The 144,179-nt window shown below is 40.3% G+C and overlaps 6 protein-coding genes and 1 long non-coding RNA gene across 9 annotated transcripts in view; 6 read left to right on the top strand and 1 right to left on the bottom strand.

The window, feature by feature from the left end:
* lbh (LBH regulator of WNT signaling pathway) overlaps positions 1–14,882 on the top strand; it is a 17,697-nt gene extending 2,815 nt beyond the window's left edge. Inside the window, exons 2-3 of the mRNA XM_058090336.1 lie at positions 6,591–6,693; positions 13,651–14,882. Coding sequence (XP_057946319.1) covers positions 6,616–6,693; positions 13,651–13,863 — 291 coding nt within the window. The 5' untranslated portion in view covers positions 6,591–6,615 and the 3' untranslated portion in view covers positions 13,864–14,882. The remainder of the gene's footprint in view (positions 1–6,590; positions 6,694–13,650) is intronic.
* A 15,596-nt stretch (positions 14,883–30,478) lies between these two features.
* lclat1 (lysocardiolipin acyltransferase 1) lies at positions 30,479–52,914 on the top strand. Of its 2 annotated transcripts, XM_058090335.1 has the most exons (7): positions 30,479–30,821; positions 40,435–40,506; positions 41,583–41,750; positions 43,600–43,798; positions 44,800–44,946; positions 46,990–47,106; positions 50,639–52,914. In XM_058090335.1, the coding sequence occupies exons 3-7, from the start codon at positions 41,583–41,585 to the stop codon at positions 51,166–51,168; spliced, it is 1,161 nt and encodes a 386-aa protein (XP_057946318.1). In that variant the 5' UTR covers positions 30,479–30,821; positions 40,435–40,506; the 3' UTR covers positions 51,169–52,914. The 2 variants fall into 2 exon arrangements, with proteins under 2 accessions (XP_057946318.1, XP_057946316.1); XM_058090333.1 differs by lacking the exon at positions 40,435–40,506.
* Positions 52,915–56,608: 3,694 nt separating this feature from the next.
* On the top strand, positions 56,609–62,687 carry LOC131140732 (uncharacterized). Its single transcript, XR_009132452.1, has 3 exons — positions 56,609–58,399; positions 58,877–59,004; positions 59,435–62,687. It is a non-coding gene; the product is annotated as an uncharacterized LOC131140732 (long non-coding RNA).
* A 3,815-nt stretch (positions 62,688–66,502) lies between these two features.
* LOC131140482 (protein yippee-like 5) lies at positions 66,503–71,884 on the bottom strand. The gene is made up of 3 exons (XM_058090956.1): positions 71,703–71,884; positions 71,286–71,431; positions 66,503–69,059 (listed from the first exon to the last, which is right to left on the bottom strand). Exons 2-3 carry the CDS (start codon positions 71,424–71,426, stop codon positions 68,835–68,837), a joined length of 366 nt encoding a protein of 121 aa, XP_057946939.1. The 5' UTR covers positions 71,427–71,431; positions 71,703–71,884; the 3' UTR covers positions 66,503–68,834.
* Positions 71,885–76,403: 4,519 nt separating this feature from the next.
* Positions 76,404–109,508, top strand: plb1 (phospholipase B1). Its single transcript, XM_058091341.1, has 40 exons — positions 76,404–76,857; positions 76,945–76,979; positions 78,132–78,195; positions 78,269–78,317; positions 78,436–78,501; positions 78,589–78,654; positions 80,560–80,615; positions 80,698–80,764; positions 80,833–80,928; positions 81,000–81,053; positions 83,686–83,733; positions 83,816–83,899; positions 84,967–85,027; positions 85,091–85,149; positions 85,246–85,319; positions 85,391–85,434; positions 87,604–87,712; positions 90,007–90,058; positions 90,826–90,906; positions 90,991–91,056; positions 91,129–91,229; positions 91,312–91,393; positions 92,665–92,769; positions 92,845–92,940; positions 93,007–93,078; positions 93,161–93,238; positions 93,339–93,399; positions 95,650–95,708; positions 95,779–95,846; positions 97,577–97,620; positions 97,704–97,803; positions 97,874–97,925; positions 98,128–98,208; positions 104,179–104,244; positions 105,031–105,125; positions 105,221–105,302; positions 106,565–106,669; positions 106,752–106,847; positions 108,517–108,591; positions 108,668–109,508. The coding sequence occupies exons 1-40, from the start codon at positions 76,634–76,636 to the stop codon at positions 109,001–109,003; spliced, it is 3,309 nt and encodes a 1,102-aa protein (XP_057947324.1). The 5' UTR covers positions 76,404–76,633; the 3' UTR covers positions 109,004–109,508.
* A 4,706-nt stretch (positions 109,509–114,214) lies between these two features.
* On the top strand, positions 114,215–130,079 carry LOC131140497 (serine/threonine-protein phosphatase PP1-beta catalytic subunit-like). Its single transcript, XM_058090973.1, has 8 exons — positions 114,215–114,369; positions 123,290–123,421; positions 126,352–126,582; positions 126,645–126,749; positions 126,829–126,900; positions 127,213–127,364; positions 127,524–127,658; positions 128,991–130,079. The coding sequence occupies exons 1-8, from the start codon at positions 114,270–114,272 to the stop codon at positions 129,093–129,095; spliced, it is 1,032 nt and encodes a 343-aa protein (XP_057946956.1). The 5' UTR covers positions 114,215–114,269; the 3' UTR covers positions 129,096–130,079.
* Positions 130,080–130,371: 292 nt separating this feature from the next.
* manea (mannosidase, endo-alpha) lies at positions 130,372–136,826 on the top strand. Of its 2 annotated transcripts, none has more exons than XM_058090077.1 (5): positions 130,372–130,546; positions 131,256–131,785; positions 131,865–131,974; positions 135,065–135,111; positions 135,203–136,826. In XM_058090077.1, the coding sequence occupies exons 2-5, from the start codon at positions 131,314–131,316 to the stop codon at positions 135,834–135,836; spliced, it is 1,263 nt and encodes a 420-aa protein (XP_057946060.1). In that variant the 5' UTR covers positions 130,372–130,546; positions 131,256–131,313; the 3' UTR covers positions 135,837–136,826. The 2 variants fall into 2 exon arrangements, with proteins under 2 accessions (XP_057946060.1, XP_057946059.1); XM_058090076.1 differs by having other exon boundaries at positions 130,374–130,546; positions 135,065–135,141; positions 135,203–136,820.
* The last annotated feature ends 7,353 nt before the right edge of the window (positions 136,827–144,179 follow it).

Below are 144,179 nucleotides of genomic sequence, written 5' to 3'. Positions count from 1 at the left end.
TTTTATATGCCAAAGAAGACTGTACATCCACACATGTATCATTATCACAGAGGCTGCAGTATGCATACGTAGTTGCAAGTAGTATTGCAATATGAATTTTAGGTCATAACCCCCATCCCTACTTGGACGTTACAATTCCAGGCATAAACAAAACTGCACAGCATAACTTTACAGTCCAACGCATGGCCAGGTTTGTCCCCCTACATTGCACCTGATCGGTGGACAGATAGAGCTTGGGTAAAATGGGACAAGTATATCCCTTGGTCCTTGACATGTTACTTGACCTCGTTTCCTGTTTGCGTGCCAGCTGGCCTATAGCGGATGTATTTAATCTTAACTGGGTTAAGAGGTAAATTATTTTACCAACGTGATTGTGTGTGAGTAGTTAACTGCCGTATGTGATGCCTTTAGACGAGCTTTGCTGCTGTTCTATATGATACATGTAATACATTTTACAGCTTGGTTACTTATAGGACTGTACATGACAATTGGCGCAATAATAGATGGGACTTTTTTTTGAAGGTTTCCTACTGTTTCAATTTATTTTGTGAGCTTCCTCCTCATTGTGCACCCCCCCCCATGTTTTATTAGGCAAATGTTCTGTTATTCTTAGCCAAGCAGGATGTTTATATGATCCCTGAGTAGAAATATGACTGGCAAGGCACCAGTGTTTATCTTTCTTCCCTTTCCTCAGGTCCTCACTGTCACACTTCCCTGAGCATCCCTCAGTCTCCTCTTTCCCCTCCTCTGCTGCTTTTTCTGTGCCTGCCTCACCGCCCTCTGCATCCCGCTCAAGGATGAAATGACATTTTACACGATAAACATCACACATCTCTCAAGCATACATTAGCCTCATGATAATGATCACTATCATAAAACCTTGATTTAACTAAACAAGCAATGTCGGTAACATTTGAGTCATGCAAGTGTAAAAGCAAGTTGTCCGCTTCGTTATTACAAATTACACTAGAAAGAGAAAAAGTATTACAGAAGTCATGAAAGTGTGGAAATAAGTTATTTTGTTTTTTTGCTTGTGATTGTCACCTGTTGCGTTTCTGTACACCAAGGATTGAGGGCTGCTGATATATTTTGCCATCTTTTGCGTGTAGTATCAGAACCACAAGGATGCAGGCTGGGCATGCAGCATGGACCAGAGGCTCTCTTCTCCTGCCTTGTGTTGAAAGCGGGTACGGGCCAGTATGATACCATTGGGCAAGAATATCACGGTTTGATGGTATAATTACGGCTCTAAAATGGGTTATTTAAAATTTATTTTATGAAAACGGAAAAAAAAACATCAAGTGAAGTCATTTTTAAACCACAAACACAAGTGGAACATAAGTATTTAATATAACAAATAACTGAATTATTTCTAAATATTCTTTTATTTAAAAAAAAAAAGTCAAAACTCAATCAAATGGCTCAATTGGTTGTTGCTTGTCATTGGGTGGAGAGTAAATGGTTCATACCACTTATTTTCTATTTCTGTCTCGTTCTGAATTGCATCCCCACATTTGGTGACCCTCAACCTGAGTAAAATGTCGCCATACCAGCGGCACTCAATGCGAGCAAGGAAGCCTGCGGTTTCAACATGTCGAAGCCCAGTTTCGACTGCAAGTAATGACACACGACGTGACAATGTAGTGGCCACGCCGGACCTCCACTTTCCCTAATATCATAAGAATGCTAGAAAGAAGCATAATTGTAGTGGTTTTGAAACAATTTTTTTTTCCCCATACAGCAGAGGTAGGGAACCTATGGCTCGGGAGCCAGGTAGGGCTCTTTTGATGACTGTATCTGGCTCTCAAGCATTTACCACAATAAAAATATGCTAACATTTGCTAACATTTTAAAGTAAACATCACAGAAATCACTGTTAAAAATAATATTAAAAATCAACAACTTTCTTATGCATTTTAATCCGTCCACATATCTATCTTTCCTGATGATATTTTCCAGGTCAAACACCAAAACTCGATTATTACTGGGTAATGCGGTAGTGTACCTCGGTCATTAAGATGTAAATGTAAACTTTCCTCCTGTAGTCAAATAGTCACCTAGCTAAAGCTGCAGAACCAAGCCTTCTGGCAAAGATGGCCAAAAGAATGAAATATACTGAGTACGGTGCAAAACCATGCAGCAGCAAAAGTTGCATTAATGGCAGCAAGTATTTGATTTATTATTGGACACTGCGCTGCTCACAAAAGTATGCTGGCCACACCCCCTTGGCGTGGGGTAGTGTGCCTGGTCAACGTAATTAGAGCCCGTTATATCTAAAACTGTTGGTCTTACATAAAAATGCACACATTTTATTGCATTCAATGTTTAAAAAAATGTATATGGCTCTCACAGATACACATTTTAAAATATCTGGTCTTCATGGCTCTCGTAGCCAAAAAGGTTCCCGACCCCTGCCATACAGTGTTATACCTTGAAACCCATAACCAGCACATGTCTAGTTGAAAGCAATTATCCAACCAAATATTGTCGACTGGCTGGTCACATTTCTGGTGCTATGGTTGTTTCCCGTGTGGAATGAAACCCTAATACAGTAGATGTTCACTGACCCAAGGCCTCGGGATATGTGAAGTTTTTGCGGCCGTTTCCTGTCTGAATTTTGGCCTGTTTTGACCTGCTGTGCCACTAACATGAATTGTCAGTGCTTGAACTAGATGATTCTCTTTTTCACTGCCACCCTGCTCTTGATGTCACTTTTTCCATAAGCAAGCACAAATCTGTGTGCCTGCATGTGTGTAATCATGGTTGGAAAAAGTGATGAAAAACCAGTTGCCTTTGCTTTAGGGGTTAATCAGCTGCCACTTACTGGCGTGACTCATGTCATGTGATTTCACCCCTTCCCCCCCACACCAACCAAAAAAAAAATCATTTGCTCTCGTGACTGCGATGAGACGACACTTTTGTAGTTCAACCATACCATGCCACAGATATGTCAGTCATTGGAGCGGCAGTGGAATGTTTTTTGGGTTTTTTTTTTTCTTTTTTGGGGGGGGGAAAGTGGAATTGTGAAATTCTTTGTCACTGTACTGTCCATTTTTGATGAATCATGTTTCTTGTCCAACAATGTGTGACTTCAGTGCACAGTTCTTGACATTTAGTGCTTGTTTGCCATTGGCTAAAGGTCCACTATTTTTTTTCCAAAACTGCCTTTCATCCTAATGGTACTAGAACTGCTTAATGCCTGTCAATAACGCCAGAACCTGTTTTGAGAAGAGGCACTCAAATGGTCTCTTTTTTTCATTCTGGGAATTCTTGACATTATGAAGTAACATGGGCCTTTCCTGATGTACAGGATACTGACTGATCTGCCCCAACAAGATGAACATGATAGACCGTGGTCCGTAATCCACAATCCTCGTTTTACCCACACCGTTCTTGTTCGCGATCAACCAATCAGCGATCGTTTTACTAGGAAAACATCCATCATGGCGTCGCTGCCAACATCGTCTAATTCTTCAACAACTTGTGAAGGAAAACAGCAAAAAGTGATGAACCAGTGCCTCCTAAACAAGTATTTTATTAGCGGCAGCAAATCAAATGATGACACAGGTGAGTGAATCACATTGCTGTGACAATTTGAAGTGGTCACAATGAAACACCACCCATTAGATCCAATACCAAGTGCTGATTTTGTACAAGCTGCAAAATCTATCGGTTCAATTTCTCTGTGGATTTTTCTCACCTTTGCTTCACAAATTATTGTTTGACCATTGAACATTTTTTTCTGGATTAAAAACACTTTACTAGTACACAAATGTGTCTATTCAATAATGTTTCATTGTGGTGCACAACTTATAAATATCACTGCTTACTACGACTACGATGTGTAAGGTAGTATGTCTGAAAATTTGTGGAGATGTATTTAACATACATCTCCACAAATTTTCAGACATTCCTCCAAATACAATGCATCAGTACTATTATCTGATGAATTATCAGCATATATTGATATATGATATCATTATGGCACTTTTCATTTTACATGGGGCAAGTTCGGGCAAGTAGTTCTCACCTTAAGGATTCCCTATGGGCAAGTCATTTTTGTTTTTAACGTAGAGCCCTGGACCTGTGCTACGCTATGATGTAATCGATGTGTGGTGTATTGTTAGATTTAATTAAATCACCCTCATGTTCGAGAAGCTGGAGACGAATTAAATAGAAGACTGTGGTGAACTGACTGAGCGGAACACAAGGTTTACATAATTGTACTCCATTCAAAGGCATGTTAATCACTACCTCGACGTATTCTAAAATAAACATGTTTGAGATTTAATGTAGGTTGAGCAAATCCCCATACTGAATCGTTTGAATGTCTTGTTGCATACTATTCTTGTCCTATAGTGCTAGCAAGCATATAAAAGTCAAAGCTTGTGGCCATCGAGCACATGCTTTAAATAGACGGCGTGAGAAGGCCGGGGGAGCATGACGTCTCAAGATGTAGCAGTACATTGGGATGTACAATGTCAGCAGTCTTTTTTTGGGTTTTTTAAATTTTGTTTTAGGGCTTTACAATTCCAACAAACCCAACACACAAACATCTTCGTGCCACTCTAAAATGGAAAGTTTTGATTGAAACAAGAGACGGAACGAGTGCACCGAGTTCCTTCCCCAGTCAAATACCACAGCGCACCCCCCAAACCATCTCCCCACCCAGCACGCTCTCCCAATGACCGAGGCAGTGCAACAATGTGCAGCTCTGCAGTGTGCAATGAGAACAAAGCTTGGGCTGGCTGTGTTGTGGTTTCATCTAAACATAACTTCATATTGTTCAGCCTTTGCTCTTGTGCCTTGTCTGTGTTTTTGGCTTTTAAGTCCTTAGAAATGTGGCAGTAGAATGCATTAGAAGTCAGTCATTCAGTGGGGATGGGTATAATCATCGATTAGTCATAGGGACCTTTGTGGCATCTGAGGCAAAATAGAGAGCACTACTTGGTTACAAACAGCGGAGGCACTGTTGAGCCTCACTGGTTTGTGAGCCAGACTACAAAAACAAGGTTCACTATTAGGGATCGTGTCACGGTCCGGCTTGTGAGTTGTAAAGTTCGACCCCAGGATGCAGAGATTAGGACCCAAATGCAGGTAAAAATATATTTTATTATTGCTATGCAGCCGTATGGCGCAGTAGCAAGGCAAACTCAAACACAAGACAATGAACCGACAACGAAGGGCGCATGCACCTGAACTAAACAGCAATCACCGATTGAAAACAGGTGCGGGAGAAAATGGAAAGAAACGGAAAACAGGACAGAGCAACAGAGGAAGTGAATACAAAATAAGGGCACGAACGAGGAACAGAGGTGAAGCCCGATCGTGACAGATCGACCGATATGGGTTTTTTCCATCCGATACAGATTTTTTTCCATCACCCTTAGCCGATGGCCAATTTTGCTTGGGCCGATATTTGTGGCCTATACTGCTTTTGCTTCCTCAATTTATATGAAAAAAATGACAATGATAACAAATATTACAGGTCTCAAGTTTAAACAAATTAAATTGAAATGTAAACGCTGAACACAGTAGGATTCAGCTTTCTTAAACACACATTTAAACAGTATTATCAACTTTAAAAAGAATAAATATTCAACCATGTGCAAAACTTTTCTGTCGTAGTTTAAGTTTTATCTGGCATTGATGTGATGACTGTGATGCCTGTCTGTAAATCATGCGGCGGAAAAATATATCGGCGAACCCTCGCGCATATCGGCCAATACCGATTCAACTAAAGAACGCAAACATCGGCCCGATATATCGGCCGATCCTTATTCACTATGGTATGTTGAGCTTACATCCATACCATTATTGCGTTCCATATGACACTGGCATCAATGTAGGCTTCTGAAAGTTCAGACACTGACTCTCGCATTCTCCCAATCAACAAAATTTAGCTAAATGTCAATTTGTCACCCGCCTGGTCTAGCCAGCCCCATATTCCGCCTGGGGCTTGAACCACAGCCGCAGAATAAGGGTCTAGCCCAAGAGCAATCGAGCCAAAATCCAGAGCTGTCAACGCTATGTACAGTGTGATTCTTTGGGATCAGGGAGTGAGGTTTACCAATGTACTCTCACCCAGCCGCACTGGCGCACACATGTACAGCCCAAAGTTAGAAATGTACTTGTACTCCTGAACCACAAACAAAACGGCGACAGTCAAAACATGCACCTCTATCTTGTTGTCTGTTATTTTTCTGACAAAGACGGCACAAACCCCTTTGTTTGTCCTCCTAAATGTGGGACTGACTTGAAATTTCATAGTTCTGTGCACTGTACCATACGCCCACTGTCACTTTAGGGTGTTTAGCCAAATCACCGCATGCTTTGGTGTGTTGCTTTTTTTGGAGGACTAACAAATGTGTGTAAAATTTGGGCAGAATTGGTTGGGGTGGAGAAGGTAAACCATCTTTGCAGGAGCACCTAGAGGACTTGGAAACGAATAGTCCAAACCATTTTAACCACAACTTAAAGGAGAAAATCACTTAAATTCTAAATGAAAATTGGGACTTCCTTAATACAAATGTCTGCAGTTTAACACTTGTCACAATCAAATTCCTCTTCTACCCTCACCCCCATCGCAGATCAGTGTTTGTGCCCCGCCAAGATATGACTGAGGTGATGATCAACAGCACTCCCATGGACGACATGAGGCTCAGTCCCACCAAGGACAGGCTCTCCTTCCAGGTAGGTTTCATACACAAATGCATACACAGCCGAACCTGTTTCAACCTTGGACTGGCTGTCCCGCGTCGACAAATTCCAAATTAAGCATTGATCGTTGCTCGCACACTTACGTACATGATTCTTGACAGACATGAATAGTGGCCGATAATGAAAGGATTTTGTCTTTGTGCATGTTCTTACAGTTGTCCTTTTTCAGACCCAATCATGATGAATGAATTTCTGTTATATAGGATTTAATGTTAATACATACATTTTTTTTCATAGTTTGAGCATGGAAAACCTGTTTGACTTTTTAAATGTTTAACATTGGAGCCCTATAGACATGAAATAACACCCATGTAGTCACCTTTCCACTTCTATTCTTCTAGTGAGCCTTCTGAAGTAATACATTCAAGGCTAAAGTTAAAGGAAAACTGCACTTTTGGGGGAAATTTGCCCATCATCCAGGACCCTCATGTGAAGCATGAACACATTTCTTTCCCTTTTCGGTGCATTCCAATAAAATGAGTGGATATGAGCTAGCTAACGCCGCACATTATTGGAACCTGCCTTTCAACTACGAACACCGTTTGATGTACATGCCATGCTCATGCCATAAGTATATTACTAATACGCTAAGTATGACCTATCTTGCCGCGTTTTGATCATTTCAAACATTACCATTACCAAGCCTGCATATCACTTGTATTTCAATACATTTTGACTAGTAGTCTAACTAATAGACCATAGTCTACCACTGAACAGGAAGTCGGTGTGTGCATGTTTTAATGCTAGGTCACTACACTTGGACAATTTTGTTTTTCTTTGAAGTGACCGCTTTGGTTCTCAAATTTCAACAAGTGATTGACAGTATATGCAGATGTGTGCTTAAGCAGGCACTTTTAGTAATAAGAACACAGACAGGGAATTGATGGTTATCGAGTTAAATTGTATAAAAATACGAATGTAACTAGGCTAGCCACAAGTAGAGGTAATGGGAAATGAAAGCTTTCCATACACAGAGAGCTGTTTGTGAAATAGGTCAATAAATCTGGCCAATTGGGAGATGTGAGCGCAGCCATCAGGTGGCCTTGACAAGCACCTTCCAGAAGCTTTGTTACAACTGTCAGCTCAACAAGGTCATCTGAGAAACTCGCCCAAAACACACAGCTGCTTCTCTGTCCCTGTATTACATTATGGAGCCGAATAGGAGCGCTGAGATTGCTCCAGTGGTTGGTAAGGATGTATCTGTTGGACATCGACCCATATGGGTTTTTGGTGGGTAGACAAATGATTTTTTTCAGATTAAAATGAACAAAGCATTATTAGAGCCCTGTAGACATGACAAAACACGACTATAGTCACATTTATACTCTTTTTATTTACAACATATTGCGCAACTGCGGGGTCTTGAGACACATGCTAACTCGCAAACTAGAGAGCTAGCGACCTAAACGGTAGCCTTCAAGTGATTTCCTTAACTTAAATAGCCAAAAACTTACCACTTCCACACGGATAGGGAGGATAACTATTAACAGTTATTTAACCTTTAACATGAATCAAACGTAATAATTTTTTCTGGGTAGATGATACCATACAGCATCCATATCAAACTTGCGCGGGCCGCACTAACATTAAACTTTCATATCAAGGCGGGGGGCCTCAAACTAGTGTCCTGCGGGCCGCATTTGGCCCTCGGGCCGCGTGTTTGAGACCCCTAGAGCATGTTTATTTAATCAAACCAATATAAAAAAAGCATAGACTAAGAAATATCTAGTAACATTTATATATAACACATTTGTTTTAAGTTCAAACACAACAAAAAGTACAGGGAGTTAACAAGCTGAGCAGCAACTTTTTTTTTTAAGTTAAACAAAAACAAATAGTTTTCTTTTTTTTTTCCTCCAGCCTTCATCTTTGTGTACTTCCCTGCAACAAAACAAGACTGAATTGAATTTCTTACACTCACTCTCGCACACAATCACACACAGGCTTCTACAATCACGGGCTGTTTTCACATTATTACCAACAGCATTTTTCAAGTCACTCAGACATATCGGGAGGAACTGTGCAAGCAGAGCTGGTGCTAATGTTTACGCCACTCTTGCCCTATTCTGCTGCTCACTGTAATGTTGGAGGTAGTTGTGAGATTTTTATTGTAATTTCCAGTTTTCTGCGTTAGTGTGTTTGATCTTGGACGGCGCAGAAGCTGCTCTAAGGATGTTCCCCACTCTCCAAAACATTCCTCTTTGCTGTGCCACTAAGGTGTGCTCTGGCTTCCTTAAAGTAATCCAGTTTTAAAGTAATTTCTTCATTTCGCTCGTCGGATTTAAATGAAGACCAATACCGATATACATGTATGTCAAAATTCCAAATATCGTTGGGGCTGATAATCTGTCAACCACGAGTATCTGTAAAACCTGGCACCATGGATGTTTATAGCTGTTTTGAGGATGTGGCTTGACCCCAAGGAAGATGGCTGCCTTCCTCTCCCTGCTTCATACACCAGCTGCCGGAGCGGATAAGAGGGTACGCATCCCTCGTGTTGCATTTTCTCACCTTGGCCTTTTTGTCTCAAGGTCTCAGCCACTATTGACATTTAAATCAGAAATCATGATGACATTCAGACACCCCCCCCCCCCCCCCCCCCCCGCCACAAACAGAAGTTTTGTGTGAAATTAATTGATTTTTAGTTTTAGTGGGAGAGTGAATCTGGGCAGGAAATACTCTTGAACATCATGTTTTTTTTGGCGATTGAAGGGGAGGAGCCAGCTTGTCTGTATTATGGTCTGCGATGCCATTGTTTGAGAACCCTGGTTCTGAACAATACAATTTGAACTGGAAATTGATAGCGTTTGTCTATGCCATGATGACAGGTACGCATCCCTCGTGTTGCATTTTCTCACCTTGGCCTTTTTGTCTCAAGGTCTCAGGCACTCCTGACATTTGAATCAGAAATCATGATGAAATTCTCACTTTTTTTCCCCCCAAGCGCCACAAACAGAAGTTTTGTGTGAAATCAATTGATTTTTAGTTTTAGTGGGACAGTGAGTCTGGGCAGGAAATATTCTTTAACATCATGTTTTATCTGGGCGATGAAGGGGAGGAGCCAGCTTGTCTGTATTATGGTCTGCGATGCCATTGTTTGAGAACCCCTGGTTCTGAACAATACAATTTGAACTGGAAATGGATAGCGTTTGTCCATGCCATGATGACAGGCCTGCATGGTACAGATTTTTATTTTTTCATTGGGTCGTTCAAATGTGAGCCAAGTTAAACTTTTAAAACAAAAATTGGTCAACTGGAAAACATAATTCCCCACAAGTGACTCGTGGCTATTGCAACATCATTGCTTTGTGTGTATGATTTTAGATCATTTTAAAAATTAACATAATATAATCACCAATGGAAAGAGTAAATGTTTTTTCTTCTGGTTTATCAAATCAACACAGCAAAGCTTTGGTCCTTGAACACAACAATCCTAATCCCCCAAAATAGCATCTGATGCAGCATCACTGCTTCCTGCCGCTGTAAGTGAAACGAGTTGTGACGCGTGTCCATGTCCTCAGCGTCCAAAGGCAAAGTCATCCGCTGCCTAACTCCCCCCATTGGTGCTTACGCACATCCAGCATTGGCAACGCATCTCTTTACTCCGCCCCGGCGAGTCCAAACTCCCCATGATGGACGCACCATGTTTTCCTAACCTGATAAATTCTCACAGTCGGAAGACATATTTGTCCCCCTCCTGTTCTCATGTGTTTGCTGGAATTCCTGGAGGCTTGGACACAGCTGCATCCCCTCTTTTCTCCCTTGTTTCTGCTTCTCCTGCCTCATCTAATGCTTACTTTCCACTCGGCACTTTGCCCAGACGCTAACCCCCCCACTCTCCTCAAGCACCCACCACCCTCGACCGTCTTAGAGTGAAATATGCATGTCTAAAAATAATCAGCCACTTTTATCCAAACAACCATGAAAAAAAATGCTGTTCTTGGACCAGGAGTGGAAGGCCCTTTTGGGTCACTTCTCCGGTTCCTGAGAACGCACAAAGGTTGAAGGTTGATGTAAAATCTCAGCGAGGACAACCAGTGCGTCAATTGCTGCTGTCAGTCTTCATCCCAGTAGACTTTTTTTTGGGGGGGGGGGGGGGGGGGTTTTTGTACCTTTCCAAGTCAGGCAGCTTACTATTGATTCGCTGTGATTATGCCCTTGTATAATCTTCCAAGTAGCGTGTGTGCGTGGGGCCATGCTGTACTGACTGGATGAGTTCATAACGAGCTATGAGCCGCTTGGCATGTTGCCCCGTGCCCAAAAGCACTTAGATTAAACACGATGCAGTGTTTAGTTCAGTCTCATTGGACATGTTTAATTTGCCCGCGTACAGCCACTGATGTAACTCATCCATGTGCTGTTTTGGCCAGGCTAGCTATCTTTTGACGTTGAAGTTTAGGATGGTTGTAGCAGCCGTATAAGTTCAATTACCACTCTTGAAAGGATCAATAGAAAAGATCAAAGAAAAGTGTCGTTTGCGGTGATCGTTTACATTAACAGCTTTTGCTTTGACTTGTCTGCAGAGCTGTCAATGAAATCGTACCACGACTGTGATTGGGCAATGTCATTTTTGGTTTTCACTGTTCTGAATGTGTGCGTTTAAAAACGCCAGCAGGGCTCTACATTAAAAACAAAAATGACTTGCCCATGGGGAATCCTTAAGGTGAGAACTACTTGCCCCATGTAAAATGAAAAGACTGCCATAATGATATCTAATTTTTGTGGCATCACATGAGATTCTCAAAGATGAAATGATTATCATTTCTTGTGGTTGTTTTCCTACATAGATCATGACGTTGCATGGAAATCTGGATTGTCATGAGACTTCTAGGCACTTTGCCGTTTATAAGTTGTGCACCACAATGAAACATTATTGAATAGACGCATTTGTGTACTAGTAAAGTGTTTTTAATCCAGAAAAAAATGCTCAATGGTCAAACAATAATTTGTGAAGCAAAGGTGAGAAAAATCCACAGAGAAACGGAAGCGCTAGATTTTGTAGCTTGTGCAAAATCAGCACTTGGTATTGGATCTAATGGGTGGTGTTTCATTGTGACCACTTCAAATTGTCACAGCAATGTGATTCACTCACCTGTGTCATCATTTGATTTGCTGCCGCTAATAAAATACTTGTTTAGGAGGCACTGGTTCATCACTTTTTGCTGTTTTCCTTCACAAGTTGTTGAAGAATTAGACCATGTTGGCAGGGACGCCATGACGGATGTTTTCCTAGTCAAACCATCGCTGATTGGTTGATCGCCAACAAGAACGGGTGTGGGTAAAACGCGGATTGTGGACTACGGACTGCCGTCTAAATAAACGATTCTGATTGGTCCATTTCAAGATTTGCAAGGATTGGTTTGCAAATTACCACCGGAATTACGCAGTCCGTGTTTTACCAACACCCAACAAGAACCGCTTTTAAAAAAAACTCTTGGCAGTATGGCATGCCAAAGTGCACTTGCCCAACCGGAATATCACTGATTGGATTTACTTGCCCCAATTTTGTTTTAACTTGCCCCGGGCCATCGGTACATCGTTATTGTCGAGCCCTGACCAGATTTTCACCTGCAATGCAACAGCTGAGCAGAATTTTATCAACTCCGAAAATTGTGTGTATTATCAAAGGTTGTTGGCATAACCATCGGTTCTTCTTTTGAGTCTAAAAGGGACACTAAATGGGCAGAAAAACGCATTTGTTCACTTCGGGCCATCAGTGGAGGTGCTTGATATAGTAAAAATAGTCATTGGTCAGTTTTAGGTTTTAAGCAGACAGTGACCGTTTGCTGTTTTTGACCATAGATTGTAAAGGCTGGTAAAAAGAAAATGTTCTTGTAGCCCTTTTGTCTTTTGACATGAACAGCACAACACACCGCACAATCAACCGTGCCCTGACTTGGTACCTGGACTGATCTGTGAGAGGCTGCAGAGCCTCGAAGGCCAGCAAAATAAATAGCAAGACTAGCTAAGCGGGGCTAGCTTATCTGGTAACTAGTTGTAATTTCTTGGCAACACTATTGTGCTAAGGTATTTCCGAGGTCTTGTCTACCAGTTGCTACCATTTTGTTTTTGATTTTGTCTTCTTGTGACAATTGTCGGAGCCGTGGGCGTCCTTGGTATTGACCTTGCAAAACAAGATTTTTTATTTAATAACTTACAATTTTCACAGGATGATCTTGATCAGACCTTTGCTAACTTTGATTCGATATCTGGTTTCACTTGTTGGCATGTACTCAAACACATGGATCTAGTACCGGGGTCACATGAACGGCAGATAACTGTTAAAGTTCTTGGTGTGAGCGACATACAATCCATCTACAGTAAACCTCGGATATATCGGATTCAATTGTTCCCACTGGTTTTGTCCGATATAAGCGAAATCCGTTATATGCGTATACCGGAAAATGTCCGTTTTACGCATATATCGGATTTATATCCGGTATATGCGTAAATCGGATTTTATCCGTTCTAAAAAGGCACTTCCTTGACGATGTTTCCAATGTACCTGGACTGGGCAATGAAAAGAGACGTAAGGTAATGAGAATGTAACTTTATCGGACTATGAGCATAACATGCTCAGAGTGCGGCCATCCGATATATGCGAGGGAAATGTAATGGAAATGCATTGGAACGGGACTGGAGATTTTGTCCGAAATAGGCAAAATCCGTTATATGCAATGAATTTTTATTGGAACTGCATTACAGAAAAATCGGTTCTTTTTTATATGTCCGTTGTGAGCGAATTTCCGATATATCCGAATCAGATATATCCGAGGTTTACTGTATTTAGAAAACCGTGTATCTGTTCAGTCATGGCAAGAGCTTATCCCAGCAGATTACTGTATACTCTGGACTTGGTCAACTGTCAGTCACGGGACAATTGGTTTTAAGTTTGAGGCTCAAGAATAACCTTTTGCGTCTCATCTGCAGATATTCCCCGACCCATCCGACTTTGAGCGCTGCTGCAAGCTCAAAGACCGCCTGCCGTCTATCGTGGTGGAGCCCACTGAGGGCGAGGTCGAGAGCGGGGAGCTCCGCTGGCCTCCGGAGGAGTTTCTGGTTAGCGTGGAAGATGACGATGACGAAGAAGAACAAAACGGCATCATCCAAAACGGACAAGCTACCCCGACATCCCAGCGCTAGGTCTCTCGGATGAATATCTCCCTTTTTCACGCACTGGTCACGCCGCACCTTTTTTAAACCTCCAGCAGACGTAACATGGCGGCCATCTTGCCACCCTGCAAAAGAGAAGCAATACACACTTTCACATGAAGAGACTGCCACCCTTTTTTCACCCACACTTGCATCGCCTCAAGACCGGGTGTCGCTCTATGGACAGCTCTTACACTGGTTGGGGGAGAGGAGAGAGGGGGGGTTCTTTAGTCAAAGATGGCCCCTGAAAACCGAACTTGCCTACAATACCCGTGTTCACTCTCCTGGATTGGTGTCGTGTTTGTGATTGTTGCCACTGTCCATAGAGTTGTCTCTTTGCAAATGTTTTGTGATGTGGGTGTAAAATGTTCGGAGGATTTTTTTTTTTTTTTTTTTTTTTTAATGGTCCTGCATTTGGAAATTCAAAAGTGTTTAGGGAAGTGAGCAAGAGCGAAAGAAATGGGGTCTACATGTAGACAAGGTTTTGCCATTTGCCCAGATTATGGGGGAATTTACTTTTTTTTTTTCTAAGTAAATTCTTGGGCATCGAGCAATGTAAGAAATTAGAACGTGTAAATAATTCGGTCCCTGTAAGCCAGAAGTTGTCATTGTTGATTCTAATTGGTTGAATTGGATTGGTCCATTTGGTCTTCCTGTTTTTCAAATGCAGCCATACTTTTTCACAATGTACTATAGGTGTTAAAAAAAAAAAACAGTTCATTGACTCTACTTTATGGCGTCGTCTTTCATCCAATCTCCATGTCCGACAATTTTCCTTTCACTTTGTGTCCACAAGCATGACTATTAGTTATATTAAGGGGTGGGTTCCTTTTACATTTGTGTGGCATTAGGGCTGTGTACAGGACTTTTTTTTTTTTTTCCCCCTCATGTCCCATGTTTTTGTAAAGCTCAGGGAGATTAGCTGCCATCTTTCTTTTTTTGTATTTAGACCACTTTTTTCTCTGACCGTAACAGAGGCTGTAAATAAACTTGGAATTTGCTAAACTGTGTGATTATGTGGATTTCCTGCTCTTCTACACGCAGTCGCACTGTTAACGTTAGCTTGTTAACGAGACCGAGAATGCTGTTGGCATGTCACAAATTATCACACACCTTACATTTGAGGCAGTGAGATTATGGATTCTCAAGAGAAAAAAAATAGAAATGTATATACTTTTTTTTTTTTTTACATCTTGGAATATTCATTCATTTTCTACCGCTTTTTCCTCACGAGGGTCGCGGGGGTGCTGGAGCCTATCCCAGCTGTCTTGGGGCGAGAGGCGGGGTACACCCTGGACTGGTGGCCAGCCAATCACAGGGCACATATAGACAAACAACCATTCACACTCACATTCATACCTATGGACAATTTGGAGTCGCCAATTAACCTAGCATGTTTTTGGAATGTGGGCGGAAACCGGAATATAATTTCATTTAAATTGTTCCTGAAATATTAACATTTCCCACCTTTAGAAATATTTAACTTTGCAAGTAACGTTTACTAATACTAATTACTTGCAAGTATGATCTGCATGAGCCAAAGCAAATATTTTGGAGGCGATAATAGGTGTAAAACGATAACTAGCTTGTGTATCAATGAATAAATGCTGGTTATTTCTGCATCAAACTTGGACTATTATTACGATTATTCTAATGCAATGACCAAATTCCTTCAGCGTGTAACTGGGGATGGCCTTGAAATCTTTCAGGCTTTAGAGGTCAACGTTCAGTTAAATTGCTGCCTGCAGTCCAAAATCTGTTTTAATTGCAAAGTGACACCTGAAAATAGAAGTCAAGGCTCACTGAAGGCTTTTCTTCCCCTCTCATACTTCCTGTTTGCCTCTGAGCCATGCGAGACCTTTTTTTTTATGATTAAAAGTGAAGAATATTGCTCTTTCTGCCGCCCTCTAAAGTCATAAAGTTGACGCCTGCTGTAAAGTTTCCAGCGTCTCGTGACATTTTCCGCCGACAATGCTGCGGCTTCCCTTCATCAGCTGGAGGGTATTAATATATATTTTTTCCAGGAAAAAGGAAGCAGAATAGAATGTCAGTTGATTGTTTCTCTACCAGGAAGTGACGATACCTCGTGGTGGTCACCCCACAGTCACATGATCACCTGAGAAGTTTCCAGTGATCAGAAAGTGTTGTTTATTCCTGTAAACCTCCAGTTTCCCCCCATTAGTGCTTTTCCGTGCAACCGCGTTTTTATTAGCCTTGTATCATTGTGGTCGCTGTTTATGGGAAGAGCGTGAGGAGCTGCTTCCACAGGCATTTATGTCCCCTTTAAAGATATATCGGTGCGCTGTGCTCCATATGGCGGCATAGTTAGCATGACACGCTAAGCATGCTCCGAGCACTCAGTCTCGTCGCTCCAGACTAATGCTAACTGAACGACACTGAGTTTATTACGACATGTCTGTACTCGGACAAATCAGACAAACCGATTATGCAAATCTGTTGTGACATGCTAACAGTGCTCTCCGAACAGCGCACTCTAGCTAAGTGAACGAGGCAACCAAATATTCATTCATTCATTCATTTTCTACCGCTTTTCCTCACGAGGGTCGCGGGGGTGGGCGAGAGGCGGGGTACACCCTGGACTGGTGGCCAGCCAATCACAGGGCACATATAGACAAACAACCATTCACACTCACATTCATACCTATGGACAATTTGGAGTGGCCAATTAACCTAGCATGTTTTTGGAATGTGGGAGGAACAACCGGAGTACCCGGAGAAAACCCACGCATGCACGGGGAGAACATGCAAACTCCACACAGAGATGACCGAATGTGGAATTGAACCCTAGGTCTTCTAGCTGTGAGGTCTGCGCGCTAACCACTCGACCGCCGTGCCGTCCTAGGGCCATTTAGATTTGGATTTTTTTTCATTCATTCATTCATTTTCTACCGCTTTTCCTCACGAGGGTTGCAGGGGTGCTGGAGCCTATCCCAGCTGTCTTCGGGCGAGAGAGGCGGGGTACACCCTGGACTGGTGGCCAGCCAATCACAGGGCACATATAGACAAACAACCATTCACACTCACATTCATACCTATGGACAATTTGGAGTCGCTAATTAACCTAGCATGTTTTTGGAATCTGGGAGGAAACCGGAGTACCCGGAGAAAACCCACGCATGCACGGGGAGAACATGCAAACTCCACACAGAGATGGCCGAATGTGGAATTGAACCCTGGTCTCCTAGCTGTGAGGTAACCACTCGACCACCGTGCCGCCCCTGGATTTTTTTTGTTTTTTTTTTCTCCCTTAATAATAAAAAGTTTCATTTAAAAACTGCATTTTGTGTTCAACTGTGTTGTCATGAACTAATGTTTACATTTATTTAATGATCCAAAAAAAGGGGGCAAACACTTCACATGACCGTATATTGTTAGCAAGTATCTAGCTGAGCCAGCAAGTACAGCAAGCTAATAATACGACTTAGCACTTAATGGCTACTGTGTGGGGTGTTAATGTCATGTCCCAGCACTTCTTGTGGATAGAGGTAATGCTCTGATGAGTAAATGTGGTACAAAGTGTACACAAAGACAGTCAGCGTGTATTTTTAAAAAGTGTGTGTGTGTGTGTGTGTGTGTGTGTGTGTGTGTGTGTGTGTGTGTGTGTGTGTGTGTGTGTGCGTGTGTGTGCGCGAGCGTGTCCATTAACAGTGTTGTCAGAGTGAAGTCACTGATAGATCTTCTCGCTCATTCTCTGCATTCTTTCCGATGGAAACAATCTTAACGCTGATCCCGGAGTGTCAGCCGAGTCTGACCTGCCAACCCCTGAAGTCTGAAACGCTGACTCCCAGCCGGTTTGTAGTCCTTCCTCCTGCATGTAAACACACAGCTGTTCCATGTAGGATGGAACATAGGGGAGGAAGAACACTTAATCCGAATGGACGGCTTTGACTTGTTTTTACTCTTCTGTCTACTGTTGTTGGTATGGCCACTATCAAAGGCCAGTAATTGTTGAGTAATTATCGCTTGTTACGAGGTGTGTGAACAATAAACCCACGCAACTGGATATCCGGTTTGACGAGAGAGAGATGCGGCTGCATCGGTAGCAACTTCCTGGATCGATAAGAATCAGCTATAAATCCTGAGATGAATCCATTGTGGAGACATGAATCAGGTTAGACTAACAACTGGACAACATCTAAGCATAAATTAAATTAAATTAAATTAAATTAAATTAAATTAAATTAAATTAAATTAAATTAAATTGAATTGAATTGAATTGAATTGAATTGAATTGAATTGAATTGAATTGAATTGAATTGAATTGAATTGAATTGAAATGAATTGAATTGAATTGAATTGAATTGAATTGAATTGAATTGAAATTAAATTAAATTAAATTAAATTAAATTAAATTAAATTAAATTAAATTTTTAATTTAATTTTAATTTAATTTAATTTAATTGGAATTAAATTACATTTTTAATTTAATTTAATTGGAATTAAATTAAAATTTTAATTAAATTAAATTTTCAATTTAATTTAATTTAATTTAATTTAATTTAATACATTTTATTTGTATAGCGCTTTTCAAAATACTCAGACACTTTACAGAAGAATGGAGTTGAATAAAAGCAAGTAAACAGAGTAAGACATACATTAAAATCCAACATTGATTGGTTAATACACAGTTAAAACATGAGTGAAAGCGGGCGGGGCACAGCAGTCAGGTATAAAAAGTTAGACATTAAAAACAGATTTAAAGAGGTGGGTTTTTGGTTGTTTTTTGAAGGTGGGAAGGTCAGGGCAAGCACGGAGTGAATGGGGCAAAGAGTTCCAGAGGGTGGGGGCAGCGATGGAGAAGGCTCTGTCTCCCCAGGTTCCAAGCTTGGCCTTACAGGGGAGTGCCAGGAGGTTGGAGTCTGAGGAGTGGATGGTGGTGTGGATGGAGGAGGGCTGTGAGATATGGGGGGGTCAGATCGTGGAGGGCTTTGTAGGTTCATTCATTTTCTACTGCTTTTTCCTCACAAGGGTCGCGGGGGGTGCTGAAGCCTATCCCAGCTGTTTTTGGGCGAGAGGCGGTGTACACCCTGGACTGGTGGCCAGCCAATCACAGGGCACATATAGACAAACAACCATTCACACTCACATTCATACCTATGGACAATTTGGAGTGGCCAATTAACCTAGCATGTTTTTGGAATGTGGGAGGAAACCGGAGTACCCGGAGAAAACCCACGCATGCACAGGGAGAACATGCAAACTGAGATGGTCGAGGGTGGGATTGAACCCTGGTCTCCTAGCTGTGAGGTCTGCGTGCTAACCACTAGACCACCATGCAACCATGCAGCCCGGCTTTGTAGGTTATGAGAAGAATTTTGAAGTGAATGCGTTGGGGAACGGGAAGCCAGTGGAGATTTTGGAGGACAGGGGTAATGTTTTGACGGGAGCGGGTGGAGGTGGAGGTGAGGAGGCGGCAGCGGAGTTCTGAATATATTGTTAAACTTTGTTGAGGGTTTTGGAAGGTGAAGCCCGCTAGCTAGTTACTGGCAAAACATCAAATGAAAAGCATGAATACACACCCGCAATGTACCGAGGTACGAGGCCGGAGTTTGTACACCGAACAAATATGCACATCATCAAATCTTATCTTTATGCATTCTTACATAGTATCAGTGTTTGGAACCAAATATGACTCTATCTGTGCAGTGTGAGTGTGTTCAAGGGCCGTCAAACAAAGTGGGACAACATGCAAAAGCATTGGGATTATATACAGTGAAGAAAATAAGTATTTGAACACCTGTGTATCATCTAGAATTCTGACCCTGAAAGACCTGTTAGTCTGCCCATTAGAAGTCCACCTGCACTCCATGTATCATCCTGAATCAGATGCACCTGTTTGAGGTCGTTAGCTGCATAAAGACACCTGTCCACCCCATACAATCAGTAAGACTTTAACTTGTAACATGGCGAAGACCAAAGAGCTGTCCAAAGACACCAGAGACAAAATTGTACACCTCCACAAGGCTGGAAAGGGCTACGGAGCAATTACCAAGCAGCTTGGTGAAAAAAGGTCCACTGTTGGAGCTATCATTAGAAAATGGAAGAAGCTAAACATGACGGTCAATCTCAATCGGAGTGGAGCCCCATGCAAGATATCACCTCGTGGGGTCTCAATGATTCTAAGAAAGGTGAGGAATCAGCCCAGAACTACACGACAGGACTTGGTCAATGACCTGAAAAGAGCTGGGACCACCGTTTCCAAGGTTACTGTAGGTAATACACTAAGACGTCATGATGTGAAATCATGCATGGCACGAAAGGTTCCCCTGCTTAAACCAGCACATGTCAAGGCCCGTCTTAAGTTTGCATATGACCATTTGGATGATACAGAGGAGTCATGGGAGAAAGTTTTATGGTCAGATGAGACCAAAATAGAACTTTTTGGTCATAATTCCAATAAGCGTGTTTGGAGGAAGAAGAATGAAGAGTACAATCCGAAGAACACCATCCCTACTGTGAAGCATGGGGGTGGTAGCATCATGCTTTGGGGGTGTTTTTCTGCACATGGGACAGGACGAGTGCACTGCATTAAAGAGAGGATGACTGGGGCCGTGTATTGTGAGATTTTGGGGAACAACCTCCTTCCCTCTGTCAGAGCATTGAAGATGGGTCGTGGCTGGGTCTTCCAACACGACAACGACCCGAAGCACACAGCCAGGAAAACCAAGGAGTGGCTCCGTAAGAAGCATATCAAGGTTCTAGCATGGCCCAGCCAGTCTCCAGACCTGAACCCAATCGAAAATCTTTGGAGGGAGCTCAAACTCCGTGTTTCTCAGCGACAGCCCAGAAACCTGACTGATCTAGAGAAGATCTGTGTGGAGGAGTGGGCCAAGATCCCTCCTGCAGTGTGTGCAAACCTGGTGAAAAACTACAGGAAACGTTTGACCTCTGTAATAGCAAACAAAGGCTACTGTACCAAATATTAACATTCATTTTCTCAGGTGTTCAAATACTTATTAGCAGCTGTATCACACAAATAAATTGTTAAAAAATCATGCATTGTGATTTCTGGATTTTTCTTTTTAGTTTATCTCTCTCACAGTGGACATGCACCTACGATGAAAATTTCAGACCCCTCCATGATTTCTAAGTGGGAGAAATAGCAAAATAGCAGGGTGTTCAAATACTTATTTTCTTCACTGTATACTGAGCCATATTTCCAAAACTGATATCCATTCCATTATCTTCCTCTTATCAGAAACAGTGTGGACTGGGCATTGAGGCATCCGACTGTTTGCCAGAACCTCTCTGAGGCCGACCCAAAGTCGTGCTCCACTCCTCCCACACCCAAGTCTTTGCCTTGACCACCGCTGAAGCCACGTGTTGATGAAATTGTTTCCTCCATGCTGGATTCCAAAATGGTACCTGTTATTTGATGTCAGCCCCAGACCAGGAAGTCGCTTGCTAAGAATGGACAAATAAACAAAGATGACTCTGGCGTTGTGCAATTTTTTTGTCACTTTCAGAGAAAATATGTTCTCCAAAAATCCAAAATGGCACAGTCACGTTGTCTTATGTCGCCCTCCATGAACCGGGAAGTAGTCTGCTTGCTAAGCGGAATTTATGTTGTCCTTTTTTTGCCCTTTTGAATCACAAGAGGCGGCACGGCGGTCTCGTGGTTAGCGCGCAGACCTCACAGCTAGGAGACCAGGGTTCAATCCCCACCCTCGGCCATCTCTGTGTGGAGTTTGCATGTTCTCCCCGTGCATGCGTGGGTTTTCTCCGGGTACTCCGGTTTCCTCCCACATTCCAAAAACATGCTAGGTTAATTGGCCACTCCAAATTGTCCATAGGTATGAATGTGAGTGTGAATGGTTGTTTGTCTATATGTGCCCTGTGATTGGCTGGCCACCAGTCCAGGGTGTACCCCGCCTTACGCCCAAAGACAGCTGGGATAGGCTCCAGCACCCCCCGCGACCCTCGTGAGGAAAAGCGGTAGAAAATGAATGAATGAATGAAAAAAAATCCAAATCTAAATGGCCCTAGGACGGCACGGCGGTCGAGTGGTTAGCGCGAGAGAGAGAACTACTTCCCTTGTCTTAGAATCAAAAACGGTACAGTCCCTTCGCCTGACATACAAACCGATACTATATATTTTTTTACTTTTACCAACAATTTTCCCTCTCCTGAGTGCCATTGTAGTTACAGAAGTTTTCCATAGGTACACGGCTGTAAAAACGTAAGCAGGCACCACCACACTAGACAACACACCAGGTTATGTCATCTACCTCCTTAACATTTCATTGTAAACAATCTTAAAAAGCCTAAACCACAAAGTGTTCCTGTGTCCGTGCGGCGCAACGTCTTTTTTTCCCGCCATGATGATTCAGTGTTCATGTGCGTAAGAGAAAGATTCTTTTCCCATGGTTTTTCCTCAAGTGTGAGAAGAAAGTAGAGCTGTCAGGACATGAAACTAAAGAAGAAAAAAAAAAGTCAAAAAAAGAAAGACTGCGGTGGTTATTTATAACCTGTCTGGAGACGGGCCCAGTTCGTGTGGATATCTGGCACTGTCAACAACGGCGAGACGGGGGAGATAGACATGGAACAAGGAGGTGAAAAAGTCATGGAATGCAATTCCACCTGATATGTAACACAGTATCTTTGTGGGATTTTTGTCCGCACCTATATCTTATCGAGTCATCCCAAAGGTGTCTGATGGAGGTTGAGGTTTGGGTTCCCACATTCTTCCACACTTGACTCACCGATACCAGTATGGAACTTGGGGTCATCCTAAAACACGTCCCGAATATAATTGGGGAATGACGCTTCAAGCTTCAATGCCCCTTTTTAACCACATGGTGCCTACTGGACAATAACACATTACCCTTTATACTAACTCCTTATTTCTAAAATCACAAATACTTCAACTTGCTGATATAGTTAATCTTCAAACAGCGAAAATAATGCATAAGGCTAAAAACAACCAATTAGCTAAAAATGTCATCCAATACTCTACAAGAGAGGAGAAATATGATCTCAGGGAAGAAGTACATTTGAAACACTTCTATGCTAGGACTACGTTATGCTAGCCATAGCATTTCAGTATGTGGAATCAAACTATGGAATGGATTGAGTAAGGACCTCAAACAATGCACAACGATGAGCCAATTCAAGAAACAATACAAGCAGTTGATGTTTGCTAAATACAAGGATGAAGAGTCTTGAACCAGTCATGATGTGCTATATATATCACTATATTGACACGCACTATGGTACCCATTATGGCATTGGATGCTCATATCACCTTGTACTTTGGTACGAGGTACATTATTAAAAAAATAAAATCAGAATCAGAATCAGAATCAGAATCAGAAAAGGTTTATTGCCATGTATGATCAAACACATACTAGGAATTTGTTTTGGTGTAGTAGGTGCATACACATCTATTAAAAAAGAATGAGAATACAAAATATGAAATACAAAATATGAAAATACAAAATATACAGAATAACAGTATAAATATATGTACACAGTCTGTTTTTGTTTGTTATTCCGGAAGTGCAGTCTGATTGTTTTTCCTAAGAGTCCAAACTGAGCGTTAATGTAACGTATACAATGAAAGTGTCAAAGTGTCAAAGTGGCAGGATGAGGCAGAGGTGGGGTGTGAAGAGTGTCATGTGGGGTTCCGTGCCTTGTTGATGAGGCTGACAGCAGACGGGAAGAAACTGTTCTTGTGGCGTGAGGTTTTGGTCCTGATGGACCGCAGCCTCCTGCCAGAGGGGAGCGTCTCGAAGAGAAATAAACCTTAAACTGTATTATGGAAAGCAGGAAGTGAACAAATGTAACAGTTACTGATTGTAAAAGTACCAGATGGAAGTGTAGGATTTAAAAAGCTTTGCTTCTTCCTACTCCTTTTGGACATGTGGAACTGTGAACTGATGATGGGATGCATTCAATTGTAATCTGATGCATGTTCAAATGAAATAAAACCATTACCATTACCATTACCCTCTTGCTGTGCCATAGTTTGAGACGCCTAAATGTTCCACTTTGCTGCAGATGCCCTCAGTCTCCTCTCGGATAAAACTTAGTTGGGGTTCCAGCCCTGCCGAGTTGATACCATATGGGTGAGGACCAATAAACAGCTGAAAATGACAAAAATCAACAACATCAGTTAACATTGCTCTTCGTCTCCTTTTCGGATAAAAGTTGGGGTTCCAAGCATGCAGAGTTGCTACCATATGGGTGATGTCCAACAAACAGCTAAAAATGACAAAAATCAACAATAACATCAGTTAACTTTGCCCTTTGTCTCCTCTCGGATAAAACTTAGTTGGGGTTCCAAGCATGCCGAGTTTCCACCATATGGGTGACGTGCAATAAACAGCAAAAAATGACAAAAATCAACACTAACATAATCTAACGTTGCCCTTCGTGTCCTCTCGGATAAAACTTAGCATACTGAGCAAAACCAAGCATTCTGTCAATACTATATGGGTGACGTGTAACAAACAGTTAAAAATGACAAAAAGACAACACTACCTTTATCTTATCTTGTTACAGTGCCTTCATGATAAGGCTGTATAGTCTCCATTTTGCTGCAGATGCCCACAGTCTCCTCTCAGAAATAAATTACTGTAACTGGGGTTCCAATCATGCCAATACGATACCATATGGGTGACGTCTAATAAACAGCTAAAAATGACAAAAATCAATAATAACATCAGTTAGCTTTGCCCTTAGTCTCCTCTCGGATAAAACTTTGTTCGGGTTACAAGCATGTCAAGTGGACATTGACAATGTGACAGTGACAATGTGACCCTGTTGTTGCTGTGCCATAGTTCAAGACGCTTATTGTTCCACTTTGCTGCAGATGCCCTCAGTCTCCTCTCGGATAAAACTTAGCTGGGGTTCCACCCATGCCGAGTTGATACCATATGGGTGAGGTCCAACAAACAGCTAAAAATGACAAAAATCAACAATAACATCAGTTAGCTTTGCCCTTAGTCTCCTCTCGGATAAAACTTTGTTCGGGTTACAAGCATGTCAAGTGGACATTGACAATGTGACAGTGACAATGTGACCCTGTTGTTGCTGTGCCATAGCTCAAGACGCTTATTGTTCCACTTTGCTGCAGATGCCCTCAGTCTCCTCTCGGATAAAACTTAGCTGGGGTTCCACCCATGCCGAGTTGATACCATATGGGTGAGGTCCAACAAACAGCTAAAAATGACAAAAATCAACAATAACATCAGTTAACTTTGCCCTACGTCTCCGCTCGGATAAAACTTAGTTGGGGTTCCAAGCATGCCGAGTTGCGACCATATGGGTGACGTACAATAACCGGAGCTAACACTAAAGTTAGCTTAAACATGGCTTAAATGTCCCTACACTATTGTACTCAACAGTCTGCGCTTTGCTGCAGATGCCCTGAGTCGCTTCTTGGGTAAATGTTAGTATATTTTGGTCGGACGGATGCGTTCAGTGTGGTATGTTTATTTCAGTACTATTTGAAATGAAAAAATTCACACACTTCAAAAGACGAGTTAGTTCAACCAGCTTTACCATCAGTCTACATGTTGCGCCCCCAAGGCGAAGTATTTAAGTCGGTATTTGAGGTATTTAAGTATTTAAGATTTAAGTAGGCAGCTTATAGACTGTCCACTGTAATCCTTACCTTTAGCATTGAATGGAGATGTATGAGAATAAAAAATACACTAAATACAGATTACAAAACCAGAGAGACATTTAAAGGATGATGGGTATTACAGGTGTGGAGCTTTAAACTGAAGCTTCAAGAGGTTGTTAAAGGCAAGAATGTTGACTTTTCCCCCCCAATAACAAGTGCTATCAATAGACTCCAAAGAGAGAGAGAGAGTCCATTGCCCAAAAAAGTCACTGCATCTTTCCCTGTATCAATACTGTACTTGTTTTGAGTCATACTCGTCCCACAACCAGAAATGGTACAGTTTGGTTGTCTTTCATCATTATCCATGAATGAGGAAGTAGATTGGTAGATACTACAAACGGATGCAAACAGTCACCCCTCCATGAACAAGGAAGTAGCCTAGTTCATTGTAAAAAAATGTATTGTTTGTTTATAGTAAAATTATTAAACAAACAGTACAAGAAATACTGATATATGATTTTTTCAGTCTTGCCAGTTTTGCTGAATGGTACAGTCCAGTTGTTGCATGTCATTCTTCATGAACCAGGAAGTAGCCTGCTATCTAAAATAAATGCAGGATAAACAAAGAATACAACAAATACTACTATAAAATACTACCTCTACTTTTGCGATTTCAGTCACAATAGGACCATTTTCCCCACCCCAGAATTTAAAATGTTGCAGTCCAGTATCTTATCATAAATAAACAAGGAAGTAGCCTGCTAGCTAAAAATGATGAACAAACATAACAACAAATTTTAATGATTTTTTAATGATTTTTTCCACTTTTGCTACTTTTGCCATTTCCGTCACATTTCCGTTCCCTACCCCAGAATGAAAAATGAATGAAAAAAGTCCAGTTGTACATCATCCTTCATGAACCAGGAAGTAGCCTGCTAGCTAAAAAAAAAATAATGGACAGGCAAACAATACAACAAATACTGTACTAAGTGATTTGTCTTTGCTCTATCTAGAACAGGGGTCTCAAACACAATGTGGCCCGCAGGACACTAGTTTAAGGCCCCCGCCTTGATATGAAAGTTTAATGTTAGTGCGGCCCGCGCAAGTTTGATATGGATGCTGTATGGTATCATGTACCCAGAAAAAATTATTACGTTTGATTAATGTTCATGTTAAAGGTTAAATAACTGTTAATAGTTATCCTCCCTATCCGTGTGGAAGTGGTAAGTTTTTGGCTATTTAAGTTTAAAGGAAATAACTTGAAGGCTACCGTTTAGGTCGCTAGCTCTCTAGTTTGCGAGTTAGCATGTGTCTCAAGACCCTGCAGTTGCGCAATATGTTGTAAATAAAAAGAGTATAAATGTGACTATAGTCGTGTTTTGTCATGTCTACAGGGCTCTAATAATGCTTTGTTCATTTTAATCTGAAAAAAATCATTTGTCTACCCACCAACTATATGTATTTTCTTAAGTTTCTATTATTTGCCGTTTTATTATTATTATTACATTTATTTATTTATTACTGATTGATTTTCTTTATTCTTGATTTGTTTATTTATTTTTCATCTTATTTTGTGTAGAAAAAAAAAGTAAGATATTTGAGAACAGTGGAATGTTTTATCAGAGCTTTTATTGTAGAAAATCGAAACCAAAGCAAAGTTTATTAATTTTTCTGTTTTTAATAAATGCGTTTTTTTTTTGGGGGGGGGGGGGGGGGGGGACCTGATGCGGCCCAGTCTCGCCCAGACCCTAGCTCCAGTGGCCCCCAAGTAAATTGAGTTTGAGACCCCTGATCTAGAAGCAGGAAGCAGCCTGCTAGTTAACAAAGTGAAAAGGATACTACAACTTTTTTTTTTTTTTACTTTTAATACCAATTTGCGCAAGTTCCATTCTAGTTACAGCACCGTTTTCCATATGTAATCACGCCCGATCCCAGCGATCAAACATGTTTGGCTAAATGATGTCAGACAGCCGTCATTAATCACGTTAGTTAGTTCCCTTTTGAAGGTGAGCTGGCAAGGAGATGCAAAATTTTCCGTTCAGCGTTCTCCTCTGAAGTGATGCGTTGACCTCAGAGAGGTTTATCCTGATAAAGCGTGGATGGTTCACTCCAGTCTATTAGATAGAGTGCATGCCACAGGGAGCGGGTCATGGAAAAGTCTTGAGTTTAAGTGCACTCGCTCTCTCACTCTTTTTTTTTTTTTTTTTTTTTACCCTGTCTGTCAGTCTGTCTTTGACACACTCACAACACACACACACACACACACACACACACACACACACACATCACTAAATACTGATGTCATGTGAAACAGTAGAGCGGAGTAAGCGTGGGTAAAAGAAACAAATGACACACGCTCTACTTTAAAAGGCTATGCCGGTTCCATTGCTGGAGATTAGAATCAGTTTAGACATGTAATTAACCTGAGGATGAGGAAGGAACAAAAAAAATCCCACACACATGAGTAATGGAATTTTAATACAGTGGGTGTAAGTTGCTTTAAAAAAGACTCAGTCGTCACCTAATGAAGTAAACACAATAACAATAATAATAATGCTGTGTTTTGACTGACACAAAAATATCAATAACAATTTTTAAGAAAAAATTATTACGAGCTGAAGAAGAAGTGGGCGGCATGGCGGTCGAGACCTCACAGCTACTAGGAGACCAGGGTTCAATTCCACCCTCGGCCATCTCTGTGTGGAGTTTGCATGCGTGGGTTTTCTCCGGGTACTCCGGTTTCCTCCCACATTCCAAAAACATGCTAGGTTAATTGGCGACTCCAAATTGTCCATAGTTATGAATGTGAGTGTGAATGGTTGTTTGTCTATATGTGCCCTGTGATTGGCTGGTGACCAGTCCAGGGTGTACCCCGCCTCTCGCCCGAAGACAGCTGGGATAGGCTCCAGCACCCCCGCGACCCTCGTGACGAGAAAGCGGTAGAAAATGAATGAATGAGTATGGAACCAAAACAAGTCCAGTTTAGCATCACTGGCCACAACATTAGGTATGCCTGATCTGAAAACTTTGGCTAATTTAGACTAAATAAGCGAAAAAAGGGACTGCACGGTGCACAGGCCACACAGCTAGAAGACCTGAGTTCGATTCCACCCTCGGCCATCTCTGTGTGGAGTTTGCATGTTCTCCCCATGCATGCGTGGGTTTTCTCCGGGTACTCCGGTTTCCTCCCACATTCCAAAAACATGCTAGGTTAATTGGCCACTCCAAATTGTCCATAGGCATGAATGTGAGTGTGAATGGTTGTTTGTCTATATGTGCCCTGTGATTGGCTGGCCACCAGTCGGAAGACAGCTGGGATAGGCTCCAGCACCCCCGCGACCCTCGTGAGGAAAATGCGGTAGAAAATGAATGAATGAATGAAGAAGTCCTATCAGGTCTTTTTGGCCAATAGGACTCTGGAAACAGCGGGCAGGTACTGGCAAGCCAGGCGGTCTGCGGCTCTGGCGATTGTTGAGGAACTACCTCATGGTCATGGGAGGAGTTCAGGGAAGCTATGGAGAACGACTTCTGGGCGGCATCGAAAAGATTCAACACTGTGTATGGTTGGGATGGTGTGCTGTTGACCTTGACTCAAGATGTTGGACAGGTGGAAGGAATACTTTGAAACGTAATACTTTGGAACTGTGGACCAACTCTACTTTCTTGGCAGGGTCCTTGAGTGTGCATGGGAGTTTTCCCAACCAGTCTCCATGTGTTTTGTGGACTTGGGGAAGGCATTAGACATTTGACCGGCCCCCTGAACAATACGTTTCCAGAGATACGCATATCCCCCCACCGCCACTCCTTTAAGCTGTTTTGCCGTGGTACAACCGGTATTATGACGAAAACTGACCCTGGCCCCCCAAGTTATGTGGCCCTCATTGGAAAAGGTTTAGGGACCCCTGCATTAGACCATGTTCCTCAATGAATTCTGGGTACCAGGACCGTAGGGTACCAGAGCACCTAATTCAGGCTGTTCATCCCCTGTATGACCGGTGTCAAGAGTTCTGTTCATGACTTTTATGGGCCGGATTACTAGGTGCAGCCAGACATTGAGGGTCCCAGTTTGGTGGCTTCAGGATTGGGTCTCTGCTTTTTGCAAATGATGTGGTCTTGCTGGTTTCATTGAGCCGTGACCTTCAACTCTCACTGGATCAGTTCGCAGCCGAGTATGAAGGAGTTCATGGTTCTTTCCCAGGAAAGGGTGGATTGTCATCTTCGGATTGGGCAAGAGATCCTGCCCCAAGTGGAGGAGTTTCAGTACCTTTGGGTTTTGTTCACGATTCAGGTAAGATGAATCGTGAGATTAGTCCGTTGTGGTTAAATAAGGAGCTGAGCCAAAAGGCAAAGCTCTCTATTTACCGGTCAATCAACCTTCCTACCATGAGCTTTGGGTAGGGAACTAAAGGACAAGATCATGGGCCCAAGATGAGTTTTCTTTGTAGGTTGGCTGGGCTGCCACTTAGAGATAAGGTGAGAAGCACCGTTATCCAGCAGAAACTCGTAATAGAACCGCTGCGGCTCTCGCAACCTACTCCCAGATGCCACCCTGAGAGGTGTTCCGGTCATGTCCGACCAGTAGGAGGCCTTGAGGAAGAGCCATGACATGTTTGAGAGATGCCGCCGAAGAAGAATGCCTCCGGATCTGTCAGGAGAAGGTGGACAAAGGAGGCAGGAAGAGGGAAGTCTTGGTTTAGTCTCCTACCCCCACACGACCCGACACCGATCACATGGCATAACTGTACATTTTTCAGTCTATTTATGATGAGTATTGATCAGGGGCACTGTTAGACACTTCCCAAATGACTAAATAAGCCCCTGGTTTTATATCATGTTGTATACATGTTTACAACATTGTGTCAATGTTGTATTTGGGGTGCATTTTGATTTAGATTAATTGTTAAACTTTGATTGCAACGCAATGGATTAATTTGAGCATAAATGCCAGTGAAGTTTCCATTAACTACAGTACATACTGGACATGAGTCTCTATTCAGAAAAGAAACAGCACCGCCTGTCGACAGCCGGCTACAATGACAGCTTAAATGTAGCAAGTTGGGCGGTCGTGCTAGCAACGGGTTAACGTCATTACACGTTTAGCTACCGCCAAAACAAGCTCGACGTGATCCATGTAGAAGGTGGACAAGTTTTCCTTTTATCAATAGACCGTTTCCTCCGACTTTAATCAACACCCGAGGACCAGGAAGCAGTTGTTAGCCGTTAGCCAGCCTGGCTGAGTTGAGCTAGCGAGCTTCCGTTCGCAAACTGCTATGTAGCAGTCAAGTAGCTGGACCTGTTTGAGCTAGCTAGTTAGCTCGCACACTGTGACAAACTTTAAGGCAAGAGGACCCCACGCAAGGTGTGTATGGTATTACGTGACAGTTGTTGACCAGTCATTGTACCTGCTGAACACGGAGTGTGACGTCCTCTTGAACGACAAACTGTGTATTTGTGTGTTCACTCCACCTAGCTTGGGTAGCATTTAGGTCATCTTCAACACACGTAACCTATTTCTTTTCTAACGACATATGTTGACAATGCTATTTACCTCAAAATATACAATGTAGCTTTGTTAACAGCTGAATTGTGTGAACGCAGTGAGTCATATTCGTTAAAAAAAAACAAAAACAAATTGACAGCCCAATAAAATGCAACCAGGCAAGCTTGTTGTAGACAAAAACAAAGTCCACCCTGCAAAGGTTTTGCATTTTGTGATCCCTTCCATGTACTGTACAGTTCAGCTGTTTGACACAGCACCACTTTTGTTGCCTAGCAACATTGACAGCTGTTGTTGACACCCTGAACACAGCCAGGATGAGTCACAAAACTTAATGTTTTTCACCCGTGTTGCATGTTATCAGAAAGTTACGGACTGTTATTGGTTGTTATGGATATGGATGTGTCTATTAATGAGGCAGACTTTGATGCTTGAGAATAATTTGAATCGATATTTCTTATGAGTCGGGTTCGAGTGAGCATGGAGTTTATTATGCAGGGTTGTCCAAAAAAGGCCACATAGGGCTTCAATATTTTTGTAAAGCAGTGTTAAAAATGTTTTTTCATAACTTTACTATCTTTACTTTTTTTTATATCTTTACTTTAAATTTACTAAATATTTTTCATGAATATTCTTGGCACAATTTTAAAACTGTATTTGCATAATATTTTGACGTTATAGCCATGATATTATTAACATTTCTATCATCCTAATTTTATGAACCTAATAAAACATTTTTAAAAAGTTTTTTTTCTCATAATAGTGTGACTTTTGTAAAAAAAAAAAATCTTGACTTTATTCTCATAATACTACAACTTTTTCTCCAACCTAATTTTCCCCGAATTTCCAACATGAGTCCAATATTTCAACTTTTTAAATAATCTTCATAATTTTTCTTCTTAGCATTTAGTCTAAATATTTTGACTTTATTGCCATTATATCATACATCCTCTATCCAAACTGTCGTTGGCTAGTTTTTAGTTTTTTTTCTGAATATTTTGAACTGTGCAGCAACGATGCCATTATTTTTCCTCATAATACTATGAGTTTATTCTCTTACAAATGTGACTTGTTTTGTTAGGATGTAACTTTTTTTCCTCATAATATGTTGACTATAGTCTCATAAAAAACATTTTCCCACTTTTTTTGCTCTGATTTCAACCTTTTTCTTATGATTTTATTCTCATAATATTAGAACTTTTACCCCCAAATTTTTCTAGTTTTGTTTGTTACTCATAATATTACAACTTTAAAAACAACATTTTTCTTTAAATAATTCAGCTTTATGGAAATGAAATTGTTATTTTTTTACCTCATAATATAATAGCTGCACTTTTTGACAACACTATACTGTTTTGTTTTGTTTCTGGTAATAATACGACTTTAAACAAATAACATTTTAATATTTCAACTTTATGCTATCATATGACAAATTGTGGCGTTTTTCCTCATAATGGCTTTATTTTTAAAAAATTACAGCTGTTTTATTTTTCCACTTTTCTGCTTTATTTAATTTTCCAACACTTTAAACTTTCTTCTTCTTGCAGTATTATGACTTTATTATCATAATTTTAATATTTCCAACCCAATTTTCCAAAAATGAATTCATTTTCTTTTGTATTTTTAATAATGCTACTTAAAAAGAAAAACTTTTATATTTCAACTCTATGCTATGACATTATTTCTTTTGCTCTGTTTTTATTAAATTTTCAAACTATATAAACTTTCCTTTTGTAATTTTTTGTAATCTCAAGTATTGACTTGATCCCCATAAAAGTTTAAGTTTATTATATTATAACGTTTTCCCCAGCCTGATTTTCCTAACAATAATAGTATTCCTACTGTTGCTATGGTGTTAAAGTCAGCATAGTGTTAAATATTTGAAAACTATCCATCTGGAAATACAGCAGTGAATCTGTGATGTGACTTCATCCATGTTGTGACTGTTCGTTGTACTTTAATGAACTGTGTGTACCGTAATGTGGTGTGAGCTACACAACAAGGCGCACGGCTAACTCTTTGCACATAGCTTTACATGAAAGCTTTTGCCAACCTTATTTGAATCCAAAATTTGTAATATTGGATTGGAATATGTAAAATATTAAATACATGCTCACTCAAAATGAAAATGTATGCTTTTGCCAAGTTCCACACATGCTGATGACATTCACTACTTTTACATGCAGTCAATAGTCCAGTTTCTGAAACAGTCAGAATAACCTAATTTAAATGCTTGCGTAAACAGGGTTATTCCTGTATACATGGTAATTGTAAACAATAGTGATATCCCAATCAAAACAGCGATGCACGGACAATGTATTGGCGCACAGAGAACGCCATGAATATATTCTTCCGATATATACATAAAGAAAAACAACACCAGCAAGGCATATAAATAAACAACTCAGGACATTTCACCAATTTTTGTCCATATGCACATTTTGGGTTTGGAAAATTAGTCAGAATTCCACGCACACTTTTGTTGATCCCTGATCAGGCGGTTTGGCCTTGGCTGATGTGCGTGACATGCCAAAAACATTCCTTATAATTTTGCCAAATTTCCAAACGATTAACTTGTTAGGAAAGGAATATGTTCTCACATGTGATGGATCGGGATATAGTACTTGCACTTGTTTATAATGGAGTGGAAAATATTCCATTCCTAACAATCTCATTTTGCTTTTTATTTGGCTTTTTACAAATTGCAATGCCACCACAGAAAGTTACCAGTGAGTAGAAATATAACGACCATCATAGAAGCGCAATTACTACTGGCCGACCAGCAAAAGTGTAACATCCTGGCTACTCAGGTAGTACAATATGGCTAGCAATCATGATCATATTTTATTGCTTTCAGGTGTTAAAAATGTAACACCTATTTCTATTTCTATTACCATAGCAATATAGTACAAGTCTGGAGGTTTGGACATGCTTTCCCATGCTATTGAATATGAACGTGTCTGCCAGTAATTGACTGGAACTGTGTGACCTTTGAGGGTCCACTGGCATCATTATTTTGCCTTGGCAGAGATCTACGCTCTACTATGTGTTATTATGTCTTAAAATTAGTGTCAATTGTGCTGTTATTTTTAAGTTGAAAAAAAGATCCAGGCTCAATTTCTCTAGTACGCGCTGAAGGGCATCAGGCCGAACACGTCAACGATGACACTCTCGCCTTGAGGTGCAAACCTTCAGAAAAATGCACCTCTGATTGGAGCCGCACCAGTTGTTATTTAGCCTGATTGCACCTTGTTAGGATGCCGGCTCGGCTTCACCAGTAGCTCGGGCTGTAATTGATGCCTTCAGACTGATTGAGTGCTTGTTAAAACCCACATTAGATGTTGACCTTCATCTTTCTCTACCTTCAGATCTCCATGCATCTGATGAAATTCCCCCCACCCCACCCCGTCTATTTTAATTTTCCAAAAGGATACTCCGCATTTATCTACAGACCACGGAAACAAACGTGTAATTACAGAGAGACTCCACGACCTTGTACGCTTGTCTTTGCAAAGTTGAGGTTGAAACTTTAGTTTTGTAGTACTGCACAAACTTAAAGGGAGGCTGTTTCTACCTCTGATGAACAACTCTCCCTTAGAAGATAATGGAAATGGAAATAGTCACTTCTAGGGTCAAACTGATACAGTGGAGCCTCAGTTAGGGTCCGCCCTGGTTAGCCTGTTTTTCAGTTAACGGCGAAAAGCTACAACGTAATATTGCTTCGGTTAGCGTGCAATATGCTGCGCGTCTCGTGGGGTTATTAAAACATATAATATATAATATTATGTGTTCCTTGTTGGCGTGCTATTAGCTAGCTGAACAAACTAGCAACCACAACCGGACGTTACGTCACCCGTCTATGATGTCTCTGTTACAGTTACAGTTTTACATGCATGAAACAATTCCTAATGCATGTAAACAACAAGGCGGTCGAGTGGTTAGCGCGCAGACCTCACAGCTAGGAGAACAGGGTTCAATTCCACCCTCGGCCATCTCTATGTGGAGTTTGCATGTTCTCCCCGTGCATGCGTGGGTTTTCTCCGGGTATTCCGGTTTCCTCCCACATTCCAAAAACATGCTAGGTTAATTGGCGACTCCAAATTGTCCATAGGTATGAATGTGAGTGTGAATGGTTGTTTGTCTATATGTGCCCTGTGATTGGCTGGCGACCAGTCCAGGGTGTACCCCGCCTCTCGCCCGAAGACAGCTGGGATAGGCTCCAGCACCCCCCGCGACCCTCGTGAGGAAAAAGCGGTAGAAAATGAATGAATGTAAACAACAAATGAAAGGATAAATAAATAAATAAGCATTTAAGGTTACTTTTACCTTCAATGAAGACACGACTGTTCCCAAAGACACAACGTGGCCGCAAGATCAACTACCACCACCTTCCTGTTTTCAGTCACGTCAAGAATCACATCTTCAATGAAGTGTACAGACGAGCGGAATACTTTTCATTTCAGTACAATACACAGGCGCTGTCCCGCTTCTTTTATGGCCCATCTGTGACATCACAAAACTCTAGTTCTACAACACACTCCGAAACCGAGAGTTTTGAACCATCCCAAACTCACTTGCAAATGCGCAAACCTCATTATATGAAACTTTGACATCGTTTAACACGAGAATACAACCTTCTAACTGCATTTAAAGGTCAGAAAAGTAGAAAAACATAATGAGTCTCCTTTAAAAGTATCATGCTGAAAAAAAAATCATACTGGTAACACTACATATAGCTTCTAAGGCGTCGCCTTGTCAGCAGCTGACTCCAGTGCAGTTTGTGGCTAAACTACTGGTAATCATTTAAGCGTATTCTACTTTGGAGATTTTGTTGTTGTTCAGTGCTGCAGGCCTTCCCCTCTCTCAAGCTGCTTACCAGAACTTAAAATAAGACGAGCATATGTAATTTACATGACAGCCCTGTCTATTTATTTCATTCCTTCCCTCTTTGTTTGTGTCATAAAGCTGCAGACAACACTTATTGTTGAGCGTGCATCTGTCGGGATGTCTGGAGTCGGGCCTTCAGTGAAAGAATGCACAATGGCTGCCAGAGAATTCTGACTTGGGCCGCTCTCGCCACTTACTGCGGGGAAATGCTGCGCATTGCATGCTGCCTTGTGTTTCTAAGGGGGGGGGGGGGTGCTTTGCAGGATTATTATTACTGTAAATGGAATCCCAATGGATTGGACTAAATCAAACTAATAACTGGTTCTAGTATGCAGAGTCTGGAAACAAAAGGGTTTCCGTGGATGCTTTGGGGAAAACAGTTTCCCCAGCGTCCCGACAAGTCTCTTGTGGTTACAATTAAAAGAAGAACGCGTATAAGTGTAATCAATGCTTTTTACGCTACATACGTTTTATCCTATCCAATTGCCGCCCTGGGTGTGTTCCGACATAAAGCTAATTTTAATACCCTTGCCTCACATTTTCCATCATTAATATCAATAACCTTTACTGCCTGCACAATTATTTTTCTTCTTATTAATAAACCTTCAGCTCCTTCCGTTGCCATATATTGAGTCTTGCTGCGTCATGCTGCTGTTCCCAGTCGAAAGCCCGTCTGAGCCTAGCGTTTGTGTGTGTGTGTGTGTGTGTGTGTGTGCGTGTGTGTGTATACGCACATGGTGATAATTGAGGTGGAAAGGTGTGAGCTGCATTGCGCACCTGCTGGATGAAATAATTCCCTGTAGCATCTGCTGTACACTCACTGCGTCAGCAAGGCCTTATCAATTCAAGACTCTGCAGGCCCCCTTTAACCTACGTGGTGGAAAACTTGGCAATAATTGACTGGCCCCCGGTGCTCAGTGTAAGGCTGTTTGAAACATTTAGTATACAGTAGTGTATGTATGTATTATTCATTCACAGTATATGGTAGGGCTTGGTGACCCCTTACTTTGTCTTTAGATGGGGTTTACGCTACACTACAAATAAATGTGCCCAAAATAAATCATACACACGTGGTCTGATACAATTCCTTTCCAGGTACTGGTTTGGATTTTAAAATGGTTCATCAACTTGGTGTCGTCATATGAGGAGGGGGGCCGTTCAAGCTTCATATAATAATAATAATAATAATAATAATAATAATAATAATAATAATAATTGTATTCGTTCCCAATCAATAAAACTGTCAATGAGCACGGTATAGGCTCAACAGGTTGGTTACTAATGTCCATATCTGCATTTTATCAACTATAGTTCCTCTAAAATGCCACTAGCGTAGCAATTGAAATGCCCTCCTCATACAAATACAACGTTCAAGAAGGATTAACATTTTTATTTTAAAAAATAATACTTGATATGTGAGTTACTTTCTTAAGGGACTATTTGGTGAAAAAACAGTAACAGATTACACAACTGCAAGTTACAACAACAACATTTTACAATTCAAAACACAAAATTACACTGCTTTTCTTACTCCAGATCTGTTTTGCTTTTCAACAGCACCTCGACTTGGTTCAGAATCCGAATTTTCCCCAAATTCTTTTTTCTGTTTTAATTTTGTAGAATTTAGAACTGTACCTTTATACGTGTTTTACTAGAGTGTTTGCCCTTTGGGTCAGTGAATAAAATGAAATAGAAAAAATACATTAAAAATATAAATGCAAAACTCTATCTAATAAATCTATAAATCTACTAATACTAAGGATTTTTTTTTCCAATTGTGGCAAAGAGTGCTGTTATTTTGAAGTGTGTTCAAGTGAAGTGTGTCGGAACTTGCAGAATGTCAGCGGGGATAGCAAAACGCTCCTTGGCATCAACAAGTGCTGTAAACAGTGTAAACACACACAGCCGCACCAGCATGCTTTGCTAAACTAAGCTAACCCAGCTAGCTTCATGCTCCTTAAAAGGGGAGTTTCAAGGTTTTTTCAGCAACTTTCCCCCAGTGTTTTAGCCCACACTTTCGAACTGATTAGTTTGGGACGGGGCGGGTTAGTGTTTGTGAGAAGATTCTGCCACGATTGAGTGGTCTGCTGGGGAAATATGAACATTCTGCTCTCAATGACAGCGTTTCATTCACATTATGTCAAATACCACGAGATTTTGCGTTGAACAGTAAATTTATTTCTTATTGGCCAGTTCTACGATTCTGCTAACCCGAACACCTAGGGCACTATACAAGTCACAGAGGGATTTTTTATTCTAGGCACAGCTGAAGGCTTCAGGCTAGCACAACAACGCTTCGATGGCCTTTTTGTCTTTGGCCCAATTACAAAGATGCACAGCATGGGCCGTGCCATTACTGTACTCTCCCAAAAACTTCCAAAAATATGCTTAAAAGTCTTGTGATGTTTTACTAGGATAACGTCACAGCTCAAAAGGCTGCCGTTTATTATCTTGAAAATTAATTGACTTGTATCTATGAAATGTATATGTATTTTATGTAAAAATGTGTGCTCACTTGATTCATGTTTAAGAATTTGGGATGACCGTTAAAAACACTGCGTGCATTTTGAACTGCACTTTGAATGTCTGACAGACCACCCACTAACATTTTTGTCCAGTCTGGTCTTGTCTATGGAAACCCGCACATGCCTCGTCATGGTTTAGTCATTAAAGATCAATGTGTTTAGCTTGTCACGTCACGCTATTGACACTGACTTTAGGAGACTCAGCAGTTAAATGAATAGAGGCATTCATGATACGTGGCACTGCTCGCCGTTGATTTTGGATTGGCTAATTGGACATTCATCTGGTATTGTTAGCAACCATGTGGCGATAACTGTTTTTTGTTAGGTATAGCACATTTGGTGAGAGTGGTGGGGAACATGTTTCACAAGTGTCATATTACCTCGGGCAATGCCAAGGGCTTGTCCGTCATTGACATGTACAGATGAGTCCCCCTCTTAGCTGTTACGTAACGGACAATTGCCGGTCCTGTTTCTGGGTTTTGAATTTCAGAAGGATCACAGGCTCGGCTCACTTCCCTCAGGGATCTAATGGCCAGTTTGCTATGTCTGCTATGTGGCAGCTCCTGTGAAGCAACTGTCAGCCGGTAGGTCGTGAGTTCACAAAGAGCAACAGTTCTGTTTGATAATTAGATTGATGGTCCGAATACCAATACTCAAACAGTATGACCCAGGTAGGGATTTTTACGTGTTGTTGAATAGCAAATAAAAGCTCCCTTTCCGGAACAATTTGATAAAGCGATCATTGTATTGTGGCTCAGACATGTGTGATTTATCTCTTCACCTTCTTCATATCCTCTTCCTTCCTTCAAGGTCATAAAACCTGTCAGCTACGACTCACTTAACAAATAGCACAACATCCATTCTTAGTTCCATTCTAGCCTGGGACCTCATTAAAGGCCCTCTCATACTTGAACTCCTCAAAGAGATTGCCCCCGAAGAGCTCTATGTGAGAACGCATATCTGGATCGCATAACTCAACTTTAAGCCGTCCATCGGCAGTGGTACAGTGCTTACAGCGTGGCGCTAGCCCACTACAGTCTTTTCATTGGGAGACAGATCATAAATGTGCCTCTTTTTTTTTTACTAACCGGCAAAACTATATATACCTATATCCATTGCAATGTTAACATTTATTTTTCCACTAGTGAGTAAATACAGGGAAATTAATCAACGTGTATGAAATGGAATGTACTAGTAATTGCATAATGTAATAATATAGCTGGGTTAAACAAATCCAATATACTAGACAGAATAACAGAAAATAAGCCATTCAAGACATGAATAAAACTCCTGTTGCTGTCAGTGTGCTCCGGTGATAGGGAGACTGTGTGAGGGGGCGAACAGGAAGTGATGGGGTTCAGAGTTGAGTTTTATGATCACTGTGCCCGTTATGAGATCATTCAAACCTGCCATAAAAGCCTGTTGTTCCGGCGATCACGTCTAGTGCCTCACCGAACATAACAAGAACATTACTGACACCTAGTGACCAGTGTAGAGTACTACATTACATTACAACGTATTTGAATGCTTTGTATTTGTCTTTTAGTTCATGTAGCCATTTTTTTTGGGCTGGAAAATACTTTATTTTGGCTAAGAAATATGCTTAAATCCTTGCTTATACATGCATATGTTCTAATAATATCAGTATTCAATCATGAAAAGTTATTCATATATTTTTGAAAAACTGTGATAGAATGAAGCTACAATTCAAAGCGTGAAGTAGTGAGAGATTACCGCAGGGGTGTCCAAACTTTTTCCACCAAAGGCCGCATGCAGAAAAATGAAACGTTGTTTTTAATTCAAATGCCGAGGTGCTTTTTTGAGGGATGCTCCAATCGATCGGCCACCGATCAACATCGGCCTTTCAACATCGATCAATCACCTCTGGCTTGTACTATTGCAGCAAGCACCTGTTATGGCATTGTTTTATCTCTCAATGAATATTGTTCACAATATTATTATTATCAAAGCTTTGAGTCACTCTCCAAAAGCTCCATCTGTCCGGAACAAAGATCGGTGTGGGAAGTTACAGGAGTGAGGAACTTTTTTTTTCTTCTTTTAAGGAGTGGACACTCCCGCTGTTCAAAAGAAGCCAGCTGTGCGATAGCGTGGACAGGACGACCTGAACACATCTAGTGAGTTCAAAGAAGCAGTGAGATCATTGTATCAAAACGGAGCAAAAGTTCATACAGGAGAAATATTGATTTTTACCAAGACCCAGCCTGTAGCAATCATTCCCCGCCCACTTCTTTCCTTCACACTGCGCAGGCGTGCCAAACCCAAAATAAACATGTCTGCTGTGTGGAACTTTGATTTGGGAGAATGATATCAATTTTGCACCTTGCAAAACATTATCTCTCGCCGGGGTAGCAAGTTAAAAATCTTTTAATATGGCATTTGAAGAACAAAGTTGACAGAGTATGGTGAGTCTTTGAAGTTGACGATGTTATTATCAGTCACACAGTAGCTAAGGTTTCCAACGCTGGACAGCAATCTCCTGAATCTAAAGCAAATAAACTGAAAATGTATTTACTTCATTGGACCAGCTCACCAGCCGACTGCTCTCTCAAATATGTTTTTGTCTGAAGGTGATTGTGTGGTTCAATCAAGGGTGCAACCAGGAATTCTGAACCTTCTGGGGGGGGGGGGGGGGGGGGGGGGGGGGGGGGGGGGGGGGGCTCCTTTGTATTTTTTTAATCATTACCTATTTTTTTGGGTCTCCTCCACGACTGATTCAGTGTGAGCCCAAGGTAATGCGGCTCTAGCAGTGCCAATGTTTTTCTACAGATGGCAAACTAGCTGAGACCGTCCATATAGAGTGGTCCGTGTTGAAGAAACGGGGCAACACGTGATTAATCAACAATCAGTTCCACACAGCAATTGTTGAATTTGCCCACCCTGAATTCAGAGAGAAGCTACGGTAATGCTCCAACACATTCCGGGAATTTGAAGCCACTCTTGATTGAGTGACCATGTAGACAAAATTACTTACCCACAGTCAGAACAGTTTGTCTATTTACATTCCACTCCAGGAATGTTCGCAATGGATTTTCCACTGTTTGTGGGAAAATACAGTACATCGGAAGAGCAGGCTTCGCATCCGTAATCCATCATGTGTTTGCTGAAGCATGAGAAAGAAGTACTTTATTTTGTACAGCTTTGACTTTTTCCTCAAGCTAATTCGATCCCGTTGCCCTCTCTGTCCTCACAGATGGCTGTGTCAGTGCGGGGTCTCTACTTTATACTGACCCTGTTTTTGGCCAGTTTCTTCGGAAGCATCTTCATGCTGGGTCCGGTCTTGCCCCTCATGCTGCTGTCCCCCACCTGGTACCGCTGGATCACTGACCGCATCGTCGCTACCTGGCTCACCCTGCCAGTGGTGGGTATCTGCTCGGTCTACTTATGTGTGTTTCTCAACTTGTTTGGTTATTAAGTAAAAAAAAAAAAAACTTGCACTCGCGAGCTGCACCGTGATGTATTGTGTGTATGTAATTGTGGCTCAGACAATCACTTCCGCTCCAGGGCGGATCTCAATTAATAGAATCATGATTGATTTGGACACAGATTGTGGTGAAATCTACAGACAATGCTAATTGAATTGTGGAATGTGAAGATGAAAGACGAGCTGTAATCAGATCACATGCTCGACCTGTGGATAGTCCTCCTTGATGACGGCGCATGATGTGCTGCTTGCTGCTATTCCTCACTGAACTCAGGAAAGATTGTAATTATTGTGTTGCGTATCTTAGTAAGAAATGGTGGGCAAACTGCAGCCAGATGCAATCTATAGCCTGTAGCCAAAAAAGTGATCCAAACAACACAGACATCAACACATAAGGAGGTGTTACACATGCTCTTGACATGCAATGTTTTATTGTTCATATGTTTGTTGCTAGCCAACATGCCCTATGGGCATTTGGAAATAAGTTTTAAGTTACATGTCATGTGTAAGTTGTTGTTTATCACCGACTTGCATAGAAAATGGATGGATGGATAGTTGTGAACGCACCACAATGTGAACACGACGCAACCTATGCCTGGACAATGCAGGCGATGTGTATCCATGCATGTCTCGGCGTGTCTCTTTGCATAACATGAATAGGTCTAATCCAGGGGTCTCAAACACGCGGGTTGGCCCGCAGGACACTAGTTTGAGGCCCCCGCCTTGATATGAAAGTTTAAAGTTAGTGCGGCCCGCGCAAGTTTGATATGGATGCTGTATGGTATCATGTACCCAGAAAAAATTATTACGTTTGATTAATGTTCATGTTAAAGGTTAAATAACTGAATAGTTATCCTCCCTATCCGTGTGGAAGTGGTAAGTTTTTGGCTATTTAAGTTTAAAGGAAATAACTTGAAGACTACTATTTAGGTCGCTAGCTCTCTAGTTTGCGAGTTAGCATGTGTCTCCAGACCCTGCAGTTGCGCAATATGTTGTAAATAAAGTATAAATGTGACTATAGTCGTGTTTTGTCATGTCTACAGGGCTCTAATAATGCTTTGTTCATTTTAATCTGAAAAAAATCATTTGTCTACCCACCAACTATATGTGGTTTCTTAAGTTTTTATTATTTGCCGTTTTATTATTATTATTATTATATTTATTTATTTATTACTGATTGATTGATTTTCTTTATTCTTGATTTGTTTATTTATTTTTCATCTTATTTTATGATATTTTAAGATATTTGAGAACAGTGGAATGTTTTATCAGAGCTTTTCTTGTAGAAAATCGAAACCAAAGCAAAGTTTATTAATTTTTCTGTTTGTTTGTTTTTTTTTTTTTTGAAAAACCTGATGCAGCCCAGTCTCGCCCAGACCCTAGCTCCAGTGGCCCCCAAGTAAATTGAGTTTGAGACCCCTGGTCTAATCTTTGCCATGACTGCTTCACGGATGTCGTAAAATGGACGTAAACAGTACTTGACAACGTGTAAATAAGTGTTGAGGGTGCACAGTCATTCTGTTCCAATGCGGACCACTGTAAATAGAACGCAAACAGTGTGCAAAGTACTCTTCACGTTTTTCAGGCCTATAAATAAATGACACTCATTGCCATGGCAAATTACAGGACAATGCGGAGGCAAAATGCATGCAAGTGTAAACGCTGCTTAACATTTTGCAGTGACCACTGCATATTCCACTGTAACTGGTTATTTGCTAGTAAGAGTTGTAAAGGATATAGTACATACTCGTACAGATCATCTCATCGATCCTCCTTCCCTCTGCAGTCCTTGTTGGAACTGGTCTTCGGGGTGAAAGTAGTGATCACCGGCGACGCCTTCGTCCCTGGGGAGCGTAGTGTCATCATCATGAACCACCGCACGCGCCTGGACTGGATGTTCCTCTGGTGCTGTCTGCTGAGGTACAGCTACCTCCGCTTGGAGAAGATCTGCCTCAAGGCTGCGCTGAAGGCCGTGCCGGGCTTCGGTAGGTGGATTTTGATTTTTACCAAAGGGGCGTTGTCTTTAATCTCAACATGGCCATAAGAACCAGGGCTCGACAATAACGATGTACCGATGGCCCGGGGCAAGTTAAAACAAAATTGGGGCAAGTAAATCCAATCAGTGATATTCCCGTCGGGCAAGTGCACTTTGGCATGCCGTACTGCCAAGAGTTTTTTTAAAAGCGGTTCTTGTTGGGTGTTGGTAAAACACGGACTGCGTAATTCCGGTGGTAATTTGCAAAGCAATCCTTGCAAATCTTGAAATGGACCAATCAGAATCGTTTATTTAGACCGCGGTTCGCAGTCCACAGTCTGCGTTTTACCCACACCCGTTCTTGTTCGCGATCAACCCATCAGCGATACTTTGACTGGCGTCCCTGCCAACATGGTCTAATTCTTCAACAACTTGTGAAGGAAAACAGCAAAAAGTGATGAACCAGTGCCCCCTAAACAAGTATTTTATTAGCGGCAGCAAATCAAATGATGGCACAGGTGAGTGAATCACATTGCTGTGACAATTTGAAGTGGTCACAATGAAACACCACCCATTAGATCCAATACCAAGTGCTGATTTTGCACAAGCTACAAAATCTAGCGCTTCCATTTCTCTGTGGATTTTTCCCAAATTATTGTTTGACCATTGAGCATTTTTTTCTGGATTAAAAACACTTTACTAGTACACAAATGTGTCTATTCAATAATGTTTCATTGTGGTGCACAACTTATAAATATCACTGCTTACGACGACTACGATGTGTAAGGTAGTATGGCATGCCATGTTAGCATACGTTTCAGACATTCCTCCAAATACAATGCATCAGTACTATTATCTGATGAATTATCAGCATATTCAGGCAAGTTCGGGCAAGTAGTTCTCACCTTAAGGATTCCCCATGGGCAAGTCATTTTTGTTTTTAATGTAGAGCCCTGAGAACCTTGTTATTGTAACCTGAATTCAGATAAAACTGACGCCTTAACATTGCAGGCTGGGCAATGCAGGTGGCCTGCTTTATCTTCATCCATCGCCATTGGGAGAAGGACAAGGAACACTTGGAGAACATGCTAGACTACTTCTGTGACATCAGAGAGCCCCTGCAGCTGCTTCTGTTCCCTGAGGGCACCGACCTCACCGGTGAGAAGCAAAAAAATGTAGCCGTTGACGTTTTTTGTGATAAATTGCCCGGATTTCACATTAGCCACTCTTCCCGGCATGGTCTGTCCCCGCATTGGCCTTTGGCGCTAATACCGCTTTACAGACACAATTTGAAAGTGATAATACATAACCAAATGCTTGGACTCGACGCTGTCATCTCGCCCACCATGGTCTTGATGTGACAAGTGACACCAGCACATAAATCCTTTTTCTTAAGCCAAGCAAAATCCCATTTTTTATTTTTTTATTTTTTTCGAGGGAAAGCTAAATGTCTATGCATACATCAGGATGCCATCAAGGGTGGAGTAAAGTTGACGTCATAATTGAGCAGTAGCTTTAGGGTCTTTTCATGTTGGATGACATGAGTATGCGCACTACAGTATGTAAGCCTCTTAAAGCTCCAGGCTTATTTGGGAGCAAGACATGGGGGACTTGCGGGGGGACGTATGAAGCCATCTATAACAAGACCTCACAATACATTTATTACCATATTTCATTGGCTGTTGGTTGTTTATTTACTAAACTGCAGAGAGTACCAGGTATTTGTTGCTGGGTTTCAACCATGTGACATACAGGCAGTTCCGGTGAACGGATGGGGGGATAAGCTACAGCCACGGTTTGTTTGTGCAATATTTTGGAGATGAAAGTGTATAACGGTGCATGCTCCAGTTGTGAGTGTACATGGTGTGCTGCATGTAAAAGTTGAAAATAGGACAGCCAAAGCATCCATCCATCCTTTTTCTGTGCTGCTAGTCCTCACGAGGGTGGCGGGGGGTATGCTGGAGCCTATCCCAGCTGACTTTGGGTGACAGGCAGGTTAAACCCTGCACAGGTCGCAAACCAAAAGCAGTGACAGATTATCTCGGCGTCAGACATAATGACAATAATGCTTGTAACATGTCAATTTGCATTCTTACACCCAGTCAGTGTGCATGAATACATTCTTGGATATGTCCCTTTTAATTTTGCTGCACTGCTTCAGCTCCATAGACAATTTTCAGGCAGATTTTGCGCATTACACCCGGGTTGCTGGAAGCTAGCTAGCTAACTAGCTAGCCTCGCTTCCAATTCTTCTGTTGGCATTCTTCCAGATGGCTGCATTTCACATTTTTGTGCTCCAACTGTGTTTTAACCTTGATTTTGGTATAAAGGTATCTGTCCAAATAATTGTATTAATTAATTAATTTATTAATTTTATTAATTAATTAATTAATCTATTTTTTCCCCTCGCCTTGCAGCAGAATGTGCTCTTCTGTCAGTGAAGATCTTGTTTTTTCAAACCCTTATTCTTTTTGGTGAAATATGTGGCTCTGTCATGTCACAAGGTGCAGAACTTTCTCTTCAAACAACACCTTAAAGTGTGCAGCTTTACAGATGCCGTGTTATTTTTTTTTCGGAGGAAATATGATAGGAGTTACAAAAAGGGCTACGTGTGCGCCAGATACTGTGTATGTTCATTATGTTCATGCAGTTTTAATGGAGTTTTTTTCCCTAACACGGAAACGTACCACCCTTTACTAAACAGGTGATGAAGGCGCACTTAAGCTTGACTTAAATCTTCTACAAATGACACATAAGCTTGTATAAGAATCACAAGCCGGGGTCCGCGTCCAGATTAACTGCCTCTCTGTCGTCCCTTTTGTCCTCCATGCCTGCCTGAAGGAGCTTCTTGTGTTACATAATATGACTAATGAGTCACCATATAGTTTACATGTTCCAGGGAAATGTTTGGTTAATAAACACTCATCTTTTCTATGTTTATATCCTCCCACTTTCTGCTGCTTAAGTGTATCTGCTGGAATGTAGTCACTCACCCTGTAACCAACACCACTATTATTATTATTATTGTTACGACTTGTTTAATCTAAATACAATAGTACTATTTTATTACAGTAGTTGTCCTCTATTGTTTACAATATCGTAAGTGTCCCTTCATTGTCACCCCCATTACAAATACACCTGCATTTCTGCCGTACAGTTGTTGTGACGGTAACTGTCAACTTTATCCTGTGTCTCTTGCAGAAAACACGAGAGCCAGGAGCGACAAGTTCGCCACCCAGAGCAACCTCCCGAAATTCGAACATGTACTGCATCCACGCACCACCGGGTTCACTTTCATTGTGGACCGGTTACGAAAAGGTCAGAAGTTTAATCTGTCAAACAGAATTAGATATGGGATATCAAATGGGATTCCTTCACTCATTTGTCACAAATGACTTACTTTTTTTGCACCTGAGGCACAAAGAGGTGAGGATGCAACTCTACAGTAGAAGAGAGCACGTTCGGTGCTGTTTTAGGCCGAAGAAAACGGCTACAAGGTGGCAGAAGTGCATTTGATAAGAGCTCAGCCTGCATCTTGTCCATTGAATACAGTACATGCTCCATAGCAACCAGGAAGTGAAAAGGCATCTCGCCGTCTTCATTCATTTTCTACCGCTTTTTCCTCACGAGGGTCGCGGGGGTGCTGGAGCCTATCCCAGCTGTCTTCGGGCGAGAGGTGGGGTACACCCTGGTCGCCAGCCAATCACAGGGCACATATAGACAAACAACCATTCACACTCACATTCATACCGATGGACAATTTGGAGTCACCAATTAACCTAGCATGTTTTTGGAATGTGGGAGGAAACCGGAGTACCCGGAGAAAACCCACGCATGCACGGGGAGAACATGCAAACTCCACACAGAGATGGCCGAGGGTGGAATTGAACCCTGGTCTCCTAGCTGTGAGGTCTGCGCGCTAACCACACGACCGCCGTGCCGCCCCATCTCGCCGTCTTGTGCAATTAAATTAGCATTTGCGACATGCAGATTTTTGACCAAATAACATATTTTTTATTTGTGGGAAAACACGCAAATCTGTGTTTATTTCCATAATTAGGCCGTCCGTTGGTAGCAAACCCAGCTGGAGTTGCACAGAAAAGTAATCAGAGGCAAACCTCAACGTGCTTGTGGAGGTGTTCTTCTATGTGCAGTTAAACAGCTTGGCATTTACTCTCTTACTCACACATCGCAAATCAGGCTCCTCATTTTCAAGTCCTTACAAGTCCTAAGCACTGTTTAGTGTCTCCCAAATAGACAATGTAATAATCTATTAAATTAGACAAATACAATGAATGCATCCAGTCCAGGGTGTAACCCGCCTCTCGCCCAAAGACAGCTGGGATAGGCTCCAGCATACCTGCAAATTTTTTAAGCAAAACAAGACCAGTGTGACAGGACTTAGTCATAGAAAAAAGTGCTAACATAGCATTCAGGATTTATGTAATCCACACACTGATTGGACATTAATCGGGGCATCAGTGAGGCAGATTCAAAGGGAAACCATGTTATGACATCATCACAATCACATGAGTTAAATCATTTGAAAGGGGACACATTTTACTAAACACACTCACTGAAAATGTCGAGTATTTTTGAAGTCATCAGACTAAAGCCAGAGTCAAGTGCCAAGTCATTGATGTCAAAGTCGAGTTGCAAGTCTTTGACGATATTGCAAAGTCCAAAGTCATCAAACTTGTGACTCGAGTCTGTCTTAAGTCCAAGTAGAAGGACTCGAGGTCTGCACATCTACTATGCAGGCATCAAAATAGACACACACTTATTTCCACTCCTCCCTCGCTCTATCATGGTTTGAACATCGCTCCCTCATTCTATTGCATTTTTTCAAAAATTAGTTCATCAATTATCCTTGTTTTGTGGTTGACTATGGCCTATTATTAGTCAAAAGATGTATACTTAAGATTTTCTTTGGCCAAATTAAGCAAATATAGTTTAAATGGGACCTTTTATGCTCATTTTCAGTCCTTTTGTACTGAGTTGTGGACTCCTTTAGAGCAGCAACGCACAGAATGCTTTCTAGATCTTCCAGATTATGCACCTTTTTCAGCACTGTCAGCTTACAGTTACAGACAGTTTACTCCACACCTGTCCCTCCTCTAGGTACGCCCACTTCTATGAGATTGGTTACACTCCCAAGCATTCCCAAAGACTTCCGGATACGTAGTAGGTCCGCATTTACTGTGTGCAGGCAATATGCAGCCCATAAAAGGAAGTCTGGATCTGGATAGAACTCTGTGTTTAGCCATCCCAAACTTCTTTCAGGGCTCACTTCCAAATGCACCTCTTTATCTGAAACTTTGGCATTGTTTAACACAAAAATACAACATTCTAACCACATTTATAGGTCGGAAAAGTGGAAAAGGCATAATAGGTCCTAGCTGTCACTTCCACATGTCTGGAAGACATTTATTGAAACACACACAAGCACAAGTCTGATTTTTGTCTTAAATGGCTTATTTTCTCTGATTACATCTACTATATTGGGTAATATGAGTGTAGGGTTTTTGATTTAATGTCTAACTCTAATAATGGTAGAAATGTACAAAGTCTCTCCGGTTTCCTCCCACATTCCAAAAACATGCTAGGTTAATTGGCGACTCCAAATTGTCCATAGGTATGAATGTGAGTGTGAATGGTTGTTTGTCTATATGTGCCCTGTGATTGGCTGGCCACCAGTCCAGGGTGTACCCCGCCTCTCGCCCGAAGACAGCTGGCATAGGCTCCAGCACCCCCGTGACCCTCGTGAGGAAAAAGCAGTAGAAAATGAATGAATGAATGAATGAATATTGAATCCCACTTGTTCAATTCCACCCTCGGCCATCTCTGTGTGGAGTTTGCATGTTCTCCCCGTGCATGCGTGGCTTTTCTCCGGGTACTCCGGTTTCCTCCCACATTCCAAAAACATGCTAGGTTAATTGGCGACTCCAAATTGTCCATAGGTATGAATGTGAGTGTGAATGGTTGTTTGTCTATATGTGCCCTGTGATTGGCTGGCGACCAGTCCAGGGTGTACCCTGCCTCTCGCCCGAAGACAGCTGGGATAGGCTCCAGCACCCCCCGCGACCCTTGTGAGGAAAAAGCGGAAGAAAATGAATGAATGAATGAATGAATGAATGAATGAATGAATGAATGAATGAATGAATCCCACTTCGCAGACATTCACTTATCGCGGTCGGGTCTGGACCCACATAACCGCGATAAACAAGGGATTATTGTACATGTATACTCGTTGCGTGCTAGGAGGCCCACACGCAAACTTCCCCAACAGGAAGTTAACCTGCATGCCTTGTGGGTGACAAACAATGAACAACTCGAAGAAGCCAGTTGACTGACTGCCCATGATCAGTTTCATAAGCAAGCTTACACTTAACATACTAAGTCCTGGTCCACCAGGACGTCAAGTTCCCATTGTTTTTATGCATCTCAAGTAAAACGTTTCGGTGCTTTTGCTACTTTGCTGCCTTGCTACTCCCAGTGCCCAGTTCATCCAGTACAGCATACCTGCGTATTTTTCCAATTCCCAGACAGCCAACTGCTGCCTCTAATGTTTCCCCATGAGCGAATCACTCTGGCAGCCGCCCAATGTTCTTAAATACTAATTCTGACCCCACTGCCCCCACCTCGCTTTATATTGGACACTAACTCTCCAAGCAGGTGTTATGAAAGTGTGATATCATTGCACTGTTTAATTCTGTACCCTCTGTGTCCCTGATGGGCATGGTGGTGGTGGTTTGACAGTCTGCCTCAGTTTTATTCGTATAATTCTACGTTCCAGTGGGACAGGCAAAGATGTTTATTTAAACACTTAAAATGTTGCTTCTGTCCTCAGGAGACAACCTGGACGCCGTCCACGACATCACCGTGGCTTACCCCAAGAACATCCCTCAGACGGAACGCCACCTCATGCTAGGCCAGTTCCCCCGCGAGATCCACTTCCACGTGCAGCGTTATACTGTGGCGTCGCTGCCCACCTCCACCGCCGACCTTGAGTCCTGGTGTCGGGAGCGCTGGGCCGAGAAGGAGGTCCGCCTGCGGGACTTTTACTCGGGCCAGCCACGGGGATTTGAGCGGGATGGCGTTACTCGTGTGCCGCCGTGCAAGTCGGAGCTGCGCGTGTCTCTGATCAAAGCCGCCTCCTTGATCTACTGGAGCGCTTTTATCGTACTGTGCTTCGCCGGTCTGTGGCTCTGGGCCCCCTTCAGGCTGTACTTGGTGGTCATGGTGGGGGTGTTCGTTGCTCAACAGAAGCTGGCCGGTGGGATGGAGCTGCTGGAGATGGCCTGCCATCGCTATTGGACGACCGTCTGGACCGCCACTGCAAATGAGAAGGAGAAGATGCTGGATGGGAAGACCAAGTGAGGACACTTCAGGGTCCACTCAAGCATTTAGAAAGGGAAGACCTCCTGACCTCAGCCAAGGCAGCTTACAAGGATGTGGTGACTTCATCCCTCGGCACCCACTTTGTGTATCCTTTTATTAGCTCTGCCAAGCATCGAATCGCGTAAGACGCAAGGTTTACTTATGATAGATGTTTTTTTTGTTTTTTTTTTTAGTTAGCTCTATTACTAGGGGTGTCCCGATTTTCACTTCCGATCCAATATTGATGATCAAACAGAGGGTGATAATGGGCAATAGTAGGTATGAGGAAAAACTGACCCATAAACTTCTTTAAACATGTGGAATCAAGTTTCATCCCCATTGTAGCGGAAGGGAGGCAAAATATAGCAAGGTTCGAGGTGCTCGAACCTTTCAACCCAAATTTACTCAACATCGACCGGGGCTGGTCATCTTTTCTGTTATAGCTAGTGATAATCTTGAGCTAGCGGTGAGTTTTGCTCGTATTAAACTTCCCCGGTTCTGTGCCACCACCAGACACTTATCACTGCTTTTGTGATAACGTGGGCTGTATCCGGCTGACCTGATGGGGTGGATTGTGGCATACATTTTAGATGTAGGCAGATGTAACTTTTTGCTGATATTGTCCCGATATCTGATCTGAATACTGGATTGGAATACTCTTAAGTATTACAAAAAACCACAACCTAATTTCCACCTGGTACATGAGCCAAGGAGGTACCCATTTAATTTTAGTGCTGGAATTTATTTACCCCTTCCTTTGATTGAGTCACTGTAGCTGCTACTCGGCTCACTTTTTCAAAATAGTACTGCGGGAAACTGCAGAATCCACCAAACAGCCGTCGGAATGAGATTCGCTAACAAGCAACAACGACAACCTGTGTTTACTTTTTAAGAAATGTTATCCAAGAGGAGACTGAGGGCTGCAGCAAAGTGGAGACTATGGAGTATAACTCCAGACGTTGGTTGGTTGGTTGGTTGGGCTTTAGAATGACAATGAGCATTTGGTACCCCAGCTACTGTGGAAAAAAGGCGACTATGGTCCATCCTAGATTAAGATTAAAAATGTATAATCCGTTTATATGATCCTCCATGAACCATAGTACAGCACTCTCTGTTCTCAGTCTCCTCGTTAGGTCTTATTTTTTAAATCGGTTACAATTACAGCATTGTCTCTGTTTTTAGGATATATTTTGTGTGTTTTTCCTGTCTTGTTTTTGTCCCGTGCGTCCCTCCGTTGGAGTAAAAGCCATACTAGTACAGAGAACCTTACACATGCAAGGACTCATTCGTACCATTCAGTCAGTCATGGCAACAAATGAGAGAACTGTGGAACGGACATTTTAGAATTCCTGAAGAATTAAGTAAACGGCTACTCGTATTATATTATAACATACCTAAAGTGGGTATAATTACGTTACTTGTATATTTGGGAAGGACGTTTTCCCGGGGGGGAAAAAAACATTTTGTTTTTGTTTTTTTTGCACAAAAACAAGCCAAAGTTGAGCCTACCCTGGATGTTAAAAAAAAAAAAATTAAGAGAATGTACGCACTGACGATGGTTCCCATAGCAACACTTTTTTTGTTTGTTTTGTAACTACAGGTTTAGCATTTAAAGCAGTGGTTCTCAACTAGCTTGGAATTTCAACTACTGAAATTTCTCAAATATATTCTATTCAATAAAACAATAAGACAGTGCCATTTGAATTTGAGGGGACTGCACAAGTTTAATAAACATTTCAGGAATAACATGTTTTTATCCCAAAACTCCCAAATTGTCAAGGTTGAAAACTAAACATGCAGAAATAAAGCATGTGAATTTCTCTGACTTTCAACATAAACAGAATGCACATAAACAGAATGCACTTAAACAAATGCATTAGCGCGACGCTAATCGATATTGAAAATCCCATAAGCCCCCGAGCGTTTAGCATTAGCAATTTTACAGGACCATTCCAATCACCTCCAAATGAAATAGACAACTAATATGTACGTTCCAAATATTAGTTCATTCATTCATTCATTTTCTACCGCTTTTCCTCACGAGGGTGCTGGAACCTATCCCTAACCTATGTCTTCGGGCGAGAGGCGGGGTACACCCTGGACTGGTGGCCAGCCAATCACAGGGCACATATAGACAAACAACCATTCACACTCACATTCATACCTATGGACAATTTGGAGTCACCAATTAACCTAGCTTTTTTTTGGAATGTGGGAGGAAACCGGAGTACCCGGAGAGAACCCACACATGCAAACTCCACACAGAGGGTGGAATTGAACCCTGGTCTCCTAGCTGTGAGGTCTGCGCGCTAACCACTCGACCGCCGTGCCGCCCCCAAATATTAGTTGTCTAATATAAACATTTTATAGGGCTCAACAAGCAACAGGACAGACTCATTCAATGTCTTAATGCCAGTAGAACATGAACAACCATCATTGGTTTTAAGATTAAGACTCGTGACCTGATGAAAACCACTTTTGGTTCACGACCCACCAGTTGAGAATCACTGGTTTAAAGCAATGTCCTTACTGGGAGTGTGTGTGTGTGTGTGTTGGGGAAGGTGTGGCCCGTCGCCGGCCTTGGAATGAAAGCCCTGTTGGGACAACGTGGCACGGCACCGGAGAGGACCACACTTGGAGTGGAAAACTGTCCCCTGAAGTCAATGTAATCCAAAAAAGCCCTTTAATGCTCACTTCTCTTGTGCGTCTCTGTGGAGAGACATTGATGCGCCTGCTAAACTCAATTAGCAAATGACAGCTGACGGGATTGTGCCAAACAAGGGCAGGCCACACTTTGATATTTCACAGCGCATTGTTGACTGTGATGACTCGACGGAGGGGCTACGATGTGGAACATTTGGATTGGTGGAACGGCGTCTTCTTGTAGCAAAAAGTGCCACCGAGGCTTGAGTCCTTTTAGCACGATGAAGCAAGACTATTTGTCTGTGGTGATGACCAATTTGTAGCTGTTCCGTGCTTTCTCCATTCACTGTGATTTACCAAACATGCAAGCTTGAATCTGTGTCATTTTTGCTGTTGTTATTATTGGTGGTTATCACTACAGTAATAGCTGATGCTGGACCTGTTAACACGAGAACGCTCAGGTAAACAGAGTGAGGTGCAAGTTAAGTTTACAAAAACAAGAAAAATACAGATGATTAAATGAACTATGACTCCGTACATGATTCTTTTGTGGGGGGTTTTGGTCCACTTAATTATACTTGTAATTATACTTCGAAATGCTGCGATGATTAGTTTTCTTCATGTTTGGGTTGGCGTCAAGGTTGCACAAAAGGGTGGGTAAGAAACTAGAGGACCTGGAAAATGTGTTTTCTTCACGTTTCAGATAAAAAACAAAAAGAACAATGTTTTGAGATTTAAAAAAAGTCCAATTCCATCAAGGCTGTAGAATGATGCGGCCAACAAAATTGAATACACCTCTAAAATTGCAGAAAACTGCAGTTTTTGAAAACAAATTAATTACCACAAAATCGTTTTTTTTTTAACGGTAAAAAATCGGAACGCATGCCTCTGAAATCGCACAAAAATGACACAGGAAATGGCAGTTTTGCTCGCACTGAAGGGCAAACGTGGGGACATTTTATTTGAATTGTTTTTTTCATGATTTACTTTAAAAAATATTTGGGTTGGCGTCAAGGTTGCACAAAAGCGTGGGTAAGAAACTAGAGGACCTTAAAAAAAATCACATGCAGTTTTGTAGTTGTCATGGGGAATGTCAGTTTTGTTAGTACTGAAAGTCAACTGTGGGCACGTTTTTTTTCTGGAAAATGTGTTTTCTTCACGTTTCAGATAAAAAAACAAAAAGAACAACAATGTTGTGAGATTTAAAAAAGTCTATTACCATCAAGGTTGTAGAATGTTGCGGCCAACAAAATTGAATACACGTCTAAAATTGCAGAAAACTGCAGTTTTTGAAAACAAAATTAATTGCCACGAAATCTTTTTTTAAAAAATGGTAAAAAATCGGAACGCATGCCTCTGAAATCGCACAAAAATGACACAGGAAATGGCAGTTTTGCTCGCACTGAAGGGCAAACGTGAGGACATTTTGTTTGAATTGTTTTTTCATGATTTTTGAAAAATATTTAAAATAAATACTATCAAGGTTGTACAAAATTGAAGGTGGTGAGGGTTAAAATGCGTGACAAAAAAATTGTAACCAAGTCTGTAGCTTGAAACATTGTTACACGGATTGTCAGATTTTATAGCATAGAGGGTCAACTGTGGCCACGTTTTATATGAAATATTTCATTTTTCGGATGAAAAGAAAAACAATATTTTCAGATAAAGAAAATCAAAGCCGGTCAAGGTTGCACAATTTTTTTTTAAAACATCTCTAAAATTGCACTTAACTTTTTAGGTTTTAAAAATGATATTTTTAAAGAAAAACTAAATGCCATAAACACTTGGAAAATTTAAAAGCTTGCCTCGAAAGTCATACATAACTTGGCTGTTTAATTTGGTCGTCATGGGGAATGTTATTTTTGCTAACACTGAAGGAGTTTTTTATGTTTATATATATATATATATATCAAAATTAAATACCAACAAGGTTGTACAAAATCAGAAAAATAAATTGAAAAGCTTCTAAAATTGCATGCCGCTTTCTTCATGTTTTGTATAAGAAACAAAAATAAAAACAATATTTTCAGACATCAAAATTCAGTGTCGCCAAGGTTGTATAAAGTTGTGGGGGGAAAAAAATCAAACGCCACTCTAAAATTTAACAAAATACAAATACAGTAAAGTCTCGTTATATCGATATTGTCGGGAGTCTGAAAAAATATCGATATAACCGGACTGTCGATATCCGATCCTGCGCCGAACTGCATTAAAAGTGGGCAATAATGCACTCGACATTGTTCTATACTATAGAACAATGTCTATACTATAGAACAATGTCGAGCAGCTTAAATCAATCTTTGCTTAAGGATTTCAATACCATAAAAGAACACGGCGAACGGCTGCTTCCAGTCAACTTTATTTTTCACACTTCCACCACCAGAGCACAGCACACACACCGATTCCCGCACTTCCTGGTTCACAGGTCATGCTCAACCCGCCCCACATAGCTGGCCAAACACATGCCTGCAACAGTTTCTCTCGTGTGTATAGAATCTATACACACGAGAGAAACCACGAACGCCAGCATGTACATATGAAAAACAGTGGTTATTGCAAGTGATAAAAAGATATCTGAATACAACACAATTAAATACATGTATTTGTACGCTTGTGTCTTCGTTGGAATAGGTGTGTATGCTATGTCAGTTGGTTCTTCTGTTGCAGGCATGTGTTTGGCCAGCTATGTGGGGCGGGTTGAGCATGACCTGTGAACCAGGAAGTGCGGGAATCAGTGTGAGTGCTGCGCTCTGGTGGTGGAAGTGTGAAAAATAAAGTTGACTGGAAGCAGCCGTTCGCCGTGTTCTTTTTTGGTATTGAAATCCTTAAGCAAAGATTGATTTAAGCTGCTTTTGTATCGATATAAGCAGACCAAATTGGCTGGCGGGAGATGAAAAGGGCATCGTAGTAACCGGATGATCATAATAACCGGGTATCGTACTAACGGAAGACTAGAAATTTGCCGGGAAATGAAAATAGTATCGTAATAAGCAGTACTTCGATATAACGAGACTTTACTGTAACAAAAGTTTTAATAAAAATTAAAGACCATAAATTGACACCTGCTAGCAAGCCAAGCTAACCAGCAAACTGAGAAATAAAGAGAAATCATACCAGCCCTGGAAATCCGGGTCCAAAATCCAAAACAGGACCAGTCAGTCTGTTGGATGACGAGGGTGGTGCCTTCGATGTAAAACCAGTTACAGAATTATATAAACTTTGTGAGAATAGAAACCTGATTTTATTTCAAGCGGAATATGACAGAGCTACTGGAGGAAACTAGCACAAATAAGGAAAGCTTGAAGAGACCTGCGAACACAGACTGGAATTGTACAATTTTCGAACATCAGCCTCAAAAAGATCCATGAGGAAGTCATAAACCTTAAGGAGGAAAATAGAGCACTGCGCCATTATATTAAGGTTCTACAGGATGATGTCAAGGTACTACTGGATGATACCGCTGCTTTACCACCACTCTTTAAAGACGAGAAAGCAAATGAAAAATACAATTGATGAGATGATCAGAATACATAAGCGAACAATGCAATGCTCACGGAGGACGAAGCAGATGAAATAGATGTTGCTGCAACAAATGTCCAATTTCCTACAATGAAAGGAGGAGGATGTTGATACTTACATCCCATTGTATGGCAGTGCACTCTTAAAAATGCTGGGTTATTTTTTTGACCCAATCGCTGGGTTGAGCCTGTTGGGTCATTTAATTGGGTTATTTTTATTGAGTTGGGTATTCTGAGAACCCAATTCGCTGGGTTATCTCTGTTGGGTGCTGAGTTATTTGCTGCTGGGTTGTGATTTCCATTATATTGTGCTGGGTTATTTTGGACAACCCAAAGCGTTGGGTAGAATTTTGAACACGAGCAACAAAGCCCCGCCCACAAACTGACTTCGTTCGGACCCCACATTTCATCTGAGGAGACCAATTTCAGCACGGAGCAAGGTTTGTTACATGCCCACTATTGTTTTACCGTAGAATTGACTTTATATTATTATATAAAGCTTCATAAACTTGTTAAAATGTAAGTTCGTGAAGCACTGTTGAGTACTAGCTTCAGGAATGGATCGGTAACCTTAGCAAACTTCCATTCCCTCCAAAAGTGGCAAGCGAACACATTCGCTGGCGAGCTATGTAGGAACCAAACTATGTTGTTGAAGTTACAAGAGACATGCACTATGTGTGATAGTTATGAGGACAACGTCAGTTATCTCGTTAATTTGCAATTTTATGTGATATCAAGTTAAAGAATCTCGTGAATTAATACGAGCGTGCTGATGAACCGGTGTTTTTTTTTCACGCTAGACTGCTGCATGCTAGCGGGCTTCCGTTAGCCACGGATAGTCCACTGTATACTTAGCAGTTTCAACTAGTTTGGGCGCGAATTCGACGACAGTTTTGTAAGTCGCATATAAATGTGGAGAATACGTTTGGACTACTGAATCTTATTTCATTTCATGGTATGTTTGTTCTTATGGACCCTCTTTGTGATGTTTCAGTTCGCTGAAAAGCATCTATGGATGAGTTTGTCAGTTCCAACTTGACTGAGTGGCAGCTATCGGGGCTGATTGAAAGGTAAGTCATCTTCATGCCTTCATTTTATGGGTATTGTTTTACAGTAGCTACTGTGCCTACTATATGTTCTATACATAAGAAATGGCGGTGGGTCAGTCACTGTAGCTTGTACCAATACCCAAATTTTGATTTGATTTTGATCCATCTTGTGATTCCAATATATATTGCTGTTATAGTCAAAAAGTTTGCTCACCACTGCTCTAGACAATGATGACAAACCCTCTATGGTACACATTATGATCCCAATTGGTAAAAAAATGTTTGGGGTGTGTTTTTGTGTTTTAAAATAGACCAAGTAAACATAATCGAGACATTTTCTTAATATTATGTTAGGGTTGATTGCAATACGACAACACTGCACAGTAGTGGGACATATTGAAAACAAGACAGTTTTATCTAAAATTGTCATATTATATTATATTATTTAAAACTCATGTTCTCAACAATCTGGTAATGACACCCATAATTGTCCTACAGATGCCAGGGGAGAAGTCGCCCTGACGCTTCTGCCCATCCTGCTCCCTCCGCCTGTGTTTAAAAAGGGCAGGAAATTGGTCCGGGCGAGTATTCAGGAGGTGAAGAGAGCCTTCCTCGATGTTAAGCCCGTAAGTAATTTACCTTTCAATAGAAATTAAAATGTAAATGAATTGTGAAATGACTCCAGTTGTTCTTTTACACAGTTTTAAAGAAGGACTCTTTTTATGAGGAGCTACTTGAAAAGATTGTATTTCGTGGAATGTGTGACAACGTAACATTTGGCTGTGTTTCTCATTTCATGAAGCACTATTCTTACAAGTTGTAACTTGGTGTAAGTTGTTACTCCATAGTGATGTGTGACATATAAACCACAGACCAAACATAAGACTGGCCAAACCCCCTGAATAAATTGTTGAACACTCCATTGAATTTACAGGTGTCATACTTCTCCCTGTAGAATATATATTGAAATAGCTTCAGTAGAGAGCTGATGACAATTGCTCTGCACTGCTAGAAATACTTACAAAATACTTACCTTTTTTTCTTTTCTCATCATAGGTCGGAGCTAACATGGTGGAATACTTGCAGCAGGCAGAATCGCCTCCCCATTTGTGCTGCTGCTCACAGAGCCTCTTGTTCTATGTATATATCACTCTCTCATAGCTGTCCCCCTCACTTGCTCTTAAAATGTTATTTTTTTTGTACATAATTTGTTCATATGTGAAGGAAATGTTGTGAGTTGTTATATTTGTATGTTCTGGAATTTTGAATTTTAATAAATATTTTATTGTTACATTGGTGTCATTATCATTGTAATATATTATTAATAGTATTAGCATACAATAAAAATAAATAAATAATAATTTAAAAAAAATATATATATATACATATATAGAAATATATATGGTATATTGGCAACCCAACTTGCTGGGTTGAAATAACCCAGCCGTGTAGTAAATATGAACCCAGCGTTGGGTCATTTGAACAACCCAATGTACAACCCAATTGTTGGGTTAAGAGAACCAACCCAACTTGTTGGGTTAAAATAACCCAACGCGAGGTTGGTCCTATATTTAACCAGCGTTGGGTTGGGAAACAACCCATATTGGGTTGTTTTTAACCCAGCATTTTTAAGAGTGTGGGACGCACCAACGGGGAATTCAAAACTGCACTACTGAAACATGTAAAGACGCTCAAAGTTCCAAACTTATTTTTACACTTGGATGACAATTTAAAATGTTACGTAAAAAAGTCAACCTGTATGGTTAAAAATGTTTTTTTATGCGGGACAGTGAGTAAGACTTGCTCATTTTAGTGAATGGTGTCATCATGCCTAAAAAAAAAAAATAAATAATCAAGTGACACCCATTCTAAAAAGCCTCCGCTGCCAGTGGGATGATTTCACAGATGCGTTAACGCTCTCCTTCCATTGCGGCGGCTCTCCGACTTGGTGGTGGGGGGGCGGGCGTAGTCGTCGGGTGCGTCCTGTGTGCTCGCTTCCCATTCAAATTAGGAAAGACGCCGGCAGGCTGCATCGAGTCAGGCCTGAAGTGCTGGTGTTACACAACAGCAGAGGAGGGAACCGTCGTTAACGGCGCTACCTCCCTCCTCGTCGGGGGGGGGCCGCCGCGCTCCCGACCGCAGGCGAGCAAAAAAAGGTCAGGAGCTTTTGAAGGTGAAGTGCAGTCGCCATAGTAACAAATGTTGTCTCCCCTGTCTCCTAGCAACGGGATGTGGAGTGATGTCAATGGAAAGCATGTTATTTTCTCCCGCTGACAGAATGTCACTGCTTCGTGTGTGTGTGTGAGCATCTCTGCCCTGCTAAGGGAATGGAAAGGGGGGGTGTGATGTTGTGACATCCCTGGGAGTCAATGATAAACTAAAATATCCACAGGGAGGGGGATGATTCATGTGCCAATTAGGGATCCAATTGTTGCTACTGGCTCTTTTTTTGGCATCATCCTCCGCATTCAGGAATAACCTCAAATTTTACTCATGCATCATGTGTGATCACAAGTCTTCTGCTATTAAACGTAGGATGGATGATAGCAATGGGAATAATTGGGAATAATTCACCGTGTCGAACTGATTGGGAAACTGGGCCACTGGAGCTAGGGTCTGGGCGAGGCTGGGCCGCATCAGGTTTTCAAAAAAAAAAAAAAAAAAAAACGCATTTATTAAAAACAGAAAAATGAATAAACTTTGCTTTGGTTCCGATTTTCTACAATAAAAGCTCTGATAAAACATTCCACTGTTCTCAAATATCTTAATTTTTATTTTTCTACACAAAAGATGAAAAATAAATAAATCAAGAATAAAGAAAATCAATCAGTAATAAATAAATATAATAATAATAATAAAACGGCAAATAATAAAAACTTAAGAAACCACATATAGTTGGTGGGTAGACAAATGATTTTTTTCAGATTAAAATGAACAAAGCATTATTAGAGCCCTGTAGACATGACAAAACACGACTATAGTCACATTTATACTCCTTTTATTTACAACATATTGCAAACTAGATAGCTAGCGACCTAAACAGTAGCCTCCAAGTTATTTTCTTTAAACTTAAAAAGCCAAAAACTTACCACTTCCACACGGATAGGGAGGATAACTATTAACAGTTATTTAACCTTTAACATGAACATTAATCAAACGTAGTAATTTTTTCTGGGTACATGATACCATACAGCATCCATATCAAACTTGCGCCGGCCGCACTAACATTGAACTTTCATATCAAGGCGGGGGCCTCAAACTAGTGTCCTGCGGGCCACATTTGGCGTGTTTGAGACCCCTGCTCTAAAGTCAAACAAAATCTAAAGCAGGAGTCACCAACCGGTCGATCATGAGAATATTAGAAAAAAATGTAGTATATCAGTGCCCTCCCGTCCCAGAGAGTGACAGACACACATTTTGACAACTGAACACACCCTCCAGACACCCAACCAGCAAGATCCAGCCAGGAGCCCGGTCTCTAAAACCCATCCAGAGGTACCATGTACACTGGTACCATGTACACTGGCTCTCCAACAAGCAATAACAAGCGCTCAGCTGACATTGGAACACATTGACCAGCCTCTCTCTCCTCAACCACCATCGCTTGCCCACGATACTGAGCCAACAAGCTTGAGTTGTACTTTGCTCAATAGAGCCCACGCCGCAAGCCCCGACCCCAACGAAGATCCACAAAAGTAGGGGTGGCCTAAGAGCAAAAGGCATAATGACAAATGGCTGACATGTTGATGCCAACAAGCAATAATAACACAAAGCTTTGTATTTCAAGACAAAGCTTTAAATATGTGGTCGTTGTGTTTTTAGTATTGAACTTAAAAACGGTGACTCCAGTTCTTGTAAAAGCATGGTGGTACTAACCTGGCTTCCAACACAGCAAATCAATAATGTATCGATACGAGCCATTATGAGTACAAATAATATGTGTACTTAAGCTAATTGTACTTTTTTCATGAAATGAAGCGTTGTCAAGCATAAAAACGGCTAAATATCTAGTATTCTACACTATAGTCACTAAGTATCAGTAATGGTACTGTAATGTTCGGGGAGACAGTCAAGCACCAGACTTGATCACAGGAATGGCATCATCTCACAACAAGCACAGGCTACTCTCAACCCCCGACTCAGACCCCCCCTGGCACCGGAACACATTTGCTTACTTATTTATCTTTCTTATTGTCTGTTACTATATCTACTATGTTAGGGAATGGGAGTGCAAAGATGACTATAGGGGAGTTATTTCATGTCTCTAATAATATTAAAAACAGTATTTAGAAGCCACCCTCGGGCATCTCTGTGTGGAGTTTGCATGTTCTCCCCGTGCATGCGTGGGTTTTCTCCGGGTACTCCGGTTTCCTCCCACATTCCAAAAACATGCTAGGTTAATTGGCGACTCCAAATTGTCCATAGGTATGAATGTGAGTGTGAATGGTTGTTTGTCTATATGTGCCCTGTGATTGGCTGGCCACCAGTCCAGGGTGTACCCCGCCTTACACCCGAAGACAGCTGGGATAGGCTCCAGCACCCCCCCGCGACCCTCGTGAGGAAAAAGCGGTAGAAAATGAATGAATGAATGAGTATTTAGAAGCTCTAGCTAAGAACTGGAGGTAGCAGAGATGAGAATGCTGAGGTTCTCATTGGGAGTGACCAGGATGGATAGGATCAGGAAGGAATACATCAGAGAGACGTCAGAGATGTCAGACTGAGATGGTTGGGACATGTCCAGAGGAGAGATAGTGAATATATTGGTAGAAGGATGCTGCGTTTAGAGCTGCCAGGTAGGAGGTTGTAAGATTTTAAGTTGAAAAAAATGTCCTCTTCCTAGCCCGGGATAGCCATAGCATCTGAAATGCACACCAGACCATGGGTTTGAGAGCTCTTGGAGTTTATTTTGCCAAACAGTCCAATAGCACCCCCCGCACACACAACAGGCCTCCTCACCAACAATTCACCCAGTCCCTTTTACCCGTGAAGGGCCAACCATAATTCCCCAATTTATCTAAAAGATACCATATTTATAATTTCACCACTTTTCTTTTATTTTACAAAAGCCTTTCAATAGTACCACACTGAGGTTTCACTTTCTATATACATTTCTACAAACACTAGATTACATTTAACAACTTAGATTACCCAACAACTACTCAGTTAACCCCCCCTCCTCCGGGTGACACTTGGGAGAGTCCAATCAAGGTGATCAGCCTCTGGCCTGCACTCACATGGGCGCGCCTCCATGCTTGTGCCCCGACCAATCACCTCAAAGAAAGGAGAAAATGATGAGAAATTAGGAACAAAACCAATGACTTCTATGTGAAAAAATAACAAAAGTGGTATTTAAACAACTTAAATAGCAAACAAATATAAGTACTAACCAGAATATATGTGTAAATAACAAAAGCCAACTATATACACAAATAGAAACATGACAGTGTGTAGGTGGGGCATACACCTGATCAGTGAGGGAGGATTGGCAGCTCCCTCACAGAGGTGTAGATGAAGACCAAAGAGGAGGTTCGTGAATGTACTGAAGGAGGACATGAAGGTAGTTGGTGTGAGAGAGACAGATTCAGAAGACAGGGTTTGGATGGAGGAGATTGACTTGTTGTGGCGACCCCTGAAGGGAAAAGCCCAAGGAGAAAGAAGATGTTCTCGAAAATATTGAATGTATCCTACTTCACGGAATTCACTTATCATGGTCAGAAGCAATTAACCGCTTCATTGATTTGGACAGTCGCTTATGTCGTCCACTTAAGCGAGTTCCAGCAACCAGCATCTTAGAACAGATTATGTGTGACCTTGAAGGGTCCACTGATTTGATAGTCATCATGATGGTCCACCACTTTGTCTCCATTGCAACCAGTCAGTCATTCATTCATTCATTTTCTACCGCTTTTCCTCATGAGGGTCGCGGGGGGTGCTGGAGCCTATCCCAGCTGTCTTCGGGCGTAAGGCGGGGTACACCCTGGACTGGTCGCCAGCCAATCACAGGGCACATGTAGACAAACAACCATTCACACTCACATTCATACCTATGGACAATTTGGAGTGGCCAATTAACCTAGCATGTTTTTGGAATGTGGGAGGAAACCGGAGTACCCGGAGAAAACCCACGCATGCACGGGGAGAACATGCAAACTCCACACAGAGATGCCCGAGGGTGGGATTGAACCCTGGTCTCCTAGCTGTGAGGTCTGCGCGCTAACCCCTAGACCACCGTGCCGCCCACCAGTCAGTCAATTCCTCCCAATCAATCCTGATGCCCAAGCCCTAAAAGAGGTCCAGATTAGTGTGCCATGTCAGCGCGGTTAACGTGATTAAGCAAGCCGGTGTACTCGTGCTTATCAGGGACAGATGGCTTTCTCTTTTAGAGACGTAGCAGACGATCATGAGGTTGCACTGGGACAAAGTCAAAAGACGAGTATGAATTATAAAGCAGGAGGAGCTCTCTTGGAAGATGGAGCCTCCAGTCATGTCCAGCATTTAAAGATTTAAAGAGCCCCCCCCCCCTCTTTTTTTTTTGTATCTTAAGCCACTCATGCTGCTGCATCTAGTGCATGTGTGCATGATTTGTAATCAATGGCCGCTCCTGTTGTTGATTCCCCCGATGGCCAGACCCAACAATGAGGCTATGAATAACTCTACCGCAGCATATAAGTGGGTGGATTTAGTGAGTGAATCATCGCGGCCTATTTATAAACCCAATCAGACCTCCTCTGGACTGACAGGGAACAGTGATTCAAAACGGAAAATGACTGTGCTCACCCTTCTGCAACGTAGGAGGCCGCAAATAATTCAGTCATTCATTTTTCTCTCGCTCCGGGGAGCAACATCACTGACATGCATTTTGCAGTGACACACTACACACACTGTGTGCAAGGCGCTGACGTCAGAAGCAGACTGACTGGAACATCAGGCCTCGCTGGATCACATCTTCAGACAGACTTAGTGCCTTAGTGCAATACCGCCACCTACAGGCTACACCTACAAGAAGCAGCATTATGTGCCATCTAGAACAGGGGTCGGGAACCTTTTTGGCTAAGAGAGCCATGAAGGCCAGATATTTTAAAATGTGTATCTGTGAGAGCCATATACATTTTTTTAAACATTGAATACAATAAAATGTGTGCATTTGTATGTAAGACCAACAGTTTTAGATATAATGGGCTCTAATTACGTAGACCAGGCACACTACCCCACGCCAATGGGGTGTGGCCAGCACACTTTCGTGAGCAGCGCAGTGTCCAATAATAAATCAAATACTTGCTGCCATTAATACAACTTCTGCTGCTGCATAGTTTTGAACCGTATTCAGTACACGTATTTCATTCTTTTGGCCATCTTCGTCAAAAGGCTTGGTTCTGCAGCTTTAGCTAGGTGACTATTTGACTAAAGGAGGAAAGTTTATATTTACATGTTTTTTTGACATCTCAATGACCGAGGTAGACTACCGCATTACCCAGTAATAATCAAGTTTTGGTGTTTGACCTGGAAAATATCATCAGGAAAGATGGATATGGTCGGCCGTATTGCAGTAGAAAATAGATGGACGGATTAAAATGCATAAGAAAGTTGTTGATTTTTAATATTATTTTTAACAGTCATTTCTGTGATGTTTACTTTAAAATGTTAGCAAACATACATTTTTATTGTGGTAAGAAATGCTCGAGAGCCAGATACAGTCATCAAAAGAGCCCTACCTGGCTCCCGAGCCATAGGTTCCCTACCTCTGATCTAGAAGCTAACCTGCTTGGATGCAACTGTTACCCCTTTCAACGCCAGCATCTGGCGTGATGTAGCAAATACTTGTCACACAGGACTTTTCGACAGACCAGGGCAAGTGAAATGAGTTTTGGGTGTACCCTGACACACAGACTGCATCCCTTTCACACTTCCTGTTAAAAGCCGCCAATTCGTGCAACTATTCTGTAGGAATGACACCTATACATAATCAGGAGTAATGAAGTCGACCAGGCATTTTCCCACCTTACCTGTACATAAGGCACAGGCCAATCAAATGTTTTTGCAGGTTCTTTGTGCAAAAAAGGCTAGCGATAAGTAGAAAATTAAAAACTGGATGTCTTTCAGTGCACAAACACAAAAATCAACAAATCACAGCAAAATTGTCTTTATTTTGAAATTGCATCTCTTTTTAGGCCACACAAGTCAACACGTTTTTTTCCTCCTGTCAAATAAATGCACTACATGTCAATAAAATAATTCAAATTAACACACAAGTAACACACAAAAAAGTTACGATTTTGTATAAAATGATACAGTAAACCTCGGATATATCGGATTCAATTGTTCCCACTGGTTTTGTCCGATATAAGCGAAATCCGTTATATGCGTGTACCGGAAAATGTCCGTTTTACGCATATATCGGATTTATATCCGGTATATGCGTAAATCGGATTTTATCCGTTATAAAAAGGCACTTCCTTGACTATGTTTCCAATGTACCTGGACTGGGCAATGAAAAGAGACGTAAGGTCATGAGAATGTAACTTTATTGGACTCTGAGCATAACAAATAGTTAATTAAGCTAGGCCCTGTTACGCCCGTCAGGCCTACGTTATTTCCAATAGTGAGGTTAAGATCTCATTCACTGCTGTGCTAGTATTATTGACGTCACTCACTTTTATATTTGTCCTAAATCTGGAGCCAGGAGAAAGACAATAGCCAGTGACATCAACAAGATTAGCATAACGATGCGGCCATCCGATATTCATTCATTCATTCATTCATTTTCTACCGCTTTTCCTCACGAGGGTCGCGGGGGGTGCTGGAGCCTATCCCAGCTGTCTTCGGGCGTAAGGCGGGGTACACCCTAGACTGGTGGCCAGCCAATCACAGGGCACATATAGACAAACAACCATTCACACTCACATTCATTCATTCATACCTATGGACAATTTGGAGTCGCCAATTAACCTAGCATGTTTTTGGAATGTGGGAGGAAACCGGAGTACCCGGAGAAAACCCACGCATGCACGGGGAGAACATGCAAACTCCACACAGAGATGCCCGAGGGTGGGCCATCCGATATATGCGAGGGAAATTTAATGGAAATGCATTGGAACGGGACTGGAGATTTTGTCCGAAATAGGCGAAATCCGTTATAAAAAATCCGATATATGCAATGAATTTTTATTGGAAATGCATTACAGAAAAATCGGTTCTTTTTTATCTGTCCGTTGTGAGCGAATTTCCGATATATCCGAGTCCGATATATCCGAGGTTTACTGTACCATCAAAGGCAGACCGCACAAAATAGACCCATTTCTCATAAACATGTACGGTCCCCCCCCCCCTCAAAAAAATGTATACAACTTTTCAGAAGAGTCACAAAAAGGGGCTAAGTAAATACACATGGAGTGACCAAGTGTGCGCTTTGTCATGTAAAAAGCAGTTAAGCCATCTTTATTAAAAAATGTTTGCTTATAAGTCACAGCAAAAAAGTAAATGAGCATTCCTTCCTCTCTGCTCTTAAAACCAAGAGTCGGGCTAAGAATGTGCTCCATTATAGCCTGACTCACGTCGGCCTCGGGCTCCTTAAATAACAGGTCACGTGTATGCACGCACTCCATGGTGACCAACAGAGAGAAGAATGGCGTGTAACTGCGCCGCACTGGCAGTCATGCTTACTTTTGTCCTACGCTGCTATCGCTCCTCGAAGGTGACGTCAAAGCGCCTTCCTTCTGTGTTTGCATTGTTTGGATGACAATGTCGATGTTTATTATACTAATGCTAATGACGTTGGTGCTGAAGTTGTTAGCCAACGGCAGAAATCTAGGCAGCTGTGGGAATACCTGTTGATTAGCTGGAGCAAAAGGAGGCAATGTTTTGAGTGCAGTACTTCATTATAATCAGCAGAGGCGCTGTTGCCTCACTTTGAACTCATTTACTTCACCACGTCAGCTATGGAACGCTGAGATAAATCCATGAACTGGAAATGTTTATATTTTGCGATGCTGGTGCGGAAACAGGAGTTCAGAACATTCAGCGAGAGATTAAAAATAATACCAAGGAAGCGCCTCAAATATCTCTCAAAACTCAAGTTGTGCGTCTTGTGTGTAATTGAGCTATATCCGTGATTTGGAGACGCCTCATGCATGCAAACAGGAGTTCAGAACATTTAGTGAGAGCTTAAACTTGTAAAATTTAGTGGGGTGTGGGGCTCAAAAGTCAAGTTACTTTTTCTTTGGCTTTTTTTGTGATGCCCCAACACAAGGATACCAATGATGGCTAAGGTCAATAAAATATAACTTAAACCAATTTAGTAATTGTCCTCTATAGTGCTCCATGACAATTTAGGACATTCCACCCGTTTTGTGTCTCAGGTGAAGGAGGTTCTGCTTACCGGGATTTAGGAAGCAAAACGTCACTGAGCGCTAAGTCTGCTGATGGTGCAGAATGCTTAGAAGTGGTCGTGGGGGAAAGCTCAGGAGTTGTCGGAGGGAACGTGTTCCTCGAAGCCTTCGCTCTCGCGGACCAGCGCCCTCTCCAGGATGACGCGCCCCTCCTTGTAGCGCTGGCTGTCCTCGGTGGCGAACTCATAGATCCAGCCCAACTTGCTGTTGCAGTTCTTGCAGCTGACGTCCCTCACCATGTGTCTGCCCGTCAGCATCACGCGGTCCTGGACCTCGCTGTACTGCAGGTTGACCACCTGGATGCAGATTTAAGGTACCCATGTATACACATTGTACTTCAATAGGTACCTGTGTAAAACATCCAGTCCTGTAGAAAAATGCCAGTGATGCCAAAGAGGAAAAATGTGACGATAATCATAGAATCTTGCAAAAAAGTGGCCTCTGACCCGGCTTTTCAGTACAATATACCCGCAGTCAACGTCAGTATACAATAAAGAGTGACTCACCTCTCGTGCACTGACACACATCATCTGAGCTACTGCTGAGTAGTCAATTTGCTGATACTTTACTTATTGTTACACTTAAAAATGTCAAGTACAGTTTGCACACATATGTTCATTCATTCATTTTCTACCGCCTTTTCCTCACAAGGGTCGCGGGGGTGCTGGAGCCTATCCCAGCTGTCTTCGGACGAGAGGCGGGGTACACCCTGGACTGGTAGTCAAACAACCATTCACATTCACATTCATACCTATGGACAATTTGGAGTGGCCAATTAACCTAGCGGGAGGAAACCGGAGTACCCGGAGAAAACCCACGCATGCAAACTCCACACAGAGATGGCCGAGGGTGGAATCGAACCCTGGTCCTCCTAGCTGTGAGGTCTGCACGCTAACCACTCGTCCACCGTGCCGCCTGTACGGCAGTTATTCATTCATTCATTCATTCACTTCCGCTTTTTCCTCACGAGGGTCGCGGGGGTGCTGGAGCCTATCCCAGCTGTCTTTGGGCAAGAGGCGGGGTACACCCTGGACTGGTGGCCAGCCAATCACAAGGCACATATAGACATAATATATAAATAATTAAATTTACCATGCGTACCATGTTTTGGGGTGCAACGTCATTAGGTCACGTGACGGTGTCTCGCCAAGTCACGTGACTGCGCGCCACCAATCAGTGACGTATATATAGTCCGGAAGGGACTACACACCGGTAGCGGTGAGGGACGCATGGAATCGCTGCAGGTATTTAAAAGGTTTCGTTGTTTAAGTTTACAAATGGAAAATGTCTAACCATTTTACATACGTGGTCGGGATATAGGGGCCGTCCACCGACGCAACGCTGAACTTAAAAAGAGCAGTGTTCGATCACACCTATGGAATTGGTGAGTGTTGACATTTCATTACTAAACGGCATTAGCACCGTTTACTAGCACCCTTTGTCTGTCACTGTTCTCCCGATTGATTCGATTATAAGATTAATACTAGTTTGATTATAATGAATAATACCATAAGTGCAATTATTTATTATAAATTATAATATATTGTACAATTGAAGTTATGATACGACTTGTATTATATATGTAATTTGAATGGTTGTGTGCACATAATTGATGTCTGCTGGTCCTATTTTATATAGGCCAGGTTTTGATGGCAAGCTAGGAACCCTGCATTGAGGCAACACGCCTGGAAGTTGGAAGCCCAGATAACTGATGAGCTGTTACCCACCTGCTCTGCTCTGACCGGGCTTGGTAGGAGGCTTTGCAGCCGTCCTTTTACTTTTTGTCTCTTTGGCCTTCATAAAAATCTTCACTCCTTTCCTCCACTCCTGAACCTCTGGACACTCTATTACTGGGCCATTGGACTGTTGTATGTTTTTGGGACTCTCGATATATGAGATGAATGTGTTTTGTAAATTGAGCTCATTGAAATGTAAATTTGTAAATTAGTGTTGTGAATTGTATTGTTTTGGTTTTTCACTTTGTAATATATGGTACCGCCACTGCTGCAAATTGTGTGCTCGCCTCTTTTCCATCTCACTCCCAGAGCCGAAATCTGGATTTTTCCGAGTCTAGCCTAGAAATAACAATTACAATTAAAGTGTCTAAAGCTAATATTAAATGTACTAGCGCATTGTACACGCTACACAAACAACCATTCACACTCACATTCATACCTATGGACAATTTGGAGTTGCCAATTAACCTAGCATGTTTGCACGGGGAGAACATGCAAAAACTGAACCCTGGTCTCCTAGCTGTGAGGTCTGCACGCTAACCACTCGACCACTGTGCCGCCTTTTACAGCAGTTAATAATAAAAAATACTACTTTGAAAATTTGCCTGAAGAGTTCATATTCTATTTTTAATTGTGAGACAAAGTCATTGTGTGCACCTGACCTAAAGTGGGTATATCTTTAATTTAGGATGTGTAGTGAAGCCTGATTTTATTTTATTTTTAATCGATTTCTTCGGTCTGTGTAGCGGTAGGCATATACCCAGATGAGTCCTGAGAGTGCAGTACCTTGTTGAAGAGGAAAGCTCTCCCCGTTGCTCCTGTGAATCGCGTAGAAATGAGCTCGGAGCGATTAGTCAGAATGGTGTCACAGTTGGCACAGGAGAACAGACGCCTTCCGCCGATGTGGTCCAAGAAGATACGCCCCATTTTGACTGCACAAACCCAGAGGACGCGTCACATTAACATCACATATCACAGACATTTTTGGTATATTTTATGTGATTTACTAATTGACTCTATTTCTTTAAAGTTCTGGGGAGCGTTCCCCACAAAACGACACCTTACATCACAACAACAACTCAGCATTAAACGGTTCAAAATGTCATCAAAGACTGAAGAAGCTAATACCACATTAGCCGCTAAGCTAACAGCGAAAATAAGCAGGACAACAACACAAAGGTGGTAAAAAAAGATTTAAATTACTTTTCTTCGCCTCGTCGACTTCTCGCAACCTTTGCCGGGGTGGTGTAAAGAGCCGACAGTCCACCGAGCAGCGATGTCAGGGATTATTTAGGTTGTTGTTTATAGACAGGACATCTTGTTGTAAGCCCGATAGGTTTTGTTGTTGCCGTTCAGCTGTTCCTGTCTGACGATCACGTGACCAAACGTCCACATCCGTTGATGACGTCACACGCCGACGCTAACGCTAGCTGTGCTATGCTCAGGAGCCTCTTGAGGGCAGCATTGAGTAAGAATAAATGTTCCAATTGAAGGCCTTTCACATTTTAAAAACGAAATAATGTAAAACTCTAACTTTAAAAGTCTCAACTATTCAGACAAACACAACTATGTGTGATATTAATAGGTTTATAAAGTTTAAAGTTTATAATGAAGAATTACAAGAAAGACTGTCGATTCCTGCTCTAAAAATCACCATTTGTTATCAGGCATCTATACGGACACCTGCTTATCTTTAAGGGTTGCTTATTTCATTCATGTATTTGTTTTGGGTTTTTTGCTGTATTTTATTGCATATATTTCTACTATATTATCTTACTTATTATGACATTTAGGTATTACATAAAGATGGCTATTTAAAGAGGACTATATTGTTAAATTATTCTAGTAATTTATCAGTATAAAATAATATTATAAGTATAATAATGGTGAAATTTCTGTCATTAAATAAAACTGTACCTGTTATTTTAATTATTGTTTTAATATTGTGTTATTATTGTTGCCGTGGACTCCTGAATCTGTATCTGCATCTTTCACACAACTCAGCTGTTTCTAATATTTAGTCTCTTTGACATAAAATAAGAACACCAACATATTAGAAACCTACAGTATTGTCAGTTTACCGGCATTTTTATGGCCCACATCAAAATCTTACATATTTTTGCCGTTGATGGTAGTCTGATTACAACCTCATCAAGATTAACTGTCTTCTTCTCATGATTCCAAGGGTCAGGTTATCAGCTCAGGCAATCTTAAGAACAAGCTCATAAAACATATCTCATTGTCATTATCATCATCATCATCTCCAAAAAAAAAAAAAAACTTGACTGAACTGCCACGTTTGACTAAATTGCTGATTGTTAATTACGCAATGTGGCGAAGTGTGGGGAAGACTCGGAAGTTGCAATAAAGCACAAGTTAAAGAGCAACTTAGTCACACATTCTATTTTGATGCATTTAAGCATGCTAAAACCAGTAAAAAAAAAAACATAGAAATTAGGGTTTCATGCAAGTTCAATCAGTGCATTTCCACCCAAATGACTTTTATTAGTAGTCTGCAATGTCACTGTATTGCTCTCCGGAACAATCTCTTGGTTACTATCACTGTGTCCACAAATGATTACATTGTAGGACACTCTCACGTAAAAACAACTGTGAAATCTTTATTTAGCCCTTGTGCTGTATCTTGCCTCATTGTTATGTGTCATATCTTGTATGTACTGTACGTATTTTCACACAGTATACAGTATCAAATGGTAGCAAAACGACTCTTGGCATGTTCGCATTTTATTCATTCTCTATTCAAATAGTATGTGACTACAGGGCATATGTCCCCCAGTTGCTATTATGCTGTCGCGTAGCATACTAAATGTTAGCATTTTTATTTATTTCTTTTTTATAGATTACTACAGGGCTTGATGTAAAATGATTGTTGTGCTATGATCACTCTTTAACCCCCAGTTCCGATCGTGGCAAATATGGGCATGCCAATTGTTAGCATATTAGCATTTCATGCATTTTACTTTGATAGAAAATCTGACTACAGGTCATGGTGTAAAGTCTGACTTAGCATTATTTAACCCCCAGTTGCTATCATGCTGTAGCATAGCATACTAATTGTTAGCAAGTTAGCATTTAATCCATCTAGTTTGACATAATATCTGATTACACGGCATGATGTAAAGTCCTCAAATGTCTGATTTGACATTATTTAACCCCCAGTTGCTATCATGCTGTAGCATAGCATACTAATTGTTAGCAAGTTAGCATTTAATCCATCTAGTTTGACATAATATCTGATTACACGGCATGATGTAAAGTCCTCAAATGTCTGATTTAACATTATTTAACCCCCAGTTGCTATCATGCTGTAGCGTAGCATACTCACCTTTAGCATTTAATTCGTTTACTTTTGAAATAGACTACTACAGGGCATGTTGTAAAACAGGGCTACCTAAGTACACTTTCACCCCCATTTGCTATCATGGTGTAGGTTAGCATGCTAATTGCTAGCAAGTTGGCATTTAATCCATCTACTTTGACATAATATCTGATTACACGGCATGATGTAAAGTCCTCAAATGTCTGATTTGACATTATTTAACCCCCAGTTGCTATCATGCTGTAGCATAGCATACTAATTGTTAGCAAGTTAGCATTTAATCCATCTAGTTTGACATAATATCTGATTACACGGCATGATGTAAAGTCCTCAAATGTCTGATTTAACATTATTTAACCCCCAGTTGCTATCATGCTGTAGCGTAGCATACTCACCTTTAGCATTTAATTCGTTTACTTTTGAAATAGACTACTACAGGGCATGTTGTAAAACAGGGCTACCTAAGTACACTTTCGCCCCCATTTGCCATCATGGTGTAGGTTAGCATGCTAATTGCTAGCAAGTTGGCATTTAATCCATCTAGTTTGACATAATATCTGATTACACGGCATCATGTAAAGTCCTCAAATGTCTGATTTGACATTATTTAACCCCCAGTTGCTATCATGCTGTAGCGTAGCATATTAACCTTTAGCATTTAATTCGTTTACTTTTGAAATAGACTACTACAGGGCATGTTGTAAAACAGGGCTACCTAAGTACACTTTCACCCCCATTTGCTATCATGGTGTAGGTTAGCATGCTAATTGCTAGCAAGTTTCTATTTTGACATAATATCTGATTACGGGGCATAATTTAAGTCCTGAAATGTCTGATTTCACATTATTTAACTCCCATTTGCTATCATGCTGTACGATTGGACCAATCTCCAACAACAAAACCCATGTGCTAGCATACTTATGGTTAGCATGTTAGCATGTTATCCATTCTGTATTGAAATGGTATCTGACTACTACAAGATGTATGACTCTTATACTGTAGATTTGCCTAAGGCAGTCCTGGACCCCTCAGTTTCTATCATGCAGTGGGTTAGCATGTCAATTGTTAGCATGCTAGCTTTCAATCCATTCTTTACAAAAATCCTTACAAATTCATTAACACTTAATTTTAAAATAATATAATAATAATAATAATAATATAATATCTGACTGCAAGGTGTGATATACAGTATATTCCTTGTGAGACTACTTTAGCACTTAGCACAACTATTAGCATCTTAGCATTCCACAATGTTGCATTGGGATTTGGCTGCTACGCCTAATTTTAAAATAGTTTTAGACACCTTAATGGCACTTTTTGAACTGGATGTGTTTAGATTGTGTGCAGATAGTGTAGAAGCCAACAACCATCCACACTGTCGTCAATTATATCACTTTCAAAGTCATAAATGTGACTTGACACAACCACGACCCTCCATAAAATGTCACTTTGCAAGATAGCCGGTCGTTCTTACGTGTGATGCAAATGCAAACAGACAGAAGAGCTTGTTGATCGTGTTACTTCTTCCTCTCTACAAGTCGGCCCCACACCTTTGAAAAGTGTGGGCTGGGCTCGTGTAGACGAGGGTTGAGATATCCACGCAGACAGACAAACAGCCTCATTTCCTCCGAAAGTGATCATGTCTCCCATCTTGACTGGATCTATTCTCCTGATTGTGGCGGTTCTCATGGGGGGTGGTGTTGTGCTCTCAGGTAAGCATCAGAGCTTCATCAGTTTGTGCTCAAAGACCAGGTAGGACAGCATTGTTTTTTTTCCGGGTAAAGCAGGGGTCTCAAACACGGCAAAACAAATGTGGCCCGCAGGACACTAGTTTGAGGCCCCCGCCTTGATATGAAAGTTTAATGTTAGTGCGGCCCGCGCAAGTTTGATATGGATGCTGTATGGTATCATGTACCCAGAAAAAATTATTACGTTTGATTCATGTTCATGTTAAAGGTTAAATAACTGTTAATAGTTATCCTCCCTATCCGTGTGGAAGTGGTAAGTTTTTGGCTATTTAAGTTGAAAGGAAATAACTTGGAGGCTATCGTTTAGGTCGCTAGCTCTCTAGTTTGCGAGTTAGCATGTGTCTCAAGACCCTGCAGTTGCGCAATATGTTGTAAATAAAAAGAGTATAAATGTGACTATAGTCGTGTTTTGTCATGTCTACAGGGCTCTAATAATGCTTTGTTCATTTTAATAAGAAAAAAATAATTTGTCTACCCACCAACTATATGTGGTTTCTTAAGTTTTTATTATTTGTTTTATTATTGTTTTATTATTATTGTTATATTTATTTATTAATGATTGATTGATTTTCTTTATTCTTGATTTGTTTATTTATTTTTAATCTTATTTTGTGAAGAAAAATAAAAAGTAAGATATTTGAGAACAGTGGAATGTTTTATCAGAGCTTTTCTTGTAGAAAATTGGAACCAAAATGAAGTTTAATTTTTTTTTTTTTTTTTTTAAATGCATTTTTTTGTTTTTTTTTTGGAAAACCTGATGCGGCCCAGTCTCACCCAGACCCTAGCTCCAGTGGCCCCCAAGTAAATTGAGTTTGAGACCCCTGGGGTAAAAGATAAATACTTTCAAAGGGCAAACCCTCAGACTTGAGCTGTCCTTCCTAGTCAGACTCAAGCTGTCCTACCTAGTGTTTTCTTTTTAAAATATAAATTGTCTAACATTTTTTCCCATTATAGACACTGTCAGCAGTGACATTGAAAACAATGAGCAGGTACTGTAAATGCCATTTATGATGTCATGTCATGTATATGTATTTCATGTGTAGAATATGTTACAGATAGAAAGCTACATGCCATTTCTCTGCTCACCACCATCACTTTCTCCACTCTCTACAATATCCTCCTCAGGTAGACAACTGGTACTGCATATAATATCCATCACAGTACATAATCCAATTTTACATGTCTTTTATTTTCCTCCTGTGTTAGTTCACACTGTGCGTCCTGCTGATATCTCAGTGTTGTATTCCCTGAGCACGTCGCTGTCTGACAGGTACACAAACGGTACACGGATACAGAATACTACTTGTATGTCTACTTGTATGCCTCACAAACAGCTTCGTGTATCTATTACCTACAGGAATGTAACAGCCAGGCTAGTCAGTCAAGTGGCAGGTAAGGGAAAAACTATAAAGTAGGTTGGAAAGTTGAAAAAAACTAAAATTGTTTAAATCAAATTATAATTGTTATTAATACATTTTTATAATTTGATGTGTAATTAAAATTATAATTATTAAATTATTAATTAGGATGCAGGTCGAGTGGTTAGCGCGCAGACCTCACAGCTATGTGTCCTGTGATTGGCTGGCCACCAGTCCAGGGTGTACCCCGCCTCTCACCCATTGGGAGAGAGGCTCCAGCACCCCCCGCGACCCTCGTGAGGATAAGCGGTAGAAAATGAATGAATGAATGAATAATATTTAATATATATTAATTATATAAAATTAATTTCTAATAATGGCGGTACGGTGGTCTAGGGGTTAGCGCACAGACCTCACAGCTAGGAGACCCGGGTTCAATCCCACCCTCGGCCATCTCTGTGTGGAGTTTGCATGTTCTCCCCGTGGGTTTTCTCCGGGTACTCCGGTTTCCTCCCACATTCCAAAAACATGCTAGGTTAATTGGCCACTCCAAATTGTCCATAGGTATGAATGTGAGTGTGAATGGTTGTTTGTCTATATGTGCCCTGTGATTGGCTGGCGACCAGTCCAGGGTGTACCCCACCTTACGCCCGAAGACAGCTCGACCCCCGCGACCCTCGTGAGGAAAAGCGGTAGAAAATGAATGAACGAATGAATAATTTCTAATAATATAATTGGTGATTTTGTTTTTAATGTAAACAATTCAAATGTATACCTGCATATGGGTAAATTACATGCTGTTTTTTTTAAGAAATGCAATGTGTTACTTTTGTAATTAATCTGGATCTGTAATTAATTTTGTTAATTTGACCCAACATGTATAGAGTCAATAACTAATACATGTATTTGAAAAAAAAAAACAATTGCAATTATTTTGACCCAGCATTTGTAGAATATTATACAACCAACTGACGCTGGGCTGGTGCTATATTAACCCTTTGGATGGGTTCAAGTTTGGTTATTAACCCATCCTTTTTTAGTGTCTGTCAATAATGCAAATTGGTATCTTTGTTTCCATTCATTCTGCCAGTGCATATGATCCACAAAAAGCTCACTAAAATAATTCTTATTTGTTGTATTATCAAGTGTCCCGATGTTTTCTTGTTATTTGACTTACCATGTACAGAGTTGCTGTCAATTTTTAACCCTGAAGTGATGACTGGGAATGGGGAAGCATCACCGCAACCCAGGTACACACACACACACACACACACACACACACACACACACCATGACATCACGACTGGAGTGAATGTGTTGCAGGAGTTTACTGCAGGAAGTGGAGGAGCTGTCTTTTTCTCTGTCACATCAGGTATGCATACATCATACATAGACCCTTGCATATTGTTATCCATACTTTCCATATACATACTTTGAATATTATTTTACTTTAAGATGGATGCTTAATAATGCTTATTTGTGTTTTGCAGACGTCTGACTGGAAGTTCGTGCTGCTGTTTGTCTCCACAGATCACCTGTGTGCATGCTCACCACACGTACGATGCTTTTGCTCGCTCCTCAGCTGCGATAAAATGTTCAAATATAATAAAAGTTGAATCAGCGTCATTTATGTTGTGCTGCAGGTTGATGCTGAGGTCGGCTCTGTTGCACAGGAAGTAGACGAGGCTCTGCGGATATTACAAGAACGGGTATTGGTCCTTTTTGTTCAGTTTTATATCAGTAGCATCGCTTGAAATAATAATGCTCCAACATAATTTGGGAGGTATTAGTTATGTTTATTTTTATGGCTATGGTTTGCAGCGAGTGTATCAAATTAGGGTTGCTAAAATATGAGGAACAGCTCTCAGTATGATGCAGTGTTGTACACCACTGCAAAGTACAGCTATAATAATGAATACATTGTTTTTTATGCATTTGTATACGTATATTTGTGGTGTACTTTTCTTTCTCTTTGGGCTTTTCCCTTCAGGGGTCGCCACAGTAAATCAATCTCCTCCATTTAAACCTGTCTTCTGCATCTGCCTCTGATACACTACCCTCATGTCCTCCTTCACGAATTCCATAAACCTCCTCTTTGGTCTTCCTCTACGCCTCCTACCTGGCAGCATCCTTCTGCCAATATATTCACTATCTCTCCTCTGGACATGTCCCAACCAAGGCCTCTAACATGTAATGTCCCTCTGATGTACTCCTTCTTGATCCTATCCATCCTGGTCACTCCCAATGAGAACGTCAGCATTCTCATGGTAATGGGAATGATAATGGTTTCATTTCATTTTCATTTGAACGTGCATCAGGTTACAATCGAGTGCATCATTCAGACCAAACCACACCCGATCTCACCACAGTTTTGTAATCCTTATCCTAATAAAAATATAACTGACTTTGTCACACACGAAAAAAAAAATCACTGAAAACATAAAATAATATTTACACAGTATTATAGATGACAAGAAAATTAATTCAAATACATTTTAGATGAAAAACAAATTAAGTTAAATGCATAGGCCTCTATGTATGTCACGCCCTGTGTGGGTTCCCTCGTGACAGTTTGTTTGGTTTCCGTTCTGGACTCTTATTTTGTATTGGACTTCCTGTTTTTGCCCTGTCTTCCTTCGTTGTCCCAATCCACACCTGTCCCTAATTTGTGTCTATTTAGTTCAGGTGTGTGCGTCTCCCTGTGTGGGATTATTGTTGTTTGTCCGTCAGCTACCTGAGTTGCTTTTTCAATTCAATTCAATTCAATTTTCAATTGCTGCAATTATTGCATGCAATAAACATAATTTACCTGCTATTGGTCCTGCTCTCTGCATCCTGGGGTCGAACATTAAAGCAATGAAGCCGAACCGTGACACTCTATTGCAGGGGTGGGCAAACTACGGCCCGGGGGCCACATCCGGCCCGCCAAGTGTTTGAATACGGCCCGCGCAATCTTTCAAAGGTATTTAATTTAAACTCAACATACATACTATTATGATTATTATATTTATTATATTAATGCTAATTATTATATGAATTATATATAATAATATTGTTATATTTGCATATTTTACATATATAATAATTATTATAATTATTATTATAATATATAATATATATACTTATTATTATTTTAATTTTATTTTAATTATTATAATATTTATTATTTTTAAAATATTTAAATATAAATATAAAATAATAAATAATAATAGCAAATTGCATGACAATTTTACAGATACAATAATACCAGGTGGACTGTTACGTGTAAAATATATAGTCTGCCCCCCCGGAAATTTTGTTATATCAATGCGGCCCGCGAGTCAAAAAGTTTGCCCACCCCTGCTCTATTGAGTAACTGCTTTACACATCTAGACCTACATTGGGATGGTTTTGAATCAAATCAACTTTATTTGTAGAGCACTTTTCCTGCAAAGACATGCAACACAAAGCGCTTTACAGAATTAAAAACAATTACCACAATTAAAAGGAAAAGTGTTTTATGAACAGATATTTGATAAATACATTTTCTGTATACATATATGCAGCCCTTGATGTCAAATATTTGGACACCCCTGTTATGATATGATTTGTTTTTATTTCCTGTATTGTGACAGTTGCATCGTGCATTAGTCCATGTTGTGGTGTGGAGTTCAAATCAACACAAGGACAAGTGAGTGCTTTGCTCTGAAAAACACAATAAAATTAAACTGATATGCACAATCAAGACTGTACTGTATTTTTTGCCTTCATAGCACGTGCATAGCCGCTAATCACCCAAATGCTCGACTGTGTGAAGCCACTCTTGTGCAAAGAATGCAGGTAAAGAACATTTCCTTGTTGCGTTATTTGGATTTTTCTAGTTTTTCACCAACGGGTCTTCTTGTCAGGATTCCTTGCATGGTGTGTTGGCACATTCCAAGTGGCACCGAATGAACTTTACTGCTCTGCTGCAGCCGCTACCACTTATCCTGGAGGACACCTCAGTGAGTACATAATGGTGTGAGTCTAAAATACGACATAAGGACCACTGAGGTTCTTATTTGTTTCTATTTAGGATGACACCTTGTCTGACGTAAGCAAACTGGCTGTGCGGCTGTGGGAAAGCATGGTAAGCAACAGTGTGTTGAGAGTGGGCTATAATTATAGTACATAACTACTATAACTACTATATACAGTACTATACAGTGGTGTGTGCCCCCTTCCTGATTTATTTTTTGTGTATGTTTTCACACGTAAATGTTTCAGGTCATCAAACCCATTTAAAAGTTAGTCAATGACAACACAACTGAACAAAATGCATTTTTTTAAGTCATTCATTCATTCATTTTCTACCACTTATCCTCACGAGGGTCGCGGGGGTGCTGGAGCCTATCCCAGCTGTCTTTAAGCGAGAGGCGGGGTACACCCTGGACTGGTGGCCAGCCAATCACAGGGCACATATAGACAAACAACCATTCACACTCACATTCATACCTATGGACAATTTGGAGTGGCCAATTAACCTAGCATGTTTTTGGAATGTGGGAGGAAACCGGAGTACCCGGAGAAAACCCACGCATGCACGGGGAGAACATGCAAACTCCACACAGAGATGGCCGAGGGTGGAATTGAACCCATTGTTTTTTAATCAAAATTTTTATTGTTAAAAGACAAAAAAATCCAAACCTAATGTGTGAAACCTCATTAAAACATAACTGAGATTGAGCTATTATCTACAAACGGCAAAAACATGGCACAGTGGTGAACCTTCCCAGGAGTGGCCGCCCAACCAAAATGACCCCAAGAGTGCAGACAAGACTCATCCAAGAGGTCACAAAAGACCCCATGACAACATCCAAAGAACTGCATCCTCACTTGCCTCAGTTAAGGTCAGTGTTCATGACTCCACCATAAGAAAGACACTGACCAAAATTGACCTGCAAGGGAGAGTTCCAAGACCAAAACCGCTGCTGAACAAAGGAACATGAAGGTTGAAGACCTTTGGGGAAATACTCTGTGGTCTGATTAGACCTTTTTATAAGGTGTGTGTCCCATTACATATTGTGTAAAAGTAACAGAAAATATCAACAGTAAAATATGGTGGTGGTAGTGTGATGGTCGGGGGCTGTTTTTCTGCTTCACAACCATGGAAGACTTGCTGTGATAAATGGAACCATGAATTCTGCTGTCTACCAAAAAATCCTGAAGGAGAATGTCCGGCCATCTGTTGGTGACCTCAAGCTGAAACCATCTTGGGTTCTGCAGCAGGACAATGATCCAAAACACACCAGCATGTCTGCCGCTCAACGGCTGAAGAAAGCCTGACCTGGATACTATTCAGACTAAGAGACTCATTGCAAGCTATTGCAAACACTTGATTGCAGTTGTTGCTGCTAAGGGTGGCCCAACCAGTTATTAGCTTTAGGGGGAAATCACTTTTTCACACAGGGCCATGTAGATTTGGACTTTTTTTTCTTCTTTAATAATAAAAGAAAAAATCATTTAAAAAGTGAGGGCTGCACGGCAGTCGAGTGGTTAGCGCGCAGAGACCAGAAGACCAGGGTTCAATTCCACCCTCGGCCATCTCTGTGCGGAGTCTGAATGTTCTCCAGGTACAGCGGTTTCCTCCCACATTCCAAAAACATGCTAGGTTAATTGGTGACTCCAAATTGTCCATAGGTATGAATGTGAGTGTGAATGGTTGTTTGACTATATGTGCCCTGTGATTGGCTGGCGACCAGTCCAGAGTGTACCCTGCCTCTCGCCCGAAAACAGCTGGGATAGGCTCCAGCACCCCCGCGACCCTCGTGAGGAAAAAGCGGTAGAAAATGAATGAATTAATTTAAAAAAGTGCATTTTGTCTTCAGTTCTAATATTTAAATTTGTTGGATGAGTTGAAACTTAAGTGTAATAAACATAATAAACATAAAAATAATAAATATATATTTATTCATACAGTATGTAAAAAAAAGACTTCAAGGACGATGTAGACACTTCTAAAATGGTAACCGCTGATCCTCTAGTATTTCTTTCATTTCTTGTATTATATGTATCATCATTTTTCAGATATTTATGATAAATGCAATAATGTTTTGATAATATTCAAATAGTCTGTCTTTAAAATATTTTATTTTTATTAGAAATGCAATAATTTCTAATGCATAATTTTTCCATGAATACGTTATATTTAAAATTATTATTTTAATTAATTTATTAGAAGAAACCACAAAAAATGTTCCTTTTTATTTTCATGTTATTCTGAAATTATATTTATTCATTCATTCATTTTCTATTTTATGAATATTCAAATGAAATTATTTTATGACATTTAATTCTAACTGAAGGGAGAGGACGATGATATTTGCGGCCTAAAATAATGCACATACACAAATGAAAAATAATAAATATATATTTATTCATACAGTATGTAAAAAAAAAGACTTCAAGGACGATGTAGACACTTCTAAAATGGTAACCGCTGATCCTCTAGTATTTCTAAGTGTAATAAACATGCAAATCACACCATTGTTGTTTCTACAAAGTATATATGGAACTTATTTTGTTCTGTCACTTATTTTGTTCTGTCATTTTGAGCTCAAAGCAAAAGTAAAACAAGGTAACAATGAAACTTTATTGCTCTTTAAGGTAGATTAGATTTTTTTAAAAATCAAGACAATTTAAAGATGAACAGGATGATGGCCGCATTCTGACTTTGACCATTTTTGCTCTTTGAAATGGTGTAATCACTGGCCCGTCTCCAGCTTCAGCCATCATCCAGTCCAGCAGGGGTCAGCACTTGTCCAACACAGGTTAGTATCGCCTATACCCAAACTGCTATGAGCGTTGAATGATATGACGTGTCAGGTGACTGTCCTTGCTCCGTGATCCCAGGAACGACCTTACCTGAGGACGCAGGTCAATTCACCCCACAACACACAGGAAGTGAATAACAGGGCTGCTTTGCAAACAGACCAGGTGATTAGTCAGTTTAAATGAGTTATTAGGTATTAAGAAAGTGTTACAAATTTAAAAGGTGTGTATTGAGACTGTTATTTTACAGTTTTGTGTTTTTTATATTCATGTTATCATATGTATTTATGTGTTGTTTTTGTGTATTTCACTCTTGTATTTATATTGTATTGTTATTTATTATCATTGTTAAAATATTATATTTACTTTTGTATTCCTTTATTTAGGTTTTCTATGTATTTCCCTGTCTTATTTCTATGGTATTCTTATGTATTATCATGATAACTTATTATAATGCATTCTTTACATTTGTATATACAATAATGTTTTATTATATTTTATTATATTTTATTATATATTATATTTAATTCATAATAATTATTTTTCAATGTATTTCCCTGTCGTATTCATATTGTATTGCTATTTATTATAGTTATTAAAACTGAATATTTATTTTAGTATTTAGCATTTTCATTTTTATTATGTTTTTGATTTATATTGTATTTTTATGCATTATAATTAGGAACATACTATAATAATATTTATTTTAGATTAGGTTATTCAATATTTTTATTATAAAATGTTATTATGAAATATTTTTACTCTAGCAATACATACCATTTTTTATGTATTTGTTTAATATTTGTATGTATTTATGTTGTATTATGTATTATAATTATTTAATGATTATTTAATGCTGATAATAATAATCATCATCATCACAATGGTAAGAAATGATGATTAATTAAACATATTAAATGTTTTAAGGTATAAATATTGTAATAATATACATAATATAAATATAATGTAATATAAATACAACAGTATAACAGTATAAATAATGTAAAAAAAAGTATGTATTAAGCATTATCAATAACAAAAATGACAAAATATATAATATCTAATCGACAGGAGAGCCACCACTAATTTTGGACCACATGGGTAAAAAAATCCCATCCTCTTACGTTTTAATTTTTTACCAATTTTGTCCAAACTTTCCCTCCAATACGTCGCCCCTCGTGTTGTATGTGTAACTCATGTATACTTCACGTGTAAATATGAGTGTTCTTTAGGTCATGGGAACTGAGATACCCTGCACAGACCGCCATCCATCTCCATCAGCACCAAACTCAGGTACTCAAAAATCCCAACACGATGACCCGATCCAACTTTTACACCAGCGACTCTGGTGTGCAGTTCATGAGCTCAGACCCGCAGATGTCAAGGTGGTGGCGGCAGTGGGCGACTCTCTAACGGTCAGTGTCTGCGACTCAACGCTCTCATCGACACATCAGCAAACATCTGGCTGATTCTTTCCCTCCTGTATTGGATGTTGTGTTTTCTCTCCATAGGCAGGCAACGGCGTGGGTGCAAAGTCGGACAACCTGCTGCTGGTGATCAATGAGTACAGAGGACTGTCATGGAGGTGACATGAGTGTATTTTCACAATTGTGTTGCATATTTTTCTCATGTGGGCCTTTATGTGTTTATTTTCAGCATAGGCGGTGATGAAAACATCACCACGGTCACCACTCTTCCAAGTACGTATTATACAAACACATTATATAAACACAACAAAACAATGATACAATATATAGCATCCATTTTTATTATTGCTATTAATATAATCAAATATTTTATTGTAATATTTCTTTCATTTTTTGTATTATATGTTTCATAATTTTTCAGATATTTATGATACGTACAATATTTTTTTGATAATATTCAAATAAAAGTTGGAAATATTTATTAAAAATATTAAAAATATTTTGTTTTTATTAGAAATGCAATAATTTCTAATGCATAATTTTTCCATGAATACGTTATATTTAAATTAATTTATTAGAAGAAACCACAAAAATTGTTCCTTTTTATTTTCATGTTATTATGAAATTATATTTATTCATTCATTCATTTTCTATTTTATGAATATTAAAATGAAATTATTTTATGACTAATTCTAACTGAAGGGAGAGGATGATGATATTGTGGCCTAAAATAATGGACAAACACAAATGAAAAATAATAAATATATATTTATTCATACAGTATGTAAAAAAAGACTTCAAGGACGATGTAGACACTTCTAAAATGGTAACCGCTGATCTTCCAGTATTTCTTTCATTTTTTGTATTATATGTATCATAATCTTTCAGATATTTATGATAAATACAATAATGTTTTGATAATATTGAAATAGTCTGTCTTTCATTCATTCATTCATTTTCTACCGCTTTTCCTCACGAGGGTCGCAGGGGTGCTGGAGCCTATCCCAGCTGTCTTCGGGCGTAAGGCGGGGTACACCCTGGACTGGTGGCCAGCCAATCACAGGGCACATATAGACAAACAACCATTCACACTCACATTCATACCTATGGACAATTTGGAGTGGCCAATTAACCTAGCATGTTTTTGGAATGTGGGAGGAAACCGGAGTACCCGGAGAAAACCCACGCATGCACGGGGAGTAGTCTGTCTTTAAAATATTTTATTTTTTATTAGAAATGCAATAATTTCTAATGAATAATTTTGTCCATGAATATGTTATATTTAAAATTATTATTTTTAATTAATTTATTAGAAGAAACCACAAAAAATGTTCCTTTTTATTTTCATGTTATTATGAAATTATATTTATTCATTCATTCATTTTCTATTTTATAAATATTAAAATGAAATGATTTTATGACATTCAATTCTAACTGAAGGGAGAGGACGATGATATTTGCGGCCTAAAATAATGGACATACACAAATGAAAAATAATAAATATATATTTATTCATACAGTATGTAAAAAAAAAGACTTCAAGGACGATGTAGACACTTCTAAAATGGTAACCGCTGATCCTCTAGTATTTCTTTCATTTTTTGTATTATATGTATCATAATTTTCATATATTTATGATAAATACAAAAAAATGATAATATTCAAATAGTCTATCTTTAAAATATTTTATTTTTTATTAGAAATGCAATAATTTCTAATGCATAATTTGTCCATTAATATGTTCTATTTAAAATTATTATTTTAATTAATTTATTGGAAGAAACCACAAAAAATGTTCCTTTTTATTTTTATGTTATTATGAAATTATATTTATTCATTCATTCATTTTCTATTTTATAAATATTAAAATTAAATTATTTTATGACATTTAATTCTAACTGAAGGGAGAGGACGATGATATTTGCGGCCTAAAATAATGGACATACACAAATAAAAAATAATAAATATATATTTATTCATACAGTATGTAAAAAAAAGACTTCAAGGACGATGTAGACACTTCTAAAATGGTAACCGCTGATCCTCCCGAGGGTCGCGGGCGAGAGGCGGGGTACACCCTGGACTGGTGGCCAGCCAATCTCAGGGCACATATAGACAAACAACCATTCACACTCACATTCATACCTATGGACAATTTGGAGTTGCCAATTAACCTAGCATGTTTTTGGAATGTGGGAGGAAACCGGAGTACCCGGAGAAAACCCACGCATGCACGGGGAGAACATGCAAACTCCACACAGAGATGTCCGAAAGGGGATTCGAACCCACGTTTCATAGCTGTGTAGCCTGCGCTCTAACCACTCGGACATGCACACAATCCAACATGTCCAAAAAGGACCACATCTCAGCAATTACTACTATGTATACTGTATATATACTGTATACTGATGATACTCCAAATTGTCGAATGTGCGCGTGCAGACATCCTGAGGGAGTTCAACCCTTCTCTGACGGGCTTCTCACAGGGAATCGGCAAAGCCGACTCTCCGGACTCCTTCCTGAACCAGGCAGTAGCCGGAGCCAAGAGTGGGTCAGTCATCCTCACTTCCTACTTCCAACTTTGTTGTACTCTCGTTACGAATGAATGCAGCCTTTGTGGGCCTTACTGAACATATCCTATTTTTTGGACTGATTTTTGACTCTGAGCTAAACTTTATTCCACATATCAAAAATATAACAAAAATAGGTTTTTATCACGTTAAGAACATAGCCAGAGTCCGCCTGTTTCTCTCTCAGGCCAGTACGGAGGTGCTAATGCATGTATTTATTTCCTGTCGCTTAGATTACTGTAATGCCCTGCTCTATGGTCTTCCCTAAAAGAGTATTTTATATCTCCAATTATCACAGAATTCAGCCGCACGCGTGCTGACGAGGACCAGAGGGCGGGAGCACATTACGCCGGTTTTAAAGTCGCTACATTGGCTCCCCCGTCCGCTTCAGGATGGATTTTAAGATTCTCTTACTGGTTTTTAAATGTCTTAACGGCCTTAATGGCACCTTCTTATTTATCTGATCTGCTTTTACCATATCAACCCCCCCGACCCTGCGGTACTCCGGCACTGGCCTTTTAACAATACCAAAACCCAGAACTAAAGGCAGCATTTAGCCACTATGGCCCCCACCTGTGGAACAGCCTGCCGGAGAGCCTCAGGACTGCGGAGACTGTTGATATTTTTTTTTAAAAGATTAAAGACACGCCTTTTTAATCAGGCTTTTAACTCATATTTTTAAACTTTTCTTAGGTTTTTATCTTTTTAGTCCTATTTTATGCTCTTAGTCTTTAGCTTTTAACTCCAGTATTTCCTCAAGAGGGGTCCTCTAAACCAGTGATTTTCAACCACTGTGCCGCGGCACACTAGTGTGCCTTGAGAAATCGTCAGGTGTGCCGTGAGGAATTATCCAATGTCACTTTTTATAATTAACATTCATTAATCATCATTTGCAAATATTATGTCAATATCCACATATACGTGGACCCAAATATTCCTTTCCCCAATCCGGTGAGGGATTGAGGTATCTTGTAGCCACTCAAACGGAAAGTTGTCAGGGTGCGTTTTTCTTCTTCTGTTGTTTATTGGCGGTTGGCAAGCAGCTTTCGTGTGCATTCGCGCCATCTGTGAAACAGAATCTAAACCAGGGGTCTCAAACTAAATTTACCTGGGGGCCACTGGAGCTAGGGTCTGGGCCAGGCTGGGCCGCATCAGGTTTTCCAAAAAAAAAAAAAAAACGCATTTATTATTCCACTCTTCTCACATATCTTAATTTTTATTTTTCTACACAAAATAAGATGAAAAATAAATAATCAAATCAAGAATAAAGAAAATCAATCAATCATTAATAAATAAATAAAATAATAATAATAATAAAACGGCAGATAATAAAAACTTAAGAAACCACATATAGTTGGTGGGTAGACAAATTATTTTTTTCAGATTAAAATGAACAAAGCATTATTAGAGCCCTGTAGACATGACAAAACACGACTATAGTCACATTTATACTCTTTTTATTTACAACATATTGCGCAACTGCAGGGTCTTGAGACACATGCTAACTCGCAAACTATGTAGAGAGCTAGCGACCTAAACGGTAGCCTTCAAGTTATTTCCTTTCAACTTAAATAGCCAAAAACTTACCACTTCCACACGGATAGGGAGGATAACTATTAACAGTTATTTAACCTTTAACATGAACATTAATCAAACGTAATAATGTTTTCTGGGTACATGATACCATACAGCATCCATATCAAACTTGCGCGGGCCGCACTAACATTAAACTTTCATATCAAGGCGGGGGCCTAAACTAGCGTCCTACGGGCCACATTTGGCCCGCGAGCCGCGTGTTTGAGACCCCTGTCCTATAGACTTAGTGATGTTTTCCAATGTAAAAAAAAACGTGCCGTGGCTCAAAAAAGGTTGAACAACACTACTCTACACTGTCGGGTCTGCTGAGGGGGTGCCATCCTTGGGTCCCCTCGACCCGGCCGGCTGGGGGTTCCTCCCTTTGATGTGGGGGTCCGCCCGTCTGTTGGAGTCGGGGGGACCCGGGTGCTGGCCCCCCGATGGCACGGCCTGCGGCTCCTCCCAGTGTGGACGTGCCATGTCTCCCTACTGTGTGTGATTGTGTGGGTGTGGGTGTGGGTGTGTTTCTTTGTAATTGTTTTTCTTTTTAATTGTGGTAATTGTTTTTAATTCTGTAAAGCACTTTGTGTTGCATGTCTTTGCAGGAAAAGTGCTCTACAAATAAAGTTGATTTGATTTGATTATTTAAATGTTGCTTCCATTTAAAACAGAGTCTTTTCTGTTTTCTGTTTTTTTACAGTGACGTGGTGCAACAAGTGCGCACCCTAGTGGCTAAAATGAAAAACGACACGGTAATATAAAGAAGTCCACTAAAGCAGGGGTCGGCAACCTTTACTACCAAAAGAGCCATTTTACCCCCATGCTCACTAAAGGAAAATAGACTGGAGCCGCAAAAAACATAATTTAAAAACAATTCGAAAGTTTGAATCTTTCTTAATTTTTTAATAGCAAATTTTTAATACTTATACAAATTTTCAATACTTATTTAATAATAAGTTTTAATAGCAGAATACAACAAATTGTTGTTTCTCGCCACATGCGAAGCATAAATGTAAGCCAGAGAAGCAGAGAAGAGAAAGGCATCTGTCCGGGCAGAATTTAAAACTCCAAAAAAAAGCTCATCCAATTTCTAGACAGAATTCTCTCTATATATATATATTTATTTATTGATATATTTATATGTATATAATTGTATTTATTCTTCACATTATTATTTATTATTTATTATTATACGGGAGCCAGGCAACGACATTTCGTTGGCAATTTCACTGCTGTGTTATTGTATAACACAGCAGTATATAAAGTGTATAAAGTCTATCTAAAAGTCTATCTAAAAAAAAAAAAATCAGCCAGGATTCATTCAGGGTCTCACAGAAAGTCAGATTAAAAAAAAAAACTAATTACAAAGATGCGTATTTTCGGGTGTTAAAAAAAAAGGGAGCCACAACAACAAGGCCGAAGAGCCACATATGGCTCTGGAGCCGTGAGTTGCTGACCCCTGCACTAAAGTAATGATGCTGGTGATAACAATAACAACTTATAGTCATGTTGATTGCAGAGAATTGATTTCCACAAGGACTGGAAAGTGATCACCATGTTTATTGGTGGCAATGACATATGTGACTTCTGCACAGACAGCGTGAGCATTTATTATTTTTTTTGCAATTAAAACACAGCTTTGGTCTGAATGTGGACTCTTAACACATGTTTTATTTCCCCTCAGGTGTTCTTCTCACCCAGGAATGTGGCCGGCCGTATCCGTCAAGCTCTGGATATGCTCCACCATGAAGTATGATTGCCCTTCACATGCACAAAAACCTGTGATCTTTACGTTTACGAGCTCTGTTTCCCGTCCGTGAAGGTGCCACGTGCGTTGGTCAACCTGGTAGAGCTGTTGAACATTATACCGCTGCGTGATCTGCATAAAGATAACACACTGGGCTGCCCCACCTGGTTTGTCAGGTCTGCAATGATTGCCGTCATCCGAGTTAAACATCGTTTTGTCGCTGTAATTAACGTCATGTTTCATGTTTTTATGTTGCAGAATAGTTTGCCCCTGCGTACTGAAGCCAAGAGATGGCTCAGCTGAACTACGGAAGGTCAACGAATACAGTAGAGCTTATCAGGTACATACTGTAAATACTTGGACAGTGATGCCTCGGTTAACCTCATTAATCCATTCCAGAAGGCCCAACTCAAACCAAAACGGACTCTAACCAAAGCAAATTTTCCCATAGAAAATAATACTGAAAACGCAAGAAAAACAATTAGTAATTTTACAAGCAAAAACGCTTACGAAAATAACGTAGTAAATTTACAAGACTAAGCATGTTTTTTCTTCTTCCTGAGGAAGTATTATGAGGAAGTATTAAGGCCACGTTGAAAACAAAAATATTCAAAGATTTTGAGAATAAAGTTGTAAATTTCCGAGAAAAACAATTATTTTACGAGAAAAAAGCTTACGAAACTTGGACAGTGATGCCTTGGTTAACCTCATTAATCCATTCCAGAAGGCCCAACTCAAACCAAAACGGACTCTAACCAAAGCAAATTTTCCCATGGAAAATAATACTGAAAACGCAAGAAAAACAATAAGTAATTTTACAAGCAAAAACGCTTATGAAAATAAAGTAGTAAATTTACAAGACTAAGCATGTTTTTTCTTCTTCCTGAGGAAGTATTATGAGGAAGTATTAAGGCCACATTGAAAACAAAAATATTCAAAGATTTTGAGAATAAAGTTGTAAATTTTCGAGAAAAACAATTATTTTATGAGAAAAAAGCTTACGAAACGTGGACAGTGATGCCTTGGTTAACCTCATTAATCCATGCCAGAAGGCCCAACTCAAACCAAAACAGACTCTAACCAAAGCAAATTTTCCCATGGAAAATAATACTGAAAACACATTTTATTCATAATAATTATAGCTTTAGGGCTGCACGGCGGTCGAGTGGTTAGCACGCAGACTTCACAGCTAGGAGACCAGGGTTCAATTCCATCTTCGGCCATCTCTGTGTGGAGTTTGCATGTTCTCCCCGTGCATGCGTGGGTTTTCTCCGGGTACTCCGGTTTCCTCCCACATTCCAAAAACATGCTAGGTTAATTGGCCACTCCAAATTGTCCATAGGTATGAATGTGAGTGTGAATGGTTGTTTGTCTATATGTGCCCTGTGATTGGCTGGCGACCAGTCCAGGGTGTACCCCGCCTCTCGACCGAAGACAGCTGGGATAGGCTCCAGCACCCCCGCGACCCTCGTGAGGATAAGCTGGTCGAAAATGAATGAATTATAGATTTACATGCTGAAAATAACGGAACAGTGAAACATTTTATGAACTTATTTCGAGATCATATGAGAATCACTATGAACCCTTTGACTGCTTTTGTTTTTTTCCCAGCATGCAATGCGAGAACTGGTCGACTCGGGCCGTTATGACACACACGACAACTTCACCGTAGTACTGCAGCCTTTCTTCAGAGAGGTTTTCCTTCCTACTTTGGAAGTAAGAGAAGACACACTTCCTAATGTCCTTTCCCACGCTCATGCACTTCCTTCCTTCCTTGTTGGTTCTTTGAAGGACGGAAGGCCGGATCGCTCCTACTTTACACCCGACTGTTTTCACTTGAGCCAGAGAGCTCACACTCTAATGGCTAGAGCGCTGTGGAATAACATGGTAGGGAATTTGGCTTGTATGGTTTCATGTTTCCTAATACATCACTCATCTTTTATGATGTTGTAGTTGGAGCCAGTGGGAAACAAGACCTTCACTCAAGACTTCATGGCTGGGTTTGATTTAAAGTGTCCCTCTCAGGTGGAATGTTTGTTGGCCAAATTGACTAAATACGCAGATGTACCAATGTTTTTGTCTCAATGCCATTTTCTGTCTTCATTAGGCTGTTCCGTTCTTTAGAACGGCGGCCAACAGCAACTACACCTTTCCGGGACCTCCGCCGACTCCTCCTCCAGTGACGGTAGGTTGTCTCGATGTCGTATTTATGATTCATTTCATCTTTGTTTGAATTATTTTTTAACATGAATTAACATTAATGATGTTATTTTGTGGTTTTCCAGAACTGGGGCAGCGACTTCTCCTGTCTTAACACGCACCCATCAGACTCTGTGCCCGCTTCAGGTAAAACTAAGACAATCTGACGTATCAGAGCCGTTACTACAATATCCAGCCCGTGTCTTTTTATACAGAACTCAGCAAAGCCAGATATTGTCACGTGTGGCGCGACAACCTGCAATCGGATCATTAGACGATCGCGATGATGTCAGCGCCATTTTGTGTTGCTTTATATAAAACCATCACATTGGAAAAAAAGTCTTTTTCAGAGTGTGAAAGGGGCTTTTGATGTGACTTACAAAGGTGGAAAATTGGCAGGTCAACTTCATACCTCCATTCCATGTAGATGCATAGCCTTGACTTGGGGGAAAAAGTCTGGAAAAAAAGCAGCAATTACAGGGGAAATGTAAACATTCATTCATTCATTCATTTTCTACCGCTTTTTCCTCATGAGGGTCACAGGGGTGCTGGAGCCTATCCCAGCTGTCTTGGGGTGAGAGGCGGGGTTACACCCTGGATTGGTGGCCAGCCAATCACAGGGCACATATAGACAAACAACCATTCACACTCACATTCATACCTATGGACAATTTGGAGTGGCCAATTAACCTAGCATGTTTTTGGAATGTGGGAGGAAACCGGAGTACCCGGAGAAAACCCATGCATGCACGGGGAGAAAAAGTAAAGTAAAGTAAAGTAAAGTAAAGTAAAGTAAAGTAAAGTAAAGTAAAGTAAAGTAAAGTAAAGTAAAGTAAAGTAAAGTAAAGTAAAGTAAAGTAAAGTAGAGTAGAGTAGAGTAGAGTAGAGTAGAGTAGAGTAGAGTAGAGTAGAGTAGAGTAGAGTAGAGTAGAGTAGAGTAGAGTAGAGTAAAGTAAAGTAAAGTAAAGTAAAGTAAAAAGAAAAACAATTAGTAATTTTACAAGCAAAAACGCTTACGAAAATAACGTAGTAAATTTACAAGACTAAGCATGTTTTTTCATCTTCCTGAGGAAGTATTACGAGGAAGTATTAAGGCCACACTGAAAATAAAAATATTCGGAGATTTCAAGAATAAAGTTGTCCATTTATGAGAATAAAGTTGTACTTTTACGAGAAAAACAAGTCATAGTTTTATAAGAAAAAAAAGATTATGAGAATAAGGTTGTAAATTTACAAGAATAAGCATTTTTTTTTCTTCTTCCTGAGGAAGTATTATGAGAAAGCATTAAGGCCACATTGAAAACAAAAATATTCAGAGATTTTGAGAATAAAGTTGTAAATTTCCCAGAAAAACAATTATTTTATGAGAAAAAAGCTTACGAAAAGAATGTAGTAACTTTATGAGAATAAATCTTTTTTCTTCGTCCTGAGGAAGTATTATGAGGAAGTGCCATTTTGAAAAATATGCTGAGATTTCGAGAATAGAGCTGTAAATTTATGAGAATAAACTTGTATATTTACGAGAGAAACAAGTTGTAATTTTACAAGCAAAAACGCTTACGAAAATAACGTAGTAAATTTACAAGACTAAGCATGTTTTTTCGTCTTCCTGAGGAAGTATTATGAAGAAGTATCAAGGCCACACTGAAAATAAAAATATTCGGAGAATTTCGAGAATAAAGTTGTCCATTTATGAGAATAAAGTTGTACTTTTACGAGAAAAACAAGTCGTATTTTATAAGAAAAAAAAAGCTTACATGAATGAGGTCATAAATTTACAAGAATAATTTTTTTTTCTTCTTCCTGAGGAAGTATTATGAGGAAGCATGAAGGCCACATTGAAAACAAAAATATTCAGAGATTTTGAGAATAAAGTTGTAACTCTTAGAGAAAAACAATTATTTTATGAGGAAAAAAGCTTCCGAAAAATAACGTAGTAACTTTATGAGAATAAATCTTTTTTCTTCTTCCTGATGAAGTATTATGAGGAAGTGCCATAATGAAAAAAATATGCTGAGATTTCGAGAATAGAGCTGTAAATTTATGAAAATAAGCTATAAACTAAATTTACGAGAAAAACAAGTTGTAATTTTATGAGAAAAACAAGTCTAATTTTTTCTTCCCGAGGAAGTATTACAAAGAAGGGCCATATTGAAAAAAAAATATTGTGAGATTTCAAGAATAAAGTTGTAAATTTATGAGAATAAACTTGTACATTTGCGAAAAATACAGTTGTAATTTTACGAGAGAAAAAAACAAGAGGGTAAAATGTTTTTCAGACAGTGTGAAGGTGTTTCTGCTACTACCTCTAAAGGTGGACCATATCTGGGTCAATACCTGTACTTACTGTTCCAGAAGAATGACATGGAAAAATGAATGACTGGCATCTCGTGTTAGCTCACAGGGTACGACCAGCAGACATCAAGGTGGTTGCCGCTTTGGGCGACTCGGTCACAGTAAGTTTGCATGAAAACAAACAACATTTTGTGTAAGATGAAAACTAAAAAAATGTTTTTTGTGTGTTAGACTGGTTTTGGTGCTAAGGCAAAGAATCTTCTCCAGCTAAGAACCGAGTACAGAGGAGTATCATGGAGGTAAGCTATGACAATCGATTGCTTTTTCAAGAATAAAGTTTAAAGTAACTTTATAAGAACTAAGTGATATGTGTAATACTGTGACTTTAATCTCATAAATTTACAATTTTATTCTCATAATATTATGACTTTTTTTCTTGGAAATATACTTTCTTTCTCTGAAATGTGTGAATATATTCTTGTAAATTTTTTCCTCATAATTTTATGATTTTTTTGTGGATTTATGACATTTTTTCTTGTCAATTTATGACTTTATTCTCGTAATATTGCGATTTTTTACTCAGAAATTTAACTTTTTTCTCAAAGATTTCATCACTATTCTTCTGAATTTTGATTTTTTTTTCTCACAATTTTATGAATTTTTGTGGATTAATGACTGTTTTCTTGTACACATACGACTTTATTCTCTTAATATTATGACTTTTTCTGAGAGACTTACATCTATTTTTCTCAGAAATTAATGACTTTATTCTTGTAAATTTCGATTTTTTCTGAATTTTGATTTTTTTTCTCACAATTTTATGATTTTTTTCCTTGTGGATTAATGACTGTTTTCTTGTAAATATACGACTTTATTCTCTTAATATTATGACTTTTTCTGAGAAATTTACCATTTTTTTCTCAGAAATTAATGACTTTATTCTTGTAAATTTATTGTGACTTTAATCTCATAAATTTACAATTTTATTCTCATAATATTATGATGTTTTTTCTTGGAAATATACTTTCTTTCTCTGAAATGTGTGAATATATTCTTGTAAATTCTTTCCTCATAATTTTATGATTTTTTGTGGATTTATGACATTTTTTCTTGTCAATTTATGACTTTATTCTCGTAATATTGCGATTTTTTTCTCAGAAATTTAACTTTTTTCTCAAACATTTCATCACTCTATTCTTCTGAATTTTGATTTTTTTTTCTCACAATTTTATGAATTTTTGTGGATTAATGACTGTTTTCTTGTACATATACGACTTTATTCTCTTAATATTATGACTTTTTCTGAGAGACTTACATTTATTTTTCTCAGAAATTAATGACTTTATTCTTGTAAATTTTGATTTTTTCTGAATTTTGATTTTCTTTCTCACAATTTTATGATTTTTTTCCTTGTGGATTAATGACTGTTTTCTTGTAAATATACGACTTTATTCTCTTAATATAATGACTTTTTCTGAGAAATTTACCATTTTTTTCTCAGAAATTAATGACTTTATTCTTGTAAATTTTGATTTTTTTCTGAATTTTGATTCTTTTTTCTCACAATTTTATGAATTTTTCCTTGTGGATTAATGACTGTTTTCTTGTAAATATACGACTTTATTCTCTTAATATTATGACTTTTTCTGAGAAATTTACAATTTTTTTCTCAGAAATTAATGACTTTATTCTTGTAAATTTCGATTTTTTTTTCTGTATTTTGATTTTTTTATCTCACAATTTTATGTATTTTTCCTTGTGGATTAATGACTGTTTTCTTGTAAATATACGACTTCATTCTCTTAATATTATGACTTTTTCTGAGAAATTTACAATTTTTTTCTCAAAAATGAATGACTTTATTCTTGTAAATTTCGATTTTTTTCTCATAATTTTACTTTTTCTCATGGATTTATGACCTTTTTTCTCTTAAATTTACGACTCTATGTTCGAAATCAAAGTCAAAATTCAATATGGCTCCAATACTAATACTAATAGTAATAGTCGTAACTGCGTGTTTGTTTCACAGCATCGGAGGAGATAAAACCCTCGACACTGTCACCACCTTAGCCAGTAAGCATGTAATACACATTGGTCCCACTAGAGGGCAGAATTGACTGTTAAAATAAAATCCAAAAACATGCTTGCTATTCCAGACATTCTCAGGAAGTTTAATCCAAACCTTAAAGGAGCGTCAAAGGGTCAAGGAAAAAGGAGGAGAGGCTTCAACATGTCCGAGGGAGGAGCCAAAGCCTCGTGAGTTTTATGTAACAGTTCAGCGTTACCTAGTTATAATAATATATAAAAAATAATGTGTTTAATGCAGGGGAATCCCAGAGCAAGTCAGGCGGCTGATTGACAAAATGAAAAACGACACTGTGAGTTTCGGATGTGGCATCAAAAATTCACATTTTCTAAGGTTTTTATTACCTTTAGGTAGGTAGGTGTAAGCTACAAAAATATCAATGAATTTCAATGAATATGTCGTGACTCACTAATGTGTAAGTGATGCTTTATAGCATATTACACCTCCATGATGCTCTCATTGACTTGTTTATTTTACCTTGGCAATGCAAACAGACTGTGGATTTTGAGAAGGACTGGAAGCTGGTGACCCTCTTCATTGGAGGCAATGACCTGTGTCAGTACTGCAACGACCGGGTGAGTTGGAGTTGTTCGTCAAAGTGCACGTCGGCTCCTTTCACAAAGCCCGTGAGAAACGGCAAGATTCAGGATTCAGGCTGCTGACGTGGTGTGCTGTCACACAGAAACATATAAAGTCCTTTTCAGCACAACGGGGGGGCGAGTTTGGGGTGTCATACGTCAAACGCCTGTCTTCACATTGCAGAATGTCCTGACATACAGGAGCCGTCCCTCCTCTGTTTAGGCTCTGATACTAGCTCATGTCATGTCGATACGCTGTATCAGGGGTGTCCCAAGTGGGGCCTGTTACTGTTCATTCATTGGCCGGCTGCGCATTTTTTAACAAGAAAACCGACGGCAGAATTTAACGAAAATAACACAATATTATGAGGAAGATCATGAATGTCATTTGGTAGCATAACGTTCAAATATTAAAGAAAAAATACATTATTTTTGTAATATCATGAGAAACAAACAAAACAACAAATAAAGTTGGAATTTGGGGAAGTCAAAATATTATATGATTTATTCATTTATTTCTTATTAATTATTAATAATATTATATTTACAAGAAGAAAATTTACAACCTAAAAGTTGGAACAGTTGGAATTTTCTTTAACAAAGTCAAAATATTAAGACACAAAGATCACAAGAAATTAGAAAAACGTCAGAATTTGACAGGAACAAACTTGAAATATTATGAGAAAAAATAATAATAGAATAAATATAATAATATAATAAAAATATTTAGAAAGTGATCATATTAATATTAAATATAGTTTAGGAAAAGTTAATAATAAAGTGTGAATAAAGTCAAAATATTATGGGAATGAATTAATAATACTACAAGGAGAAAATTTACAAAGATTATGTAATAGTTGCAATATTTGGAAAATGTGGAAAAAAAACAGCAAAAATTAATAATTTTACGAGATGAAGACAAAATTTTGAGTGAAAGTGGTATTCAAACAAGGTGGAAAAAAACACAAATTACAAGAATAAAATTGAAATATAATTGAGGAGAAATAATGTCAACAACAAAATTTTTTTGTAATTTTTGGAAAATTAGGTTGAGGAAAAATTTATAATTTTATGTCAATAAAGTGAAATATTATTGGAATAAAGTCATATTTTGTGAAAAAAAATATAAAAAATTATGTAAGAATAAAGTTGAAATATTATGGGAATTAATTAATAATATTACAAGGGAACACTACAAAGATTATCTAAAAGTTGTGAACAAAATGTGAACAAAAAACAGCAAAAATGAAATAAAAAAAACTGCTGTATTTTACGAGGATAGAGACAAATTTTTGAGCGAAAGTGGTGAAAGTTTAAACAAGGAAAAAAAAACAAATTACAAGAATGAAAATATTATGTGAATAAAGTCATCATATTTTGAGAAAAAAATTACAAAAATTATGTAAGAATAAAGTTTAAATATTATGGGAATTAATTAATAATATTACAAGAAGAACACTTACAAAGGTTATCTAAAAGTTGCAATATTTGGAAAATGTGGACAAAAAACAGCAAAAATGAAATTAAAAAACAGCTGTATTTTACGAGGATAAAGACAAAATTTTGAGCGAAAGTGGTGAAAGTTTGAACAAATTACAAGAATGAAATTGACATATAATTGAGGAGAAATAATGTCAACAACAAAATAAATTTTGTAATTTTTGGAAAATTAGGTTGAGGAAAAATGTAACATTTTACATCATTAAAGTGAAAATTTTATTGGAATAAAGTCATCATATTTTGAGAAAAAAAATTACAAAAATTATGTAAGAATAAAGTTGAAATATTATGGGAATTAATTAATAATATTACAAGAAGAACACTTACAAAGATTATCTAAAAGTTGCAATATTTGGAAAATGTGGACAAAAAAACAGCAAAAATGAAATTAAAAAACAGCTGTATTTTACGAGGATAAAGACAAAATTTTGAGCGAAAGTGGTGAAAGTTTGAACAAATTACAAGAATGAAATTGACATATAATTGAGGAGAAATAATGTCAACAACAAAATAAATTTTGTAATTTTTGGAAAATTAGGTTGAGGAAAAATGTAACATTTTACATCATTAAAGTGAAAATTTTATTGGAATAAAGTCATCATATTTTGAGAAAAAAAATACAAAAATTATGTAAGAATAAAGTTGAAATATTATGGGAATTAATTAATAATATTACAAGAAGAACACTTATAAAGATTATCTAAAAGTTGCAATATTTGGAAAATGTGGACAAAAAAACAGCAAAAATGAAATTAAAAAAACAGCTGTATTTTACGAGGATAAAGACAAAATTTTGAGCGAAAGTGGTGAAAGTTTGAACAAATTACAAGAATGAAATTGACATATAATTGAGGAGAAATAATGTCAACAACAAAATAAATTTTGTAATTTTTGGAAAATTAGGTTGAGGAAAAATGTAACATTTTACATCATTAAAGTGAAAATTTTATTGGAATAAAGTCATCATATTTCGAGAAAAAATGTACAAAAATTATGTAAGAATAAAGTTGAAATACTAGTTGAAAGTCAACCAAAAAATACTATACTATTATTCATAATTTCATTTTATTAGTCATACTATTAATCTATAGTTCACCTATAATCACAAAGCTGAGATGCATTTATTCTTGAAAGATACTGTATGTAATGTCTTAGCATATTCCAAAATATCAAAGTGGCCCTTACAGTGCATCCTTTCATTTTTCATGATGTGCCATTTTTCATTCCCTTGCTGGAAAATATTTGGGACACCCCTGCTCAGCTGCTGTTTTTTTTTCCGGGTCAGTGTCCTAATAAAAAGCCTATGAAAGTGCAAACAAGTGCAACAAACACCTGCTTCCGTTGTGTTCTGTGTAAAAGACCAAAGGTGGAAATATGCCTGGTCTCGTTGTCGTGTAAAGGCCTTCTCTTCAAGAGTGGCCCAATGATATCAGTCTCCAAATAGGGCAAAGCAGCCTGAGGGAAGAATGGAGCTTTATGAAGCTTTGTGTCAAATGTTTTTATTGTGTCACTGTGGGACGTGAGCAGACACGGCGTCCTTTGAATGGACGCATTCTGTTCTGTTCTGCTCCTCCTCCATTTTTTCATCCCTCCTTCTCCTCTCATTTCTCTTGCACAGCGATAGACCTTGTTTGTTGCGTAAACAACACGCACTTACTCTTACACGCTTCGCTTATTGCGTGTATTAAACTTTTTGTGATAATCGTGTGGAAGATTTTCATCTCATTTTATTAATGAGTGAACGCTGGGGGGATGTAGTTGACAGGATTTAGCAGCCTTTTTTTTCTTCTTCCGTATAATTGGAACTGATGTGGAAATGGGGGTCCATCCTCAGGGCTTCACATCTTCACTCTCATTTTCACTGTATGACTGATAAACACTCTAATGTCTTCTCTATCCACCCTGTCTCCGTCCCTGGCTTCTGGAAGGCCTCGTTGGTGCCAGTATGGTAATGGTAATGGTAATGGTAATGGTAATGGTAATGGTTTTATTTCATTTGAACATGCATCAGATTACAATTGAGTGCATCCCATAATCAGTTCACAGTTCCACATGTCCAAAAGGAGTAGGAAGAAGCAAAGCTTATTAAATCCTACCCCTCCATCTGGTACTTTTACAATCACTAACTGTTACATTTGTTCACTTCCTGCTTTCCATAATACAGTTTTTTTTTTCATATTTCTCCTCTCTTGTAGAGAAGTATTGGATGACATTTTTAGGTAATTGGTTATTTTTATTGGTTATATTGGTATTTTTATTTTATTTATATTTTATTTATTTTTATTTTATTTTATTTTATTGGTTATATGTGTTCACTTCCTGCTTTCCATAATACAGTTTAAGGTTGTTTTTTTTGTTTTTGTTTTTTTTTAATAATGCACCTCGTACCAAAGTAGGAGGTGATATGAGCATCCAATGCCATAATGGGTACCATAGTGCGTGTCAATATAGTGATATATATAGCACATCATGACTGGTTCAAGACTCTTCATCCTTGTATTTAGCAAACATCAACTGCTTGTATTGTTTCTTGAATTGGCTCATCGTTGTGCATTGTTTGAGGTCCTTACTCAATCCATTCCATAGTTTGATTCCACATACTGAAATGCTATGGCTAGCATAACGTAGTCCTAGAATAGAAGTGTTTCAAATGTACTTCTTCCCTGAGATCATATTTCTCCTCTCTTGTAGAGAAGTATTGGATGACATTTTTAGCTAATTGGTTATTTTTAGCCTTATGCATTATTTTAGCTGTTTGAAGATGAACTCTATCAGCAAGTTGAAGTATTTGTGATTTTAGAAATAAGGAGTTAGTATGTTCTCTGTAGGCGGCATTATGAATTATCCTTACTGACCTTTTTTGCAGTACATTTAGCGAGTGAAGATTGCTTTTATAGTTATTACCCCATATTTCCACACAATAAGTGTATTTATAGTGCCTCCTTTGATGTTTTAGGATTCGGGTCGGAAACTGGACTTAAGTGTGAAGTTAACTTAAGTGTTTAAGTTTGTCAGCAAAAAAAAAAAGAAAGAAATCTGAAAATAATAATTATAATGATAAATTGCCAACTTCTGGACAAATAAATAAGGGACACCTTGTTGACACCTAATACGTAATTGTGTGAAACAAATGTACTATTGATGCTAGCTAGCTGGAGCCAGGCAAAATGTGTAAACAAAGATGCTAGAATAGTCAAACTTTGCATGGATAGGCTTACATAGACTGCGACAAGCTGTCGTCAATTGACTACACTTTTCACACACTACCCTTCATTCTCATGGTACTTTTCTCATCCCGCACTTTCATCTGGCCGTACATGTGCGAGTAGATCAAAAATTCACTCCCAATGCGGCCAGAGATCCTGTAAAACTGCAGATGATCTGGCTTTTATCCACCTTTGCCTTTTGCAGAAAGCCCAAAGAAGTTGGATACTATTGCAACTGTGTGCGACTCTTGTGCATCCGACACTACCTCATTGTCCGGTCAATGTTGGGGGCAGTCGGACTTGAAAGAAAAGTACAATTACTCCAAATATTTTTGTATAAATCCATGAGAAAAAACAAGTAAATTTATGAGAAAAAAAATCGAAATTTACAAGAATAAAGTCATTAATTTCTGAGAAAAATTTTTTTAATTTCTCAGAAAAAGTCATAATATTAAGAGAATAAAGTCATATATTTACAAGAAAACGGTCATTAATCTACAAGGAAAAATTCATAAAATTGTGAGAAAAAAAATCCAAATTCAGAAAAAAATCGACATTTACAAGAATAAAGTCATTAATTTCTGAGAAAAAAAATGTAAATTTCTCAGAAAAAGTCATAATATTAAGAGAATAAAGTTGTATATTTACAAGAAAACAGTCATTAATCCACAAGGAAAAATTCATGAAATAGTGAGAAAAAAAAATTCAGAAGAATAGAGTGATAAAATTTTTGAGAAAAAAATTGTCAATTTCTAAGAAAAAAAATTGCAATATTACGAGAATAAATTCATGAATTGACAAGAAAAATGTCATAAATCCACAAAAAAAATCATAAAATTATGAGGAAAAAATGGAAATTTACAAGAATAAATTCAAGGGCAGCACGGCGGTCAAGTGGTTAGCGCGCAGACCTCACAGCTAGGAGATCAGGGTTCAATTCCACCCTCGGCCATCTCTGTGTGGAATTTGCATGTTCAGGTTTTTTCCGGGTACTCCGGTTTCCTCCCACATTCCAAAAACATGCTAGGTTAATTGGCCACTCCAAATTGTCCATAGGTATGAATGTGAGTGTGAATGGTTGTTTGTCTATATGTGCCCTGTGATTGGCTGGCCACCAGTCCAGGGTGTACCCCGCCTCTCGCCCAAAGACAGCTGGGATAGGCTCCAGCACCCCCCTTGTGAGGAAAAGCGATAGAAAATGAATGAATGAATTTTTGTATTTTTGAATATTTGTATGTGTTTTTGTGTCTCCCAACTAAAGGCCTCCTTGTCGCCTCAGAACTTCAGCCACCATATGATGACAAGTTTGGATATGCTCTACAAAGAGGTGAGCTCATGCCGTCTTTGCCCGGGAAGTTCATGTTTGTGATGGGAAGCTCAACTCCTTTAACTGACTCCTGTTTTGAGTGAGTCACTCACTGAAGTGAATCAGGTACTCCATTCACTCAAAAATTGAATCTTCATCAAGTACCCACGAGTTAGTCAAAGTGGACAATTGGTCACGTACCTATGACTCGAGTTAGAGAAGCGCTTGTCTCTGTCAGGTATCTATAAGTCAGTGAAACTTGTGTTTCCACGTAGTACCAGTGACTCAGTTGACACTCGAGTCTTGGCAAGTACCCGTGAGTCAGCAAACATCAACCCTTTGTCTATTACTTGTGACTCAGTGAAACTCCAGTCTTCATCGAGCACCTGTGAATCTGTAACGCTCAAGTCTTTGTCGATTGCATGTGAGTCAGTGAAACTTGAGTCTTCGTGGAGTACCTACGACTCAATAAAACTCGAGTCTTTGTGCAGTAACCGTGAGGTACCCAACACAAGTCTTCGTGGAGTAACAGTGACTCTGTGAGTCTGTTAAGCTTGAGTCTTTGTCTAGTACTAATGAGTCAGTAAAACTTGAGTCTTTGTCAGGTACCGATGCGTCAGTGAAACGCATCGGTACCCATGGCTCATGAGTCAGTGAAACTCGAATCGTTGTCGGGTACCTGTGATGCAGCTTGTGTAAAAGTAGGAAGTAAGTGCATGAGTTAAGCGAGTAACCAGCAGTTTTGAACGACTCGTTCATGACACGCACATCTTTAGTACATTGTTGCAACGCATACATACTTTGTAGGTTCCCAGGACCATCGTGAACATTCTGGAGATCCTGCAGATTGAAGGCCTGCGTAGGATCAAGAGGGATAGCCTCGGGTGCAACGTGTTACAACCGTACGTTCATCCTTTATTGTTCTATCCGGTACTTTGTATCTAATTCAAGATTAGAAGTTAATAGTCTAATTTTTTGCTAACCATTTTATCTTCAGGTTAGGGTGCCCGTGCTTCATGCTACCTAGTGACGACTCTCTGGAGCTGGCTGAGATCAGGAGGATCAATCGGGAAGTGCAGGTTAGAAAGCTATATACGTATTTGTTGTAATTTTAGCCAACCGTGTGTGTGGAGTCACGCAAGACGGCAGGACCGTACAATTTTCAACTTGTTATGGGGGGGTTCCATAACGGTTCCACTGCAATCTCTGGAATTGGGGTACATGGTCATGGTTTTATTTCTTTCTTCTTAGTGGTGTACATTGTGTTGGTCTGCTTTTATTATTGTCAGTGTAGCCATATTGTACTGGGCAGCCAGGACAATTTCAGACTCTCGAGCGCAGCACCGTGTTGTGCAGGGGTGTCCAAGCTTTGTACTGAAAAATCAAATGATGCACTTTGATATTTTTACATTTTTAATGTGTTATGAAAAAAACTTGTAAAAATGTAACTCTTTGGTAATTTCTTTTGTATAAAAATCCAATTTTGTCAAATAATGTTATTTTTTGCTAAAAAAAATTGTTTTTAAAAATATTTTTTTTTGTTAAAAAAAAAGAAAACTTATTTGTGAAAATGTCATAATTTACTGTAAAATTAATTTTCTCCCTATATTGTTTATAAAAATATATATATTACAGGACAGAGCTTGGTGTTTTTATTAGTTATTAGTGTCAACAGCTTTTTGTTTTGTTTTTGCTCTATTTTTCTTGTTTTTTAAATTTTTTTATTTCTATACTATTCTGGGGGCCAATAAAAAACAAGCCACGGGACACACTTTGGACACCCCAACATTGCAGTAAGTTCAATTTTCCGTGAAAAAAAACTTGTAAAAATTTAACTCTTTGGTAATTTATTTTGTATAAAAATCCAATTTTGTCAAATAATGTTACTTTTTGTTTAAAAAGTTTTTGTTTTTAAAAAGATCTCATTGGTTTTTGCTTTGGTTAAAAACATTTTTTTTAAATAAAAAAAAATCTTATTTGTGAAAATGTCATAATTTACTGTAAAATAAATTTTCTCCCTATATTGTTTATAAAAATATATATATTACAGGAAAAAGCTTGGTGTTTTTATTAGTTATTAGTGTCCACAGTTCAGCTTTTTGTCTTGTTTTTGCTCTATTTTTCTTGTTTTTTTTTTATTTTTATTTTTATACTAGGCTGCGGGCCAATAAAAAACCAAGCCACGGGACACACTTTGGACACCCCAACATTGCACTAAGTTCCATTTTCCGATCTATGGTTATCGTCCCACTGGGTTTGACTGTGTAACGGTTTGGGTTGTCCTGTCAAAGCAGATTTCTTTGATGCATGCTAGTCTTAGCTAATGAGCAGTCTTTTCCAGATGGAGACAGAGAATTTGGCCCACAGCAGTCGCTATGACAACAGGGAAGACTTTGCCGTGGTGGTGCAGCCCTTTTTTAAAAACTCCATCCTTCCTTTGAATGCCGTAAGCAATCGCTAGCACTTTTATTTAGCACTGAGACTTACCATTCACACGCTTACGCCTTTCTGTTTGCTTTCTTCTCCAGGATGGAAGACCTGATGTCACATACTTCTCTGAGGACTGTTTCCACTTCGCTGAGAGGGGGCATGCCGACATGGCTGTGGCCATGTGGAATAACATGGTAAGGTCTGGCTAGGCCAGGAGGTGAAAGCCTTTGGATGGAACCTCACCACTTCTTCTTTCTCTTTGGGCTTTTCCCTTCAGGGGTCGCCACAGCAAATCAATCTCCTCCATCCAACCCTGTCTTCTGCATCTGTCTCTCTCACACCAACTACCCTCATGTCCTCCGTCACTACATCCATGAACCTCCTCTTTGGTCTTCCTCTACGCCTCCTACCTGGCAGCATCCTTCTACCAATATATTCACTATCTCTCCTCTGGACATGTCCCAACCATCTCAGTCTGGCCTCTCTGACTTTATCTCCAAGGCTTCTAACATGTAATGTCCCTCTGGTGTACTTCTTCCTGATCCTATCCATCCTGGTCACTCCCAATGAGAACCTCAGCATCCTCATCTCTGCTACCTCCAGTTCTGCTTCCTGTCTTTTCATCAGTGGCACTGTCTTTAGACCAGGGGTCTCAAACTCAATTTACCTGGGGGCCACTGGAGCTAGGGTCTAGGCAAGGCTGGGCCGCATCAGGTTTTCAAAAAAAAACAAAAAACGCATTTATTAAAAACAGAAAAATATACAAACTTTTTCAGTGCTTTGGTTCCGATTTTCTACAATAAAAGCTCTGATAAAACATTCCACTGTTCTCAAATATCTTAATTTTTATTTTTCTGCACAAAATAAGATGAAAAATAAATAAACAAATCAAGAATAAAGAAAATCAATCAATCAGTAATAAATAAATATAATAATAATAATAAAAGGGCAAATAATAAAAACTTAAGAAACCACATATAGTTGGTGGGTAGACAAATGATTTTTTTCAGATTAAAATGAACAAAGCATTATTAGAGCCCTGTAGACATGACAAAACACGACTATAGTCACATTTATACTCTTTTTATTTACAACATATTGCGCAACTGCAGGGTCTTGAGACACATGCTAACTCGCAAACTAGAGAGCTAGCGACCTAAACGGTAGCCTTCAAGTTATTTCCTTTAAAATTATATAGCCAAAAACTTACCACTTCCACACGGATAGGGAGGATAACTATTAACAGTTATTTAACCTTTAACATGAACATGAATCAAACGTAATAATTTTTTCTGGGTACATGATACCATACAGCATCCATATCAAACTTGCACAGGCCGCACTAACATTAAACTTTCATATCAAGGCAAGGGCCTCAAATTAGTGTCCTGCGGGCCACATTTGGCCCACGGGCCGCGTGTTTGAGACCCCTGCTTTAGACCAAACAACACAGTTTGTATACCTTTCCTTTCATTTTAGCTGAAACTCTAATATGACACATCCCGCCTGATGTAGCCTCACTACAAACTGTGGAAATGTGTCTGTTCCAGGGTAGAACTGTTGCCATAACAGCACAGGCAATGTTTTAGACAACATCTTAACTGTCCTACAAGTGTACGAAGAAGTAAACCACTGTGATATTTCAGGGTATTTTTCATGCATGTTACATGAAAGCGGATATGAGGACATTTGTAGGTTTTTGTGGCTACGCGAACGCTTCCTGTTCTATTATCACAGTTTCACTGTTTGCCATCACTGGCACCACTAAGCCAAGGAAAAAGCATAAAATGTAATGTGTCTCTATTTTTAGATGTTTGTGACTCTAGCATTCCACTCTAATATAAATGTTTTTTTCCCCCCCAGCTGGAGCCAGTGGGTAAAAAGCAAACATATAATCATTTCACAAACGGCAGAAATAGAATCAAGTGTCCCACAGAGGTATGAAACAATAAATGAATCCCTCACATACTGTCATTTGTTCATCTTCTATACTTATTTTCAATGTATATCGCAGGAGCATCCTTACATTTTCACAAAGGTCAACAGCTTGCCCAGTGTGGACCCGACCACCCCAACCACCACCAGCATCACTACCCCAACCACCACCACCATCACCACCATCACTACCCCAACCACCACTACAACATCACCATCCACTCACAGCACAGCACGCCCCGTCACGCCGCCTCATTGTGCCGACAATGTCCCGGTATGGCTGGCTGCGGTGCTGGCTGTCAGCGCTCTCCTCATTGGCTGGGGCCTCACCTGGCTGATGCTCACCTGCAATGCCAAAAGGAGGAAGAGGAGGATGGACACGACAACAGTGGAGATGAAGAGCTCCTTGTTTTAGCCATTAGGCACCCCTGCACAATCAAAAGACACCACTTGACAGACGATAGACCTTTCAAATGGAGCGTTATTATGTCTGTAGAGGCAGACGTTTAATACAGCAGTTCTACTGGAGCTCATGAAGATGCAGGTGGACTTCGTACTTTGTTGTTTTTGTTGTTAAATATATTGACATTACACTACGGTAACATGAAGCCAATCAAATCCAAGTACTGTACAATATCCCACATCACCCAATTCCACTGTTATGTAGTTACAGTATTTTTATTTGGATTATATATACTCAAAAATTCTAATTAATTCGTACAATTTTTTTTACTATTATGTTAAAATTATTTGAATGTTGTAGCTGGTCTAACAACTAATTGATTTTCTTAATCAGGCCAAATCAAATTGTCTGCATAAAATATACATATTACTTTCATTTTTATTGCACATTATCTTAATTTACTTGAAATTATGTGACAATTATGCTCTCTTAAATAAATATACAGTATCAACTTTTTTCCCCCTAATAATAATGATTGCGTGGCAATTACATTGTCTCTGTAATGTGATCCACTTTATTTTTGTGGCCATTTTGAATAAATTATTTGATCTCAACACCAAAACGTCTTAAAGTCAGATTATTTATTAGTATTTTTAGAGTATGTATCTATAAATAAGTAGTCATTTTTTATAATTATATAATTGAATCGTGGGCTCTATTTTCCCCATTTTTTGTTTTTTAAAATTAGTTATCATTGTTATTTATTTCTCATTATTAGTTATTAGTATCAACATTTCAGCTTTTCTATTTACATTGTGCCTTTTTCCTGTATTTTGCCCATTTTTTCTGTTTTTTTTTTTTCAAATAAACTTTTATTTCAATATGCTGTGGGGCACAAATCGCCCCTGCGCCACAATTTGGACACCACAGGTATGTCTTCTATGTGGATTGGAATTACAACAGTGATGCAAAAATAGTAAAATATATATATGTTATATAACTACAAAAATGTATATTAATATAATGTACATTTCAATTCATCTTGGTAGTAAAAGGCAACATGTTTGAGCGATAATACAATATATCCAGTAACAGTTAATTTAATGACATGTTGATTAAAATAGTCAAATTAGACTAGGGCAGGGGTCAGCAACCCCTGGCTCCAGAGCCGCATGTGGCTCTTCAGCCACTTTGTTGTGGCTCCCTTCACAACGCTCAAGTATTTTTTTAAAATACCCTAATGGGAAAAAATATGCATTTTTTAATGAGTTTTTTTTTTTAATCTGACTTTCTGTGAGACCCTGAATGAATTGAAGTGAATGAGTTCTGACTCGTGATTGGATGAGCTCAAAGAGCTCACATGTGACGAGAAGCAACAATTTGGTGTAAAAATTTGGCGTTAAAACTGATTCAAACTTTCAAAAGTTTATAAGATATTGTTTTTAAATGATGTTTTGCGGCTCCTATCTGTTTTCCTTTAGTAAGCGTGTGGGTAAAATGGCTCTTTTGATAATAAAGGTTGCCGACCCCTGGACTAGGGCAACAGAATAAGAAATTACTAGATTTAGAGCAGGAGCCCACAGGGGTCAGGGTAGCCGGAAAGCTAACAAATTCCCATGTGCACAGGATTTAGTACAAGGGTCACTGTCTAGAGCAGAGGTAGGGAACCTATGGCTCGGGAGCCAGGTAGGGCTCTTTTGATGACTGTATCTGGCTCTCAAGCCGAGCTGCCCACAATAAAAATGTATTTTTGCGAACATTTTAAAGTAAACATCACAGAAATGACTGTTAAAAATAATCAACAACTTTCTTATGCATTTTAATCCGTCCATCTCTTTTCTACTGCAATACGGCCAACCATATCCATCTTTCCTGATGATATTTTCCAGGTCAAACACCAAAACTTGATTATTACTGGATAATGCGGTAGTCTACCTCGGTCATTGAGATGTCAACATGTAAATGTAAACTTTCCTCCTTTAGTCAAATAGTCACCTAGCTAAAGCTGCAGAACCAAGCCTTCTGACGAAGATGGCCAAAAGAATGAAATATACTGAGTACGGTGCAAAACCATGCAGCAGCAGAAGTTGTATTAATGGCAACAAGTATTTGATTTATTATTGGACACTTCGCTGCTCACGAAAGTGTGCTGGCCACACCCCATTGGCGTGGGGTAGTGTGCCTGGTCTACGTAATTAGAGCCCATTATATCTAAAACTGTTGGTCTTACATACAAATGCACACATTTTATTGCATTCAATGTTTAAAAAAATTTATATGGCTCTCACAGATACACATTTTAAAATATCTGGTCTTCATGGCTCTTGTAGCCAAAAAGGTTCCCGACCCCTGGTCTAGAGAAATGGACATCTGCCGATCTTGCTCTGGTGGGTGTGGTCATGAGGGCCGTGAAAAGGCACTGAAAATTCGAGCCAGATTAGCTCCACCTTCTAACAAAATGAAACATATTGAAATTCAATCAGCATGTTGTATTGTGTGATAAATAAGCAAAGACAGACATTTCTGGTGGTGGCCTACCCCCGACAGATACCAAAATAGGACAAGAAAAATTTGAGCTAGATCAGCTTTGTGACTAACAAATTGAAACCGATGCTAAATTGTTCAGTACTGCAAACTCTTTCAAAAATCACTAACGCCAGATAATTTTTGTGGTGGGATGGCCGCGCCAGACACTTTGAAAGGGCCACACCCTCGGAGGTGACCTAGATTAGCTTGTGGGCTAACAACATAAAACCACTTGCAGAATGTTATTGATGATGATTTCTATCTCAAATAACCATTGCCAGACATTTCATATGGTGGGGTACCCCTGCCAGATGCATTGTATAGGCCCCCGCCCTTGGATGACCCAGATCAGCTATTCACCTAACGACATAAAACCACCTGCAAAATGTTAACCATGTTAATGCTTATCCCAAATGACCATTGCCAGACATTTCGTATGGTGGGGAACCCCTGTCAGATGCAATGTAATGCAATGTAAATGGCCTTGCCCTTGGATGACCCAGGTCAGCTATATGACCACTTGCAAAATATTAACCATGTCAAGATCAATGGGGCTAATAATACTGTTACAGTCATGAGCTTGTGAATTTCTACATTGATTATAATTATTTGAAGCCTTCATCGTCCTCCAAATCAGAATCTTCACTCCATGCCTCATCTGAATCAATCGGTTCTTCACCCTCGGCGACGTCAGGATCAGCCTCCTCTCCAACGATGATAGTTTCATCGCTATCTCTGTCGGCGCATTCTTCATCAAAGAGAGTATCTGGTGTTGCGGATCCTTGGAACCATATAGGTATGAGAAGGCTGTTGCTTTCAGCCCAGCCATAGTCTGTGGGTGATAAGCCATTCCCAGGATGTGCGGTTGTTGCTTGGATCCACAATATTGTGACATATTGCGACCTCTTAACCTTCAACTGAAGAGTACATTGACAAGGTGGCAACAAAGCACAGTCAACTCGTTTGGCATTTGCCAATGGGTCATCCTGGAATGCGACAAAATAAGTTAAATACCTTAAAGATTTGTTAACCTCTGTATACATAGGTCAAAACACATTCATTCGAATGGTTGTGGTCATTGCAGAGAAGACTGGATTTGATCTAAAGAAAGTTCTAGCATTCCCAATCATCACCCATCCTTTGGCACTTGCACACAGTGATGGCGCACACATCAAAACTCCAAAGTCAGCCCTGTTGAATAAACTTGAGGAACTACAGACAGAGCCAGTAATGGAAACTGAGCTTCCGCTTAGCTACACTCAGGGCTAGAATGGGGGAATTGCATTGGCATTCTAGCATTGGGAATGCTAGAACTTTCTTTAGATCAAATCCAGTCTTCTCTGCAATGACCACAACCATTCGAATGAATGTGTTTTGACCTATGTATACAGAGGTTAACAAATCTTTAAGGTATTTAACTTATTTTGTCGCATTCCAGGATGACCCATTGGCAAATGCCAAACGAGTTGACTGTGCTTTGTTGCCACCTTGTCAATGTACTCTTCAGTTGAAGGTTAAGAGGTCGCAATATGTCACAATATTGTGGATCCAAGCAACAACCGCACATCCTGGGAATGGCTTATCACCCACAGACTATGGCTGGGCTGAAAGCAACAGCCTTCTCATACCTATATGGTTCCAAGGATCCGCAACACCAGATACTCTCTTTGATGAAGAATGCGCCGACAGAGATAGCGATGAAACTATCATCGTTGGAGAGGAGGCTGATCCTGACGTCGCCGAGGGTGAAGAACCGATTGATTCAGATGAGGCATGGAGTGAAGATTCTGATTTGGAGGACGATGAAGGCTTCAAATAATTATAATCAATGTAGAAATTCACAAGCTCATGACTGTAACAGTATTATTAGCCCCATTGATCTTGACATGGTTAATATTTTGCAAGTGGTCATATAGCTGACCTGGGTCATCCAAGGGCAAGGCCATTTACATTGCATTACATTGCATCTGACAGGGGTTCCCCACCATACGAAATGTCTGGCAATGGTCATTTGGGATAAGCATTAACATGGTTAACATTTTGCAGGTGGTTTTATGTCGTTAGGTGAATAGCTGATCTGGGTCATCCAAGGGCGGGGGCCTATACAATGCATCTGGCAGGGGTACCCCACCATATGAAATGTCTGGCAATGGTTATTTGAGATAGAAATCATCATCGATAACATTCTGCAAGTGGTTTTATGTTGTTAGCCCACAAGCTAATCTAGGTCACCTCCGAGGGTGTGGCCCTTTCAAAGTGTCTGGCGCGGCCATCCCACCACAAAAATTATCTGGCGTTAGTGATTTTTGAAAGAGTTTGCAGTACTGAACAATTTAGCATCGGTTTCAATTTGTTAGTCACAAAGCTGATCTAGCTCAAATTTTTCTTGTCCTATTTTGGTATCTGTCGGGGGTAGGCCACCACCAGAAATGTCTGTCTTTGCTTATTTATCACACAATACAACATGCTGATTGAATTTCAATATGTTTCATTTTGTTAGAAGGTGGAGCTAATCTGGCTCGAATTTTCAGTGCCTTTTCACGGCCCTCATGACCACACCCACCAGAGCAAGATCGGCAGATGTCCATTTCTCTAGACAGTGACCCTTGTACTAAATGCTGTGCACATGGGAATTTGTTAGCTTTCCGGCTACCTTGACCCCTGTGGGCTCCTGGTCTAATTATCTTCATTCAAAATTGTCACTGGGAAGTGCGCTACCTCCCCTGGTTTACAATAGCGCCCCTCAGCGTACATGAGGAGAATCGCAAGCGGCCAACACTCTTACTCCATCAGAGTGAAGATGGCGGAGGGTGAATTGAACGTGGACAGCCTCATCTCTCGGCTTTTGGAAGGTGAGGATCCCGTTAACGTTGTCATGTGTCACGCCGGCTGCGTCGCCCTGTTTTCGACTCGTTATCCTCCGGTTCTTCTATCTGCTCACTGCGGTTACGTCGCAAAAACTAGCGGGCTGGCGAGCGTTAGCTAACGGCTAGCGGCGTTTCCGAGAGCCAGCGAGCTAGCCGCTCGTGTTTATAAACACAGTCCGGAGGGTGAACGCCTACATTTCTGCATCGAAACATTCCGAAAAATAGCCCCGCGGTTGGAGTAACTTGAGAATGCCTAACCCCCACTTTCTGTCTAAGCTTTAGCCGTATTTCACATTGTTATTCAGGGGGTGGAAATAGCGTTACACCGAGTAGGAGTGGCAGCTACGTGTGCGTTTGTTGGGAAGTGTCCAAATGACTCTGGAACGTTACTAACGGGACTTGTCCACTGGAAACGTTCATCGTACCCTTTTATTAACGTCTAAAGGCCAGCCTTTTAAAGAACGGAGCTGACGTTACCAGCTCGTAGAAAACTGTGTGTCACGTTTGCAGTGAACAATGTCTGCCATGTCACCTGTTAACAGAAACGTTTTTAACAATAAACGTTTCAAAGCTCTCAAATTTGCCATCTCACAGTAACGTCGTCTGTATCAAAGAAAGGCTGTGACATTTACATGAAACGTTGTTTCTTTACAGAAACGTCTGTTTTGCAGTCTTTACAAAGGCATTACAAAATAATGCTTGCATCTTGTAAACATGATGAGGAAAGTTCCATCTGCAGTGGAACCTTGCTTAGCGTCCGCCCCGGTTAGCATGTTTTTCAGTTATCATTGTAGAATTAACGCCAAAATATTGTAATGAATACACTGTGCAGGTCCAACAGTGTCCTCAAATGTATTATTACAAAACATTGTTGGCATCTATTAAAGAAGTTAGCTAACAAAATGGCAACCAGCACTTTGATGTCATCAGTGGTTGACTCTCAAATATAATATTTTTATAGTTCTACATGTATGAAAGAATTCTAAATGCATATAAGTGATAAATGAACATGTCAGGTTACTTTTACCTTCATTAAAAACGTAATTCTTCATGTGAGTGTTGACCGAAACACAATTTGGTAGCGAGACACAAAACAGACGCCAACTTCCTGTTTGATCATGCATTATTTGTTTAATTTAGTTCAGTTCTTTATCAAACTGTAGATGAAACTTTCATTGGCTCCATTTTGGGTTATTGAGATGAAAAACACTATTGAATTGAATAATTAATGGCAAAACAGGAAGGTGGTGCCTGTGTGGTGTCTCACTTCCACATTATGTCTTTGGGAACGCTCACATCAAGAATCAGGTCTTCAATGCAACATATTAATTGGATGAGCAGTATATTATTTCTTTTTAAATTCGGTTAGCATCTGTTTCGGTGAGAGTCAGACCTTCTGGAAAGAATGAATGATGCTAACCAAGGTTCCACTGTATGTGTATTAATGTAAGAAAATGTACCCAGGTGGCCATTTTGTGCCTGCAGCTCATTTTATATTTGGCAGTATATTGCAAAAAGAAAATGAATTAATTCAGAAGAGATATTACAGTCGACATTACGCTAATTTGTTTTGTCACGTGTAACACAAGGCCAAAAGTGTGTACACCCTCGGTGTAACAGATGAATTGACAGAAAAGGTGCCATTTTATTGTTCTAACATTAGAATATAAAATGTTTAGTTGAACAGCATAGACATGTTAGCTACCTCTGAGACCCAATTGTTTAATTAAAAATGTTATGGTGGGAGGACCAGATTGCAAGCAAGCGGGGGTGTAAAAACAACCACACACCAAAAAAACATGATTTGCATCACTAGTTTATCTTCCTAATAAGATAGCTTGAAAGCTTTGCTGTTCCCCTGAGAGGTTGTCTCTGAGTGGTGGACCAAACCACTTTGGCAACAGAAAGTGTCCTTGGCACACTTTGAAGCAGCAGCAATAAAATGTGTTTTATTCCATGCAATTATTTTCACTGTGGAAGTGTCACTGCTGCCATGGAGTCACATAGACGGCTACATTGTTGTTATTATGTTCATGACGGAGGACAGTGAATGCATCATGTTGGTTTTGTTTGTTGTCTTGTTATATGAAAGGTTGTTTGCTTGTCAAAGGAGGCAGCCTCTTCAGTTGAATGAAATGACAATCACACACATCCATATTATTTTATGACCGCTAAATGAACATTAAAGGAGCCCTCTAGACATGGAATAACATCATAAATTAAGGTGGAAAGCATTTTAATGTAAAGATTCAACATCGCAAGCTTTGGGTTTGTGGGGAGCTCGTTGCGAGGGGAGGATGATCCATGTTATCACCATTCTGACAAAGATAAAAACAAATTAAACCACAACACACTCGCACAGTACATGTAATTAAACAGCAATTAAATTAAATTTGAATTAAACAAATAACTTGCGGGAGTCCAGGTAGGTCTTCCTTTGTGAGAGCCTCCCGGATTTCGGAAGAGTACAGCATTGTGGTATTATACGCATCGGCGAGCTGGCCTGGCTGTGTCCCAAAACTTTCTCAAGCACCTTTCTTTTGTGAAGGTCTTTCTCTTGGTCTCTGTAGTTCTTCTTTAATTGCTGAAGTTTTCATAGCGTTTTCCATCGTTGCAATGGAATAAAAATGGAGGTAACCCTGCCCACATCATTATTCTTATAGTTCGCTCACTCGGCCCAGCATGCTTTTGGAGCCAGAGTTGAACCAAAAATACCAATTGTGGAACCATGACAATGGAAAAGCAAAGCTCTGAGAACCAGCTAGCTCCAAAAAAGCTCAAAGTCAGTCACAGTGGAAAAGTGGTGTTTGTGTTTGATACTAGGGATCGACCAATATGCTTTTTGGGGGGCCGATGCTGATACCGATTTTTTTCTATCACCCTTAGCCGATGGCCGATTTTGTTTGGGCCGATATTTGTGGCCGATACTGCTTTTGAACCCTCAGTTTACATGAAAAAATGACCATGATAACAAATATTCCAGGTCTCATGTTTAAACAAATATTTATTGAAATGTAAACACTGAACACAGTAGGATTCAGCTTTCTAAAACACACATTTCAACGGCATTATCTATTTTAAAAGGAATAAATATTCAACCATGTGCAAAACATTTCTGTCGTAGTTATCTAGCATCGATGTGATGACTGCTCCTCCACAGTGTGACGCGCACCCCCCCCCCCTCCACACACACAAACACATCACACTGACACAATTTAGTACGATATATAAAACATTTCTCTCATCATTAAAGTTGGTGTTGTGCACGATAAAGACCTCTCATAAGCAGACAAGGCTGCTCCAATTCTTTCTGTGTGTGTGTGTGTGTGTGTGCGTGCTCGGAGAGAGCGCACACACATAACACGACACGCATGTAAAGTTGCATAGTTGTTCATTCTTGTTCTGCTCAACTAGTGAGAGTGCTTTTATTCGTCTGTTGCGTTGGTTTTTGATGTTTTTGGGCTTTCTTGTTGTCACACCGTGACTTAACGTGTTATGCCTAGCGATCACCCAGTGAAATGTGATGGGCTTAGTAAAGTGTTAAAAGCAAGCTAACTCTATTACTTGTGAAAACGTGCCCTTGTTGTGATTCAACAGTGGGGGCGGGGTACCGCGACTACGTGTGTTGCGGGGTCCTCTGTGTTGCCCCGGCGGATGCCTGACTGTAAATCATGCGGTGGAAAAATACATCGGCGAACCCACACGTGTATCAGCCGATACCGATATAAGGAAAAAACGCAAATATCGGTCGATCCTTATTTGATTCTATGTATTTTTAATTTTTAACTTTAATTTTGTAATTGTTTTATTTTTAACACAACAGTTTGATCCAGTATCCAAATGATACGATCAATGCTGACTTTGGAAAACATTTGATTTAGAACATTGATTCATTCGAGGAGCCTATCCCAGCTGTCTTTGGACTGGTCGCCAGCCAATCACAGGGCACATATAGACAAACAACCATTCACACTCACATTCACACCTATGGACAATTTGGAGTCGCCAATTAACCTAGCATGTTTTTGGAATATGGGAGGAAACCGGAGTACCCGCATGCACGGGGAGAACATGCAAACTCCACACAGAGATGGCCGAGGGTGGAATTGAACTTGGGTCTCCTAGCTGAGAGATCTGTGCGCTAACCACTAGACCGCCGTGCAGCCCCTGATGTAGAACAGTGGGTCGCGTAGCCCTTCAGACATTTGTGTTCTATTCTCCTTGCGTCATAATTGTGAGTGTTAGAAAAAATTGTATTCATGCGCCTCCATTACATTTGGTGTACCCCACTTTGGGAACCAAGGATTCAGACAAACTTACATTATAAAATAAAGAAGCCAATTGTATAGAAGCGGCATACTTATAGTATTTTCAAATGTGTAAAAGAGCACATCATAGCAGTCTTTCCTTGCCCATTTGGGGTACTTGACATGCACGGCAACTCAAAAAAATTGACTGGTACGTTAATATGGTAATAGTTGTGGCATGCAAATATGGTATTTTGATGGTCCAAAACACAAACCTGCCAAATTCACTCGGAACTGGGCCATATTCACATTTTGCTACATCTACCTTTTGTAACTTGCCACCAGTTTCACGGATCGACATCATCTGGTGGCGACACCTGCTGTGGCAGGTTGGACCAAAATGTCAGCATAACCCATGTTGGAAAATGCACAGGAACCCAGCAAGTTTGGTTAAAACCAGACGTTTTGGATTCCAGACAAACTCCTCCTTCTGACTTTGACCAAATGAGGCCAATTGGTGGACGATAATTTATGAACAGATTTGAGTTATGCCATACTATATGACTTTAAGAGTGGACCCACAAGTCAAACTTGAATAAATCCGTTACATGTGATGAGTATAATGAAGATGAGCCCCCATTCTTAAAATGAAGATGTCCACATGGGACAATATTAATACATTGTATAGCAAATTGTCATTGCAGGATGTTATCAGGGTGCGTAGGGGTGTGAGGTCCCATTCAACGCTGCTCACAGCTTTATGCAAAGCCCATAAGCAGGGCTCGACAATAACGTTGTACCGATGGCCCGGGGCAAGTTAAAACAAAATTCGGGCAAGTAAATCCAATCATTAATATTCCCGTCTGGCAAGTGCACTTTAGCATGCCGTACTGCCAAGAGTTTTTTTTAAAGCGGTTCTTGTTGGGTGTTGGTAAAACACGGACTGCGTAATTCCGGTGGTAATTTGCAAACCAATCCTTGCAAATCTTGAAATGGACCAATCAGAATCGTTTATTTAGACCGCGGTCCGTAATCCACAATCCGCGTTTTACCCACACCCGTTCTTGTTCGCGATCAACCAATCAGCGATCGTTTTACTAGGAAAACATCTATCATGGCGTCCCTGCCAACATCGTCTAATTCGTCAACAACTTCTGAAGGAAAACACCAAAAAGTGATGAACCAGTGCCTCCTAAACAAGTATTTTATTAGCGGCAGCAAATCAAATGATGGCACAGGTGAGTGAATCACATTGCTGTGACAATTTGAAGTGGTCACAATGAAACACCACCCATTAGATCCAATACCAAGTGCTGATTTTGCACAACCTACAAAACCTAGCGGTTTCATTTCTCTGTGTATTTTTCTCACCTTTGCTTCACAAATTATTGTTTGACCATTGAGCATTTTTTTCTGGATTAAAAACACTTTACTAGTACACAAATGTGTCTATTCAATAATGTTTCATTGTGGTGCACAACTTATAAATATCACTGCTTACTACGACTACCATGTGTAAGGTAGTATAGCATGCCATGTTAACATACATCTCCACAAATTTTCAGACATTCCTCCAAATACAATGCATCAGTACTATTATCTGATGAATTATCAGCATATATTGATATATGATATCATTATGGCAGTCTTTTCATTTTACATGGGGCAAGTTCGGGCAAGTAGTTCTCACCTTAAGGATTCCCCATGGGCAAGTAATTTTTGTTTTTAACGTAGAGCCCTGCCATAAGGGACAAATATAGCTCCTTAATGGAGGTCAAATTCCTTAAAGGACAGATACGTCACCCCAGGTGACTGCGGGTGAGGATTGTGTATTTATTGCGTTCATCTCCATAAGCATAACACAACACAAAAGCTGTAACAAAAGTCACATTTGCCATTTCAAGAGCTTAATTCCCCACAAAACATTTTTTAAAAACCTGTCAATTAAGGAAGATTTTATTTTAACAAGCATGGAGAACATAGTGTCCCTGCATGTGTGAGATCGAGCAGTCCTTTAGTTTATGATGCTGGCAAATGCGTGTCATTGCTTCATTTTAGCCTTTGCCCCTCTGTTCTGAACAACGTAATCTCTCTTAAAAGTGCCTGGGCTTGCAGAAGTGCTACTACCAGCGTGTTAAGCCAGCTCGCTTCTGGGGAAGACGGGTCATTAAATTTCAGGCATACTACTCGTCTCTGAGCTAGTTGGATGGATTGTACATGAATTAAGGAAGTCTGAGTCAGTATGTTTAGACACGAACCTTCCAACCTCCTTGCTAATACAGCACTTTTTCAAATCCATTTTAAGAAAAGTCTACATTTGCTAATCCCTTTTAAAGATAAGCAAAATGGCCCCAGGGGAAGAGGCTTTAAGGAAATGCCAGCTCTGACTAACACACATTTGTTCACCAGGCTTAATTATGCATTATAGGAGTCTTCAGTGGGCGTTGAGCTTTCAGCCCCAAACAAAACATTTACTTATTATGTAATTCCGCTGATTTGATTCATGCTTTTCCACGATTTATATTTGGTGACGTCAAAAGGCAGCTTCAAAGGGATATACTATATACACACACTGCATCTAAATTGCATAAGAAGAAATGGGAGTGACACAAAAAATGTTTGGGAGTAAACAATTTACTGCAAACAAGCTGTTTGTGACAATCACACTCACTTTTAGAAGTGTCAAAGCTACAATGCAAACCTCTGAGGTTGCAGGAGGACCAAAATGCTTAATTGCCTCCAATGCAGCTGTTTAATTACAATAAATCAACATTCCCTTCCAGGGAACTGAAATTATGCACCCTCCCTCGAACTTCCCACCCGCCTACAAAAGGAGTCAAACCTAAAAAATTGAGTCACATAAATAAGGTAATGCAATATATAGTTCACCCAGATGAAGTGAAAGCCGCCTCTCGAACATACGCATCCACTTGATAATCCACCTGGCGCCGATCCATGTGTCCCAGTACTCCACGGGCGGAAGGTAATCCAGTCAAAAATGGCAATGTTAGTTCATTAAATTAGTGACCTGGAAGTTGACTCTGTGGCATCAATGCTGGATCCCAGGTTGCTGTGTGACGGCACTCCACCCCCGACACACAGCACCTTTCTTGCTTAAATACAAGCATGTTTTTTAACCATATATTATACCTAGGACATGACAAACATTAAGAGATTGCGATATCAAGAGATACATATAGATAAACAACCTGTAAATGTTCATATTGCACATTTTCTTCCAGCCGAGTATCTGGAGTGATGCACTTAAGGATATTTCTAGACCCAGTTGTAGAACTTTGTGGCCATCCTTAGGAATTGGAACCACGATTGTTCAAATTGAAACAACTTCTATGTGTGGTGTGCCCCACATGTGCACCTCACATGTGTAGTTCGTGCAGCCAACCCACATTCAGATATTGTGTATATTGTCCATATGTGTCAAGGTCTTAGTCCTTCCTGGTCAACCCAACTACATTCTCCACAAACCCCCAAAAATGGCAGCAATTTTTGGAACGCCAAAAATTGCACGGCACAAAAAAAATTGTATATTTGGTTGTGACCGAGCCTAAACAAAACATTCTGGTTCAACATCAAAGCAGAATACCCAAAAATTGACAGTTTGGATGTCCCACTGTATTATTTGTCTATGGGATTTGGGAATCACTTTCTTGTTGTTCCGATCTCCTGTTTCCACAACTAAAAATATATTACCCGGATGAGTTTTCGCTCAACTTGTCATAGAGGACATCCCGTTGGGTTTCTTTGGACAGGAAACTAGTGTCAATTAGCCATTTATAATGGCCATCCTTAATGGTGACGGTCAAATCATGACTGACTAAAATGTGGTTGAGTGGTTAGCGCGCAGGCCACATAGTTAGGAGACTCGAGTTCGATTCTACCCTCGGCCATCTCTGTGTGGAGTCTGCATGTTCTACCCTGTGCATGTGTGCTCCGGTTTCCTCCCACATTCCAAAAACATGCTAGGTTAATTGGCGACTCCAAATTGTCCATAGGTATGAATGTGAGTGTGAATAGTTGTTTGTCTATATGTGCCCTGTGATTGGCTGGCGAGTCCAGGGTGTACCCCGCCTCTCGCCTGAAGACAGCTGGGTTAGGCTCCAGCACCGCCGTGACTCTCGTGAGGAAAAGCGGAAGAAAATGAATGAATGAATGACTAAAATGTTAATGAAGGAAAATGTATTTATTGTGTCCAACCACACTGGTCATGTCAAATGACTGAGATACAGTAGACCCCCCCATCCTAATGTTGTGTGGGTACACTTTTTTATGTCGTAAAATCTGACTTTGTCCATTATCACTCGACTTTGCCAGCTGCTGACCCAAGCAGACGTTTAGAAAATTCTCCTCTTTGGATCCTTGCGAAATAAATCTACAGCAAAAGCTGTGGTCCAGCAGTGCCAGCAGGCAGGCTGCAGCAAGCATAGCGCAAATACACGCCCAATAAACCCACAAGGACTCTCTCACGCCATCTTTTGAAGCGGTGGTGACGGACTTTGTTAGGCGTGACGAGGGCTCAGCGGTGCTATGATACCGTATACACTGGCGACACCCACACACAGCTGAGCAAGTGAAGCTGTTTCTGTCATGTTTCTCAAACAAGTGTTGTGTATGACTTGTGCTCTTTCTCTTTGCTACAGTGAGGGGATGTCGCCCGGGGAAGATAGTGCAGATGACCGAGGCGGAAGTGCGAGGCCTCTGCATCAAGTCCCGGGAGATCTTCCTCAGTCAGCCCATCCTGCTGGAGCTGGAGGCCCCGCTTAAGATCTGTGGTCAGTCCATATACAAAATACAATAAGATTAAATAAAATAAAATAGAAAAAATAAAAAGTACAAGTGTTGGCACTTGGATCCATGCCAGGTATATAGGTGGCAGTAATAAAATTACCCAAGCATTAATGCTGGACCTATTCAGAAGCATCCATTTATTATGAGAACCATTATATTAACATTCTATGACATTACGTTACATTATGCATTTTTTGACAGGAATTGTTTTTCAATTTTTCCATATGAAGTATAGTAATCCCTTCTTTATTGCAGTTAATTGGGTCTGGACCTGACAGTGTTAAATTAATTTCTGCAAAATAGGATCCCTTATTTATATATAGAATATTTTCATAGTTAAATCATGAAAAAACTGTTATGATCTTCTAAATACTGTTTAACATTATTTGAGCATTTTAGACATTAAATAACACCCCTATAGTCTCCTGTACACCCCAAGTAGTAAACATAATAAGAGACATAAGACATAAATAATGGGCTGTAGTTAACCGTCAAACGGCAATGATTTATTAATGAATATATTTGTGAAAAAACGGCAAGGGATTACTGTAATTACTTGATTATTGTACACAGTTACTGTTCTACTAGTTGACACTGAATCGACAAGGCTCTGCTGTAGTGCACCCTATTTTGCCTCCATTGCTTCAAGACTCAATTTATCCACAATCAATCCATCTTTTGGACTAAGTGATTGTTGTGTCCATCCATAGTTTGGATGTACTTGATGGAGGTTAGCTGCAAAATAAGTGTACACAATGTCATTTCACTAGAAACACCTAAAACCTTTCACAAATCACAAGAGTCAAGATGATTTGGATTTCAGCTCATGCAGAAAGCAGCATTGTGAGTCTAAAGGGGCTGCGGCACTCGTGAACTCACACTCTAGACACACACACACACACACACACAGGAGCCATAGTCTATTTCTTTTGCTGCAGCTCTGAGTTTTCTTATATAACCAGACTGCATTACAGCGCCTGGGTCTCTCTCGCTCTCACGCACACAAACACACACACACGTGTTTGTCGCAGGGGACACACATGTGATGTCTTTACATCATTCAGGGCACCTCCTGGGAGCACAAAAGCAGCAGTTTTTGGGTCAAAACGATCATTCGCTAGCTGCAGAGGCTGTCATTCAAACAGTCTAGTGGCTGAGGCTTGATGTTATGTCATTGGCCCGATGGAGCAGTATTTCTTTGCGCCTTGATTCAATTAACTTCTGCTGGGTCTATAACGACAAATAACCACTGGCGTATTTTATTAGTAGTGGGTCAAAAAACAGCAGTGGCTGTAGGCAACCAACAATAGTTTTCATGACTTGCACAAAGTAAAAGTATCATGAGTGGTCGGCATCTATCAGATGTACCTACCTTTTCATTCGCTTTAAATTTCCGCTTGCTATACTGCGTTGTTTATAATGAACTCATCACAACTGTCTCTGCTGGTTGAGCAGTTTGCTCGTCACCGCTATTACAACATAGGTTCTGTTGCTGCTGTGTTGTGCAATAGACAATTCATACATTCCCAAGCCATGTTTTGCTTTTCATTTTTATTATGTACTCATTATGAAAGGTACAGACTGAATTTGTTGATACATTTTGAAACTACAATTAAAAAATACAAGTATTGCCTGCTAAAAATAATAAAGGCCCCGGCTATAATGACAGCAAGTAGCCTGACGCTGTGTCTTTCCGGGCATCGTGGTTTTTGCGTTTGTCTGTCATCGTGGCGTCCATTTGCGACTGCCCAAACATTTCCTTGACTCATTCATTTGAACAGTGTGTTTTTGTGTCTGTACAAAAAATGCACAAAAATAAAAAAGCCACCTCTTAGTCAGGACGTTTCCGTGCCAGTGGTGTTATTTATTTTTCTCTTTGTCGGTCGCCGCATAATAATAAGAAATCAAGCTTAATGTCCGTGAGAAGTTACAATTAGTTTTGGGCCGTTTGAATCTGAAGGACATCCTGGCGCAAGCAGGCCTGTTATTAGTTGTTTTTGTGTCATGGCCACAACTCTGTCTGTTATTATAGTGCTGACCTTTAGCATGAAGCTCTTTTGCAATCTATGTGTGTGTGTGTGTGTGTGTGTGTGTGTGTGGAGCTCTTGACTTAAATGACAGCAGCTCTTACTTGTAGGATATAAAAGGAAAGCAGGTCTTGTTAAGGCTCCACCTTAGAGACCCTGTGCCTGCAGCTCATCACTGCCTTGCTGATAAGTGAGACGAAGGCCATTAAACTTTAAACATTGTTGGGCGTCTGTCTACGCCCTCCAAAGTTGCCATGTGTAAAAATGTGAAATAAAACAGTTCAGTGTTTCCCCACAGGATTATGGCAGTGCAATTGCTGCAGTAGCACTACCCTTACACAAACATTCATTCATTCATTTTCTACCGCTTTTCCTCACGAGGGTCGCGGGGGGTGCTGGAGCCTATCCCAGCTGTCTTCGGGCGAGAGGCGGGGTACACCCTAGACTGGTCGCCAGCCAATCACAGGGTACATATAGACAAACAACCATTCACACTCACATTCATACCTATGGACAATTTGGAGTGGCCAATTAACCTAGCATGTTTTTGGAATGTGGGAGGAAACCGGAGTACCTGGAGAAAACCCACGCATGCACGGGGAGAACATGCAAACTCCACACAGAGATGGCCGAGGGTGGGAATTGAACCGTGGCCTCCTAGCTGTGAGGTCTGCGCACTAACCACCAGACCGCCGTGCCGCCCCCTTACACAAACAATACATTTATTTTTCTCTTTATGGTTGTCGTAGTTTTCCTCTTTGCCGTCACTAGCACCCTTCCCTGGTGACATCACACCAAAAGGCCAAATAAAAAGCAAAACAGATTTGTGAAGCGTAGAGTTCAGGATGACGCTCATTTCCTTCATTATGTCCTCATGGTGTCCCCAGGCGACATCCATGGGCAGTACACGGATCTACTGCGGCTCTTCGAGTATGGCGGCTTCCCCCCAGAGGCCAACTACCTGTTCCTGGGCGACTACGTGGACCGAGGCAAGCAGTCACTGGAGACCATCTGCCTGCTGCTGGCGTACAAGATCAAATACCCCGAGAACTTTTTCCTGCTCAGGGGCAACCATGAGTGTGCCTCCATCAACCGCATCTACGGCTTCTACGATGAATGTATGTATATAGAACCCCCCCCCCCACACACACACATTTCAAGACATTTTATGCACCACCAGGTAAGCGCAGGTTCAACATAAAGCTGTGGAAGACCTTCACCGACTGTTTCAACTGCCTGCCCATCGCTGCGATAATTGATGAGAAGATCTTCTGCTGCCATGGAGGCAAGACTCCTCCCTGAGCTTCTCTAGAAATCTGCTTAATACTGTAGTCACATCCACTTACATGAAGCTTGTGTTGCAGGACTCTCGCCTGACCTGCAGTCAATGGAGCAGATCCGCAGGATTATGAGGCCAACAGATGTGCCTGACACAGGTAGCGCAGTATTTCCCACATGCTGAGGTCTTTTGTCACGTCGTCCAAACTCTTTTTTTTGGTGACGGTCGAGGTGCATATTTATCTTAAATGATCCAAACTTTTATACCACAAGTCACATTTTACATTTTTAGTACAAGACAAAAACGTGACACTAAAACTGTGTACAAGAGGCAAGTGTTGGCAAGAGTTTGACTGTGTAACAGCTGATTTGAATTTATTAGGGGGAAAAAATAGTACGCAGTAAGACATCTATTGGAGATGTGCATTCCCTCGCCTCCCATCTTTCCATCTTCCATCTTTCTCCATCAGGCCTCCTCTGCGACCTCCTGTGGTCCGACCCAGACAAGGACGTGCAAGGCTGGGGGGAGAACGACCGCGGTGTGTCCTTCACCTTCGGCGCCGACGTGGTCAGCAAATTCCTCAACCGCCACGACCTGGACCTCATCTGCAGAGCCCACCAGGTGAGCTAGCATGGTGTGAAAAGCTTGCAGCAAGCGGAGTGTTTTTACACCAGTTGATGCGTGGGCGTTTTTGGACGCCGACAAGAAGATGTCTTGCTGGCGATCGATGGCTGTAGGCGTGTGGAATGATGTCACGTGTCTTCTTTCTCTCTCTTGTAGGTTGTGGAGGATGGCTATGAGTTCTTTGCCAAACGCCAACTGGTCACTCTCTTCTCAGCACCCAACTACTGCGGGGAATTTGATAACGCAGGCGGCATGATGAGCGTGGACGAATCGCTCATGTGTTCCTTCCAGGTACACACCCACACACGGAGGGAGTACAACCGTCACAACAACCCTCTTATCTCAGCAAGCATTTTATTTTATCAACTTGACTATAGTCTAGAAATTCAACTCAAAAACATTTTAGAGTTATTGCTGGCAACACAAGTAAGTAGCATGATAACTGAAATGCTCTCGGGCTGCATGATTGCACTGGGGGAACAGCGGTTCATTCAGTGAAAACATGACTTCCAACAATGTGAAGCAGAGCATCATCATCCCCACCTTTTGAGAAACCGGGCTGCTTGAGAGTTTATTATTCTAGTGCAGGAAAATCTACTTCCAAGTGGGCCAGATGGGTATAAAACAAATAAATAATATGAAATAGTGTTGGGCGATATGGACCTTATGGACCATATATCACAAAAGGTTTAGGATGCATCACGATATGACAATATAACATTTCTATTCAGCAGAGTCTATAGCTAATCAGCTATAAAAAGCAACAAACCTTAAGCCACTCGGGTTATATTCCTTCAGCACTACAACATGCTGCGAACACACCAGACCTTCAGCTTTCCCATTCACTTCTGTGAATAAATAGGATGACATATTGGGAGTAATGAGGGTGCCATAGCACATAATGTTAAATGTGGAGGCCGTAATAGATGACACTGGTAAAACAAAAGGTGGCTGCCTGCACTTTACTTGCTCTGCGCTGGTATAAACAGTTTGCTTGCTTAACACAATTACTATAGCACCATCCAGTGATCATATCTTATTTTTATACTTTATCAAATATTCTCACGGGCTGGATTAAACCCATCCGCGGGTCTTATGTTTGACACCCCTGTTCTGGTGTGTCTTCCCAAGGGACAAAACTACAGAAACTCAACTTAAGAGTAGTCTGTGTACAGCTTGTACGTGGAAATGTGTCAACACACGTAGCATTCATCAAAGCTGCAAAGGTTCTTACTGGAGGTACGCCCCTCCATGATGAAATCTGGTCTCCGTCACCTTCAGCTTCTGCCGCAAGACACTTTTCATCTTGGAGGTGTGTCTGGGCTCCTTAATTTGTCGGTAAACTCGCATGGAGCCCAGTTGCTGCTTCACAATGTCACACTCGTACGGCCCCAGAGCATGACGCTTCCAACACCATGCTTGATTGTAGACAAAACAACTCACTTGCGTTGCCGTCATTATCAGTGGATAGTAAATCTCTACTGCTGTACAGGCTGTACACTGACTACTCAGAAGTACATCCAACATCTCAAAACCCTTGAAAAGATATACTGTCATAAAAATGCTTGCTATAATGTGAGATAATGTCTACTGTGGTCTAATGTTGCTTCCTCTTCTTTAAAGATCTTAAAGCCGTCAGAGAAGAAGGCCAAATATCAGTATGGGGGGGTCAATTCTGGTCGGCCTGTCACTCCATCCCGCACGACTCAGGCCCCCAAGAAGAGGTGAACGTACGGCCTTCTGCCCCCCTCCCCCCTTTCGCCCCCACACACCGCATACAGTCACCCCACCCCCATGCCTCCACCTCCCAGGCTTATCTGAACACCCAGCCCCCCCACCCTCCTCCCGACTCCACTGACAGCTCTTTTCATAATGTGTACATAAATTTGCTGTGACCAATCACTTTTTTTGTTTTTTTTTGCCTGTTAATATTTTTGATATTAACACGTTACTGTGGTTTCACTCTTGAGTTAGAGCAAGTTTTTTTTTCTTTTTAAATTTCATGCAAAAGACAAAAAAACAGTCAATATGATGTTGTTTTTGCCTCTATCACTCATAAATTAACCCGACATGAATAACATGATAAAATACGCTTACATGTGTATTATGTATATTTTAATAAAGCAGCAACATAATCCACAACCAGTATTGACATCCTCCTCTATTTATAATCCTTTCTGTTTTGTGGTGAGACACGTGCATCCATTTGCAGGCATTTCAGGAATTCAATGGTCAGTATTTTCAATTGTTTTTGTTATTTTTGCAGCATAATAAAACACCACAATATTTGCTGTTGCACAAAATGTCATTTGGTGGCTTTGAGGCAAAATTGTCCAACCTCCCCCTCTCTCTTTTTATTGTTTAAATCTGTAATATTTCATTTTTTTAATATGTAAGTGTCGGTGCACGTTCAGCATTGCTTCGTGATTGTGACGCCACCTGGTGTTTAGATACAGTAGTGCAGCACCAAGTAGGCATAAAAATCAACTACGTATGTGCAAAGATCCTCCTGGTTCCAAATGATGCCGCCTCGAGTCTGTCGCAGATGTGCTCTCGTTTGGATATTTCTCTGCTTAATTTGTTTTTGTTTGCTCTATTCACATAGTTTTTAATTTATTTCCTAAAATGATGACATGAAGCGAGTGAGGTGTTAACCAAAAGCATTTTTTGCAATTTGTACGAGTTTGAAAGTCAATAAATGAATAAAACATGTGGATGGAAAGTTTATGAATTTGTTTTCTCCTTTAACAGCATGTGAACAGTTTCGCGCACATACTGGAAAACGGATGAATGAAGGTTCACTTGTTTGATAACTAAGTGACACATACTTTTTCTCGTACACGTTCTCATTTTACTCATTAGAATACGATTTCTTTCTCTCAATATTTTGACTATTCTCGTAAAAATTAGAGCGCTACAAAACTTGACAATACGTCATACCTTTATTGTGAAGGCCTGACATTTTACCCGCTAAATGACGCGTGTTGGCCGATGTTTACCGAGTGTTGCCGAGGCCGAGCGGACCGGAAGCTGTGCTGCTCAGGCTGCCCCTCGGTGTTTTATCGGAAATGTTTTTTTTCCTGTTTTTTTGACCCATTTAAAGTTAAAATAATAAGGAAGCAAGGGACGTTCGGAAGGAAGGGTAAAATGTAGGGAAACGGGAACATGACTGGTATGAGGTAGGTAGTCTATCAATAATGCCGTATTTGTGGTTGTTTTCACCGCTAACTTGTATATTTCTACACTATAGTTTATCTTAGTTGGACACGAATAGCAGCGCTGCTTGTCAGTGTGTGCCGTGTCGAGTCCAAAGTTCAGAGTTGGCAAATATGTCATTGGATTGACTGTGCAGTGGAGCCTAAATTATTACTGTCAGTTCAGTGACTTGACATATTACATTGCTCTTTTATACAATAGCGAGGGACGTCATGCTAGAGCTTGGTCAAATGCTATATTTCGCTCAACGGCACTTGAAAACCACTTGGAATAAATACTGTGCTGATGTTCAGACGACTGTCCTAAACCATAACATGTACTTTTATCCAGTAGTTCGATTATTTAACATGTAAGCTGTGCCCGTTAGCTAAAAGCTGTTACGCTAGGTCTTTTATGTTGAAGGCCGGCATGTCAGAATTTCCGGTCAATTTTCCAAAGCAGTTAATAAAAAAAAAAAAGAGCTGATGCCATCATTGTGTGCTTAGTGTTGAAATAACACATAAATATTATATACTGTAACACTATAGTGTGTTTTCAGTCGTCGTGATACAGTAGTGGAGACTCGAAAGCAACGGAAGCGCTTCCTGCTCTTCAAAATAAATCCACATCGCCATCGCCAATATGTTTGGATGACAAGGCCTGAACAGTATCCGCTCTCCTTTTTTTTTGCAGCGTCCAAAATTGCTTCCCCAACAATGATCCGTGTGAGGACGGCAGCCCAAATTGAAGAATGGCCAGGCTCAGGCGTAAATCATGGATCATCTTGCTGGCTCTGGTCCTGCTTGTGCTCGTTGTAACAGTGGTCCTCAAGTCCCTCACCCCGGAGGACACAGGCGACACAAGTGAGCCGTCAGTGGGCAGGATGGACCCCGTCGCCAAAGAGGACAAACCTGAGTGGAGGAAGATGAGCGAACCCGCTCGGGCAGCCAAGGACCTGAGCAAGTTCCCTCCCCCCAACTACTACCTCCATGCCTTTTACTACATCTGGTATGGGAACCCAAGCTTTGACGGCAAGTACGTCCACTGGAACCATCCTCACCTGCCTCACTGGGATGCCAAGGTGGCTGAAAGGTATCCACAGGGCAGACACAGCCCACCTGATGATTTGGGGGCCAACTTTTACCCAGCTCTGGGGGCGTACAGCTCAAGGGACCCGGCTATCATTGAAGCACACATGCAGCAGCTACGTACGGCTGCCATAGGTGATACAAAATCAATTTAACCTTTACCCATCCATTTTTTTTCTTTATTTTTCTTAAGCTGCTGCTTTAACCTCCTCAGGTGTCATTGCCGTTTCCTGGTATCCTCCTCACCTGAAGGACGACAACGGAGAGCCAGTAGACAACATCATGCCTTTGCTGCTGGATGTTGCTCATCAGTACCACATTAAGGTGGGTGTGTCAGCCTTGATGGAGGTTTCCTTTAACGGCGTCATTTTTTTGATGCACGATTAACGTGTGCTCCTCCTATTTGACCCTCGGCCCACACCGTAGTGATTGAAGCACGGTATTCAATATTTGTTCCAGCCACTAATATTGCGCAGAAATTGAGAAAGGAAAGAGTATTTTGATTGGTTAGCTTAAATTAGCTTCACAGCCCTGGTAGATGGCTCTTGCAGCAAGACCAAAGTTATTTGTATCTGTCGATGTGTTTGACTTATCAAGGATTACATCGCCTGCCAGAAACTGGAGCAGTGTATGTATTTTTATTGTCATATAGAGTGTTACCTTGGCATAAAATGGCTATGATGATTATTGCATTGAACTGCCGGCTTTATTTCATTTGAACATGTATCAGATTACAATCGAGTGCATCACATAATCAGTTCCCAGTTCCACATGTCCAAAAGGAGTAGGAAGAAGCAAAGCTTATTAAATCCTACCCCTCCATCTGGTACTTTTACAATCACTAACTGTTACATTTGTTCACTTCCTGCTTTCCATAATACAGTTAAAGGTTTTTTTTTTGTTTGTTTGTTTTTTAATAATGCACCTCGTACCGAAGTACGAGGTGATATGAGCATCCAATGACATAATGGGTACCATAGTGCGTGTCAATATAGTGATATATATAGCACATCATGACTGGTTCAAGACTCTTCATCCTTCTATTTAGCAAACATCAACTGCTTGTATTGTTTCTTGAATTGGCTCATCGTTGTGCATTGTTTGAGGTCCTTACTCAATCCATTCCATAGTTTGATTCCACATACTGAAATGCTATGGCTAGCATAACGTAGTCCTAGCATAGAAGTGTTTCAAATGTACTTCTTCCCTGAGATCATATTTCTCCTCTCTTGTAGAGAAGTATTGGATGACATTTTTAGCTAATTGCTTATTTTTAGCCTTATGCATTATTTTAGATTTTTGGAAATTCACTATATCAGCAGGTTTAAGCATTTATGATTTTAGAAATAAGGGGTTAGTATGTTCTCTGTAGGCGGCATTATGAATTATCCTAACTGACCTTTTTTGCAGTACATTTAGCGAGTGAAGATTGCTTTATAGTTATTAGCCCATATTTCCACACAAGCTGCTACAAGCTGGAGTTACAGCTGCTATTGACGGGCTGTCAATGTGATAACCGTGGCTGAAATCCAGTGTTTTGCTAGCTTTAGCGATTACAGCAGGATAGCTAGGGGAAAATGTTGATGAACGACTATTGCCCTGTGTTTTAGGTATTTCCATGTGTACATTTCATTTTCATGAAGGAAATATGCATTTAGGCAAATCTTTAATAATAATCCTTTCCGAATGTTCCTAAATAGGCTTTTTTACTCGCAAACATTTAGAATTTAAAACCAGTATCATAAACAAACAAATCTTATTTTGAGCTGACACAAATGAACAAAAACATGGCAGTGTGAGAGGTCTCACTCACTCACATTTTGTATTTGCTGAACGTTTGTGGGTGGGTACAAGAGCTAATATGCTAATAATAAAGAAAAAATATTAATACAAAAATATGCTTGTAATACTTAAAATTGTAGTAGTTGCACATCAAATCGTTTACCACAAAGAGATTTCCCTTACTTATTATAGATAAAAACTTATTTCTATCTGCAACTAAACATGTATATGTATATAAACAAATATACAAAGTATTTGATGATTGTGTTGGTTTGCCCGCTAATAAACCTTTAATGTTAGATGTATTCTAACATGGAGAGACAAAATAACAAAACGAAAATCCAGAATATTACCGTCCAGAATGTAATTTGTATTTCATTGAGGGAAATAAGTATTTGATCCTCTAGTGTGGGGCGGCACGGTGGTCTAGGGGTTAGCGCGCAGACCTCACAGCTAATAAATAATAAATTTTCACAAATATAACATCATGAACTATTTACAGTTTTCACTCTTCACATTGAGGGCGGCATGGCGGTCGAGTGGTTAGCGCGCAGACCAGGGTTCAATTCCATTCTCGGCCATCTCTGTGTGGAGTTTGCATGTTCTCCCCGTGCATGCGTGGGTTTTCTCCAAAAACATGCTAGGTTAATTGGCGACTCCAAATTGTCCATAGGTATGAATGTGAGTGTGAATGGTTGTTTGTCTATATGTGCCCTGTGATTGGCTGGCGACCAGTCCAGGGTGTACCCCGCCTTACGCCCGAAGACAGCTGGGATAGGCTCCAGCACCCCCCGCGACCCTCGTGAGGAAAAGCAGTAGAAAATGAATGAATGAATGAATGAATCCTCTAGTGTGCATTAGGAATTCTGTCTTTCACAGACCAGTTAGACGCGCACAATCAACAGAATTGGAGACACCTGTTCTTACTAATCACATGTATGAATGATCATGACAACTGTGGGGAATTGGTGAATGAACTCAAGGTCGCTAGGGCCGAAGTCACCAGGAAAGCAGTTGGCAACACAATTTAAAAGGTACCCCTGCTTAAGAAGGAACATGTGGAGGCCCACCTAAAGTATGCCAGTGATCACCTCAAAGATGCACAAAGTGATTGGGAGATAGTTCTGTGGTCAGACGACACCAAAAATGTAACAATTTGGCCTCAGGTCTCCGGGACCTTAATCCAATTGAAAATCTTTGGAGGGAGCTGAAGGTCCGAGCTGCCAAGCGACAGCCCACCAAAATTAATAATTTAGTCAGGATCTGCAAAAATCGGGCCAGAATTCCCCCTGGTATGTGCTAACCTTGTGGTTAACTACAACAAACTAGCTTTTAGCTAGTGGGATCAAATAGGTATTATCCTCAATAAATTAAAATATATTCTTTAAAGTTATTTTCTGGATTTTCTTTTTGAAATTGTGTCTCCCCGTGGTAGAATACATCTCCCATTAAAAGTATAGAAGGATCATGTCTTTATTACTGGGCAAACCAACAAAATCAAAATAAAGATCAAATACTTTAACTCTGTGCTCTGTATATTTGTATTTTTTGAATATACAAGAAAATTAAAAAAAATGTAACCCCACCCGCCCAAAAGAGGGGGATCGCCTCTAAATATTTATTCATCCGCAGGTGGCTTTTCACATGGAGCCTTACAAAGGGAGAGATGAAGTCACGATGTACGGCAACGTCAAATACATCTTTGAAAAGTAAGTTGTTACGCATCACAAAAAAACGAAAGCAATAGCAATCCACGTTCTCTGTCCTCAGGTACGGAGACCACCCTGCGTTCTTCAGGTATCGCACCAGCACAGGTAAGCTACTTCCGCTCTTCTACGTGTACGACTCGTACCTGGTGAACTCTGATCAGTGGGCCAAGCTGCTCAAACACACCGAGAGCGACAGCATCCGCGACACGCCCTACGATGCCATCTTCATTGCCCTTCTGGTGGAGGAGAAGCACAAACTGGAGGTGTTGACGGCCGGATTCGACGGCGTCTACACCTACTTCGCCACCAATGGCTTCTCCTATGGCTCCACCCAGCGCAACTGGGACGCCATCAAGGCTTTCTGCGAGGACAACAGCCTGATCTTCATCCCCAGCGTGGGGCCGGGCTATATCGACGTCAGCGTGCGGCCATGGAACGCCAAGAACACAAGGAACCGCATCAATGGCAAATATTACGAGACCTCCCTGAGAGCCGCGCTGCAGGCCAAACCTGATTTCATTTCTGTGACGTCATTTAACGAGTGGCACGAGGGCACTCAGATAGAGATGGCCGTCCCCAAAACAGGCCAGACTGTTTATCTGGACTATTTGCCCAACAGGCCCGCCTTCTATTTGGAAATGACCCGCAAGTGGGCCGCCCTGTTTAGTGGTGACCGCAGGAGATGGCAGGAATAACACTCACATGCATGGCAGATGAAGACCATAAATGCCACACTTATACACTTTCCTTAGGCTTTGGATCAATTTCAGTGTTTGGCAGTGCCGTTTCTAGGGAAAATAGCGTAACATCCACAGCATTGTCGGCATGTCTAATCATCATTCCTTTGTTCCCCTCACTGGATTAATAAAATATATTTAATCCACTTCACCTCCACATTGTTTTGTCCTAATGAAATCTGGCTTTACTGTCGTCAACATGCAGCAACAATGCAGAATTTATCCAAATAACCATTTTACACCAATTTATCCACACAACTACCTGTAAATAGAAACAATAGAGCAGAAAATACTGTACTGAATATTAACCAGATCTGGCCACTGGATGTCGCTGCTGCATTGTACTTCAAACAAAACATTTTTCCAGGAAAAATGGCTAATATTTCAAAATTTTTATATATTTTTTATTGTTGAATACAGAAGAGATTTTTATTTCCTGTATAATTGATGCATATATATATATATATATATATATATTGTGAGGAAGAAAAGCGGTAGAAAATGAATGAATATACATACATATATATAGATATATACATATAGGGTTTTTTTTGTTTTTCATGACATTTTGACTCCCAAAAAAAATTACTTAAAAATATTTCAAATGTTCCAGGTAGAAGAGTCTAGTGGGACGTTTTCTGATTAGAATTACTTTTCTCTCTTAAAATTTGTATTTTATTTCCCAAAAATTACAGCTGCATTTTACCACTACTTCATCTTTATTGTAAATTTTCTTCTCATAATATTATGACTTTAATTCCCACAATAGCTTTTCTCCAAACTAATTTTCCCAAAATTAATTGTTTTGTTTCGCGTAGTATTAAAACTTAAATGTATTTCAACTTCATGCAATTAAAATGCTGTTATTTGCCCTCATAGGTTATTTTCAGAAAATGTACAACTTTTTCTGTTGGGGTTTTTTGTGTTAATTTTCCAACTACTTCAACTTACTAATGTCATTTTTCTTAATATTATGACTTTAATCTCATAATATTTTGTCCTTATTCCAAAAATGTCTTCACCCAACCTAATTTTCCAAAAATGTTTTGCTTTCAGGAGGCAGCATCTGAGAGAGAGCCTGATAAAACGATGGTATCCTGGTTGATCCTTCACCTGACCCGACAACATTTAATTTACTTGAAGAGACACCCTGTATTGAAACGTAACACTCAGGGCTCTAAATTTCGTAAACCAGGCGCGGCGCACCTGCCTTGCACCACGCCTACGCCACGGCAACGGGGTGTGGCCAGCGCACTTTGCAAATTCTGTGAGCAGCACAGTCTGGCGCACCACTGCGCACCCACGCCCCCGTCCCTCCCACCGGCTGGTTAATTATAAAAAAAATATGCTTATATTAAATAGTGGTTACTGTCAAATCTGCCTGTGAGCTTTTGGTGACTTGTCTACACTGTTCGCCTGTCAGACAACTTACCATTACGCAGGCTGTACTTGGCCTGCACCCCGAATAGACCAGGTCAGAGCTGGGAGCTTTCTCCACACCTTTGTCGGGCTGTTTTGTCACAAAATTGTCACTGCAGCAAGCTGAAAATGTAGACACCTCCCCTGGTGCTCCGCCACACCCATCTCAGCGAAGTACAGTCTACCAAATTGGCTGCACACAGTGGTGCGCTGGACCAAATTATACCACTGCATGGGTTGCGCCACCCTGCGCTGTGCTGCCTGAGGGAAGGAAGTAGCGTTAGTTTTCCGTGAGTGTTTTAAATCAGCACAATAAGGCACGATACTCTTAAGTATTACACGTTATCAATGTGCTTGTTCTTGCATGATCGCAGCATGTACTATATAAAACATTTTTTTTAGAGGGCTTCGGAGTCAAAATAGGTGAATTCCAATTACGTGTATAGTTAGCTAGCTCATATTAACTTGGTTTCTGGTGTTATAATGAGAACAGGGAAATAAATATGTGTTCTTGTTTCACATTCGGATTGTGAATGATGGGCAATTCCCCCAAAAGTGCAGTTCCCCTTTAAGAAAAAAATCATTTTCTTTCACATATACAGTGAAGAAAATAAGTATTTGAACACCCTGCTATTTTGCTATTTCTCCCACTTAGAAATCATGGAGGGGTCTGAAATTTTCATCGTAGGTGCATGTCCACTGTGAGAGAGATAAACTAAAAAGAAAAATCCAGAAATCACAATGCATGATTTTTTAACAATTTATTTGTGTGATACAGCTGCAAATAAGTATTTGAACACCTGAGAAAATGAATGTTAATATTTGGTACAGTAGCCTTTGTTTGCTATTACAGAGGTCAAACGTTTCCTGTAGTTTTTCACCAGGTTTGCACACACTGCAGGAGGGATCTTGGCCCACTCCTCCACACAGATCTTCTCTAGATCAGTCAGGTTTCTGGGCTGTCGCTGAGAAACACGGAGTTTGAGCTCCCTCCAAAGATTTTCGATTGGGTTCAGGTCTGGAGACTGGCTGGGCCATGCTAGAACCTTGATATGCTTCTTACGGAGCCACTCCTTGGTTTTCCTGGCTGTGTGCTTCGGGTCGTTGTCGTGTTGGAAGACCCAGCCACGACCCATCTTCAATGCTCTGACAGAGGGAAGGAGGTTGTTCCCCAAAATCTCACAATACACGGCCCCAGTCATCCTCTCTTTAATGCAGTGCACTCGTCCTGTCCCATGTGCAGAAAAACACCCCCAAAGCATGATGCTACCACCCCCATGCTTCACAGTAGGGATGGTGTTCTTCGGATTGTACTCTTCATTCTTCTTCCTCCAAACACGCTTATTGGAATTATGACCAAAAAGTTCTATTTTGGTCTCATCTGACCATAAAACTTTCTCCCATGACTCCTCTGTATCATCCAAATGGTCATATGCAAACTTAAGACGGGCCTTGACATGTGCTGGTTTAAGCAGGGGAACCTTTCGTGCCATGCATGATTTCACATCATGACGTCTTAGTGTATTACCTACAGTAACCTTGGAAACGGTGGTCCCAGCTCTTTTCAGGTCATTGACCAAGTCCTGTCGTGTAGTTCTGGGCTGATTCCTCACCTTTCTTAGAATCATTGAGACCCCACGAGGTGATATCTTGCATGGGGCTCCACTCCGATTGAGATTGACCGTCATGTTTAGCTTCTTCCATTTTCTAATGATAGCTCCAACAGTGGACCTTTTTTCACCAAGCTGCTTGGTAATTGCTCCGTAGCCCTTTCCAGCCTTGTGGAGGTGTACAATTTTGTCTCTGGTGTCTTTGGACAGCTCTTTGGTCTTCGCCATGTTACAAGTTAAAGTCTTACTGATTGTATGGGGTGGACAGGTGTCTTTATGCAGCTAACGACCTCAAACAGGTGCATCTGATTCAGGATGATACATGGAGTGCAGGTGGACTTCTAATGGGCAGACTAACAGGTCTTTCAGGGTCAGAATTCTAGATGATACACAGGTGTTCAAATACTTATTTGCAGCTGTATCACACAAATAAATTGTTAAAAAATCATGCATTGTGATTTCTGGATTTTTCTTTTTAGTTTATCTCTCTCACAGTGGACATGCACCTACGATGAAAATTTCAGACCCCTCCATGATTTCTAAGTGGGAGAAATAGCAAAATAGCAGGGTGTTCAAATACTTATTTTCTTCACTGTATTTCAGTATGTATTTTTCCTCATAACATTACATTTGTCGCGTTTTTTTTTTCTTGATATATTTTTTCTCTCGATATTTTGTTAATGGGGGCGGCACGGCGGACGAGTGGTTAGCGCGCAGACCTCACAGCTAGGAGACCAGGGTTCAATTCCACCCTCGGCCATCTCTGTGTGGAGTTTGCATGTTCTCCCCGTGCATGCGTGGGTTTTCTCCGGGTACTCCGGTTTCCTCCCACATTCCAAAAACATGCTAGGTTAATTGGCCACTCCAAATTGTCCATAGGTATGAATGTGAGTGTGAATGGTTGTTTGTCTATATGTGCCCTGTGATTAGCTGGCGACCAGTCCAGGGTGTACCCCGCCTCACGCCCGAAGACAGCTGGGATAGGCTCCAGCACCCCCCGCGACCCTCGTGAGGAAAAGCGGTAGAAAATGAATGAAGGAATGAATTTTGTTAATAATTGTTTAATTTTATTTGAATCAATTCACAGTTCCACATCTCCAAAAAGGAGTAGGAAGAATCAGAGCTTATTGATGCAAAGCCAAATTATGTTTTTAGAATGTGCCGCAAACGGCATCGAGGACGCACACCCCTGGTCCAACCTGTGCGCCATCTTTCAAGACGCACTTTAGCGCCCCCAGTGGCGGTGTGCTGAACAGGTGAGCATGCATGACCAGCCAGTGCATCGCATCACAGCAGCAGCAGCAGCATAAATGCACCAAATGAACATGTAACTTGAAGGTTTAATCGCTTATTATTTTTCTCTTGTAAATCTCCACCGCATCCATATGCGTCGTCGCCGCACATGACAAGTGAGGAGGTGCAGCGAAGGAGGGAAAAAAAAAAGGATGGTTTCGGGCTGGTCCGGATGTGGTCCTCAGACTCACACGAAGGACCCTTTTTTGATGATTCCACACGCATCCTGCAGGAGGAAATGACAAGAAGGATCTATTTTGATTCGCGCCTGTCGAGATGGTGAGTGAAATCCTTTGCTGCTTCCATCCCAGAATAACCCCACGTAGGCACCTGCTTGCTTCCCTACTAATTACCCTGCACAAGATGCCCGCGTTGACGTTGTGACTGACACTGCGCGCCTTTCTTTCACGCGGCACTGCACGCATTCCAGCGGTTCGTTCGCGCTTTCGAGCCGTGCCGTGCCGTGCTGTTTCGCACAAGCGTGCTTATAGCCAACGCAGCATCACAGCGGCTGCAAATGACCTTCAGCTGCTACATTGTAGGTGTCAGCCTTGCATGCAGGGAACTACGGTGCCTGTAATGGTGGCAGTCGGAGCTATGAAAAAAATATATATATATATATTTATATATACAAAAATAAGCATTGCTCTCGTTCATGTCAAACGGCCTCTCCTGGACTACTCAACCATGCAGAGCTGCCATGTCCTAAATACATCACAATGCATTTGCCAACACCCCCCCCCCCTCCCGTTAAACGACAAAACAGCATCACCCCAGTCGTGTCAGTACTAAAAGACACCCCATGAGTCATGGTGGTCAACTTTGCAGCCTGCCTTTACATCCATACAGTATACTATATTGTTATTATTTTACAAAAGGTGTGCATGGAACAGCAACGCGCTTTATCACGAGTGACGCCGACAGAAAAGCCTGATCCACCAGCGTAAGAGGATTTGCTCGCATGTAAAATGTATCGATACCCTAAGCCTTTAAAAGGTGTTACAGTGATCTGCTTCGCTCGCACGAAGGGAGGGGCAAGGGGTGGGCTTTGAATGCATCATCATCAACCAGCAGATGATGATGTGCTAATGGACGTCCAGTGGTCCTAAACCACACCAGTAGAGGTAGACTACCAGATGGGTTTAGTGCAGCCTCCGATACAATGTCAGCATCGCCAGGAGGAGAATGGTAGCAACGTGATCAAAGAGGGGGGAAAAGCGATGATAACCATAGAACAGGAAATGGAACTTAATGCGACGAATAGAGAAACGGTACACAACAGCTCATGATGTCATCACATAAAGCTGCTTGTATAATCTTCATTCATTCATTCATTTTCTACCGCTTTGTCCTCACGAGGGTCGCGGGGGGTGCTGGAGCCTATCCCAGCTGTCTTCGGGCATAAGGTGGGGTACACCCTGGACTGGTGGCCAGCCAATCACAGGTTCACATATAGACAAACAACCATTCACACTCACATTCATACCTATGGACAATTTGGAGTGGCTAATTAACCTAGCATGTTTTTGGAATGTGGGAGGAAACCGGAGTACCCGGAGAAAACCCACGCATGCACGGGGAGAACATGCAAACTCCACAGAGAGATGGCCGAGGGTGGAATTGAACCCTGGTCTCCTAGCTGTGAGGTCTGCGTGCTAACCACTAGACCGCCGTGCAGCCTGTGTAATCTTTCATTCATTCATTCATTTTCTACCGCTTTTTCCTCACGAGGGTCGCGGGGGTGCTGGAGCCTATCCCAGCTGTCTTCGGGCGTAAGGCGGGGTACACCCTAGACTGGTGGCCAGCCAATCACAGGGCACATATAGACAAACAACCATTCACACTCACATTCATACCTATGGACAATTTGGAGTGGCTAATTAACCTAGCATGTTTTTGGAATGTGGGAGGAATTCCGGAGTACCCGGAGAAAACCCACGCATGCACGGGGAGAACATGCAAACTCCACACAGAGATGGCCGAGGGTGGGATTGAACCCTGGTCTCCTAGCTGTGAGGTCTGAAAATCTCGGCGTGTTAGAATCTAAGGTGTTTTCCTCGTGTGTATTTAGTCGTATTTTACATTGGTTACAGCTTTTTTTTAAACATGTAAGCTTCTTCATGTGTGTGTGTGTGTGTGTGTGTGTGTGTGTGTGTGTGTGACAGCTTGAAGCAACACGCAGGGGGCCTTCAGATGGCACCATGCTCACACAAGCCCCTTAAAACCCATCACATGCCGTCCATGCACGCTTCACAGACCCTCTTGCAAACAAGCTCCATTCCAGTTTTGTACGTACAGGCCAAATGTTTGGACTCACTTTCTCATTCAATGCGTTTTCTTTATTTTCATGACTATTTACATTGTAGATTGTCACTGAAGGCATCAAAACTATAAATGAACATGTGGAGTTATGGACTTAACAGAAAATGGTGAAATAACTGAAAACATGTTTTATATTCTAGTTCAGGGGTGCTCACACTTTTTCAGCATGCGAGCTACTTTTAAAATGACCGAGTCAAAATGATCTACCCACTACAAAAATGCAAAACATCTATTTATTTTCAAATGTATTGAGGATTATTTGTACGTACAATGTATGTTGATGTACCTTACATAACCAAATGAGCCAATATTGCAAAACACACATAATTAACTATTAACATTTTTTGTAATTACCTGAGTTTACTTTGATGACTTGCACTGAATTGAACCAGCCAGGGATGCATAGTCCGGACAGTAGCTGCTGATAGCCAGCCTCAAGCACACTTCCAAATGTTTATCAGTCATGGATAATATCCGTATCATAATATCCGTATAATATTCCATATCCGTATGGAAGTGATATGTTTTTTGCCTTTTTACTTGGTCCAGTTTTTGCCTTTTTACTTGGTCCAGCTCCTTCACTCATTTTAGTGACCATAAACTTTAGCGAGGGCTTAAAATCTCGCAATTCGCCGACTAGCTTAGCACTTTGCATCGCTGGTTACGCATGAGCGGTGACCTAAAGGTCAAAATTCAGTTGTCATCTGACTGGTTGTCCTGTATGTCAATCAAGTAACGGGGATGGATGATAGGCTGACATCGTAAGTTCTGCTGCACTTAGAGACGTTGTTTGATTTGATTGGTCGCCCGAAGGGCAACATTCAGTTGTCATCTGAATGGCTGCCCTGTATATCAATCAAGTGACGGCATTGATGCTGGGATGATATTTTTTTAATGTCACGCCGCGATCGACCAGCGATCGACCAGTACCACCTCCGCGATCGACCGGTAGATCGCGATCGACTTAATGAGCACCCCTGGTCTAGTTTCTTCAAAATAGCCACCCTTTGATTACTGCTTTGCACACTCCTGGCGTTCTCTCGATGAACTTCAAGAGGTATTCACCTGAAATGGTTTACAAAATGAACGTCAGTCAATCTGGAAAATTGCAGAAACGTTACATTTTTTCCGAAGCCGAGTCGCAAAAACCATCAAGCGCTACAACGGAACTGGCACACACGAGGACCGACACGGGAAAGGAGGACCAAGAGTCACCTCTGCTTCTGAGGACAAGTTCATCCGAGTCACCAGCCTCAGAAATTGCAAGTTAACAGCAGCTGAGATCAGAGACCAGATCAATGCCACACAGAGTTCTAGCATTAGAACAACATCTCAAGAACAACTGTTAAGGCCTTCATGGTCAAACACCTGCTAGGAAACCACTGCTAAGGAGAGGCCACAAGCAGAGGAGATTTGTTTGTGCCAAAAACACAAGGAATGGACATCAGACCAGTGGGAATCTGTGCTTTGGTCTCATGAGTCCAAATTTGAGATCTTTGCTTCCAACCACTGTGTCTTTGTGAGAAGCGGAAAAGGTGAACGGATGGATTCCACATGCCTGGTTCCCACTGTGAAGTATGGGGTGGTGGGGGGTATTTTGCTGGTGACACCGTTGGGGATCAAAATTGAAGGCTTCCACAGCATCCTGCAGTGACAT

Source organism: Doryrhamphus excisus, chromosome 13, assembly GCF_030265055.1.
Source record: "Doryrhamphus excisus isolate RoL2022-K1 chromosome 13, RoL_Dexc_1.0, whole genome shotgun sequence".
Taxonomy (NCBI): domain Eukaryota; kingdom Metazoa; phylum Chordata; class Actinopteri; order Syngnathiformes; family Syngnathidae; genus Doryrhamphus; species Doryrhamphus excisus.
Note: the sequence above shows the minus strand (reverse complement) of the source record. Positions and strands in the feature narration are given on the sequence as shown.

What these genes read in the sequence shown, in the direction of transcription:
- lclat1 (XM_058090333.1), top strand. Translation starts at nt 41,583, where the DNA reads ATGGCTGTGTCAGTGCGGGGTCTCTACTTTATACTGACCCTGTTTTTG. An exon ending in CCTGGCTCACCCTGCCAGTG is followed by an intron (nt 41,751 to 43,599) that starts GTGGGTATCTGC and finishes TTCCCTCTGCAG; the next exon opens with TCCTTGTTGGAACTGGTCTT. An exon ending in TGTGGACCGGTTACGAAAAG is followed by an intron (nt 47,107 to 50,638) that starts GTCAGAAGTTTA and finishes TTCTGTCCTCAG; the next exon opens with GAGACAACCTGGACGCCGTC.
- LOC131140497 (XM_058090973.1), top strand. Translation starts at nt 114,270, where the DNA reads ATGAGGAGAATCGCAAGCGGCCAACACTCTTACTCCATCAGAGTGAAG. An exon ending in CATCTCTCGGCTTTTGGAAG is followed by an intron (nt 114,370 to 123,289) that starts GTGAGGATCCCG and finishes TCTTTGCTACAG; the next exon opens with TGAGGGGATGTCGCCCGGGG. An exon ending in CTACGGCTTCTACGATGAAT is followed by an intron (nt 126,583 to 126,644) that starts GTATGTATATAG and finishes ATGCACCACCAG; the next exon opens with GTAAGCGCAGGTTCAACATA.
- plb1 (XM_058091341.1), top strand. Translation starts at nt 76,634, where the DNA reads ATGTTACAGATAGAAAGCTACATGCCATTTCTCTGCTCACCACCATCA. An exon ending in TTTTCCTTCCTACTTTGGAA is followed by an intron (nt 92,770 to 92,844) that starts GTAAGAGAAGAC and finishes GGTTCTTTGAAG; the next exon opens with GACGGAAGGCCGGATCGCTC. An exon ending in TACAGAGGAGTATCATGGAG is followed by an intron (nt 95,847 to 97,576) that starts GTAAGCTATGAC and finishes TTTGTTTCACAG; the next exon opens with CATCGGAGGAGATAAAACCC.
- LOC131140482 (XM_058090956.1), bottom strand. Translation starts at nt 71,426, where the DNA reads ATGGGGCGTATCTTCTTGGACCACATCGGCGGAAGGCGTCTGTTCTCC. An exon ending in GAGCTTTCCTCTTCAACAAG is followed by an intron (nt 69,060 to 71,285) that starts GTACTGCACTCT and finishes ATCTGCATCCAG; the next exon opens with GTGGTCAACCTGCAGTACAG.
- manea (XM_058090076.1), top strand. Translation starts at nt 131,314, where the DNA reads ATGGCCAGGCTCAGGCGTAAATCATGGATCATCTTGCTGGCTCTGGTC. An exon ending in GCTACGTACGGCTGCCATAG is followed by an intron (nt 131,786 to 131,864) that starts GTGATACAAAAT and finishes TAACCTCCTCAG; the next exon opens with GTGTCATTGCCGTTTCCTGG. An exon ending in GTCAAATACATCTTTGAAAA is followed by an intron (nt 135,142 to 135,202) that starts GTAAGTTGTTAC and finishes CTCTGTCCTCAG; the next exon opens with GTACGGAGACCACCCTGCGT.